Consider the following 144,179-nt stretch of genomic DNA (forward strand, 5'->3'; position numbering starts at 1 on the left):
GTTGCAGGAGGTGAGTCATTAGGGTGGGCTTTGAGATTTTAAAAGACTCATGTATTTGCAGTATGCTCTCTCTCAGCCTCCAGCTGTTCTTGCTGCCGTGCTTGCCTTCTGCCATCATGGACTCCAACCCTGGAACCAAAAGAACAATTAAATGTCTTTGTTTGTTTGTTATGTTTTTTTTTAAATAAGTTCATAAGTCACTTTTGGTCATAGTGCTTTATTCAGCAATAGAAAAGTAACTAAGACACTCCCTTAACTATTGCTTATAGGTAAAATTTCCAACCACCCTAGGGTGTGTCACTTCACAAATACTTTTGGAGTAAAAGTGAAACAAAGTGAACGCATGAGTTGATACTAATGTAGTACAGACTTTCTCCTGACCATAGGGCATCTCTATGCTCCATGCGAATAGACACATTCAGTAGGCAGAAAGTCCATCCTCTGTGCACTGTAGAATAGACTGCAGGTGAGTCTACTTGCTGTGACATCACATGAAGACATACTACTGTTGGATTAAAAGATGGTAGGAGTATAATAGATTGGCTGAGCTAGCTGTAAAACAGGTGTGACCTCATCACATATTTTGTTCTCACTGAAACCTATGCATATAACTCATTCTTGTCCCTTGGAATCCTCATTGGTGCTTCACTTGTGTTAAGGCTCATTAGATTATCATCTCTCCTGAGAAGGAAGGGCGGTTGTTTCCAAGAGAAGATGTGGCCATTGCTGAGACACACTTAGCATTTCTAGATGTCTATGTAATGGGTCTTCACTTCTCTGGACACTTTCTGTGTTGAATGTAGAACTTCCTTGTCTTTGTGTCTCTTGTTTCATAATGATAACCAATTCCAGATACTGGTCAGCCCATTATGGAATGTCTGTTGAGACAGCCTCTCCTAAGATAGCCTGTCTTGCCTTGGACAAACAATTTCAGGAAGGAGAAATTGCAGGCGAGACACGTAGTGCCCTACGCTTGCAACAATTTTCTTATTCTCAAGCCTTTCGCCCTGCCCGTATACAAGTTTATAACCAAAATTTCCCCCTTGCGGATCCCTTCATTTCTCGAGAGAGAGAGACTGCCCTCACTGTGTATGCTAATAAACCTGGTTCAATCTGTTGAAGTCAGACTCTAGTCTCCTTCCTGCCTTCTGTCTTTTTATTCTGCACTCAGAAATCTCAGCAGACATATAAGCTGGGCATAGAGGCATCATTTTCCTTCAATCCTAGTGCAGAGTAAGGAGGGTGCTTGGGATTTTGCTGGCCATCTGGTTTAGCTGAATCAGTAAGCTCTAGCTTCATTGAGAGACCTTGTCTCAAAAAGTAAGGTAGCAAGCCACTGAGGAAGATATCCAATGTTGACATCTGAACTCTGCATCCATGTTCCCCCGCAACGAGAGAGAGAGAGAGAGAGAGAGAGAGAGAGAGAGAGAGAGAGAGAGAGAAGGAAACTATTTGAGACATTTCAGCTATGGTTGCCACTACAAAGCATCTGGTCTCTACTTACTTTCTTCTTTCATTAACTAAAAATCTCACAGATTGGAACTGACAGTGGCTTTACTTAGGAGAACGATGTCTTTGTGTTCTTCACAATCATTGGAAGTAAAGCACTGATGAAAATGATGAGGGTTATAAGTGAGAAAGGACAGTGATACACACACACACACACACACACACACACACACACACACACACACAGTATAGGGTGGGTGCCAACAGGCTCAGGGGTAGGTAGTTACAAGTACTTGCCCCACCCAGTGAGGATTACAGATCTTGAACCTGGGCTGCTCCTGATCTGGGCTCCAGTGTGTTCATACCACACTTCTCTTTCTTCCTGTCTAACTTGCTCTGGGAAGAGAAGTTACCAAAGGTTGTCTGCCCACACTGGGATGAATAGACACTAGGTAGTCAGGGTCAACATTTCTAAACAATGCTTCTGGTTCTCAATCTCAACCCTATTTTCATTTCATATTTTCTTTTTAAAGGCGAAATAGTACATAAATGGTTCAAATGCTTTTCTGCAAGATTTCAGACCATTGGCTGAAAGCATTTAGAGAAGTTGGTTGTAGGTGACATTTTAAGTAGAAGAAAATAATTTAGAGCAGCAAAGAGAACAGTGGTGCACACTGTTATCCCAGCACCAGGGTGCTGAAGCAGGAGAAAGAATTGTGAGTTTGAGGCTTACTGATTTCCATAGTGGCTGTTCTAGTTTACACCCTCTTACAGCATTTGTCATCTTTTGTTGTCTTGATGATAGCCATTCTGACTCTCAATGTAGTTTTAATCTGTGTTTCCTATATAGTTAATGATGTTGAAAACTTAAAAAAAAAATCTATTAGCCTTCACATTTCTTCCTTTTGAGAATTTCATTCAGTTCTTTTTCCTGGTTTTGGATTTTTTTTTTCTTCTCCTTCTTGTGGCCCTGGCACATTTGGACTATCAAAGCTTTGACTATCTGAACGAGATCTGCACAAAAGTGTGCCGTCAACATTCTGATATAGGACAGAGAGAAGGGTTCACAAGTTGTTGCTGCTCTCTGAAGGTTTATAGGCAGTAAGTGGCTGCTGTGTGTGTGTGTGTGTGTGTGTGTGTGTGTGTGTGTGACTTTTTGTTATTGGTTAAGTTGCCCATGTTCTTGTAACCCCTTACCTGAGTTCCTGAAAACAACCCCTTAAGTCACTGGGAAACACACAAAGGGACATGAGGGTCAGCAGAAGGGGGTAGACAAACGAGGGTGACAGGTGGTGAATTCGATCGAAGTATGTATGAAATGAAAATGTCATGTATGCAGATGACACGATAACATCCGCTACTACACATAACATACCTTAGCAAAATAACTTTTAAAAGAGAGGGACTAAAGATGGCATTACGCACTCAAGGAAGTGGAAACCACGACTTGGTTAACTAATATTGCCATTTATGTAGAATTTGTAAATCACATATTACATATTATTAAGTTCATATGAATTTAAATGAATTGTTTGATCAAATACGGAGAAGCGATTCTCACGTGCGGCAGAAGGATCGTTTGTTTTAAGTTAGTGTTCACACTTCAGTAAACTGATGCTTCATACTGAACACCCAATGCTTAAAATGGAATCTTCAGGAAAGACTATGGGGTGGGGGGTGAGCAGGAGCCATCTCCCCTTACTGGCTACTTTACCCCGTGCTACTCTCAAACTCCCCCACCTGTGCCCAATGAGGGGATATAACAGAATTTTAGAAACTGAATATTTATACAGTCTGGAGAAAAAGGAGGCACAGACGGTTTGCTGATATACTACAAAGTTGTCTTCCCAATTAAAGATGCCTCTGCAGTGCCACGAGCTTAACTTTACGCACCTTACCCTTTCAGCCGAAACCTTTCAACTAGATGATGTTCTCCCGAAATTTCACCACAACACTTTGATAGAGAAATGCCTTTGTTTTGCCTAAAGCTGTTTACAAGAAAATGCGTTAGGAAATGTTTATGGAATAAGAGATACAGGCACTTTCTCCAGGTAAATTTTGTAGATGTTTGGTTTGATTTTTTTTCTACTTAACTAAAAAATTATATTTTTTCTTGCACGTGTTCTTGGATGTGCTACACATGTGTGCCTGGTACCCACAGAGGCCAGAATAGTTTCGTGGACCCCATGGAACTGGAGTTCCAAGTGGTTGTGAGCCATTATGTGGATGCTGAGACTCAAACCCGGGCCCTCCAGAAGACCATAGCCAGTGCTCTAAACCGCAGACCACCTCTCCAGCCCCCTTGGTTTGCTTTTGAAAATCTAAAGAGAAGACAGTTAGACAGAACATGTCTGTACTTGAATGTCAGGATTCTAAGTATTGACATTGCAGTAAGAGTCTAGAGCAGGCCAAGAAATGACTGTGTACTCTTCATTCCGCCAAGATCCAAGTGCAAGCAAGGCCGGCAGCGTCAGTGCACCTGCTGGCGCCACTACTAATGCGCGGTTGCTAATTTAAAGTAAGTCTCTCCATTTCTCAGGAGCTCCTGATGAGTCCCCTGCTCCTTGATTCTTCCATTTTGCAGAACGACGATCATATCTGCATTCTGTATTGTGGAGAGTCTGTGAGCCACTACTAGGCAGGTCCTCCCTCTCCGGGCTTTGTCGAGGGCCTGTTGAACCATCTGGAAGAAAATAAGGACCAAGTGACTCCCAGTCTGGGGCAGATCTTTGTAAGCATGCCTAAGCTCAGTCATTATGGTAACCTAATGATGCTCTTTTGCTCTACTGCCTGGGTTCGGGAAATATCCACTCTGCCAGATAGAAATGGGGAAAGAGTACCGAAGTAGAACTGGGTTGAAAGTGCAGGTACGACAATGTGTGTGAATGGAATGGTTAATCAGGTAAGGAGATGGTCCCAAGGTAGAAACCAAGAACCTGGATTTCAATTCCATGTCCCCTCACCAGCTCACTTTGCTCTAGCCACAGGAAAAGTCTAGGAAGGTAGACTACGAGGACGTTCTCCCTGCATCAACTTCCTCCTTCACACGTAAACTCTTCCTTTACTAGATGATTTGGCATCAATGGAAAAGAACAAACTAGAAAATAACATTTCCCTGGGTTTTTCTGACTGGGCAGATACTTTCAGAATTTGGATTCGTTTTTCTAAGATGAATTCAAAGGAGAAATACTTTTCAGAACCTGGCTGCCCGGCTTCAACCCTCTCCCCGCCACCTCTGGGCCTTCATTTCCCCAATCTGATCTTGGTCTTTGTGATACTGCGCACTCCCATTTGACTCGAAGGAAGAGGGTGTTTACCTTCTCGCTCTCATTGTCAAGGGCTGAAGTGGCCTCATCCAGCAGTAAAATTTTCGGCTTCCGGAGAAGAGCCCTTGCAATAGCCAGTCTTTGTTTCTGGCCGCCAGAAAGGTGCATGCCTCTTAGTCCCACTTGGGTGCTGTATTTCTGTCTCAGAAACATACAGGTTAACAAAGCACGTCAGCAACTGTAGGAGAGAGAAATCTAGAGAGTTCACATTTCAATACTCTTGAAAGGTGTGTCCCGACACACCTGAAATCTATTCTCCTATGAAAGAATATGGTCATTATTCTCCTATGAAAGAATTTCTTCTTTCCCTCCCTCCCTTTCTCTTGTTTTCTCTTTATTGAGAGAGTGAGCCTGGGCTGGGCTTGGACTGATCCTTCTTTCTTACCTCTTGAGTACTGGGATGATTAGCACGTGCCAGCATGCCCCACTTATGTGATGCTAGAGATTGAAACCTGGACATTGTGCACACCAGCAAAGCACCTTACCAACTGAACTACAACGCCTTCAAAGGAAACCTCAGAATTATAGCACAAGGGGAAAGTAATGAAGAAAAGTTGTTAGTAAACACAGGTGAATTCATACTCCCTGCTTCTCAGTTCAAAACAATTAAGAATATTTAAAACCACTAGGCAAAGAATGACGTTTCCACCTCATGCTAACTCTCTGTGATATATATCACCAGAGAGCTGGATGCAGTCTTCACTAGATGCATGTCTTCTGCAAGTCAGAGAGCCTGGCATTTATTTCCTACCCATACCCATACCCATTCCCATACCCAAGTGCTCATGCTCACACTCTGCTCCTCTCAGTGCCTCTGTGGTGTCTCTACCACTGCTTTAACACAAGTTTCTGCCCTCACCAGAAGCCTTTGGATACTTCTGTTTATTTCTTTTTGAGCCAGGGCCTCAAGTAAGTCAGCCTTGAACTTGCCACATAGCTGAGGCTGCTTCTGAGTTCCTAATCGGGATTCCTGGAAGAGCAAACAAAAACCCAACTCTCTCACTGCCCCCATGGCCCTCCTATCTCTCTTTTATTTTTAATTAATTACTTAATTATATGTGTATGGGTGTTGTGCCTGCATGTATGTCTATGAACCACAAATGTGCAGTGTCCTTGAAGGTCAGAAGAGTCGTCAGATTCCCTAGAATTGAAGTTACAGGCGATTATGGTTGCTAGGAATTAAACCCAGATCTGCTGGGCGAACAGCTAAGCTGTTAACTGCTGAGCCATCTCTCACATTTTTAAACATATTCTTACTGTGCAGCCCAGATTGACTTGGGACTTCTAACCCTCCAAAATGATTGCTTTCAACAGGTGTTTTTATCCTTTAAAAATGTCATCCTTAGGGACAACACATAACCTCTGTACCTGGGAGGTGGAGTCAGAAAATTCAAGAGCTGCGTTAGCATGTGGTCAGCATTTCAAGGACTTCTCTAAAAACAACAAAACAAAACAAAACAAAACCCAGAAATAACAACGATCTTAAAAAATTCATTTATTTTTTTATGTGTGCTTATGTCCCATGTACCACTGTCTACATTTTGAGATCAGAGGGCGAGCTTGAGAGAAACAGTTTCCTTTCTTGGCTATGTGGTCCTCAGTTTTGATTGTGTCTTTACTGCTAAGCTATGTCTCTATCCTATAAAAACTTTTTTTTTGATCATGTCATTTCCCTGTCTAAAACATCTAGAAGCATATCATTTCTATTAAGATGAAATTCAAATGTTTTAGCCTGGGGTTTTCCACATTGAGCACTGCTCTGTTTTGACCTCACTTCGATTCTTTATTGTTTGACATATGCATCTGGATCTTAAAATCTCCCTTGTATCTAAAGCTTTCTTTAGGTGTGTGTATATTGTTATTTTATCTGCTCAGAATGGTTTCACCCTTCCCTGTCTGGAGAACTCCAATGCAATCTTCAAAGCTCAGTTTAAAGGAATTATAAACCTCTGCGTAGTTTCTTTGCCCTTCTCCATTTGGGACTCTGATCACTGCTTTGCCTCAGCAAGATGCTTAGTGTAGAGAGACTTTTCCTTGTTGTACAATCATGAGTCAATTCTTACAATACTGCTTCATTATTTTGTCTTGTTTTTGAGACAGGGTTCTTCTAAGTGCTGAGGTTACAGGCCTGCCCCACTATGGCCAGCTTGCTTTCATGTGCATGGCTTTCAAATCCATTTCCTTATCTTGCATTGTGTGCTTATGAATCTAGACTTTAAGAACTCATTCCCTAAACTCTCATAATGGATCTCCCAACTCCTCATCTCTGTCATTCCATGTTACCACTTACATTGCCTCTGGGTGAGTAGTGTCCAGTTCTAAATGTCATCCCTGTTCACAACCCTTCAGTAAGTCTTTAGAAATTATTAAGGTTAACATTTCCTTGCTTGCTTCGATGGTTAGTCTTAATTACCCACTTGCCACAAATCTTGAGTCACCAGGGAAAGTAGTCCCAGAGAGTAGGACTAGGGTTTGAATTAGGGTGGCTTTGTGGGTATGTCTGTGGGAAACTGTCTTGATTATTTTACCCACAATAGGTGGCAGCACTCCCTATGAAGGAGGTCCTGGATTGTGTGAGTAGAGAAAAGGAGCTGAGCACAGGTACGAACACATTAATTCTTTGTTTTCTGCTCTTGAATATACATATAAGGTGACTAGCTGTTTCAGATTCCTGCTGCCTTGACTTCTCTAAGGTGATGGACTGTAGCCTGGGATTAAAGCCTAATAAATTCTATCTTAAGTTGCTTTTTTCAGGGCATTTTTATGGAAGATAGAAGAACATTCTAAGACTTGGTATTTAAGTCTCAGTCATACCTTCTCAGGCTCATGAAACACTATACTTGTATATATTCTTCTCCCTGGTCTAAACACTTATCACTCTGTATCTCTTCTTATTTCAGACATTTTTCTTGAGATGTTGTCCTGCTAAGTACCACGGGGGGCTTCAAACAGTCCCTCTGCTTCACTCTCCTGAGATTACAACTGTGAGTCACCACACTGGGCAGCACTTATTCTGTGAACACATCTATAGTCTCTGTTGCCATATCTTTGCTCACATAATATCCTTGGGCTCATTACATAGAGTGTTCTTTGTAACAATTGTTTCTGTAGGCATGGTATTGCATTTGATTTGTCATAAGCAATAGCTCAGTGGTGTACAAAGAGCAAGGCTGCTGTGTAACTGTGTGTTGAGTAAATAAATTTATCACTGTTTGGATGAGGGTGAGGATAGGAGGTACAGAATCTGAGCCATCAGGACATGGCAGATGGGTGAACCCATAAAGGTAAAATAGGTCACCAGAAACTGACAGGGTGGCAGCCATTAGATTTGCTAAATTGTTCCTGGAGAAATTCAGATTGATACTATCTAGATGTTGGGGAAGACCCTGGGGTGCCTGCTGTATGCGCAGCTAAAATTATGGGCAAATATATCAATTGTTATATTGATAATTATGGGCAAAGCTGACCTCATCTTTCAGAGTTTTACATGAATATTGTACTCTCAGACTGGGACGAATGTCAAGATCAGTTTGTTTGCATTAGAAAATTTATTCTTGTTGGATGATGGTAGGTACAACCTTAATCCCAGAGTATGGGAGGTAGAGGCAGGTAGATCTCTGAGTTTGAGGTCAACCTAGTCTACAGAGTGAGTTCCAGGATAGCCATGGTTTCACAGAGACCCTGTTTTGAAAAACTAAAAAGAAAAAAAGCAAAGAAAATCTATTCCTGGATAGGAATGGTGGTACATACCTTTAATCCCAGCACTTGGCAGAGGCAGAGGCAGAGGCAGAGGCAGAGGCAGAGGCAGAGGCAGAGGCAGAGGCAGAGGCAGAGGCAGAGGCAGAGGCAGAGGCAGAGGCAGAGGCAGAGGAGGCAGAGGCAGAGGCAGAGGCAGAGGCAGAGGCAGAGGCAGAGGCAGAGGCAGAGGCAGAGGCAGAGGCAGAGGCAGAGGCAGAGGCAGAGGCAGAGGCAGAGGCAGAGGAGGCAGAGGCAGAGGCAGAGGAGGCAGAGGCAGAGGCAGAGGCAGAGGCAGAGGCAGAGGCAGAGGCAGAGGCAGAGGCAGAGGCAGAGGCAGAGGCAGAGGAGGCAGAGGCAGAGGCAGAGGCAGAGGCAGAGGCAGAGGCAGAGGCAGAGGCAGAGGAGGCAGAGGCAGAGGCAGAGGAGGCAGAGGCAGAGGCAGAGGCAGAGGCAGAGGCAGAGGCAGAGGCAGAGGCAGAGGAGGCAGAGGCAGAGGCAGAGGCAGAGGAGGCAGAGGCAGAGGCAGAGGCAGAGGAGGCAGAGGCAGAGGCAGAGGCAGAGGCAGAGGCAGAGGCAGAGGCAGAGGCAGAGGCAGAGGCAGAGGAGGCAGAGGCAGAGGCAGAGGCAGAGGCAGAGGCAGAGGAGGCAGAGGCAGAGGCAGAGGCAGAGGCAGAGGAGGCAGAGGCAGAGGCAGAGGCAGAGGCAGAGGCAGAGGCAGAGGCAGAGGCAGAGGCAGAGGCGGCAGAGGAGGCAGAGGCAGAGGCAGAGGCAGAGGCAGAGGCAGAGGCAGAGGCAGAGGCAGAGGCAGAGGCAGAGGCAGAGGCAGAGGCAGAGGCAGAGGCAGAGGCAGAGGCAGAGGCAGAGGCAGAGGCAGAGGCAGAGGCAAGTGGGTCTTTGTGAGTTAGAGGACAGTGCGGTGATCTATATGGTTAGTTCCAGATCTACTAGAACATAGAGAGATCTTGTCTTAAAAAAAAAATCTATCTGAAAAAAATGCAGTGAACTACAGGGTTCATTTTTACTTCTTCCCCAAATATTTACTTCAGAGTAACACTATATTTTTTTAACATCATTTCTGCACCAAGACAGATGGTAAGCACCTAAAGACATATCATGCCAAAGTTAGTCCAGTGCATTATATACGAATGGCTATCATGCTTGAAAAAAAAATACACGAAAATATCAAGTTTGCTTTTTGCATCTATCTTTATGCGAGACTGCATCAAACTCAGCACTCACTTTGTAGCTCAAGATTTCAGCTAGTTCCTTACCCCGGGGAGCCCTTCAATGAAAGAATGGATGTTGGCTGCATCTGCGACCTCTTTGATCTCCTCTAAGGGCACCATGCGGCTGTTATCACCATAGGCAATGTTCTCAGCAATGCTACAGTTGAAGAGCACAGGCTCTTGGGAGACGATGGCTGTCTGGGAACGCAGCCATTGCACGTTCAATTCTTTCACATCGACGCCGTCAAGCAGCTGCCGGAGCAGAGTGGAGACTAGTTTGTTAACAATCGTGTCATGTTACACTTCATGCTGTTCATCCATACACAAATCATAATGAGCGACCTAGGAATTCAAGCTATTTTTTGAAGTATATGTTGCCAAAGGAAGGATCATAAATCACCTGTTAGATAGGCGCTCCCGGATTACAGCTTACTGAAAGGCTGTTACATATACTTCTAGAAGGGCCACAGGTTCCGGGGATATGCCCAGAGACTAGCGTATACCTAGTATTCTGTCTTGAAATCACGTAGAAAAATAATTGACCTCCCCATCAAGTAAAACAACACTTACTGATCCCCAATCCATTACTGATCTCCAGTGAAAGAGTTGGCTGATTGATACAAAAGTCTACATGTAGAGATGGGCACTTGGCTCTGGGCCATATGTATTCATTCACACAGATGCATAGACTTCATCTGCTGTTTGACGAGCTTGCCTGCTATGTGCCTGGGACTCTAGGTACTGGGGAAGTGATACGATGCAAAACTCCTCTTTACCCTAAAAGTTTGCACTAAAGCTGACAGATACATGCACCCCAGCAACTCAGAAAGAGATGGTGACATGAAGACAAGGTAATAGAACAGAGAGGGATCGAGGCAGAGGGTGTCTAGGATGCCATGGGAAAGAACTCTGGAACTAAGCCAGATGATACAGGAACTTGAGTCATAATGAGCAACAAGAAAAAAAAAAGGCATACAAAAGCTGTGGACATGTATGTTCAGTACACAGTGAGAGGGAGAGAGAGGGGAAGTTTGGAGAGGGAGGCAGAAGCCAGATCACAAAGGGCTTTGGTAGTGTTAAACCATGTTTTTGCTTGGTGGGGAGTCATTCCCCAGTGGTTTCAAGGAGGGAGTGTGTATGCTGCCTGAAAACAGATAGATGCCACCTAGGTCAAGGGAGATTTGTGAACAGCTTTTCCAGATGTTTGTTGAGACTCTATAATGGAGAAAGACTCTACATTATGGGAGAATAAGGTTAACACGACAACCTTTAACTTTTAGGGAACTATAGTTTTTATTGTGTAAGGGAGGGCGTCAAGATACAAGCTTTGTGCACATAAGAAGGGAAGGGAGGAGAGGAGAGGTGCAGTGTTGGGGAGGGTAATAGGAATACAGAACATGAGCATATAAGGTATCAAGATCTAAGATATAAACAAGGTCAAGATGTAATCCTTGGGTTCAAAGGAGGAAGAGACTGTTTCTTTTCAAGATCAGATCAGGACTCTCAGCTTAGTGGAGGTTAATTTGGAGAAAGCCTTAACACCACCCCACCCCACCCCCCAAAAAAAGAGGGCCTCAACAGCTAAGGGTGTGGAAGACCAGTGAAATCAGCTAAGGGGTGGGGGGAGACCATTTGGGTTTTGAGCCAGAACAGGTAGGGGGCAAGAGATAGGTGACTTGTCCCCACATCCATGCTCCAAAAGAATTATACAACTTCTAAGTCAGGAAAGCTCAAGATTCTGGGTCACTGTCAATTTCAAAGTCCTACCCACCAGTTTTGTTGTGGGGCTGCTGTTTCTTTAGGTAAGAGTTGGACAGAGTTGCTTTTTTAAAATTTGTTTGGCTTTGTGTTCACTCTACTAGGCTTACCTGCACGTTTAAGGGTTTGTCATTAACACCGAGCTTAGGTGTTTTAAGTCCAGCTTACCACTTGTCCTTTCATGGGGTCATAAAATCTTTGTAGCAGTTGAACACACGTGCTTTTCCCACAGCCACTGCTCCCAACAAATGCTACTGTCTTCCCTTTCTCAATGCTGAGGGACATGTCTTGAAGGACAGGAACTTCTGGCCGACAAGGATAGAAGAACGAGACTTCTCGAAATTCTAAGTTCCCTTCACAGGCGTCCTGTGAAAGGAAGAAGGCAGTGTTTACAGTGGACTTAGGAAGGCCCCACCCATGGCCAGGCCCTGGGTAAGTGTTCACTGTAAAATGTTCGTGTTCCCACACCATTCTGAGGTCAAACACATTCCTCTCCAGAGAGCCACTGACTCAAGGCTGGCCCTCATCAGCATTCGTATATGTGATTTTTTTATGTGCGCATGTCTGGCTGCCTTCACTGCTGGACTATGTTCCTGCCAAGCCCTAGACACCTTCTGTTTGTCATCGCTGCCTGTTCTGCTGACTAGCTGACCATATTCTCTAAATAAATGTTGTTGTTTTTTAATTTAGTTTGAGCTTTAAAAACCATTTCCTGCTTAATTCAGAAATGTCTTATAAACTCTGCCCACATGTCTTTAAAAATCAGACTTTTACAGTTAATGTACACTGCTTTGAACTATGAGCTGTCTTCATTTTCAGTTAACCATTATTTAGCAGAAAGATTTAGCTGAAAGTTTACTTTTCTGTGTTTTTCAATCCCCTTAGTCATTGGTGGTTTTTATGTAAGTGAATACTTTTCTATGTTAATGATACTCTTTTAAAAGTTTTTTTATAGTTTATTTATTTACTTGTTTGCTTGTTTATTTATTTTTAATTTTATGTGCTTTGGTGTGAGGGTGTCAGATTCCCTGGAACTAGAGTTGCAGACAGTTGCGAGCTGTTATGTGGGTGCTGGGAATCAAACCCAGGTATTTTGGAAGAGCAACCAGTGTTCTTAACTGCTGAGCCATGTTTCCAACCCCAACTAATGATATTCTTTTTAAAAAAGGTTTATTTATTTATTATTTATAAGTACATTGTAGCTGTCTTCAGACACACCAGAAGAGAGTATCAGATCTCATTATATACGGATGGTTGTGAGCCACTACGTGGTTGCTGGGATTTGAACTCAGGACCTTTGGAAGAGCAGTCATTGCTCTTAACTGCTGAGCCATTTCTCCAGCCCAACTAATGACATTCTTAAAAAACTTTCTAGGACTATAACTAAATGATGATTACTTATTTTATTTTATTTATCTTTGGTTCAAATATTTGGGTTCTTTTGAAATTCACAGTTGGTCTTTCTTCTCTCTCCCCCTCTCCTCTTTTTCTCTCTTAGTACCTCTCCTCTGTGGTGTGTGCATGTGTATTTCTGGAAGTCAAGGCCAGAGCTTCATACATGCTACCACTGAATAACATTCTTTAATACATTAAAGTATTTTTTGGCTTTTGTGATCAAGGTAGATGCAGGCTAAAGTTGGACTTTAGATAGACAAAGACCTTAATAGTCATATTTAATAATCATGTGCAGTCTTCTGAGCTTAGGAGAAAAAGTACAAAGCATGTTCGGTGGGGGGTAGGTGTGGAGCTCAGCGGCGGAGCATTTGCTTAGCATTTGAGAAGTTAGTTAGATCCTGAGTACTGTGCATGCTAGGTGGAGTGACCGTGGCATTTGGGAGATGGAGGAATATCCGATCCCCCCATCAGACATTCAGAAATCCCTTTTGGCTACATAATGAGTTTGAGGCCAGCCTGCACAACAGATGTGCAATCTTGTCTCAAACGCGAGCCTACAAATACAAACAAAACATGTTTGAAGCGATCAGATGAGGTTCTAGCAGCAGAATAAAACATCCACCGTGTGATGTGCACCAGATCTAATAGGGGAATAGAAGCCACTTATTTTCGGTTTGTTTATTTTCCCTTTTGCTCCTACAAACATACACTATTGCTTCCGTGTTAAAACAGCAGAAAATGGATAGAGCAATTATTTCTGCACGTGTTCTGGTGCCTTTGGAAAGTCACAGAGAAGTGTCCTAGAAAAATCCTTAGCTCTTAACACATTTCAGAGTTTATTCTTCTTATTTTTAATTACGATATGGAAACTTTCAGCCTTACATAAATGGGGAGAAAAATGTAATCTGTCAGCTAGCTTTAGTCTGAGCTACTAAAACTCAGTAGTTTTGTAGTCTTCATATGAAATATTTGCGTTCTGTGTCACGCATATAGTTTATCCCTTCTTCCCTTTCTCTTCCATTTCCTCAGCTTTTATATGCCCATAGTTCTAAAGGGGACAAATCTGTGATATACTCAATTTCTCTTGGAACTTTTAGAGAGGAGCAAAAGTGGCATTATACACTTAGAAATCCCAAGATCTTAAATAGTCTTGTGTTCTTTACTTTCCAATAAGCTTGCTTTTTCTGTGATGTAGCTTTGAGTATTCTACTTTGAGACTTTTAAAATATTTTTTATTTCTGTTACCAAATATTCCCACAAGCAGCTCATTAATTTTATACATCCACTGAAACTTTGTCATCTTAAACTGTCATATAAGCAAATCTACTATTAGGGATAAATAGTGTAGTTTTTAAATGAAAAGTCCATACTTAACGATGATTCTAATTTTTACATATAAGATTCCTAGGAAGGTTTTGATACTGAACATGTACTTAATGTCTATACGTTAAAAGACTGTTACCCAGAAGTGTATTTTCAAATTATTTAGCGCTCTGTTGTTTCTTTTTCAATACTCATGGTTTCTTAAAGTTAAAAGTGTGTACAATAGTAAATGTACTCAGTCCTCCTCTTCCTCTTATGCAAATATGTTTTCCATGAAAAACTGTTTGACACAAAAGGCGCTGTTTGCCTTGAAAATGTGATTAGAAAAAAAAATGGATGAATTCAAGACCAAAACCACCGTTATCTAAATACATTTTGGCTTAGTAGTCAATCTTTCATTGAGCATTCTTATGGTATTAGGCATGTAAACTTAAACATTTCTTTTTTAAAGAACATAAAACATATTTTAGGTGTAGAGGCAAGAATCTGACTGCGATAAGGTACTCCTCCTGGAGAAGCTAAGATTCTTCTAGACGAGCTTCTGGCACCTGATCTTAGCAGAATATTCTATGGTGTGCTTACTGGTTTTTCTCCATTTTGACTGCAGCTGTCTATACTTGGCTTATTTTTCAGCAAAGCAAACAGATGTGCAGCTCCAGCCTTGGCTTTGGAATATTCAGGAGCCCAAACAAGCGTTTCTCCAATGGCCATAGCCCCATATGCAATGGCAGTAAAGACTCTGTTGAAAGATAAGACAGTCAGTGTCTCAGGTCTACAGTAATAGCAGAACTTGCAGAATAGAGGGCATGTGTGAGCAGAAGTCAGACAGCACCACTGATACCGAAGGCTCAACAATGGCATCTCCTTACAGCCTTCTGCCAGGTGATCTGTACAGCAAAACAGTCTTTGGGTTATCTGAAAAATGCCTCTAGTGATTAATGATCAAACATTCCTGCCAGTGAGCATGAAACCTTTGATAAGGGTGAGATTGTGGGAGATTTGACCGGGAGCCCACTAAAAATAGGGAGAACGTGCCTTTAGTGGTGAGATCTGATGCAGGTTCCCTCTGTTTACATGCAATGTAGTTAGAGCAGGTGACTGAAACTGGGTTAGATTAATCCTCTGCCGTAAGCTTTGCACTCTTTGGAGAGCAAAACGTGCACTTACACTTTCTTACCCTTCCTTGTGCTTCAGCCAAGCATAGAGGAGGAACTGTGCTCCTGTAGTTTGTTGCACATTCTGACCTCAGTTTCAACATGTTTATTATAACCTGGCAAGCAGGCCAATGGTGTTTGATAGCACACAGGGCATTCACAGTGTTGTGACCTAACACTCATCTTCTTCCTATTTTTTTGTTCCATTTTATATATACAAATAAAGAATAATTCAGACACAGTGGGACACACTTCACCACAACATTTAAGCACTAGGTGAAAGGGCATTTTGGACCCCAGTACTTGTTTGCCTTGGTCTATCATCAGCATGTCCAGGGGACTGGCAGCATAGTGTACCACTGTAATCCCTGCAGTCAAGAGGCAGAGACAGGCAGATCTTTGTCAGTTCTAAGTCACCAAGGTCTTCACAGTAAACCTTGGCCAGCCAGGGCTATGTAGAGAAACCTTGTCTCAAAAACCAAACCAAACCGAACCAAAACCCAGATATGATTGGATTCCTCGTGAATTTCATTCTTTGTTACCCTGTCACCTCGCAAAGGTTGGGGGCTGTGATCTCTCCAGTGACTTTGACTTGGACACCAACACCCCCCCACCTCCCCACCCCCACCCCCGATCTAGTCCTGCTAGTTTTATAAAGAAAAACAGAAGAAAATACACAAACACACACTTTACAGGGTATTTGTAGCTAAAACTACTGTTGTCAATAGTTCTTTGGTACTTACTAACAAATTTTTATTACTCTTTAAAGAAATTGTTTAATGGCTCAAAATGCCATGTAGAAACTAGATATAAAGCTGTAACAAGAAGAACTGTCAAATTTAGGTAACATGCTAACTTGCTTGTTGTTATTTGATACAATGTCTCTCTATGTCACTTAGGCTATTCTTAAGTTTACTATACAGGCCAGGCGGTCTTGAATTCCAGATCCCTTGCCTCAGTCTACTGAGAACTGGAATAACAGGAGTGTCTCTGCGCCCTGATGTATTTGTTTTAAATGCAAGGGAAATTCAGGCTGGATCAAACTGAGGTCTCAGTCTGACCTAAGATCAGGATTCAGAAGGTGAGATGGGAAGACAGATGTACTAGGAGTGTGGTGACCTGGGACCTCAATTATAAGGTGGAGCTTTACAAGTTCTCAGAAGTCAGCAACTGAGAAAGCCTAGTGTGTTTCTTAGTCACTGCTTTATTGCTGTGAAGAGACACAATTGTATTGGATTTATGTGTCAACTTGACACAAGCTGAAGTTATCACAGAGAAAGGAGCCTCGGTTGAGGAAATGGCTCCATGAGATCCAGCTGTAAGGCATTTTCTCAACTAGTAATCAAGGGGAAAGGACCTTCTGCGTGGTGCCAACCATGGGCTGGTAGTCTTGGGTTCTACAAGCGAGGAAGCTGAGCCAGTAAGTAACATCCCTCCATGGCCTCTGCATCAGCTCCTGCTTCCTGACTTGCTTGGGTTCCAGTCCTGACTTCCTTTGGTGATGAACAGCAATGTGGAAGTGTAAGCTGAATAATCCCTTTCCTCCCCAGCTTGCTTCTTGGTCATGATGTTTGTGCAGGAACAGGAACCCTGACTAAGGCAACCATGGTGACTTTTATGAAAGAGAACATTTAATTGGGGGCCTGATTACAGTTTCGGAAGCTTAGTTCATTATTATCAAGGTGGGGAGCATGATGGCACACTGGCAGAGATGGTACTGAGGAAGTAGCTGAGAGGTTCACATCCTGGTCTACAGACATTAGTGAGAGAGACAGGGCCTGGCATGAGCTTTTGAAACCTCAAATCCCTCCCCCAGTGATACTTTTCTTCCAGTAAGGCCACATTTCCTTATCCTAATCCTTTTGAAAAGTTCCACTCTCTAGGGACTAAGCATTCTAGTATATGAGGCTATGAGGTAATTCTTACTAAATCTACTATGATGTGGTTTAGTATGTGCCTAAATATACTAAAATCCATCCATCTTAAAATTTCTACTTTTAGAGTTCTTTTAAGCATTAGGCACAGATAATCTGAGCTTCCTGCCCTTGCCAGTTTCCTCATTAAAATGGGAATGTTACTCAGAAGGGCTTTCCTTAAAGCCTTGTTCTTGTAGGAGGGCAATGACCTAAAACATGGAGATACCTAGATACCTGGTTTATGATCTCATCTCCCTAGATTGACTTAACTAGCAGTGAGCTGAACTGCAAATCTTTACAACTCAATAGGCATTTAATATACAGCGTCCAGGGCTGAGCTCTACAATACAGTCAAACCAGATCCTTCAAATCCTGCTCAAACTCCTGGGGCATCTAGATGGAGGGTCCAATCAGAGAAATGTACCCTCAAACTCCATGCCAAACTTGGCTTTGGGCATCTCACCCAGGGGTTAGCCATGAGACTAGTCAGATATATTGATAGATACTTAAAGTTACTAAAGTACACTCATGACACTGAACATGAAACACACCACAGGTCGTAAGTGATTCTCCTATTGAACTAACTCTTGATGCACAAATATGTAAAGCAGGAAGTAAATAAGGCTCAAACAAGAGTTCACTGTACAAACTGATTTGAACCGGATTCCTATGTAGCTAGACAAGCATCCCACTCTTGGAGCTCCACTCCCAGACAGTCTTCTCTTTTAAAATTATTTTTTTGAATTGGCACACAAAGTAATGGGGTTTATGATGAGTTTTCATACATTCTCTGTCTTCATATACCTGTGTTGTCCTTGGGAAGAAATTTTAGTACAGCATGTGCCACCGAATCGATCATGAAACCCTTGGTGTTGGCAGAGTGAGCGAGAAGGGTGAGCAGGGAGTTAGGAAGGAGCAGCCTGGCACTCTTAAGCCTTGTATCTTACTTATGTGGGTTCTCTAATGTGGACAGCACTGACATCTTCTTATCACTGCAAATACCAACACCTACTATAGCTGTTAAATAGAAATAAACCCCTAAAGCACAGACATAAGCGATTCCAGTTTTAACCCAGCTGATCCAAAGAGGGGTAAGTAGCAGCTTCACCAATCACGTGTCTCCCCTGAGCCCCGTTCCAGTTTATAAACCCTGAGTGATTGACCTATCCCAAGAGGAGGTTTAATGTTCCTCAAACTGGTTCCCAGGATCACATCTAAATTCGGGCTTATCTGCCCTGCATGTCTGACTCCTAATTGTAAACAGGAGCTGAGAATTTCTACAAGTTCCCTGGTGGTTATCAGAATTAAATGATGTACAGCACCTGGAGTATAAGTGTTAACAAAGGAATCTGTGTGTTGTTTCTTTCATGCAATGAAGAGTTACTGGGAGCTTTCACACTTTTAGAGATATAGTACACAGTAGGTCTCATTATAGGAGTCAATACCCCAGAGTATAAAGTCCTCTTTGGGTAGAAAGTAGAGTAGCTGTCACCCTGGAAGTGTTCATTCAAAGAACTGGCTCATTATCCTCTTCCTTCTTTCATCCAGATACAAGTCAGAGGCCCTCTCTTCCCACTCCACATCCTATTCATGATGGATGAAGGGATACCACAAACCACTGAGATTTACTTGGTTCTCTGAAGCTGGTGAATGTTTTCAAACACATGATACAATCTGACCACCTAGGAGATAATTAGGCCAGGAACTTCCCAGTTCACAAATTAGGAAACCCCAGCTTGTGAAACTTACACAGTTGGCCCAAGATCACACAGAGTGCAAAGTGAGCAAATCCTGCTGACTGTGTTTCCGTCACATGCTGCACTTTCTGGTGGTAAGCATGGTGTCTGCCCTCATGCTATGTTTCATTAGCCCTTGTCTCTCTCCTGGGATCTACACAGGACTTAGACTTCCATTCTATTTTTACTTCTTTCTGCAGATCCCTTCTCTGTTTATCTGATTGACTTATGTGGTCTTTCTTATAACTCCTGGGAAGGAACCAGAAGGAGTGGACAGTTGTCATGCAGGGCCCAAGAAGTCACTCCTGTTTGCTAACTGAGGTGGCTGTCTCAATTACAAAGATCAGTTCTCCTAAGCAAAGATGGCCAGGAAGGCCTACAGAGCTTCTTTCTAGCCCTTAGTTGTTTCAAAGTATCAGTCTGCCATTAGTATTCATTTAAAAAGAAGCTGTGCTGCTATAGTTTTGATAGCTACATTTTATTCCGAAAGTTCAGGGTAGCTGTCTGTTGAGAACTGTATTTAGATTTTGAAGGAGGGAAACACACACACACTCACACATGCATGCATGCACACACACACACACACACACACACACACAATGCATGCATGCATTGACCTTAGGAAGTTTCCAAGCCCTTATTATTACTATAGTGTACTGTCTGGATTTCATTTGGGGGGATGGTGGTACAGGGCTGAGCTTTGTGTACCACAAAGAGGAAGGTGGCTCACAGCTAGAGGAAAGCCTGAAGTAGTCATGGTGGGACGGTCCAGAAGCCTCTGCTGGTTACCAACAGTTTCTGGCTTCTATTGTGAAGACACATGAGCCTAGTGGCACCAGTACCAAACCTCTCAGATTTTGCTCTTGGATAGTCTTGTTATATAGTTCCTGCTGGCCTAGAACTCACTGTGTTTCAATCCTCCTGCCTCAGCCTCGAAAGTGCTAGTATAACAGGATACCTAATTTATTAATGCAGAATGAGACAGGGGAAACTAAATTTATTTTATATCCTCAAATTCTGTACATTCATAGTGAAGTAATCAACTGAGCACTATCAGGCTAACAGTGAGGGGGATATTTTACTACCCTCCTCCCCCAGTTCGAGGAGCCTACACAGGGGGTTTTCTGCAATCCCCAATTGTTGGCATTTTGTCTAGGTTATGCTCCACGTTACCTGACAATAGCCAGGTGTGTCTGACTCACTATAAAAAGGGCTGCTTGCCCCCTCCTGTCTCTCTTGCCTTCTTGCTCTTGCTCTGCCCTCTTGCTCCTGCTCTCTCTCTCCCCATTCCTCTCCCTCCTGTCCACATGCTCATGACCGGCCTCTACTCCTCTTCTCCCTATCTCCCCCCACACCTTTCTCTGTCTCTACCCCCTCAACTCCCATCCCCATGCCCTGAATAAACTCTATTCTATACTATACCGTCTTGTGACTGGTTCCTCAGGGGCGCCCCCTTCCCCTGTACCTGACATTACATCCACCAAACATATTCCTTCTCTATTTTTATAAAACACAGCACTGATCCCTAGCCCAAAGTCAACAGAATAAAAATCTTATTATCCTATTGAAATGCTCACCTCAGGGAAACTTCTACAGCGGTGCAGGTGACACTGGTCAGTTCTTGTCACAGACATGCATGCTCCCTTTATCAAGAGGCTCTTCCCCTCATCAACAGCACGACAGACTCATGTGACTGCATGAGGGGACTGCGCTGTGGTACTGTCTGTACACCTGCACTTCTCAGCACACTGACACGTTTAAAGAGACAGTTTCCCCACACCCGTACTTATAAGTCTTGAAAAAAGCACACTCATATTTTATTGGGCAAAGTATACTATTGTCATTGTCACTATTGTCATTATTTTATTCGTTTTGCTTGTGTGTTACAGGCTGTGGCATGTGATGTAATGGAGAGAGGGACATGCCACAGCATGGATGTGGAGGCCAGGGAAATACTATAGAGTTGTTTTTCTCCTTTCTCTGTATGGGCTCCTTGGATTGAAATTAGATCATCTGGTTCATGCAGCAAGTGCCTCTACCTGCTAAGTCATTTCATGCTCCATACATCATTATTTTAACAATAAGCTAAAACATGACTTCCCCAACTTTTCCATAGTTCTAGGAAAGTTCCTGGTAGTAGACTAAGTAAATGAATAAAAAAATTTATTCTGGTGTGGAGAACAGAGTAGACTATAGTTCTGGTGTTCATGTTTCTTAAAAGCATGTGACCCTGGAAAGTATGTGGGCCTTGGGATAATCTGGGATGTTTAATTAGAATCCATATTTCTGTCTCTATATCAGGTCTGTAAATCAGGGTGTAAATTAGGGTGAGCTCTAAGCACTACCTTTTAAAACCAACTCTGAGATTGCTGACTTGGAAAACCATCCAAGAGACCAGTACAAGAGGATTAGATTTATAGGAGGAGGAGGAGGTTTGTTTCCTTTTTGAACTTTTTCTATTCAATTGGGTGATTAGAAAGAAAGTCCTCTGCCTCTCTAGATTGGGTAAGGTGCATAGTCTCGGTATCCTAAGGGACACTTGAGACACATGGGTATGTTAGACACATGGGTATATAGTAGAGGGTATATTAGCCTCTCTCTCTCTCTCTCTCTCTATATATATATATATATATATATATATATATATATATAAGCTTTAAAACAGTTCTCAGTCTACAAGTCTATATCATGTTATACTACTCTGCCTCTAGCTTAGACGGTTGTTCCTTCCTGGCTCTGGGAAATATCATCACGGCACTATTCAGAATTACTAGTGTGTGTGTGTGTGTGTGTGTGTGTGTGTGTGTGTGTGTGTGGAGAGAGAGAGAGAGAGAGAGAGAGAGAGAGAGAGAGAGAACGAGCACTGAGAGAGAGAGAGAGAGAGAACGAGCACTGGTACCACATAGATGTGCTGGTCATATTCTGTGAACTAGAACTAAGAAAGCTGAGCTTACCTGTGACTCTACCTAACTGGTAGGTCTGTGAACTCTACAGCCCTTCCACACACAGAAACCCAGAGCCATGAAGAAAGTAGAGAAACCGGGGCCAATAACTTAGAAAAGCCTAGAGAAACAGCAGGAGGAAATTCTGGAATGAGCTGGTCGTGCTGCAAAGGCCTGGATGAAGGGGCGGGAGAATTGAGGGCTCATGACTGATAGAGGAGGTCAGCGATGACCTTGATAATGCCTTTTTCCTGATGTGGAAAGAGGCTTGGCCTTGGGATAGTTGACAGAATATAGAAACACTGACATGGGTGAGGGGAAGACTCTTTTCTTTTTCTTAGGTGATTAAAAAGCAAAGAAAGTCAGGCATGCCGGTGCATACCTTTGATCCCAGCACTCCAGGGGCAGAGACAGAAGCAGGCAGATGTCTCTAAGTTCAAAGCCAGTCTGGTCCACACAGCAAGTTCCAGCCAAACAAGGCTATGAAAGAGGTGGAGAATTTGAAAGAGAGGGGAAAAAGAGCACACGGGAGAGTTTAGAAAGAAGTAGTAGAGAGAAATGATGTAATTATATTCTAATCTCAAAAAAATAAAAGAAACAATTAAAAACACAAAACAAATCAAAAAGCAAAGAAGAGTAGTGATAAAAAAAACAAAACAAAACAAAACAAAACAAAAACCAATGAGAGGATGAACTGTCTGCTGTGAGAGTTAAGGATCATTCCCGACTGTGTTCAGTAGGCTTGCCAGATATCCTTCAGGCACAGTGCCCTGGGCATTTACAGGGCTTGGAGGGTTACAGAGGGCAGCAGCTCTAAGTTTCTAGTATTTGTTTGAAAATCAAACTTTGAAAGACAATGAACTTTAAATCCTGGGAGTGGCCACATGACCCCAGAACCAGAGCAAAGAGTTAATTTAACCAAACCAGTTAAATGAATCCATGTGATTCTGGGTTTTGTTTCTTGTTAATTTGACAAACTGGTCTAAGCAATCAGAATGAAGCCCAAGGCAATATGCCTTAATTGTGTTTTTACAGATTCGCACTAACAGCAATGGCCTCTATCTCACAGAGATCTGCCTGCTGGGATTAAAGTCCTGCGCCATCAAGCCCTGCTCTGTTGTAGTTTTAAATGCAGATATTTGTTTGAAAGGAACCCATCTTTAGGGACAACTTGTGAAGCACAGTTCTTGTGGACCCACTGTTTACAGTTGGCTGGTAAGATTCAGGAATGCTGATTTGGTGACTTGCATATTGTTTCTTACTGGCCTTGAGCAAAGAATTGTCCCGAGACATTTATAAACAAAGATATTTTTGTGTGAGTGGAAAATAAAAATTATTTAAAACTATCTCAACATTACAGAACATCGAATGAGTTTCGATCATTTCTTTTAGTTGAACATGTCCTCAAACTACAAAGAAGTCCCAGGGAGGAAGGAACAGGGACTATCGAGCTGTAGGAGGCCAAGACCCTAGGAGGAGCCCTAGTATTTCCCAAACAGCCCCAGGCTTAGAACAAAGCCATTATCATTAGGGACTGAGCCTTGCTTTAATGTGCAGGCAGAGGTGGGAGTGGTGGGGGGAGCACCCTCTTAGAGGCAGGCTCCTGGAGGGGGTACTGGAAAGGGGGGAATAACATTTGAAATGTAAATAAATAAAATAATAAAAAAATATGACTTTTCTGTAGCTGTAAATAGCTAACAATGAGAATTGCAATATAAATAGCAACTTTCCTGACACTTTAGGTTGGGGCAACTGAAAAATAACATTCAAAGCTTTTCTAGTTGCAACAGTTAGTTGTTCCTATCCAGTGAAGAAGGTCCTCGCAGTATAAATAGGATCTGACTGCAGAAGCTGCCACAAACCACTTTGGGAGGAAGCTGTAACAATGGCTAATTCCTCATTCCTGACTTGTGCTCTAACTGGTGAAAGCAATCTTCTCTACATGGGGAAACTCCATGACACCTCCGAGTTCCCCACGAAATGAGATTTGCTCCTGTAACCCATACTGTGATGGACTGAAGCTGAGAATAATTTATTTGGGCGTTCACTACAGATCATTTGCACTGCATCAGTGTGTACGTGGTGCATTTAGAGTTACCACACCAAGTTTAGTTACACTATGCTTCTTACAGCTAACAAGTACCACCAACAAAAGAATCGACCTTGATTTAATCATTACACAGTGTAAGCATCTGTCAAACCATCGTAGTTTGCCCTGTAAATAGACACAAATGTTATTTATCGATCAAAAGCAAAACGACATACACGTTATAGATACACTTAAATGTTTCAAGAAGCCCTCTTCCACGTGGGATCTAGGTGAGAATCCTCCATAAACTAGATATGTGTGCATAACCCACTTTCAGTCTTTAAGTATTTGCACAACTTACATGAACATGCCTTCGGGCGTCATCCGTCCAGCTTGAATCAAATAGGCTCCAAACCGGAAACCTGCTGCGTGGGCGAAATGCACAAAAGCATGGCTGACCGCATAACAGCTTCCAGTGATATGTGCTCTCTTCAAGGCATTTCTGAAATACACAATTACCAAATGACAGGGCACGGATGGTAAAAGGTCAATAGACTAAACTCAGAGTGATAAACGTTGAGACCTTTGAAAAGCTATAATTCTGTGGATATACATTTTTCTAAGGATTTCAAAGTTATTGCAGAGAAGACAGGCGATTCTCTCTATTTCTGCAGATGGCTTACTGTACCATGCTTGCCTTTACTTTCAAATGCGTGAGCAGGTGTCGGGAAAGAATAACTAACGTAAAAGTTAAGGAGAGGTGCTCAGTAGTTAGAAGTATTCTTTAATTTCCATCACGGCCTTACATTAGTAGAATACATAGTGGCAATCAGTGGAAGGTGCAGACCACAGACATCAGCTCAAATGAGAACAAAACTATCTCTGATTAATACAGAGCCAGAGGCTGTGTGATAAGGGCTGTTAAAAAAGCTCGGTACACACATCTGTTTCACATTTAAGTTCTCTTAGAGATCTAATGTAAAAGGATGAGCCATCCTATTTTTTTTTCCTTCCACTCAACTTTCTTTCAGAAATAAGTTGACATTGTGCCCTCACAGAGGATCGGGTGATTATGTGGGGACCTACACTTTCTTGTCCTGCTAGCACTTGATTTCCTCTTGGTGAAGTCACATGAGAAGTTAGGATGTGTTGGTTTTGGGAAAGATTAGCATGGAAATAGATAAGTGAGCAAACCACAAGGGTCACCCTGAGCATGAAAGCCAGTAGAGTGGGCTTGAGTTATAGTCACCTGTGTTGGGTCCGTAGCGTCTCCTCATACATGTGCTCAAAGGCTTTCTCTCTTGTTAATGACACTACCGTACGTATGTTCTCCACAGCTTCTGTTGCTATCTTATAAGGTGGGAAAATAAAGTACAGACATAATGTTAGTGATGTTAACCTCCCTGGTAGTGAACCAGTCTAGGGAATACAGTATTTCAAGTCAATCATTTTTTTTTTCTGGCAATTACTCCTGCCAATCACCCCAGAGGATGAAAATGTCTTTGGAAAGATTTAATACATCTAGTTTAGGGCCCTTAAGTCTTTACCAAATATCAGTTTTGATTGTTTCCCCAGCAGAGAAATCAAACATTGGAGAGCGTGTTCACTTGCAAATAAGCTCTTATAAATTATGAAACAATTTTTTTTATCAAAGATAGCAGGCAAAATCAAATAAGTAATTATTCTGTCACAGAATTGCAAATCATAGCCAAACAGGACAAGGCACCACACAGAGTGACTGTAAAATTCTTTGTAAGACAAAACCATTTCTCATGTTGAAGTCTGGAAACTTAAAAAGGTATGTAACTAAAATATGACCAATGTTTCTTTATGTTGAAATACTCTTCAAAAAGAATACAGTTATGTGAGTTTCAGAATGTGGGAGGCTTCTGGCTAACATCTGAAGCTGAGAATGCACTTTAGCTTGAAAGATAAACAATAAAGTGTTGTAACATTTTGCTTCAGACTGCCTCCGTGGAAGGTCATACAGGAGACCCAGGTGGAACCCCTCACATTTATTAGAGGACAAATTTAGGCCTCAGACTCTGCTCTCAGTGTTCATGTTCTCTTTAACTTTATAACTTCGTTAATCTCAAAGAACCCCTCACTTTTTACAACAGTTGTTTACAAGGAAAATAGATCAGACTGCTGGAGTCTTGTTTTAGGGGAAAAAAAGGAAATGAGCATCATTAAGAAACTTTTTTAAAATTATTTTTCACGATGGAGAGAGGAACATCACTAAAGAAATCTGGAAAAGACTCCAGTCTCTTAAACATGTATATATATTTTTTCATATGCACATCTTGCCTGCATGCACGTCTGCGTACCATATGCATGCCAGTGCTTACAGAGGTCAGAAGACATTGGATCCCCTGTAACTGGAGTTAGCCACTGTGTGGGTGCTGGGAATTGAGCTCAGGTGCTTTGGAAGAGCAGCAAGGGCTCTTAATTATTGGAGCCACCTTCGAAGCCCCAAAAAATACTACAAGCAAAACTAATAAAGCCATTTTACATTAAAAACCCAAACATTTGATGATTTCTTCTAGTTACATAAGCAACTAAAAGGAAGATGTACTGCCTGGCTTTGTGTGTCAACTTGACACAAGCTGGAGTCATCACAGTGAAAGGAGCCTCCCTTGAGGAAATGCCTCCATGAGATCCAGCTGTAAAGCATTTTTTCAATTAGTGATCAAGGAGGGAGGATCCATTGTGGGTGGTGCCACCCCTTGGCTGGTAGTCTTGGGTTCTGTAAGAGACCAAGCTTAACAAACCAGGGGAAGCAAGCCAGTAAGCAGCAACCCTCCATGGCCTCTGAATCAGTTCCTACCTCCAAGTTCCTGCCCTGTGTGAGTTCCCGTCCTGACTTCCTTTGGTGATGAATAGCAATGTGGAAGTGTAAGCTGAATAAACCCTTTCCTCCTCAACTTACTTCTTGGTCATGATGTTTTGTGCAGGAATAGAAACCCTAAGACAGAAGGCCAGCATCTTTTATTATTAAAACTCTAAATTTACATTGATTGATTGATTGTGTATGTGTTTGTAGATGGGAGATGGTGGGGTGTGCTTTTACATCCATGGGGAAGGCAGAGAACAACTTTGTGTGATAGTTTTTTCCTTCACTGTGCAGGGTTCCAGAATAAAATTCCAGTCATTAGGTGTGGTAGCAAGTGCCTTTATCTGCCGAGCCATCTCACTGGCTGCTAAATTGACTTGTTAAAAGCTACAGGTACAGACTCGGATTGCCTAATTTAAAGGCAATTACTAATTGTACAGTGTCAGGTTAATCTTATGACAAAAAAATGAGATAAATATCTAATTAATGTCTTAATAATTTAGAAAATTTCCAAATTATCACCATTTTAAAAGCATACGGGGAGGGTGAACACTATCCCTGAGACAAATATTTGCTAAGTAGTTCAGTTTACCTAGCATAAGCAGACATTCCAAGGATCCATATTCATTTAAGAAAGGTGGAATGGTCCAAGGGTCGGGTGAACTGGATCACTAAGAAACTGTCTGCACTTAAGAGTATTTGTGATGTGTATGCTATGCTAGCTCTAACCCAGTTACTGTACTGTGGACTTGACATTAAAGTCATTTTCATACTTAGAGGAAGGCCATCAATGTGGCAGTGCTCAGAGCCATGTGAAGAGAGCAGAAGCCTAAGGCCGGGAATGGGTATCTCCCATTTGCAGGCTGCATCTTCTAAAATGTTGTCCTGATAAAAAGGAATGTGGTATACAAAGTTACCTAAACCAAACCAAACCCAGAATATCTCCTTCTCCCCAGACCTAGCATTAAAACACAATGTAACAGTAGGCACCCTGAGATAACAATGCTTTGCTAGCCACTAAAGGAACAGGTAGGTAGAAGATGGACAAATGCTTGACACCACAGCACTATACAGGGAGGATGCCTGCATGAAGTCAGTCATTAGGTCACATGACCCTCTTTCATCACAGATGGTTAACTTTATGGAAGGGTTTTCCTAAACCTCAAAAACCGTGTTCATTGTTTTTCTTTTACTGTGGTTGATCCTGAGGAACTCCAATGAGTCAAAGAAGATATAGTTGCATGAATTGTTCATTTCAAATATTGATGATTAAAAATAGAGTTATTTAGATGTCAATATCAATGCACTCAATATCTTGTACTCAGTAACTGTTAGACTTCCTGACATTATGAAAAATAAAATGCCCATAATTATTATTTGAGACTTTTTTAAATTAACTTGAGTATTTCTTATTTACATTTCGAGTGTTATTCCCTTTCCCGGTTTACTGGCCAACATCCCCCTAACCCCTCCCCCTCTCCTTCCTTATGGGTGTTCCCCTCCCCATCCTCCCCCCATTGCCGCCCTCCCCCCAACAATCACCTTCACTGGGGGTTCAGTCTTAGCAGGACCCAGGGCTTCCCCTTACACTGGTGATCTTACTAGGATATTCAATGCTACCTATGAGGTCAGAGTCCAGGGTCAGTCCATGTATATAGTCTTTAGTAGTGGCTTAGTCCCTGGAAGCTCTGGTTGCTTGGCATTGTTGTTCATATGGGATCTCGAGCCCCTTCAAGCTTTCCAGTTCTTTCTCTGATTCCTTCAACGGGGGTCCTGTTCTCAGTTCAGTGCTTTGCTGCTGGCATTCGCCTCTATATTTGCTGTATTCTGGCTGTGTCTCTCAGGAGAGATCTACATCTGGCTCCTGTCTGCCTGCACTTCTTTGCTTCATCCATCTTGTCTAATTGGGTGGCTGTATATGTATGGGCCACATGTGGGGCAGGCTCTGAATGGGTGTTCCTTCATTCTCTGTTTTAATCTTTGCCTCTCTATTCCCTGCCAAGGGTATTCTTGGTCCCCTTTTAAAGAAGGAGTGAAGCATTCACATTTTGATCATCCGTCTTGAGTTTCATGTGTTCTAGGCATCTAGGGTAATTCAAGCATTTGGGCTAATAGCCACTTATCAATGAGTGCATACCATGTGTGTTTTTCTGTGATTGGGTTACCTCACTCAGGATGATATTTTCCAGTTCCATCCATTTGCCTACGAATTTCATAAAGTCATTGTTTTTGATAGCTGAGTAATATTCCATTGTGTAGATGTATATTTGAGACATTTTAATTACTCAGTAAATAGAAGATGGGGATTCATGGCTTTAGAAACCTCCCCTTGACAGTAACAGTATTAATGAAGGACATGTTATAGGTGCTTGCTATCTTCTGGTTGCCATTCCAAATGTTTTGTGTAACAGGGATGTTTTGTTTAATGCACAGTTCTGTAAGTAGATACTCTTATTGCCATCGCAAGAGTGGAAACAAGAACCTGTTCCTTACCTTCCCGGCACGCTTAAGCTCTTGCTTATCCTTGTTGGCGAAGCCAGCCATTGCTGCAGTTTGAATCATTCCTGTCACTGCAAGTATAGGTGCAAAGCTGAGAATCAGGAGTGTCATCTCCCATCCATAGACGAAGGAGATAAGGATGGACAAACTCATGTTGGTCACATCTTGTGTTATGATACCAAGCCTTGAAGTTGCTGCCTAGAATCAGACATATTTGGAGTGGGGAGTTAAATATAGAAGAATTTTTCTCATGGTTTCCTATAAAACAAGGTGCTTTTAAACTTTCAGTTGGATTTGGTCTCTAAGACTATTTTTAAAAATTAATGAGGACACTTATTTCTTGAAAACCTGGCTAAGGAATCCTTTCTTTTTTTTCCAACCATACATCCAGTATTGAGACATCCATATGAAATGTCTATTTTAACACTGTATGTAAAATGTAGACGTATGGTAGATGTTTTATACTATTTGAAATTAAATGTAACCTGTTTCGTTTGTTTGTTTTGTTTATCTTTTGTTTTTCGAGACAGGGTCTCTCTTCATGGTCTTGGTTGTCCTAAAGCTCACTGTGTAGACCAGGCTGGCCTTGAACTCCCACAGGTCCACCTGCCTCTGCCTGTTGAGTGCTGGGATTGAAGTTGTATACAAGACCTGCAAATGTAACCTGTTAAAAGGTCACTACAAAAGTTCTTTTTAGCTGTATGTGATTTCACATTCTGATAAAAATTAAGTGTATTGAGAGTTGAAGTAACAGAACTTCTTTGTCTCCTTAAAGATGTTCTGTGTTTGCTTACACACACATTAATTCATGTGCATAACCTATCTCAACCCAAACTTATAAATTACTGCTACACTGTGTCTGTCTGTGCGTGTGTGTGTGTGTATGTGTGTGTATGTGTGTGTGTATGTGTGTGTGTATGTGTGTGTATGTGTGTGTGTATGTGTGTGTGTATGTGTGTGGGTATGTGTGGGTGTGTATGTGTGGGTGTGTATGTGTGGGTGTGTATGTGTGTATGTGTGTATGTGTGGGTGTGTGTATGTGTGGGTGTGTGTGTATGTGTGTGTGTATGTGTGTATGTGTGTGCGCATGCACATGTAGCCTATATGGAGGGGTCAGAGGAAAGCTCTGTGAGTTATTTCTTTCCGTCTACTTTATGTGGGCTCTGAGAATCATTCAAGTTCTGGCCAGGCTGAGTGATCTCACCAGCACCCTAACTCAGAAACTTGTGAAAAAAACCCAGTAGCTTGAAAGATTAGCAGAATAGTGAGTACTATGAGCAAGAACAACAAAACAAAAAGTAAGAGTGAGTTAGTCTTTTGTGAAGCATTTTTCAGTGTTTGCTGTTATCAAATTGTTGTTACATTCAGTGGGAAAATAAATCTTTTTTTTTTTTTTTTTTTTAAATAATTTTTTTTTTTTTTTTATTTTGGTTTTTAGGAGACAGTGTTTTTTTTTTTTTTTTTTTTTTTTTTTTTTTTTGGTTCTTTTTTTCGGAGCTGGGGACCGAACCCAGGGCCTTGCGCTTCCTAGGTAAGCGCTCTACCACTGAGCTAAATCCCCAGCCGGGAAAATAAATCTTAATGTTTAATGCCACTAAAGTGCCACCTTTACAGACTTGCATAATGTCATGCACTTAAAATTGAAGTGCCTGGAAAACATGTTTATATGAACTTTCACAAAGCTTTCATGTATTATATTTGCATAAAAAAGAATCCTGTGCCATAGCTTACATGTTTATTAAAATCCACTCTTCATCTCTAAAAAGATCCCAAGGTGAATTGTCAATTTCTATTTTAACAATATTTCCTTATGAAACCTGCAAACCTTTTCGCATAGATTTACAGTTAACCTGTCACACAACTTCCATCAGTCACTCTTGCTCATCTCATAGCCGTACTGAGCACTAGGCACCTCTGTGAGTCCTACACTACACGTGACGGAGCATGGAGAGACAAGAGCTCTTGTAGGAAAGTAGATTGCTACACAGATGTGTGCCAGTTGTGCTCATTGTGCTTGGACTACCAGTGAGCAGAACTGGGTGGCAGTGTGAGTGTGAATGTGTGTGTGTGTATTTGTGTGTATATACATATATGTGTGTGAATATATACATGTGTGTGTACACAAATATGTGTGTGTGAGTCTATGTTCCTGTGTGTGTGCACGTATGTGTGTGTATGTGTGAGTGTGTGTATGTGTATATGTGTGTGAGTATGTGTCTGTGTATGTATGTGAGTGTATGTGTGTCTGTGCATGTGTGTGCATGTATGTGTGTGAATGTGTGCATGTGTGTGTATGTGTGTACATTTATGTATTTATCTCTGCATTTACTTAGCCAAAATTTCTTGACATCTAAGAGTCTCTGCAGTTTTTCCAATTCCCATTCAAGGCTACAAGGTTGGTTTCAGTTTTCTCCTTTCCTTATTTGCTCTCTTTCTTTCCATTCTTCCATCTTCCTCCCCTCCCCTCCCCTCCCCTCCCCTCCCCTCCCCTCCCCTCCCCTCTCCTCCCCTCTCCTCTCCCCTCTCCTCTCCTCCCCTCTCCTCTCCTCTCTTCTCTCCTCTCCTCTCTCCTCTCCTCCCCTCCCCTCCCCTCTCCTCTCCTCTCCTCCCCTCCCCTCCCCTCCCCTCTCCTCTCCTCTCCTCTCTTCTCCTCCCCTCCCCTCTCCTCCCCTCCCCTCTCCTCCCCTCCCCTCCCCTCTCCTCTCATCTCCTTGTTCATCTGCTCCCCTCCCTAATCCACTTTACCCTACCCTACCCTATCCGTCCCTACCCCAACCTCCTCTCCCTTTACCTATCTGTGTTTTTAGATGAGGTTTCACACTTATTCTGTCTGGCTTGACACTTGTGGAAATTCTCCCGCCTCTGTCTCCCAGGTGCCGAGATTACTGGCATGTGCTGCCACATTTGACTTCTAATTTTTCTTAATAGGTTTATCTTTCCATATACAATTCATTTGTTCTCACAGTGACTACCTTTCCATGCATGGCACCGTTCTCATCTTGCTCTGGCTGCTCCCCTCAACTTTTTTGACATAATGCCTGCATGCCTGATTCATCATATCTAGTCTCTAACACCTGGCCCTGTTCCTTCTTCCCCAGTGATAGAAGACCAAAGCTCGGCGGAAAGACCAATAGAAAGATTGAAGGTTCTCTTTCATTCAAGTGTGTGCTTCAATATGATATTTATCATTTTCTTTTTTACACTTAACAGATTGTGTCACATGCCTTTAATCTTAGTCCCTGAGAGACAGAGGTAGGAGGATCTTTTGAGTTTATCTATCTATATTGAGAGTTTCATACCAGCCAAGGCGACTCATTGAGAATTTCTCATTATTTTTCTTCATAGCACTAAAGACAGTTAACATTTTAGTGCATTGCCTAAGTATCGAGCTTTGCACCAAAGGAAGATTCATAAGACCTGTATCTCTTTGTTTATGCATTTTATTTGGGGAAGGGGGTCTGAGACAGAGTCTCACGTAGGCTGGCCTTGAACCCATGACATAGACTAATCTGGCTTTGAATTCACAGAGAACCACCTGCCTCTTCTTCGTGAGTGCTGTGTCTGAAAGCTTTAGTACCATGCCCTCTGTAGGCAAGTAGTACTTATATAATAATTGTAAAGTCAGTTCTACTTTTTCAAAGATCACTCTTGGAATATTTTCTGGCTTTGGACTACAATGTCTCCTCCTTTCCTGGCTTGATATTGCCACTTACACCTTCAGTTAATGAGACCAATTTGTTAACTTGTTTTCTCTAGCAGTGTGCTTTTCGTGGAAAAGCATAGAATTGACCATGAGTTTATCATAGATTTGGATGTCAGATTTTGGTACACACTTGATAACCATTCTTAATAAACTTAGCCTAAAACCCCAAGGCAGGATTATAATTATATGTCAGCTTATACTGTGCTAAATAAAGTCATTTCAATAACTGCTAATGTTGCCTTGGCTCAAAAGGACTATCAAGTTGTTTTATATACTTCCCATGTCAGAAATCAAGAAATGAGATCATCATTGCCCAAGTTAATATACTAGCACCAACTGATCAGCTCGATGGCTCTGAAATTAATAAATGATGTAAGCATTTATGATTTCTCCAGGCAGCATAATTATAGCTTCAATGAGCAGAGATCTTGGCATTAGCATTGGGTCTGCTGGTGGCATAGAATGTGCCCCATGGTGACGGTAGGATTTTCTTGTGTGAAAATGAAGTAAGAGCTCTGGTTGATGACAGCATTATTAGAATATACAGAAAGAACAATAACTTGTAATCTTGTGGAGTCTAGACTCCAAAAGAATCTAAAGTGGACTTGTACTTTTATTAAAACTACTTATTATATGAGAGTCTGCTGACAGACAGGCGGGCAGTAAGCCATTACTCTGGGCTAAAACAATACCAGTTAAAGAGGCTATGCTATGCAACTTTTTAAAGAAAGGTGTTGTGACTGCACTTCCCCAGTGTGTTTTGATCATAGTTCTCCAAGTATCCTAGCTTCTAAAAGTGGCAGTGAGAATATTTGTTATCAGAAAAAGAATTTGTTGGACAAACTCACAAGAGCTGACTGTGTATGTACACATATAATATAGAAGATTATATATTTTGGGCCATTAGTTAAAGGTTTCTAACTAAGACATTATTATTAAGGGTTTGTCTTGTGAACATTCACACTCACATACTTGACAAACTATAATTGAAACTGTATAATACAGGAACTGGAATATGGTTCATAGGGTAGAGATACGACACTAAATTATTTCTAGACTTTTCTCTAATACCTTTTCTTGAGACCGGGATTAGCAGGCAAATAAGACTGGCAAGTCATTCGTTGTCTGACATGAAGATTACTCGTCACACCAGGTGTGACATCACCCTATGTGGCCAAGCAATCATTTATGTGAACTTCCATTAGAAGAGTAGCAGACTCCCTCACACTTAGAAGTCTTTTCTTACTTTACATCTTAAAGTCATCGAGTTCAGAGTTCAAAGTATATATGACTTGAAATTTATTTTATAGATGTTGCTTTTTGAAAAAGGATTTATTTATTTGAATTTTACAGGTATGGGAGTTTTGCCTACATGTAATGTCTGTGTACCTTGGGCATGCTTGGTGTCCTTGGGGACCAGAAGAGGACATTAGATCCTCTGGGATTGACATTACAGTTAATCCTAAGATGCCATGTGGGTGCTGGAAACTCAACCCAGGTCCTTTACAAGAATAATAAGTGTCCTTAGCCACTGAGCCATCTTTCCAGCCCATCACAATTACTTATGATTGAGGTTAAATGTTTCAGCTCATTCAAAAGCTGTTGTAAGAGCAGCATTTTCAGTTACAATAGGGGAGTTTTGTATGATTGCCGGCACTAATCAAGTACTTATAAAGTGTCAAGCTGGACAATGTTATATTTTTCAATTTTATGTTTTATTTGTGTACGTGTGTGTTTCTCTGTGTGTGCATACACATGCTTGTATAAAGGTCAACTGTGGAGTCAGCCGTTTGCCTTGACCTGGGGCTTCTGGGGGTTGGAACTCAGGTCACCACACTGTTCAGCAAATGCTTTTACCTGCTGAGCTCTCCAGGACCATTTTCTTTCTTTCTTTCTTTCTTTCTTTTTTCTTTCTTTCTTTTTTCTTTCTTTCTTTCTTTCTTTCTTTCTTTCTTTCTTTCTTTCTTTCTTTCTTTCTTTCTTTCTTTCTTCCTTCCTTCCTTCCTTCCTTCCTTCCTTCCTTCCTCCTCCTCCTCCCCCTTCTTCTCTCTCTCTCTTCCTCTTCTTTCTCTTCTTCCTCCCTCCCTCCCTCTCTCTTATTGACACAGTAAAGGAAAAAAATACCACTTTTTGGGAGTTGGGGGGTTTCCATGGATTACCAGGACTGACATTTTCTGCTTAAGGTTGTAATTAGCATTTCAAATGTACTGTCTGTTCACACCAACCTATTGCCTATTAGATGAACACCGTGTTCGATGCGTTTTACATATTTTTTTAACCCATGTATGCTCGTAAGATGAGGTCTTTGGCCCTATTTTCGAATTGAAGTCCTACCTAATAAAATCTTAGAGATTCTCAACTCTTCTACAGTTCATATTCCAACAGAACTTTAAAATTCTATCTTGGAATGGAAAGGTGACTCAGTGGATAAAAGCACTTGCTTTGAGAGCATGAAGTTCTCTAAGTTCTGGTCCTTAGTAACCACATAACTTACGCTTAGCCATATTCCCCTGTAACTGTAGCACCGTAGGAGACAGTAGATTGCTGGGGTGTTCTGGTACCAGCCTAGTTCCATGTTCATCCTTGTTTCAAAGGAATAAGGAAGACAGTGACAGAGCAGGATGCCTCATGTCCTCCTCTGGCCTCTGGCCAAATATGTATGGGCCCACCCATCCACATGTGTGCATGCACACACCCACATCCACATTAACAAAAACAATCTCACCTAAATTAAGGAGAAGACAATTTGCTGTGTGCTCATTTTCTCAACTAGATTAAAATCTTAATTGTTTTATAAAGGTTAATTTTTTTATTTATATGAGTACACTGTATCTGTCTTCAGATACACCAGAAGAGGGCATTGGATCTCATTGCAGATGGTTATAAGCCACCATGTGGTTGCTGGAAATTGAACTCAGGGCCTTGGAAGAACAGTGATCTTAACCACTGAGCCATCTCTCTAACACTGAAAATTAATTTTAATAAAATAATTAGAAGAAAATTGATATTTGTCCCACCATCTATCTGTCATCAATCTATCATGTATCTAATATCTATTTTATCTATCTATCTATCTATCTATCTATCTATCTATCTATCTATCTATCTATCTATCTATCTATCATCCATCCATCCAATCTCACCAAATAGCCCAGGCTGGCCTTCAATTCATTATGTGAAATGAGCTACGCTGGAACTTGGAGCAATTCTCTTGTCCCAGTTTTCCAAGTCCTGAGATTGCAGACATAAACTACTACACCTGGCTGGCAAGTTGTTCTTTTCCTCCTGCACACAACCCTATTCCTACTCTTATTCAAGCATCACGTTCAGTGTGCTGCTACTCTACCAATAACCTGCATATGATGAACAATTGTCTTATTTACTTGCGATATGACAGGCCATGGTTATATACACAGCCTAACATGATCTTTAGAGAGCACACCACTGAGTATGCCTCAATAGATACCCATTTAAGCGAGATCTTGGTTTCTGAGGAAATTAAAATTAAACTCTTCCCTTCATTGACATTTCTGGAGCTTGGTGAAGCTCAGGTCTTTAAGTCTAGCATTTGGAAGCTGAGAAAGGAGCCTTATGGGTTCAAGACCAGCCTGGGCTACTTATTGATGCTCTGCCTCAAAACAAAGCAACGGAAAAATCTGTGCTGGGTGTGTTTTCTTTCCTCTTGCTTTTTTTTTTTTTTTTTTTTTTTTTTGCTCCACTATTTCCTCATGAACTCTTGTCTCTAATTCTTAGAATCCTTTTTAGTTTTAGATTTATTCTAATATATGTACCAAAACTTCTTTATTTTAGGCAAAAAATAGCCCGATCTCAAAGATATCCTTGCATCTTTCCTTAAGAATTCCTTGCGGGTCATGATACTACTTAATGCTTAATACTTAATGCTAGGCCATCTGAGCATAAGCCACAGATAGGCACAGACACTTATGTGTAGGTACACATGCATACCAGACAGAGTGCTGTTTAATAAAAAAACAACAGATGCGGTAAGATGAGGTAAGATGGTTCAGTGGGAAAAGTCACCTCCCACCAAGCCTGGTGCCTGAGTTCGATCCCTAGACCCCATGTAGTGGGTGGACAGAACCAACTTCAGGAAGCTGTCCTCTGCCCACTGCATGTGGGCTGCGGCTCAAGCTCACTCACCACCCACTGAATACATAAATGTAGAAACAAATTTTAAAATCACAATATACATACACCCCGGATCTGTGCTACGTCCACAGCTAACGTTGTGGTCAGGGCTCCAGTGCTGTTGTCTTTCTCATCATACCAGGCCATATCCTAGGGAGGAGGGAGTTGACAAATGGTTAGAGAGACATTCTCCCTAGGTTGAAGAATGTAAGACTGACTCGTAGACTCCTTACCATATTATAATATGTAGAGTGTAGAACTACAACTGTAGAATGATCATTGCTAAAGTGGCTATTGTGAAGAGTCACTTGCAGTTTTGTTCCACAAGTATTCTGTGAGGAGAAGACTACTCATTTATTTATTCATTTGCCTAAGGTTTTGGTACTGGGGATTGACTCTAGCTCTCAATGCATGTTACATAGCCATTAGCAGTGAGCTGTATATCTAGAACATTCTATTTGCACACTGGAGTAATGTGCAGTACAACTTAGAAATATCTTCAAATCTTTTTACCTAAACAGATCAGTGACAGAACAAAACAAAAACCAAACCAAACCAAACCAAAAAAAAAAAAAACCCAAAAAACAAAAAATAAACAAACAAACAAAAAAAAAAAACAAAAACAAAAAACCAAAACCAAAACCAAAAAACAACCTATTTTCTCTCCTTTAGGATTCACACAGGCAAGATTTTACCTGGCACTTTTTATTACTCCCTCAGTTTGGTAACTTGTTGGCACTGTGAGGTAAGAGGTGGAGTGTTGGACAGCTGTTGCCTAGAAGCACAGAGTCTAAAGAGGACAGGTAAAAAACAGGAGCGATTAAAGGTAAGAACTGGTAAGAACTGGTTCATTTTCAGCAGCTGATAGAGACAGCTCTTCTGAGCACTTAGCCTGAGGAAATGATCTCCTTTTATTGAGTGTTTCCATCCACTTACTCTGACCACACTTGTGGACTAAAACCCAGTAGAGACACCGATGAACATGGTTTCTATAATAATTAATAATTGATAATAATAATAATAATAATAATAAAAATAAAAACAGCTGGCTTGAGCTTTGAGGCCCAGGTTACACAGTGCTGTCAAGGAAACAGAAATTAAACAGAAGCAGAGCATGAATCATGCAGCATGTGAGAAGAAAGATCTGTGGAGGAGTGTGGAGGAGGTGGGTGTAGCTTTGTAGAGCCATGTTCTGTGAGCCACTACCATGGGAGGCTTTCCCAAAGGAGTCAGGGTTTTAGGTAACCAAAGCTGAGATGACCCTCTTTGCGTGAAGCAAGGAGAATGTTCGGGAGTGATAGCTACAGTTAGGATTACAGCACTGGAACCAGAAGCCAAGCACTTGTTATTCTGCGGCACTTGTCCTCAAATTAAGAAACTCCAGCTCCTAACCCAATCACAGAAAGACATACATGGTATGCACTCATTGATAAGTGGCTATTAGCCCAAATGCTTGAATTACCCTAGATCCCTAGAACAAATGAAACTCAAGACGGATGATCAAAATGTGAATGCTTCACTCCTTCTTTAAATGAGGAAAAAGAATACCCTTGGCAGGGAAGGGAGAGGCAAAGATTAAAACAGAGACTGAAGGAACACCCATTCAGAGCCTGCCCCACATGTGGCCCATACATATACAGCCACCCAATTAGACAAGATGGATGAAGCAAAGAAGTGCAGATCGACAGGAGCCGGATGTAGATCGCTCCTGAGAGACACAGCCAGAATACAGCAAATACAGAGGCGAATGCCAGCAGCAAACCACTGAACTGAGAATAGGTCCCCCGTTGAAGGAATCAGAGAAAGAACTGGAAGAGCTTGAAGGGGCTCGAGACCCCAAAAGTACAACAATGTCAAGCAACCAGAGCTTCCAGGGACTAAGCCACTACCTAAAGACTATACATGGACTGACCCTGGACTCTGACCCCATAGGTAGCATTGAATATCCTAGTAAGATCACCAGTGTAAGGGGAAGCCCTGGGTCCTGCTAAGACTGAACCCCCAGTGAAGGTGATTGTTGGGGAGAGGGCGGCAATGGGGGGAGGATGGGGAGGGGAACACCCATAAGGAAGGGGAGGGGGGAGGGGGATGTTTGCCCGGAAACCGGGAATGGGAATAACACTTGAAATGTATATAAGAAATACTCAAGTTAATAAAAAAAAAAAAAAAAAAAAAAGAAACTCCAGCTCCTTCCTAGTTGTTTCTAGACTTTGACATAACATGGGACACTTGAGGAAACTTCAGGTGTGCTATGACAAATATAGAAAAGTGAAATCTGAGTCTTATGTACCAGATTCTGTAGTACTCACTGTACCACACAATGAACCGTCTTAGTCACCCGTCTCTAATCAGCAGTAAGGCAGAAACTGCTTTCTACAAGTCAGCAGCTGTACAACCCTAGAGACTGTCTTCTTGAGTATTCAATAGATGCCAAAATGTTTAGCAGATTTTTCTGGAGTTTGGCTGGTCCTGAGTGAAAATTGACTTGCACTCTGTCCTCCCAGAGGTAAAGTAATTTATAGGTAGAGTCTATCAGGAATTTTCATATACCCTTCTCCTATCAACCGTTTTACTAGAAATAAAGGTAAAATCACACTTGAAGACGAGTGTGGCAGGTGTTTTTCCTGTAGTTATTACAACAGCTCCATGAGGTAATCTACGTTTGTAGATTGGGGAAATAGACGCATTGAGGGAGGAATGGAGGGAGTAAGCCCAGGACGCACAGTTGGCAAGTGCTAAGGCCAGGATGTGAGCTTCTTAAGAAGCCGTCTTGTGGGGTTGGGGATTTAGCTCAGTGGTAGAGCGCTTGCCTAGCAAGCGCAAGGCCCTGGGTTCGGTCCCCAGCTCCGAAAAAAAAAAAAAAGAAAAAAAAAAAAAAAAAAGAAGCCGTCTTGTTCTGCCTCTCATCTGGCAGAGGCATCTAGCTGAATTTTATTTCTTGCTTCTCAAGCTCTGGGATTTGTTACCTCACAACCTTTTGGAAAAAGTTCCAGTTCTTCTAAGTGGCTGCTGTCGCTGTTACTATCTAATGGCTGAAAGATTTCTTTTTACCTAGACTCCCCCAACAAACAGTTGAGAGGGGAAATTGGGGGGGGGCATCCAACCCCACCTTCCCCCAGTTCTGTATATCAATATTGACCACTAAAAAAATGCGACAAACAATAGTTTCAATCGTGGAATTTAGCAACAATCAGAATAATTATTTAGCTGAAAGGCTCTTAGGTAATCACATAAAAGATAGATTGTATATCTACAGAAAACCACACCCAATTCTATAAACATGTCTACTTCAGTGAGATTCCAAAATGGTTGTAAAAAGGCACTGCAAGCCTCAGCATGCTTTCTAAGGCTTCGAAGTTTTATCTTAGCACAGAAACCCAGGCAATAAAAGTTAGGTAAAAGTCTCACATTAGCTGTCTCCCTTGCCACAGACAAAGCAACACTGTGAAGGCACTTACAAAGGAAAGACTAAAAATGCTATACCCACCCACCCCCATCCAAAAGAGCAAATATAAGATGCAAGAATTCTGAAGAACAATCAGGAATAAGAAAAACAAAAGAAAAATCTGCTGAAAGGGACCGAGTGAAACTATAGCGGAAATGAATGAAGTTGATTAAGCAGTACTTGAATTCTTTATTTATCTTTCATGGCTTTTGGCCTGGAGAGTAGCAAGTCCTTGTTTAAAAGTGTTACTGTGCTGGTGGTCTTCACATAGTTAAAGCTAGAGAAGCATATTCGTGGCAGCAATCACCAGAGCACTTGATAGCTGTTCTGTACACAAAAGCAGTTCAGTTCTTCTGCGGGACAGGGAAAGGCACCCTGGTTCCCAGTTGTGGAGGCTCAAACCCCAGAGACCCTGAAGGGATGGTAGGCGTTTCACCTGACTCCCAGGAAACCAGGCGGGTCATTAGCCCCCAGCCCTCCATAGGTTTGTGACCATCAGTCATGTAAGGGCAATGCCCAAAGCCCCTTCACAGGTAGAGGAGGTGACCATAGGTCACATATGTTCAAGACAGATCTCCATTATAATGAAGTACCCAAAGGCCTGGAGGCTTAGCCAATAACCTTTCCTTCCCAGACACTCCTCCCTGCAAAAGGTATTTAATTTCAGGCCCACTCTGAGAAGTGGCATATGGTTTTACTCACCCACTTTCCACCAGGACAATAAACCCCTTGAAATCATGGACTGTCTCTTTTCATGGGGATTCCCGACTTCTTTGCAGGCCCTGGCTGCGTTCCCTACCTCAGATTGTGCTTCCCCACTTCTGGAGCACCATCCGCATTTCCCACAGCCTGACATCTGTCCAGCGGTGGCACTGGTTGGTGTGGGGTAAGCATGGTCAGCTTCCCAGGAGCGGACTCGGGACCTGACCATCAACCTACATTCTTCCTCTTTAAAATTTTGTGAACAGGGTCTGGAGAGATGACTCAGTGGTTAAGAATACTTTTGCTCTTCCAGAGGACTTAAGTTAGGTTCCTAGCACATAAGTCAGACAGCTCAATGGTCTCTAACTCTAGTTCTAGGAGACCTGAAGCCTTTAGCTTCCTTTATTACCTGCATTCATGTGCACACACCCGCATGGACATACATGCATACTAATGATTAAAAATAAAATAAATTGGGGTTGGGGATTTAGCTCAGTGGTAGAGCGCTTGCCTAGGAAGCGCAAGGCCCTGGGTTCGGTCCCCAGCTCCGAAAAAAAGAACCAAAAAAAAAAAAATAAAATAAAATACATTTTTAAAAAGAATATTCTGTGAACAGGAGGGAGATCCAAAGTAAACATAAAAATTGACTTTTTTTTCTGTGTTAAATATTAAGATATCCAGGAAGCAGTTAAAAATTCTATGGACATAAATAGATCTGAACTAGGGAAACAATGAATTCATGAAGAGAGAAACGGTGAGTTCAGTAGGTGTGAAATATAGTTTTAGTTAATTACAGTCTCACATTAATTAAGATTCGAGGTGGAGACATAAGGTGTTAATAAGTAAAGAAATAGAATTTACCAAGTTACATGCAGGGGTTAGATCTATTTTCTTTTAAACTATCTAAGATTAGAGGATGTTTCTATTGTGGGGAAAGCTCTGGGCTAGGACCTTTCTGTACAGAAAGCATGATGGCACCCACTGCTGGAAGCTGCATGCTGCAGTACAAGGGCTGTGGAATTCATTGGATGGCAGCCCCAAGACTGCTAAGATGTAAAAACTGATTTTGACAATTGCTGGAATGACAACAACTCCATTTCTGAAAAGCAATGGCAGAACGATTTCCCCATGAGCTCTGCTGACAGAAGGTAAATCAAGTCTTCAATGATTATGGGCTCTTAGGGGGACACCATCACCTCAGATGCCAGACTTCCTTCTGGCAGGAGATTAGAACTTGATCCACCTAGCTCAGCTATTTCCAAGAGTGATTGGTCATCTGCATAGTGTGGCCTGCCAGGCACACAAATGTCATCTGAATAGATGGCTTTCTCCACAACAGCTGAGAGCCTGGGGGACTTTTGAATGGGGAGAGAAAAGCCTTCTCTGGCTCAAGGATGAGACCTTAGGACATCAGGGAGTCCTGCAAGGGTATTCTGAGGTGCCTGAGTTCGCATCTCTTCTTTTCAGTTTTAACATGTGGTCTTCCTTTCTCATCCCGACATAACTTTGTGCATCAAAGGGACGCTGAACACAATGAATACTAGCCTCAGAATTTGGGTTTTTAAATTTTTAATTGTGTGTATGTGTGTGTGACTGTGCATGGTTACATGCATGTGAGTGCAGTTCCCTCAGAAACCAGAGATGGTCACGTTCTCCAGTCAGAATTACAGGTGGTTGTGAGCCACCTGGTGGAGATTCTGGGAACTGAACTCAGGTTTACTAGAAGAGCAGTATGCCTCCTTGATTGCTGAACCATTTCTCCAGACCCAGGATAGGCTTTTATTAGAAGAATATGCCCATAAGAATTCTAATGGTAGATTTTGTTGCCTAGAGCAAATAACAAAAAGCATGCTTTTCAATGATCTGATATGAAGATTATGTCAAGAAATGAGAAAGAATTAAAGGTTAGAATGTTTGACAACAAATCTAAATTAAAAGAAGAAAAATTTTTCTCTGTTCACTGACCTGATAGAGCATGGCTTTGAATGCTGAGTGTCTTAACCTCATGGCTAAAATTTCTTCTGCTCTGCCATAAAACAACCCCTAGGAAACGAACAAAAAGTTCTACATTTATTCTTAATTCTCTTTGTAATGTTTCGGTTATTATGTTTTAAACCGGAACGGGGAAGATAATGTGAACACGTGATCCTGCTCAGGGCTGTTTAGTCAGTTAAAGATTTACCTGCATCAAGTAGGTGACAAGAGCCACTATGCCCAAGACGACTAACATCATAGAGTAGAGCTCTGCATCCTGCTTTAATGTAGTTTTATTTTTATCTTCGAACATCTGAGAAGGAGCAGAGTTTCCTTCAGAAGCTTGGAGGAAAGTGTAAACAGAAAACAAAACCAACCTCGCTTAAAACATCTATATACATCAGGGTTTTCTACAGGAATTACAATGTAAAGAAAAAGCTATATGCATTTCTGAGCAAAAGAAAAGAAAACAAAACAAACAAAAAACAAACCAAACCACTATTATTACTCTCTCCTCTACTTTTAATACACATGATAAAAGCAGCTTACTTTTAATTTGCCTGCATTTGCTTGGTAAATATATCAGACAAATGGGTCTTGTATTACAGTATGTCTTCCTTTTTTTATTATTATTTGAATTTTCTTTCCTTCCTTCCCTTCTTCCCTCTTTCCCTTCCTTCTTTGTACATGTTTGTGTGAATCTTTGGGGTATTCGTGTATAGGTCAGGGTTCAACTTTGGCAATAGATTCTTTCTTGCTTTGCAAATTGTTAAGACAGAGCACATCCTGTTTCTGATGCACTGCACGTTCTAGTCTGCCATCCATACACTTCCTGCCTACGCTCTGTCTGTCTGCCACCTTGCCATAGAGCACAGACGTACATGACCACATTTGGCTTTTTATGTGTGTTCTGGGGATCAAACTCAGGTTGTCAAACTTGTGTGGCAAGTACTTCTAGCCACAGAGACAGCTTTCTGACCTTATAGTATTTTTTTCAATTAGTTCAGCAGTTTGAATCATTGTTTCTAATAACTTTTAATAACTCACATTTCTTAATGTTTTTCTAAAGTGAGGCATTTGTATGTGTCCCTAGACGTCGTTCACAGAGCTAGGCCTTAGACCTACACATTGGCACGGAATGCATCTGTGCACAGGGGGTGCTGAAAGCAGTGTTGGTCTAGTGAGATCCTGAACTAGTCAGCTCTCAAGGGCTCTGGCACAATCCCAAACTCTATTCCCTCTCCCTGAGCTGGCTGGTAATAAAAGTCTGTCATTGTTTGGACAGGTTGGGAAGAGAGAAGCTGTACCTGTCTCTTTTATTGTTTCAGTGCTTAGGAATGCTGATACAACACTGGAGTCAGAATTAAAAAGCAAAGCAATTTCTTTACAGATCACTCAGACACCAACAGGAGCTACCTTTCCAACAGGGACTCTGTCCTGGGGTTGACCCACTGAAAGTTCTGGTTCCCATTTGGCTGGTCAATACACTACAGCTCTGTGCTCTCAGATTATGTTCAATTTAAGTTGTTGAAGGCATAAACACGTGAGTTTTACTTACAGTGACCAATTTTCCAAAGATGATGGAAAATGCTGGGTGAACAGACCCATTTAAAGCAGAAGCCAAAGTTCCCAGAACCACAAAAGGCCACTCGGACTTGCTTAATTTAAATATTTTTAATAGTGAAACTTCAGGAAGAGTTGTCTAAAAAATAAAACAAGTTGGTTAAGAACAACATCAGTCTGAGGGCATCATGGAGCCCAGAGAAGTGAGGCAGGACACGCAGAGGCGCACTGGAACTATCATATATAACAAATGTCAGTGTACAATTGTATTTTTCTTAGAAAAAAATTTACCACTATCATTACTAATAATGAGTCTCAAACATAAAAGAATCTTACATCAAAGTGACGATTTGTATGACATTAGTTTTTGGAATTTTACTTAGTTGTACTAAGAAAGTACAAAATTGGACTCAAGAGATGGCTCAGTGGTTGAGAACCAGGATTTGATTCCCAGCACCTATATGGGAAGCACATAACCTGTAACTCCAGTCCCAGGGCATCTGATGCCCTCCTCTGACTTCTCAAGCATCATACACATGAGATGCACAAACAAGAAAAAACAGTCATATACATAAAGCATAAAATAATAAAAAATTTAAAAAGAAAGCACACGGTAGGTCACTTGTTTAGGTACCTAAGGTCACAAGAAATAAGAGACTTGATTTTTCTTACTCTTGTCAGATTAAATTCCATAATCTAGGCAGGGGTTAGGCAGGAAGTCAGCAGAGAAAGTACAGGAGGTCAGTGCTTTACTAGAATTTTAGCCCTGGAAGTGTTCCAGTTCGTTTGTGTGGTGTGGTTTGAGGGCACACATCCTGTAAGGTGCACAGGCTGTGTGCTCACAGACTACAGGAATGGTGTCCCATGCAGTACAGGAGAGACAACCAGGAACACTGCTATGTTCACCGAGTGATTGATACTGAGTTAACGGTCAGCCATCACACATTCAGGAACATTTAACTGTTGTCAGTTCTTTTACTTTTGTGATGCCAGCATTCAGTTGTGACGCCCATGTATGCAGTTGTGAGTCACAGTTTTAAAAGACGTGGTTTTATTTTATTTTATTTTATTTTATTTATTTTATTTGGTCCCTATGGATTTAAAAAGCCCAGATTTTTTTTTAAAAGGAGTACTGCTTAAATAGTGTTAACAAGACAGAAAAGCAAAACATAAAATAAAGCAAAATAAAAATGAAAAAAATCTCTGTAAAATCGTGGGCAATGTCATGAGACATTAATCAAATGCAACGTTACCTTATATTACAGATTAAAGAATGTTTAGAGTCAACCTGATGTAGAAATATGAAAAGGGCATTTTCTATACAGGCACAAACCAATCTGATGAAGTTAGAAATCTCCTAAAGAGTTTCAAATTTCCTCTGATTATTTTAGACATTTATTAAGTTGTGATTTGTACAGAGCCAACTGAACATGCATGAGTAATTTGGGGGTTTGGAAGCCTCTAGTTATTCATGAGACCACTAACATAGTGCCATAGTTAGTACGACTGCTTCCCCAGAAGGTTCCTCTTGCGTTTTGCAAACCCTCTCCCTCCAGTTTCCAGGCCAGCTCCTTCAACCTTTGCTCATCCCTGAAACTCACATTATTTATGGTTTTTTTGTTTTGTTTTGTTTTGTTTTTCAGTGTCAGGACATAGTTTATTTTCCATAATCTCTCCAGTGTTTACTTGCTTTTTTAGATTTTTCTTTCTCCCTTCCTGGTCTACTCATCCATCTACACATTTTTTTTCAAGTCAGTACTATTGTTTTTTATTATATAATTATAATCAAGTAATGAATAACAATAAACAGTTCTTTATACAGAATTCATAAAGTCAAAATATTTTATCATATCTATTTACATCTCTGTTTAATATATTTTCCTTTTTAAACATTTTTTATTAATCTCTTTACATGCATTTCTTTTTTTAAATTTTTTATTAGATATAGTTCTTTATTTACATTTCAAATGTTATTCCCCTTCCCGGTTTCCTGTCCATAAGCTCCCACTCCCCTCCCTTCCCCCTCCCCCATACGGATATTCCCCCAATACATCCCCCTCACAGCCCCCCATATTCCCCTGCACTGGGGGTCCAACCTTGGCAGGACCAAGGGCTTCCCCTTCCCCTGGTGCCCCAACAAGGCTATTCTCTGCTACATATGCAGTTGGAGCCCTGGGTCAGTCCATGTATAATCTTTGGGTAGTGGTTTAGTCCCTGGAAGCTCTGGTTGGTTGGCATTGTTGTTCTTATGGGGTTGCAAGCTCCTTCAGCTCTTTCAGTCCTTCCTCTAATTCCCCCCAAGGGGGTCCTGCTCTCAGTTCAGTGATTTGCTGCTAGTATTGACCTCTATATTGGACACAGTCTGGATATGTCTCTCAGGAGAGATCTATATCCAGTTCCTGTCAGCATGCATTTTTAAGCTTCATCAATCTTATCTAGTTTTGGTGGCTGTATATATATAGGCCACATGTGGGTCAGGCTCTGAATGTTTCTGTCTATTTTTTTTCCTCTTTTCCCCCACTTTGTAGTTTGGGCGCTGCTAATTTTTTTTAATGCTTTGTTTGGAAGTTTTTAATATAGCCTGATTCAAGTACTACATCAGATATGAGGTTTACAAATACTTTCAGTTTATGGTTTATTCTGTTGCTTAAATCTGTTTTATAAATGGCAATGTTCTTCACTCTGGTAATACCGCATTTGTTGTTATTCTTTTCTTATCAGTATGTTTTTGGTATTACAGTTAGGAAACCTTAAGGTTGCAAAGATTTCCTATTAGGTATTCTCACATAAATTCAACGTTTTTACATTAATTAAGAGAGTGTGTGTGTGTGTGTGTGTGTGTGTTGTGTATCTATGCACATGCCACTGGATATATGTATAGGTCAGAGGAAAATTGTAGAAGTCTAGTATTCTACCATGCGGGTGTGGGAATTGAACTCAGGTTACCAGAAATCTTCTCAGTCGTTTTATATTTTGTTTTGTTTTACTATTAATTTTTTATTAAATGCTAGATGTCATAAATTTTACTCTATTGGTTACTTGAAATAAATGAAAATCCCTATGATACCCACTGATGACATCTATAGTTACCAACAAGTGGCAGTGTTGGATAGGGTAGCAGAAGGGTAATTCAGAGCCCAGGCAGATAACTGGCAAAGCACAAGTACAAAGTATCACACAGGGGTCAGGAATGTGGGGCTGGGGAGAAGGAGAGCTCTGGAACTCAGGGAACAGGGAAGATGGTGAGTGGTGCTCATGACAAGGCATGCTGGGCTTTGTTCTTTGTCAACTTGACACAAACCATAGCCTTTAGGGAAGAAGGATCCTCCATTGAGAAAATGCCTCAACATGGCCTGTTAGGTAAATCTGTGGGGCATTTTCTTGATTAATGACTCACGAGGGCAGTCCCAGATCCTGTGGGCACTGCTACTCCTGGGCAGGAAGTTATATAGAAAACCAACCTAAGTGAACCATGGGGAGCAAGTTGGTAAGCAACCTCCATGGCCTCTGCTTCAGTTACTGCCTCTAGGCTCCTGCTCCCTTCATGATGGACTACAATTGTACGCTGAAATAAACCCTTTTCTCTCCAAGCTGCTTTTGAGTATGGTGATTATCATGGCAATAGAAACCTGGCCAGGAATGGTACTGAGAACATTCAGTTGTAGGTCAAGAGCCCAAGTTATGTTAGAGGAAGGAGTTTCATTGTGATACAGAAGTGAGACAGGGTAGAATGGTGTGACTGAAGAGAGTACTGAATAGTATCAGGGGCACAGAGGGATAAAGCGAGTGACCTTTGTGTTAGAAGCAGAGAACATACTTGGGGACAAGAATCCCTGTTCATGGGAGCAGAGGGTACTAAAGGGCTGAACTGTGCAGGTGGCTTGTCTGCATCCAGGCTGTTGTAGCAGCAGTGGCAGGCGAAAGAGACATTGAGATGAACTAGAAACCCCTCTCTACATGTAGGGAAAGCAGGGAGTATGTAAATGACCAATAGGGTCAAGATACTATGGCCTGGGATTTAAGAATCTTGAGTTGGTTGTGACTTCCAGGCTCACCTCCATTCTTAGAAAAGCACCTTTTCCTTCTTTAATAGTTGGTTTGGATTTCATGACTATTCACTTGTTGTTCATCCAATTCTTTATTTAAGACACGAGGAAGTCCCATTGGATGCCCTCCAGACTCAGATCCACAACATCTTAAACCAAATTAAGCTGGTGGTAGCCATGGGGTGGCATGGAGTGGCTGCTGTTTTAACCCATAGTTTTCCTTGTAGGAAGGAACACCATGTTTTCATGAAAATTATTTTCCTTCCCAACAAGGGACTGTTTTGGCAAAAATGCAGTTCATTGGATGCCCTCCCCCACCCTTAGCATCACAGGGAAATGAGAGCAAATGTTTGTGATTTATCAGCACTGTACTATTTTATTGTAAGTCTATTCTAAATTTCACAAGGATCAATTGGACTCTGGAGAACATGTACGCAAGCATGTTGATAGGTGAACCATTACCTTTTGATGGGGTACAGCTTCCTCAAACTGGTCAGTGCAGGGGGACTTGGCGCTATTCACATTGCACAGAGAACCATTGCTGGCATTCCCTGCAGCGGAGCATGTCCTTGACTCCATTTGTTCATCGACCTTTTTAATATCCTTCAAGGAAGAATGCACAGACTGTAATAATGATGCCTTCGATGAAGAACAGACATGCTGATGACTTAAAAGTAAAAAGGCAGGGATAGGGAGACAGCCCAGCTGCCAAAGTGCTTGCCCAGCAAACACAAGGACCCGAGTTTGGTTCCCAGGACACAAGTTTTTAAAAAGCTGGGCATGGTGGACTATACTTAGCATCCTAGTGCTGGAGAAGAAGGGAAGAGGTGGGAGATGGGGCCAGGGAGCAGCTGGAGGGTAAGGATATGGACAGATAGAGGTAGATCGATCCTTTTGACTTGCTGGCTACCAAGGTTAGCATAATTGGTGAGATATAAGCTACTTAGATTCTTACATAAAAAAGCAAGCATACAAGGTGGATGGTGCTTTCATGCACACACATGAATACACACATACACACATACACATTCATGCACACATACATTTGCACACACCCATGCACATACATGCACTCATGCATGCACACACAGAATATATACACACACATGCACACACACATACACACACACACCAATACACACAAAGGGAAAGAATACAAAGGTATTTTATTGTTGTCACTTTAAAGTTTATGTGTGTGTGGTGTGTGGCCTGTACCTGAGACAGAACTTAGGAGACAGTAATACTTTCCTGGACTGAGATTTCAAAGCAAAGTGGGTGTTTATTGGTGCTCCCTAAGAATAAAGTGATATATATATATATATATATATATATATATATATATATATATATATATATATATCTGTTAAATTCTAAATTCTAATCTAGATTGCACTGTACCTAGTTTTTTTTTTTACCTTTTCTTTTTTTTTGTAATTCAGAAAGATGAGGGCAATTTTATTGAGACACCCAAGCAGTATTCTCCATTGATCCAGGAGTGAGAGAGTAGATTTGTGATTTTACCAGACGTCCCTTCTAGTACAGAGAGTTTACACAAGATGATGGGAGCCCAGATAGGGTAGCAGCTGAGAGAAGGGCAGGTGGACAATGAGGGTGTGCACAAAGACCACATTCCAGGGATGTTTGGATTCTTCAATAATCTGAAGAATAGCCAATGAATCACAGAGGTACAGTGAATTTTAACCAGGCTGACTTGTTATCATCTGTAATCAGACACTCCTATGCTATCCTCTTTCTTTCTGTTATTTTTCTACCATGGAAGAAATCTTTTATTGGCTATCATTCTCTTTCCTTCAGGAGTTACTCTGTGGAAAATTTAAAATAGAATCTGACCAGCTCTCATAGTACAGTTTTCTGAGAAAGAGTTCTATTATTGATCAAAGACAATCCATTTTCCTAAGGAGCTTGCTAGACAAAAGAGAATGAGAATGGAGGGAGTATTAAGTGTTTTAAGTAGAGATGAGGAAAGGACCAACCAAAACTAAGGATGGATGAAAAGTTTTTATGGAAAACTATTTACTTTGTAAACTAACTAAAAAAAGTATAATTTGAACATAGGTACCCTGCACGAGTAAATGCAAACCCTATTGCCAGGCCTCGGATACCTTACAACTTAAGGAGGCCCCAGAGGCCTCCAACACAAGACAGGCTGTTGTCATTGCTGTTAGCTGCTCACCAGAACTAGAGAGAATGTAGGATCCTATTGTTGAAGAGAAAACACAGTTTGGTTGTAAGACATAGAGAAACCAAGCTGAGATTGACCTGAGAACTTCTTTCTTTCCAAGTGCTGGGAGACTATAAGGGAAGCTGGGGGAGTAAAAGCAGAGTAGTCTTACCTAGCACTGGTCCCCGAGTACAACAACACTGATCTACAACACACCTGCAAGGTGATACCATAGTTGCATGAAGGTTACTGGGATAACTGCTTTCTTATTAAATCTGATGCCTGGACACAGGAAGAAATTGATGTCTAACTGTAAGTTTTACATGACTCTAAACATTGTCAAAGCTCATGGATTTTCAGAAGGTCATAAGTCCTGGGAGGGAACATACGTTGTATTGTTAAATGAACGTGTCAAATTGTCTTCTAATTATTTACGCTTATATTCATAAATTAGTGTTACTCTTCAATCTTGTCCAGAGAAGCTACTTTCTGCAGTGAGCAGCAGTTAGTACAGAGACTGAGAGCTCCATAAGTGCTGAGAATAAGTGACTTGTTACCAACCTGGACACCTCAAGGCTCAAGGAACATAGTGGGGGGAAAGGCCAAGGATGGGAAAGAAGAGTGCTGTGAAGTACTGTCTTCTGGACACAACATGGTCACTGTATCCACTGACTCACCACAGCCATGATTACCTGAGCAAGATCAACTCACACAGTCATGATCACCTGAACAAGATCAAGCCAAGAAGATCAGTCTCCCAGCAGACAACACTGATTGGACTCAGTGAGTTACAAAAACAGAAAGATAGAAAAGACGACAAAAAGAATAGTCCGTGAAGGTGGAAGGGGGATGTTGTAGGGTAGGTTGGAGAAGTTGGGAGTAGGTCGGAGATCAAGATGCATTGTATACGTGTATAAGTTTGTCAAGGTACAAATATAAGATATACTAGGAAAATGCATCTGTACTTGGTTGATTTTTTAGATTTATTTATTTATTGGTTTCTTTGACTGAATGTATGTATTTGTATGCCTGGTGCCATGAAGGTCATGAGAGGGTATCAGATTCCATGGAACTGGAGAGGATTTTTTGGTTTTGTTTTTTGTTTTGTTGTTTTGTTTTGCGATATGGCTTCTCTGTGTAGCCCTGGCTCTCCTGGAACTCACTATGTGCATCAGGATGGCCTACGATCCACAAATCCACCTGCCTCTGCCTCCCAAGTACTGTGATTAAAGGTATGTGACACCACTGCCTGGTGAAATTAGGGTTATGGATGGTTATTAACTATTATGTGAGTACTGGGAGCTGAACCTTGGTCCTTTGGTGGTGGTGGTGGTGGGGTTACCACAACATGAGGAACTGTATTAAAGGGTGGAAGCATTACAAAGATTGAGAACCAGTGGTCTAAGGAATGAAAAGTCATGCAAATTCAGTTGTCAAATAACATCTCCCTTTAATTTTAAAGGAAACACAGACTGTAGACAAATATGAAATAAAATCAAGTAGTTAATCAAGTAGGTTGTACTTCCTTTTCTTCTTTTCATTTTTTAGTGTGTATATGTGTTGTTATACATAAGTACGTGTGTGTGTGTGTGTGTGTGTGTGTGTGTGTGTGTGTGTGTAGGACAGAGGTTAAAATTGAGTGTCTTCCTCCATTGCCCACCATCTTACTTTTTGAGGTAGGGTCTTTCGTTGAAGCTGGGATCATGATTTTGTCTAGATTGGCTGGCCAATGAGCTCCAGAGATCTACCTGCCTCTGCCCATCTCAGAGCTGGAGTTTCATGGTGTTCCACAACAGTTCCACAGTTCCTGGCTTTTACGTGTGTTGGGGATCTGAACTTAAGTGCTCATGCTTATATGGCAGGCATGTTATTGACTGAGACATCTTCCCAGAAACTTCCCCACTTTAAAAACAAACAAACAAACAAACAAACAAACAAGCCAACAACAAAAGCAACCTTACTCTCATTATTTGTCTGGAACTCACAAGAATCCTTATGCTTCTGCCTCCTGAGTGCTGGGAATACAGGCCTGAGTCACCATGCTCTGTTGAAAAGGATCTAATCCACATGCAGTCACCAAACCCAGTTACTATTGGGGATGCCAAGAGGTGCATGCTGACAGGAGCCTAATATGGCTGTCTCCTAAAAGGTTCTGCCAGAGCCTGACAAATATGGTCAATGCTTACAGCCAACCATTGGTCTGAGAACAGGGTCCCCAGTGAAGGAGTTAGAGAAAGGACTGAGGAGGTAGCTAAGGGGGTTTGCAACCCCACAGGAAGATAACAATATCAACCAACGAGAAACCCCAGAACTCCCAGGGACTAAACCACCAACCATTGAGTACACACGGAGGAACTCATAGCTCCAGCTGCATACATAGCAGACATCAATAGGAGGAGAAGCCCTTGATCCTGTCAAGGCTCATGCCCCATTGTAGGGAAATGCCAGGGCAGGGAGTGGGTGGGTGGGTGGGTAGGGGGAGCACCCTCATGGATACAAGGGGTGGGGGGATAGGATGGGGGGGTTTCTGGAGGGGAAACCAGGAAAGGGGATAACATTTGAAATGTAAATAAAGAAAATATCCAATAAAAGAAAAGAAAAAGAAGAAAAGTGTATTTCAACTTTCTGTTTTGTTATCATTACCCTTAGGTTATGCTAAATAACACTAACTTAGTGGAGTGGACAAAGTTAGAACTCGCAGTTTTATTACCAACTTGGTGAGGGGATGGAGACTCACAGCTCTCTCTACTTCTTAACTTGTAAAACAATAATGTGAACATTGGAGATAGGACCAGACAGTTGAAGTAAAATAAACAGAAAAAGACTAAAGCTATTTACCGATATAAGAGCCCTTAGGAAGACGTTGGTTCTCTAGAGTAGGAGAAAGAAGCAGGAGTAGAATGAAGGCGATGATGAGGGTTAATTTCGTCTTCTTCTACTCATGTGTTTAAGGAAAGAGTCGTGTAAAATCCAGCAGGCTGGATCTCAGCACAGGCAGATATGAGTCCTGAAAACTGGGAGGTGGTAACTTTATCCCCACCCTTTTGACTACCCAGTAGGAGCTCTGCATTCCACCTATGAGGATGCATATGTATGGAGCAGAGTTTGCGTGTGTGTGTTCATGCCACAGATATTTAGTAAGTTCCACTGCATGCCATGCACACTGTCTGCTGCACTGCACATTTTGACACCTGCCCCTGGCCCTTCTAACAGGCTTCTAAAAATGGCTGATATCTTTTTCTCACTGTCTCTCCCAGCATTCATTTTTCTTCATGAAAGGCTAACTTTTATCCTGAAGGGCACAACCAATTTTTTTTTGTTTGTCTTTTTAATCTATATTGCTGTCTTATCCCTCTGACTTTCTTCTCGGCATTATCCCCCACCTTGTAGTCTTTGAAACCCTTCTGTGGGGAATGTAACCCTGCCCTGCCCTGTCCTGCTTCTTGCTTTACAAAGAAGTATACGCATGGAACACGCAGTAGTCTACCTGTGCCACAGCGAGGGAGTAGTACAGTCCCTGCTTTGCCATTAGTTCAGCATGGATCCCTTTCTCCACCACCTCGCCATCCTTCATCGTCACAATCAGGTCTGCCCCACGAATAGTGGAGAGCCGGTGTGCTACCACAAGTGTAGTCCGGCCTTTGCTTGCCTACGAACAAAAGACACGGAAAATAAACAGGAGAGTGTTAGCAGTAACTTCTGCGATAGTCAGGGCTACTTATTTTCACAACTATTTTATAAAGAACTCACCCTGGGATACAGAAACTCAGAATACTTAGCAGATTAGAAGGGCTAGTAGAAATTAGGATATAAAAAAGTAATATGTTCCAAATTGTTTTTTTAAATAAAAACTATATATCCATAGTATCTTAGATCTAGAAAGAAACCTAACAAGAGTTTTTGGACTATCTAACCATTACAGCAAAAGAGATCTAAGGTTTAAACTATTGTCACCTCTCAAATGAGCATATTCTTTGACAAGTTATGTGCCGACTCAAGGTTAAATATGTTTTAATCTGACTTACGACAATCATTAGTACTTAGATGGGTACACATAAGGGCGTTGATACATTTCAAACTGAATCTATCCAGCTCACATGGGCATGTCATTACTAGCATTTAGAAACCAATACTTGCCCTGTCTTGTGACTGCCAATGCTCACCCATCAAAGGGACCACCTTATTCCCAGTAACGTGTGTGTGTGTGTGTGTGTGTGTGTGTGTGTGTGTGTGTGCTTATATACATGGAATCTGCACTCTATATCCTTGATTGTCCAAGCATCAAGCTTTATGGCTTTGAGACTAACCATTTTGTTTCCTACACCTACAAAGTATTTTACTGTATGACTATAATTTATCCATTCTATTACTAAATATTACTAACTAGGTTTGAGTTGCCTTTAGTTTTTGTTCTTGTTTGTTTGTTTTTTTTTTTATAATAGATAGATTCTTTCATGTGTTTATTTGGTGAACAAATTTATAGATACCTATCATTTGTACAGTTCAAAAGGGGTTGCTAAGACATAGGGTGTCCCAGTCTATAAAGGCCCAAAGAGAAGGACAAACCAGATAGCATTCTATTTACACCAACAAGGTAGAACCCTTTTGGTCTGATAGATGAGTGTTATTATATTGAAGCTTCCATTTACATTTTCCTAAAGAAAAATGAAGATGAATGACTTTTCAACTGGTTAGTGAAAACGTGAAACTCTGTTTTGTGAATGGCCCAGATCTTTTGCCCCTTTTGGTGTGGGAGCCATCTTTCTTTGGCTATTATCAGGAACTGTTTTCAGAGCCCGGTATCGGGACTTCATGAGAAGCTGATCTTCCATGTATGTGGTTGTCTTCTCACTCTCTGCTGTTTTCCAATGGATAGAAACTTCAAAATTTAATGATGTTCTGTTTAGTGACTCATCTCTTTTCTAATATGCCTTTCGGGCCCTGTTTCAGAAATCCTACCAACCCCTGACCCCTCTGTTCTCACAGATATTTTTCTGTTTTTTTCCTTCAGGTTTTACTATTACGCTTTCGAGTTTACGCCTTTAATTCATCTGAAATCGATTTCTGTGCGTTATGTCATTGTTAGTTTTAATTAAATGGGTGTTCTAGCGGCCCTTCCATATGTAAGGTGATATTATTTCAGGCCTCTCTTTGTATTGTGCATTATTCTGTTGGTCAGGGAACCTGTCCTACACTGGCGATGCTCTGTGCTAACCAGGATAAAGCTGAAATCGTTTTGTGATCTAGTAGTTTGAGCCTACCAGCTTTGTTTTCCTCCATGTGCATTTGCCAACCTTGGACGAATTCGCTTTGCAGCTCGGTAACAGGCACTGGGCAGGCACCCGACTGAATGTCAGCACCACATGCTACCACTGTATCACAGCTGTTTAATTTCTTATTCTTAATTCTATTCTTATCTGTTTCAGAGAAGGAAATTGGAACTCTGAACACTAAGAAGCTTGCTTGTTTCAGGCCGCTGGAAGAGCCAGTCACTGGAAGGGCACCGCTAAGGGCGGGGCTATAAATGTCTCTTTATCTCAATGGATGTGCTTACTGAAACGAATGTGGGTTTCTTTCAAAGTCTTGCATCTCCAATCTATAAGAGAAGGAAAGGCTTCAAAACACTAGTTATTGAGAATCGAAACAAATAAAATTATGATATAACCTTATATGGAAAATGCAGGGGAAACTGATGCATCCTACTACGACTATGCTTAAAAAGTATTACTGTTCAGGAATGTAAAGCAGAGTGTGAAAAGCCTTCAACAGGCCTGCGAGTTATTATGTGAAAGAAACCAGCGTGCAGAGATGAAGACTGGAAACATCTACCAAGGCTGAAATGCAAAAGGACGCAACTGAGAAAGGCTGGGATATGCAAATGAACAAGCTAGACTATAAACAAACAAGGTGGGGTATGCAAATGAGCAAGAAAGCCCAGGGGGTTTGCCCTCTGAGTGTGGGGCCATTTTGCAAACTTTTCTCTGAGCTCTGGCTTATATCCTCCCTGAGAATTTTTTTTCTTCCCTTCCCTTCCCTTCTCCCTTTCCCTTCCCTTTCCCTTTCCTTTTCCCTTTCTTTTCCCTTCCTTTCCCTTTTCCCTTCCCTTCCCTTCCCTTCTTTCTGCCTTCCTTCCCTCCTTCCCTCCTTCCCTCCTTCCTTCCTTCCTTCCTTCCTTCCTTCCTTCCTTCCTTCCTTCCTTCCTTTTTTTATAATAAACTATCTCTGTTTCTACTATTCTCCACATATCCCTGTCCAACCTCTTGTTCCAGGGCACAGGAACCTGGAAATCCCAGAGGCTATTCACTGAACCCAATATCTGCTGACATCCGCAGGATATTCTAAAGTGAGGAAAAGGGGGATACTAGAACTTTCTTAGGATAGCAGGAAGCTATAACTTAAGCTAGGGTCTGGAACATTAAAGAGCAGTAATGATTAACATCAATATCTCAGATGATGACAGGGTATTCTTCCTGGATTTGATTTTTACAGTTACATAAGAAATTAAAACTGGACATGAGATACCAATGAAAGCTAGCCTTTTACAGTAAGCAGATCCTTTCTACTAGTTTTAATTCTAGAATATGTTAAAATATCTGTGAATGTCACATACATACCTGCTTATATATTCAGACACACACCACACACATAGACACATTGTGTATATATATATATATATATATATATCTGTATGAATGTGTATGTATGTGTGCTCATATCATAATGTATACACAGAAGTTAGAGGACAACTTCCTGGGATCAAACTCAGATCTTCAGTCTTGGGAGCTTGGCCTTTACTAGCTGAGCCATCTCATTGGCTTCATATTTCCACATTTGGTAGGAATGTATACACATATAAATAGTCCATATACATACATGCATATATATGTATACACACATATGATTGTATCTATCTATCTATCTATCTATCTATCTATCTATCTATCTATCTATCTATCTATCATCTCTCTGTGTGTGTGTGTGTATATGTGTGTGTGTGTGTGTGTGTGTGTGTGTGTGTGCGTGTGTGTGTGTGCATACATATTTTATACCAGCCAACCTATCTAGGAAAGCAGTAATAGAATAATTTGGTTCAGTAGTGAGGAATGAAGTGTGCCATTCAGAAGTGACGTCTAAGTTATTCTAAAGTCTCTCACATTCATGACAGTGGCCAATACCATTTGAGGAAGATAACTAGAAGTCAAGGCTTCTCTCTTTGATGTGAAATTGTGTTAATGTATATACCCGTGGGAGACATTAAAAAAGAAAAACGAAGGATGCCCACTGCTGTTTCTGTGATCAGGGTGTTGTTGCTATTGGCAGAAGAGGCCTGCTGGAATGGACCGGTGTATAGATTGATGGCTTGTATATATGGTGTGTGTGTGTGTGTGTGTGTGTGTGTGCATACGGGCGCACTCTAGGAACTCTGAAAACTACTATCTGGTATCCAAAGAATCCCAAATCTGTACTTTTTTGTACTTTGGAACTCAGAAGTGATTCTACCCACTTACCTTCTCCAGTGCGGCTTGAACAAGTGACTCACTCTCTGTGTCGAGGGCAGATGTAGCCTCATCTAGGATTAGAATTTTGGGGTTTCGAACTAGCGCTCGAGCAATGGCGATTCTCTGTTTCTGGCCTCCACTCATCTGAGCTCCTTTTTCCCCTACTAGTGTATTAAATTTCTAATGACATATAGAGAGGGAAAAAAAGCACAAGAACAGAAAGGTGATTAAATGACTTAGAGGAGGAAATGGCAGGCACATGTGTGCTTTGATACCAGCTTAATGGTCACTTTATTATGGCTGTTCAGAGTCCTAGATTTGATCATTGTGAAAACAAACACCTCTGAGGAAAAGTCCTAGCAAAGAGAACAAGGAAAGGTGACTTAGGACCAAACCAGATAAACAGAAAGAAGGATTCTTAGAAAAATTCTTAACTGGAGTGAGTTTTCAAATCTCTTTTAGATGACCTCAGAGTATTTAAAAAAAAAAATCTGAGAAGCATTCACTGCTGTAGTGTTTGTTGGCCATTTGATATGTTGTCTATACTTTTCCTTTGGAGACTCTGAAAAATAGTAAGACAAAAATGAATTCTACTTAACAGGGTATGGTGATGCCCGCCTCTAAGCCTGGTGTGGAGGAGACACAGGCAGGATGGTCAGGAGTTCAACTGCACATCAAATCCAAAGTCAGCCTGGCCTACAGGAGACTGTGCCTCAAAAACAAAACCAAAAGACGGTGTGGTAGTGCACCACTTTCATCCCACCATTCAGGAGGCAGAGGCACATAGGTTTCTGTGAGTTCAGACCCATTTGGTCTACGTCCAGAGTTCAAGGACGAGCAGGGCTCTGTAGAGAGACACTGTCTCGAAAACATAAGATAAACACACAAAACGCAAACAGACTGAACTGAACTTATCACAACTCTTTTTTTAAAGGCTTCATTTTTTTTCCCTAGACCATTTTCAGTCTTGGGAAACATTTAAGACCCTCTCTATTCATTTGTTTCTTGATAAACACATTTTTAACAAATTGGATATTATTATATTATGTGGTAATTTCTTGACCCTGTGGTCTGTATTAGTCACATTCTATTTGGTTAGGCACACATCTCATCAAGGAGAGAAGTTCAACTATTCTTTCTAAACCTTTCATTTCTAGAGACCCCCCCCCCCCCCATTCCCTTTTAAAAAAGTCACTCTCGGGACTGGAGTGACGGCTCAGCGGTTGAGAGCACTGGCTGCTTCTGCAGAGGATCCACCTTTGGTTCCTACAATCCACCTGTTGCTCATAATCCCCTGGAACTCCAATTCTTAAGAATCTGATGACCTCCGTGGACACTGCACACATGTAGTGTGCAGACAAACATGCAGGCAAACTCATACACATCAAAAAAATTTTTTTAAAAAGGATGAAATATTTTAAAAAATCAGTCTTATTGTAGAATAATTATGCACAATAATCGGACATATTTTATGGATATAGCCCTGTTATTTTTTTGGCAAATAAATTAGTTCTACAGTGACCTTGAAAATCTTCTCAGGGTCCTTTTCAGCCCAAACCTGATCTTGCTTCAAAATAGCTAAATTTGATTCTGACAGTGCAAATTTAATTATTATTTTTTAAAGACAGCTTCACGTGAAGCTCTGGATAGCCTCGGATTTGCTATGCAGACCAGAACGACTTTGAACTGTTCTTGGGCCATCTTCCCGCTTACCCTTTCCAGGTGCTGGGATTACAAGTGTGAGCCATCCAGTCTGGATTTATGTGGTGTTGGGACTTGAACCCGGGGCTTCTCGCTTGCTAGACAAACTCTCTACGGAGTCGTACCCTTGATCCATGTAGTGGTGTTTGGGTTTTCGTTTTTGTTTGTTTTTTTTTCCTTAAATGATTTCATACAAATATGCAATGTATTTAGATTCTGTCTACCCCCTAGAACCCCATCCCACCCAAAGGCCAAATCCTCCTGCCCTTGTGGCTTCTGCTTCCAACGTCAAGCTCTGACCCACTGAGTCCAGTGTTCTTACTTGAGTGAAGGGCACTGCTGGAGCAAGTGTCCCCTCCGACAGCCCACATCCCTGTAGTAGCCTGACCTTCCCTTCCTCAGTATAATTTGAAATCTGCTCACGATTTGACAGTGGTTTACACTGTTGTGTTGTGTGTTTGTATAACCCCCCAATGTCATATCTGCCTTGGGTTCCCAAGTTCAGCCTCACCAAACAAAAATACCCCCAAACACTGCTGAGGTCAGTTAAATTTGAATTTGAGAAAATGGCTGACATATCAAAGCTTAAAAATTCACTGTTTCTCTGACATCTAAAATTTAACGGAGAACCCTGTGTTTCACCTGGTAGTAACTTGTTAACTCACTCAGGTCCTTATTTCCAAGTTTCGATTATTATGAATAAAGCTTCCAGGAGTATTTGTGGAAAAGACGATTTTGTGATTGTGTTTTCCTTTCTAGCAGAAGTTGATACACAGGAAGAGTGAGCTGTCCTGATCACATGTCCAACAGTCCAGCAGGCAAACTGCTTTATCCACTGCCGCTCTTCTTAGATGGGAGGGGTGGTTCAAGTGCTTATATTAGCACTCAAGTTACTTAAGCAAGTCTTTTTCATTTTGGCCATTCTAGCGAGCGTGAAATCACATCTGATTGTAGCTTTATTTCAGTTTTTCTTGATGACCAATAAAAATGTGCAGTTTTTATATATACATTGCTCTTAGTTCATCTTTTGCCAAACCTGGGGTTCTTTTTATTTTATTTTAATTTATCTTAGCTTTACTTTGTTTCTGGTTGTAACAATTTTTATTTTTATTTGTATTTATTTATTTTTTTAAAGATTTGTTTATTTCATGTCTGTGGATACACTGTCGCTATCTTCAGACACACCAGAAGAGGGCATCAAATCCCATTACAGATGGTTGTGAGCCACCATGTGGTTGCTGGGAATTGAACTCAGGACCTCAGTTAAGAGCTGTTAGTGCTCTTAACCTCTGAGCCATCTCTCCAGCCCCCTGTAACAATTTTTAAATAGTTAGATGTATGCCCTGGTCAGGGAGAGAGATATTCGGAACATTTTCTTGCTTGGTAAATCTAACATCTTCATTTTCTAAATATTGTTCTTTGAAAGAAGGTTTTAATTTAATTTAACTTAATCCAGTTTGTAACTTTCTTTTTGTTACTGTTTCTTTCCCCTTCTTGGGGAACTAACCCAGGGCCTTGTGCATCCCAGGCAAACACTCTGCACCAAATTACATCCTCAGCCTGTAGTCTCAGTTCCTTTTGTAATATTTTTCAGGAAAATTTATACTTGTATATAATGTATCTTGACCATATCCCAACCCCTCTTTTGAGAAATGATCTTATTATCCAGCGAAGGCTCTTCTCAAACTTGGCATTCGCCCGTCACTGCCTCTGTCTCTTGAATACCGGGATCACAAGTGCACACATACTTGTACAGTTTACACTTTTTTAAAAAAATAAATATCTTTTAAAAGAGATTTCTTCCTTCCTTCCTTCCTTCCCTCCTTCCTTCCTTCCTTCCGTCCTTCCTTTTCTTTTCATGAGTACACTGTAGCTGTCTTCAGACACACTGAAATAGGGCATCAGATCCCATTTCAGATGGTTGTGAGCCACCCTGTGGTTGATGGGAATTGAACTCAGGATCTCTGGAAGAGCAGTCAGTGCTCTTAATCACTGAGCCATCTTTCTAGCCCCTTACAATTTTTTTTAAGTTTTTTTTTTTTTTAACTTTTGCCTGTGTCTAGATGCCTGGGGAGGCCAGAAGACAGTTGTGGTTCCCTGGTACTGGAGTTATGATATGTGTGCTAGGAGCTAAACTTGAGACTTCTGGAAGAGCAGCAAATGCCATTAACTCCCAAATTATCTCAGTAGCCTCTGTGATACCACTTTAGAATGCAGTACATAGCTTCCTAAGAGTTCTTTAATTACCTCAACATCATGATTCTCTTCTTTCTGCTACTGTATTAACTCTATCAATTAATCATTATCTTGAGACTGTCTTACCAAATAGTTCAGACTGGTTCTGTACTTGTTATGTAGTGTGGGCTGGCCTCCAAAGGGTGATTCTCCTGCCTCAGCTCTCTGCTCTTCTACATTTTTGAAACACAAGCTAATGTTTTGCTTTAAGATATATATTGAATTAACTTTTATGTGTGGCGTGATGCAAAAGCCACAGCTCATTGGATGTCTGGTTCCAGTACCATTTGCTTAAATTTTTTTCTTTCACCTACTTAGTTCTATTAGCCTTGCTAAAACTTAATTGATATATGGTCCCGCTTTGAGCCTTTGCCCTACTGTTCTACATATCCACAGATGTTCCTCCACTACTGTGTTGGTTTCTGTCTTGAACCAGGTGTTGGCACTGTGTACTAGCATTGTTCTGTTTTAGAAGCTGTTTTCTCTATATTCACATTTTGATTTTGTAAATACAAAAGTATTTTGGAGTCTATGCATCACTTTCTACACATATACAGAACAGTCATGGAATTCTCTAATTGGCAAAGAATCACATTTAGAGTTTAACTTGGGAAGAACACATAACCTTAAAAACAACTGACTCTTTAATAAATAAGGCACAATTTATTTAGGACTTCTTTTATTGTTTTGGCCAACCTTTTATTAAATGTATTCTTAAGAAATTTATTTTGAAGACTCGTGAGGGCTTTACATTTTTAAATAACTTTTGCTACTATTTAAAATTTTAGTTATTTGTAAGAAAGTTTGGGCTCGTTAATTATTTGCCTTTTCTTGAATTTGCTTGGCAGTTTGTGTCTTTAAAGGGGTTGACCTCTTCCAAGCTGTTAAATACACAAGGACAAAGGGAATCATAGTTCCCTTTAAGTACAATCCTCCAGTGACTGTGATATTAGTGATCAAGAATGCTCTCTCTCTCTCTCTCTCTCTCTCTCTCTCTCTCTCTCTCTCTCTCCCTCCCTCTCTCTCGTTAATATGACTGTGAACATTGGTATTCACCATACTAATCTTTAGTTTCTTCTGTTATCCTTTGGAGCACAGAATGTGGTTTACTATTAGATTTACAGCAAAGGGCATTTTTGTTTATGTGCATTCTTTAGTAAAGTAAATACTAACTTGCAGAGTTGGGTTAAAGAGTACATGGAAATGCTCTCGAATTCTAAGTGGGAGGCAGGAGAGCACTGTGCATTATGAAGAAATTCATTGAAAGGAGAAAATTACCAACCAAAGGCAATGTACTGCTTCCCAACCAAGGAAAGGAACATTCAAGCCCTCAGCGATCTTGCTGGCCTGCGTGCTATGTTAATCATTATGTTAAATCACTGCATAATGAACATTATTTTTTAAAAAGAGTTAGTTTGCTACAATGCACACGGTGTGGTTTTAAGTATGTTCTTCAAAGTTAATGCTTTTGTTATTGTGACCCTCCGGAATGATGGGTTGTAGATGTAATTTAATTTCAAGTGTAAGTTTTGTATATCTTACTGGGTACACGCAACAATTATCAGGTGGTTCGAATGTACTTAAACTGGAGGAAACGTAGACAAATGGTTTAAAAACTATCGCAGGATGTTCATTAATACTCGTCTTGCTGCCAAGAATTTCAAAGTTATCATATCTTTCTTACAGTTCTACACTTTCAAGAATTTCAAAGTTATCATATCTTTTTTACAGTTCTACATTTTTTATACGGTGTTCATTCCTTGAATTTTTTTTTTTTTTGCTCTTTTTTTCGGAGCTGGGTACCGAACCCAGGGCCTTGCGCTTCCTAGGTAAGCGCTCTACCACTGAGCTAAATCCCCAGCCCCCATTCCTTGAATTTTTAGAAGGAGCCTGGTCCCTTCATCTTAGCTCACCAGACCTGACAGTGTGTGAGCACGCCATTTCTACTACGGGCCACTAGATGGAGCTACAAACCAACGTTTGTTCTCAGCTTGTGCTCATGCTTTTTCTCAAATTTCTTTGTCCTACTTTAACATAGATATTATTTTCTCTTTCCCGTGTACAGTGACATGAAGAAAAATTAAAATTAACTCTCGAGATCGGCCTTTCACTGACGTCTTTCTTCTTTTGGACTTTAGCACGTTCCACTCTCTGCAGATGCTGCACTCTAAAATTCTTTCACATATTAACCCACTGTGTAATGAGAATTAGCCTACCCTAGGCACAACGCTCACCTTAGGAAAGGCCATTATGAAGTCGTAGGCGTTTGCCTCCCTCGCTGCCTGCTCCATTTCTTCTTCACTCACGCCTTCACGGCCAAACTTAATATTGTTACCGATGGTGGTACCAAACAAAACCGGCTCTTGGCTGACCACTCCAATTTGCTCTCGGTAATGTCGCACGTTTTGGGTTCGGATGTCATTCTCATCTACCGTGATCTGCCATACCAAAGAACCAAGCAGGCTATGATGCTGCCCAAGGTCTTGGCTTTCAACTGTCTTCTTAATCCAAAGAATAAACTGAGAAGTAGTATCTCAACAAAGACTGTCTGTATTTTGGTAAACATATTTGAGGTATGGATAACACCAATAGATTTTTTTTTCTCTGGTAGATTGGAACAGGTCTTCAAAAAAAAAATTAACTTAAAATCCCATGAAATCACAAACAAAGTATTAGTAAGGTCTTTAGTAATACACACAACACACACACACACACACACACACACACACACACACGCACACACACACACACATTGTAGGTGCTACAATGTTATATAGACAGATACCATCAACTTTGTTGTTCTAAGAGTGATGGTGTCTATAGGATTCTAGCCTTTATTTCTCAATGCCTTATTCAATCACAAAAGGTAAAGTTCTTTCTCATAATTTTTTAAATTAAGAGTAAATAAACTGTCTTCGTAGGTAGTATAATCACCTCAAAACATTCCAGGGACAGAGTTGGATGTGGCCATCAGAGATTCCATTCCTCGCAGCCCTGGCATTTGTGTGAGAATGGGCACTGCTTCACACTGATCCAGTAATTTATTTAGTCAATATTAACATGAACTCAGGCCTACAAAGTTCTAAACAAGTTTTCTTCTAAAGATAATAATCACTGTTAAGTAGAAGCATTAAGAATTAGCTTTTTAATTTTTGTGTATATGTTCATGTGTATGCATTCCGTGTGAGTGTAGAAAGCAGTGTTAGGGTATGTGGGAATATGTGCATAGGGACCTGTGTTTGCATATGGGCACATGTGTGCATAAGGACCAGTGTTTGGGTATGGGCACATGTGTGCATAGGGGCCAGTGTTTGGATATGTGCAAATGTGTGCATAGAAACCAGTGTTTGGGTATGTGAAAATGTGTGCATAGAGACCAGTGTTTGGGTATGTGCAAATGTGTGCATAGAGACCAGGGTTTGGGTATGTGCACATGTGTGCATAGGGGCCAGTATTTGGGTATGTACACATGTGTGCATAGGGGCCAGTATTTGGGTATGTGCACATGTGTCCATAAGGACCAGTGGTTGGGTATGTGCAAATGTGTGCATAGGACCAGTGTTTGGGTATGTGCACATGTGTGCTTAGGGGCCAGTGTTTGGGAATGTACACATGTGTGCATAGGTACCAATGGTTGGGTCTCTTACTGGATCACTTTATCTCCTAGTTTTTGAGATAGGGTTTCTTAGGGTACCTGGAGCTCACCAATTCATCCACACTTGGTGGCCAGCAAGTCTCAGAGATCCACTTGCTTGTCACTGGGATTGCAGATGTGCAAGCCACAAGCTTTATGTGGGTGCTGGGAATACAGCATCTCTTGACTTCACTGCAAGCCCTGAGATCCTGAGCCATCTCCCCAGTCCCTCCTACATGACTTTTAAAAAGAAGTCTGCACTTACACAGCCCTCTTCTGGGTCATACAGCCTCTGCAGAAGCTGGACTGTGGTAGTCTTGCCACTGCCACTGGGACCAACCAAAGCTACTGTCTCTCCAGACTTAATCTTGAGATTGAAGCCTTTCAGAATCTGTCATGTGCACAGGAAATGATACAGTTAGAAATGATAGACAATTATTTACAAACAGTCAGAAAATTAATCTGTAATTGTAGACAGAAAAAATTCTTATGTGGCACTGAAAACAATTCAGATCTTATATTTATTTGTATAATAACATCATTTATACCTATATTAATATACAATTTGGAAGTATAGTATTTAAACATTTCTTTATAAGTAGAAGATATACAATTTAAGAGCTAGCTAGCCACAGCAAACTCTTCACATATTTTTATTAGCATATTTTAATTGCACAAATTATAATGTGTTTCACTAAGACATTGTCATATGTATGTGTCATATATCTTGATCACATTCATCCTTCGTTGTTTTCTCTTTCCCTCTTTTCTCTTCCTTGCTCCCTTCCTCTTTCCAAATAAACTTTATGATTTTTTCCTAGACATGTATGGCTGGTATGTGCACATGATTCATTTTTGCATGTGTGCAGGTATGCACACATGTATATATGTGTGCATGCACACAGAGGCTCCATGTTAACAGCAGGAGTCTTCTTCAATTTTTCTCCACCTTATATATTGAGGCAGGGTCTCTGCGCCTGGGTTTTTAGTGAGTCTGGATTGGTTAGCATTTGGGGAGGGGATTCCATCTCTGCCTCCCATATACTGGGATTCTGACTGGGCTGCCATACCAGGTTTTAAGTGAGTGCTGGGGGACCCCGAGACTCATGTTTGAGCAGTGAGTACCTTACCTGCTCACTACCAAGTAAACCATCTACCAAGCCTGCAAACTTCACATTTTTAACTGAAATAACTTACATGAATCTTATGACAACTAAATTAACATTTTATCTCTTAATTTGTAATGAATGGAATCTTGACAAGCAATTGGGTTCCTTAAGAAAGTTCCCCCTTGGAATAGGTCTAATATTTTTACAAGGTACATTCAAAATAGCAAGTGGCAAACCCACTAGGACACAGGTGAGACCTTGGCATTCTGGACACTTGCCTGGATCTAAGGACACATCTCAGCATGATGGGAATATTCTTTGCTTGCAACTGTAGGCTTGCAGCTCTTTAGAATCTTTCATTTTGATTTCATCATTTATAAAAAATGTATGTGTGTATATATATATGTACATATATACATATGCCCAGTGTCAGCCAACCAGAAAAGCATTTTTGTTTTTGTTTTTGTTTTTTTGTTTTTTTTTTGAATTGAGCATTCTGGACTAATAAGGAATATTTTTCCCACTGTCACTTTCACACCCAAGTTGGTTTCTCTTCATCCCATGAAAGAGTGTGTTCTCTCCTTAACGTGGGTAGGTCTTCAAAATTAGTTAGTTTAACAGAAAGGGTTATGTTCAAAAGTTCATTTAAAGGCTGGGAAGATGGTTCAGCAGGTAAAAATGCTATTCACTTAAGACAGATGACCTTAGCTCAATTCTTGGAACCCACGTTTAAAAAAACAAAACAAAACAGTGCTGTAGCTTTCACATAGGAAGACCGCTGGCATAGAGTGTTCATCAAATCAGCAGAGACAGGAGAGGAACCTGCCTCAACAAGTTGGAAGTGGAGAATCAAGTTCTGAAAGCAAGGCCGTTCTTGACCTACACCTGTGTAAAATGGCATGCTCCTCCCCGCCTGTTCTCACACAGACGCACAAATTAAAGACAATTGTTTACCCATGTGAGACAGTGAAAGGCACCCTGGTTCCTGGTTGAAGAGAGGCTTGAAACCCCGGTGACTCTGAAAAGGATAGTAGACATTTCGCCTGACTCCCAGAAAACCAGATCGGTCACTAGCCACAGCCCTCCATAGATTTGTGGCCATCAGTCACATAAGGGCAATGCCTCAAGCTCCTCCACAGGTGGTGGAGGTGACCACAGGTCACATAAGCTCAAGACAGATCTCCATTATAATGAGGTCTGGAGACTCAGTCAATAACCTTTCCTTCCCAGACACTCCTCCCTGCAAAATCTCAGTCTCACTCTGAGAAGTGGGGTACAGTTTTACCCACCTACTTTCCGCCATGATGATAAACGCCTTAAAACAATGGACTCTCTCTTTTCATCAGGGTCAACCTTGGGGAGCCACAGAGGTCTTTGCCTACAGAGCTGCAGTCTAATCTCCTGTAGAAGGCCTTCCTGCACTCCCAGACACCACCACCACTAAGCCTGTAGCCCACAACCATCAAGCCAAGGACTAACCCTGCGGGACCAGCCAGAGCTCCCCTTCTTTCCCCCTCGGCCCCCGGCTAGAACCAGCCTGTGGGCCTCCACTCCATTCTCAGCTCTTCTGCAGCATTCCACTTGAATGCCCTGAGTACCAGATGGCCCCAGCCTCCTTGCAGGCCCAGGGACCGCTCCCTCCCAACCCCCATCCAACTCCCACCTCTCCACCCTGGAGCAGTGTCCCGGGGCTTCCCACAGTCTGACACCTGCCCGGCAGCGGTATGGGGTAAGTGTGGTCAAATTTCCTGCATCCTACCTCCCTGAGTGGCCTAGCCCTGTGGTGGAGCAGACCCCAATAACCCTACAACTGGTGCCAGTTATAAACCTACATACACAGATTTGGTAGCACACACTAGTAAGAAGTTTGCCTGGGGTAAAAATCCAGCTTCAAAACAAAGAAACAAGAATTGTTTAGAACCCAGAGAACGTGGTACACAACACTTGATGGTTGGAAATTCCCAGACTCAAACGAATTATTGAAGTGCAGCTGGATAATATCCCGGGCACCACCAATAGGTGGCAGCATCAACCCAAGACATTTTGGTGTGCTTAGCGGTGGAGAGTGGAGGAAACATAGGTAGTTAAAAAATGTCAATGGGTCAAGTACAGGAGAGAGGAAGGAAAATATAAATCACTGTTCCAGATGTTGGGATAGCCCACATCCACACGTGTTATAAGGTATGTTCGTGTATTCTCAATTGTTAATTGCTGGGTCTAACAGTATATGTAAAAGTTTGTTGCTTCTTCACCTGACCCAAAAGGAAGGCAAGCTGTGATGGTGAAGGAGCTTTTTGCATAATAAAGAGCTGGCAGCTGTTGCCAGGACAGAAGGGCTGTGTGGGTGACAGAGAGAGAGAGAGAGAGAGAGAGAGAGAGAGAGAGAGAGAGAGAGAGAGAGAGAGAGAGAGAGAGACACAAGGACGGAGGGACTGAGGGAGGGAGGGAGGGGGAGCACGCGCCAAATGGCGAGACACTATGTATGGCCAAACAGCTCAGCAAACAGGCCAACACCATAACACTATACAGATGTCTCCCCATGTTTATTATTAAACCACAAGTGGGTCGCCCCAAAGCCCCGTAATATCCAGAGATACTTGTTTACTGCTTGTTAGTCTGCCTAGATATTGATCTATTTGTATCTTTAAGCAAGTGGACAAAATCATCCCAAAGATGGCTCACTGGGCAAGTACTTGGCATGCAAGTGTGAGGACTGTAATTCAACTCCTGAGCACTCATACCAGTTCTGGAAGGGGTGGGGGCAGCCCATCTGTAATCCTAGTGTGGGAAGCAGCAACAGGGGATCCCTGTAGCAAACTGGCTGAACTGGTGATCTTCCGTTCAAATGAAAGACACTTCCTTAATATGTAATGTGGAGATTGGTTATAGAGGACACCAAAAGTTGATCTCTCCACAGGTGCACGCACACAGGAACATGCACACCCCCCAAAGGTGAACATGCATATATTCACATACCACACAAACAGAAACAAAAGGATCTTTAAAAAAAGAAAGAAAGAAAGAAAGAAAGAAAGAAAGAGAGAGAGAGAGAAAGAAAGAAAGAAAGTTCCCCACAACAGAAGATTCTGGCCTGAAGACAGTGTCAGAAAGTGGAAGAATTAACATACCTTGGCAGAAGGTCTTGATGGATAGCTGAAAGAAACGTTTTTAAATTCTATGTTTCCTTCTATAGATTCAGGTTTATATCCAGCTGTTGAAAAGTTATCTATATTGGGTTTCTTGGGGAAAAAAAAGAGATTGTTACACATCTTTAAAGGGTTAAGCTGGCAACTTATCCAAGAACAGTATAGAGATGGACCTTAAAATTCTTTTAAAGTATCTTTCCTGTTTTAGAAGTACATGAAGCTAGACATGAAGTTTTGTCTTTTTCCTCTTTTTCTTTTTTCTTCCTCCTCCTCTTTTTTTTTCTTTTTGGTTTTTTGAGACAGGGTTTCTCTGTGTAGCCTTGGCTGGAACTTGTTCTGAAGACCAGGCTAGCCTCGACCTCACAGAGATTCATCTGCTTCTGCCTCCTGAGTGCTGGGATAAAGGTGTATGCCACCACTGCCAGGCATACACAAAGTTTTTAGTAAAAAACATTCCCCCTCAAAAGATCTCCCATGCTCATGGATTGGCAGGATTAATATAGTAAAAATGGCCATTTTACCAAAAGCAATCTACAGATTCAATGCAATCCCCATCAAAATACCAATCCAATTCTTCAAAGAGTTAGACAGAACAATTTGCAAATTCATCTGGAATAACAAAAAACCCAGGATAGCTAAAGCTATCCTCAACAATAAAAGGACTTCAGGGGGAATCACTATCCCTGAACTCAAGCAGTATTACAGAGCAATAGTGATAAAAACTGCATGGTATTGGTACAGAGACAGACAGATAGACCAATGGAATAGAATTGAAGACCCAGAAATGAACCCACACACCTATGGTCACTTGATTTTTGACAAAGGAGCCAAAACCATCCAATGGAAAAAAGATAGCATTTTCAGCAAATGGTGCTGGTTCAACTGGAGGGCAACATGTAGAAGAATGCAGATCGATCCATGCTTATCACCCTGTACAAAGCTTAAGTCCAAGTGGATCAAGGACCTCCACATCAAACCAGACACACTCAAACTAATAGAAGAAAAACTAGGGAAGCATCTGGAACACATGGGCACTGGAAAAAATTTCCTGAACAAAACACCAATGGCTTATGCTCTAAGATCAAGAATCGACAAATGGGATCTCATAAAACTGCAAAGCTTCTGTAAGGCAAAGGACACTGTGGTTAGGACAAAACAGCAACCAACAGATTGGGAAAAGATCTTTACCAATCCTACAACAGATAGAGGCCTTATATCCAAAATATACAAAGAACTCAAGAAGTTAGACCGCAGGGAAACAAATAACCCTATTAAAAAATGGGGTTCAGAGCTAAACAAAGAATTCACAGCTGAGGAATGCCGAATGGCTGAGAAACACCTAAAGAAATGTTCAACATCTTTAGTCATAAGGGAAATGCAAATCAAAACAACCCTGAGATTTCACCTCACACCAGTGAGAATGGCTAAGATCAAAAACTCAGGTGACAGCAGATGCTGGCGAGGATGTGGAGAAAGAGGAACACTCCTCCATTGTTGGTGGGATTGCAGACTGGTAAAACCATTCTGGAAATCAGTCTGGAGGTTCCTCAGAAAATTGGACATTGAACTGCCTGAGGATCCAGCTATACCTCTCTTGGGCATATACCCAAAAGATGCCTCAACATATAAAAGAGACACGTGCTCCACTATGTTCATCGCAGCCTTATTTATAATAGCCAGAAACTGGAAAGAACCCAGATGCCCTTCAACAGAGGAATGGATACAGAAAATGTGGTACATCTACACAATGGAATATTACTCAGCTATCAAAAACAACGAGTTTATGAAATTCGTAGGCAAATGGTTGGAACTGGAAAATATCATCCTGAGTGAGCTAACCCAATCACAGAAAGACATACATGGTATGCACTCATTGATAAGTGGCTATTAGCCCAAATGCTTGAATTACCCTAGATCCCTAGAACAAACGAAACTCAAGACGGATGATCAAAATGTGAATGCTTCACTCCTTCTTTAAATGAGGAAAAAGAATACCCTTGGCAGGGAAGGGAGAGGCAAAGATTAAAACAGAGACTGAAGGAACACCCATTCAGAGCCTGCCCCACATGTGGCCCATACATATACAGCCACCCAATTAGACAAGATGGATGAAGCAAAGAAGTGCAGACCAACAGGAGCCGGATGTAGATCGCTCCTGAGAGACACAGCCAGAATACAGCAAATACAGAGGCGAATGCCAGCAGCAAACCACTGAACTGAGAATAGGTCCCCTATTGAAGGAATCAGAGAAAGAACTGGAAGAGCTTGAAGGGGCTCGAGACCCCAAAAGTACAACAATGCCAAGCAACCAGAGCTTCCAGGGACTAAGCCACTACCTAAAGACTATACATGGACTGACCCTGGACTCTGACCCCATAGGTAGCAATGAATATCCTAGTAAGAGCACCAGTGGAAGGGGAAGCCCTGGGCCCTGCTAAGACTGAACCCCCAGTGAGCTAGTCTATGGGGGGAGGGCGGCAATGGGGGGAGGGTTGGGAGGGGAACACCCATAAGGAAGGGGAGGGGGGAGGGGGATGTTTGCCCGGAAACCGGGAAAGGGAATAACACTTGAAATGTATATAAGAAATACTCAAGTTAATAAAAAAAAAAAAGTTAACCACAATCTTTCATTCTATAACCAAATGACCAATGTGTAGGTTTTTACCCACCCTGTGGTTTTAGTGAGTTGAATGGGCCTGTTTTTCAGGTTCCTTCTCGCAGTAAGAGACAGGTATCTTTCAATGCAATGAGACCTCCTACCTTATCAATAACATGAAAGATATTAAAAGCGGCTCCTCTGGCTATAGTGAAGGTTTCCAAGTGAGGGGCTACAGACCCGATGCAGTAACTACTGTGGATCACACTGAAGAAAACCTACAGGGGCAAAGTAAACAGTAGTCACCTTGTTGCAGTGATGTAAGAAAGACAATGGGATTGGGAGGCAAGTTTGGTCTGTGTTCCTGGACTATGAGAGGATTCGCATATGAATGTGGGAGACAGGATGAAGCCTGTAAGGAGAACACAGGCTGCCCCAGCAGTCTGACTCTCCACTGCATGAGTTTGTGTCTCTCCAGTTGTAGCAACATTTGAGCTGCCTGAACCATACCAGCCCACAGGAAACTGACCACAGGCTGAGTGTGCTCCTATGGGCTCCTCCCCTCTACTATGATCAACGTTGGGAATTTCAGCAAGAGGGTGACTGAACTGATAGTTCAGAGACATTGTATTGTCTCCATCCTGTTTCTAAAACTGCTCTGTCACCTTCCTTATTTAGGCAAATGCCTCTGCAAGAAAAGGTCAAATAAGGAACAAATTCTAGAAGGTCATGCGCTTTTCTCTGTCATGCCGATGTGGGAACTAAAGGAATAAAGATGTCAGCTTCTAGTTCTTCATATGAGATGAACGAACAATTTAAAGCCTTAACTATGAAAGTCTCAAATTTAAAAGATCAATTTAATTGAAAGAAGAGTCATCTACCTAAGATGGAAAGACCAAACAAAAATGGAAGCAGTGGAGAAGGTCCCTTTGCTCACCATGACGGATCTCTTTAAACCTGAACTGATGTGTCTGATGTAGAGATTGGAGGTTAGTGGAATGATTTGTAATTTCATACACAATTGTAGCAGTTCAAAAGACTCTGGATGGCAAGATTGGAAAGGGTTACATGAAGCTTTATTTCCTTCCTTCCTTTTTCATTTTTTTTAAATTGGATATTTTATGTATTTACATTTCAAATGTTATTCCCTTTCCCAGTTTCCTCTCCAGACCCCTCCATCACACCCCTCCCCCTGCTTCTATGAGGCTGTTCTTCCTCCCACTCACCCACTCACCCACTCACCCTGACATTTCCCTACACTGGGAAATTGAGCCTTCACAGGACCAAGGGCCTCTCCTCTTATTGATGCCAGACAATGGCATCCTCTGATACATGTATGGCTGGAGCCATGAGTCCCTCCATGTGTATTCTTTGGTTAGTGGTTTAGTCCCTGGGAGCTCTAGGGGGTCTGGTTGGTTGATATTGATGCTCTTCCTATGGGGCTGCAAACCCCTTCAGTCCTTTCTCTAACTCCTCCATTGGGTTTCCTGTGCTCAATGTCAGTTCAATGGTTGGCTGTGACAATCCACCTCTGTATTTTTCAGGCTCTAGCAAAGCCTCTCAGGAGACAGCTATAACAAGTACTGTCAACAAGTACTTCTTGGCATCAGCAATAGTGTATGCGTTTGGTGTCTGTATATGGGGATGGATCCCCAGGTGGGGGAGTCTCTGGATGGCTTTTCCTTCAGTCTCTGCTCCACACTTTGTCCCTGAATTTATTTTAGATAGGGGCCTTTCTGGGTTGAAAATTTGGAGATGGTCTGGGAGAAAATTCTGAATATGATCTCTACAGGTTCTCTCTCCCCTTTGTTGGGCATTTCAACTAGTCTCATTTCTGTTGGGTACTGGTAGCCTCTTGTATAGACCCAAAATATGCTCCAACATATAACATGGACACATGCTCCACTGTGTTCATAGCAGCCTTTTATATAATAGCCAGAAGCTGGAAACAGCCCAAGATGTTGCTCAACAGAGGAATGGATACAGAAAATGTAGTACATTTACACAGTGGAGTACTACTCAGCTATTAAAAATGATGGTGTCATAAAATTCTTAGGCAAATGGATGGAACTAGAAAATATCATCCTGAGTGAGGTAACCCAATCACAAAAGAGCACACATGCTGTGCACTCACTGATAAGTGCACATTAGCTCCAAAGCTTGGAATACTATATTTTTAAAAACAATATTTCTGTGTATGTGTCTCTGCATGGGAGATTTTGCACACCAATGCTGAAGTCAGAGGAGGCCAAAGTGCATGGGGACCCCTGGAGTTGGAGCTGAAGATAAAGGCAATTGTGAACCAACCCCATCCGTCATTGGTGGTGGAACTGAACTTGGGTCTTCTGCAAAAGCAGTGTGTACTTGACCACTTAGCCACCTCTCCAGCCTACACTCAGCTACATGGAGGAAAGGATAGAGGTACAAGAGATGGATCCAACTATTGGAGGACTTTTCAGTTAGCAGCATCTCTGCGGGTCATGACTGAATCCCAGGAAACCTGAGAGGAAATGTTTCACTACAGATTGGCCATTTTCAGTGTTAGACTAAGAAAACTGTGTGTATTAGTGGGGAATTCAATTATGATTCCCCTGAAAGCACAATGCTTGCCACAATGAGGACACAAAACATGTCAGATGAATAAATCTTGATATATATATATATAAAAGTAAATGCAAATCATGAGAAGGTGATCATCTTCATTCAAAGTAAAGTTTTTAAAACTAAACTCTAGGTAAGGAAAGATGATCTAAGCCTACCATCTTTGTTTGCAAGCAAAACTTACAGCAAGAATAGTCCCGACGGTGTAACCAGGTTCTCCACCAAAAATCAAGGAGGTTCCATACCAAAAAGCCAGTCCGTAGGCTCCATTCATAAAGAAGTAGACGGCTCCAAGAGACAGCTTTGAAGCTATAGCCCTCTTTATGCCAGCGTCCTTGGCGTCCTTTAGATTCTGTGTATACCTTGCAAAGCAAAACACCAAATAGTAGCCTTTGGAGAAAACAGGACCAAGTGTCTTTTGTCATAATTAAAGGGACAGACCTTTGAATTTCTTTCTCTTGGGCTCCAAAGGCTGTGACTGTTCGGATTGATGACAAAGCTTCTTCAGCTACAGCCCCAGCTTTGGAATAGGCATCCAGCTCCTTACTGGTCAATGAGATGACCATCTGTAATAAGCACAGCCACTGTTAGGCAAAGAATGAATCTGCTATGATTTCAAATGTTCCCCAGAGGGTCAGCTGGTGGCATCATTTTGGGGGAGTCTATGGGACCTTCAGGAATGGGGTCTAGCTGATGTACAGGTGGGTTATAATCCACTTCTGGCTTTACTCTCTTTCTCTACTTTCTGGTTCTTGGAGGTAGGAAAGGGTCCTTAGCCACACCCTTCATCCATTACTGGCTCACCCTCTAACTTTTCTGTCATGGTGGATTAAATTTATGAACTCAAAATTGCCAGATGTCATCAGTTTGTGGTCCCCAGAACAGTAAGATAGAGTTAAAAGCCAGGACTCATCAGCCTTTGGCCTCTGTCTGACATTGTGTCCTACCTCAGCATCTCAGTACCCAACCCAGTCAGGACAGGACTAAAATAAAACTTTATTCTTTCTTGCTATTTGTACTACAGCAACACAAAACTGACTCTCATGGTTAGTTTTAATTGTCAGCTCAGCAGATCTAGAATTAGATCAGCCTGGTCTGAGAATGTTTGTTGAGCATTATCTTGATTATAGTACTTGAAGTGGGGTGACCAACCCATTACAGGTGGACTGATTCCCTTGGCAGGTGATCCAGAGTTGTATAGGACAGAAGGGAGCTGAGTACAAGCAGGCACACATTTATTCTCTCTCTGCCCTTGACTTCTCTGCTGTGATGGACTGTATCCTGGAACTCTAAGCTAAAACAAACCTTTCCTTTCCCACGTTGCCCTTATCAGAGTAGATTTTCACAGCAGCAGGAAGGGAAGCTAGGGCATTAACCAATAGAGAACCAGAGAGAGTGAGACTTTACAAAGCACTTAACTCTCACACAATTTCAGTAGCTTCTCATTACCCAGCATCGAAATCCTTGTCTGACTTTTTCTTCTACCAGTGAAGCTTCACTGAATTCTCTGTGTTTTAAAAGCTTCTTTCGGATGTGGGTAGTTTCACTGGTACAACGGGGAGTATTTGACTTAGCAAAGGACATTGGAAACATTATTTGTCTCATGGACACTGAAAATTAGTGAGCCTGACTTGAATTGGTTTGTTATTATGCACAAAAGAAAGGATTCAGGGCGGGTTAGGTCACAAGATTATGGCAGGAAGAGGAAACTTCACTTCTCTTATATGTGGAGAATGGTCCTGAAACCATTGCTATTCATATATGCTGGAGTATATTCAGTAAATGTTGTATCTCTCAACACTAGGATTAAAAAGAAAAATGGAGATCATTAGTATTTCGGACAGTAGGTGGGTTTATCTGATGTCTTAAAAATCTGAAATAGCAGGTACCCCTTCCTTTATGATCATCCACTTGTCAATCCTTTGTAGTTTTATTAGTAAAACAGTTCAGTGAGAGCAAAGAGAACACTATCATGTCAAAGCTGGGAGTTTTGTCTTGCCCACTTCTGTAACAAACTACTTGTTTCCAAAATACGAGAGTACCTTCCATACAACTGGAGTTGATTTGGTGTAGAAGAAGCTTTTGTGGCTGGTAAAGTCATGGGATGACATAAATGAAATACTAATTAACGTATTCGTTAGGGTTCTTATTGCTGGGATGAAATACCATGGCCAAAAACAAGTTGGGGAGGAAAGGGCTTATTTTGTTCATACTTCTGTCTAACACTTTATTACCAAAAGCAGCGAGGGCAGGAACTGACACAAGGCAGGAACCTGGGGTCAGGAACTCATGCAGAGCCCATGGAAGGGTGCTGCTTACTGGCTCATCAGCCCACTTTGTTATAGAACTGAGGACAATCAGCACAATGTTATGGCCTTCCCCATTGATCACTAATTAAGAAAATGCCTTAAAGCCAGATCTAATGAAACATTTTCCCAATTGAGGCTCCTTCCTCTCTGATGACTCTAACGTGTGTCAAGCTGATATAAAACTAGTCAGAATAGCTTATCATTTTCTGAGTTTAATTAACAAAGACAGCTCCACAGTAGATCACTGGAGGGTAACACTACATCGTGCTAAGCCTTGTACACATTGAATATTCAGTAAATACTTGCCAAATTAACCTGAATTGAGGGAACTTATGCACCCTAGTCATTTGGGGGAACTTTGACTCTCACTTGCTTTCTCTTCAGTTAATATAGTAGTAGAACTTAGATCCCTTCTGCTGTTTCTTTATAACTTCTGTCCACTTTTCTCATGAGAGGATAAGGTTCTGCTCTTAGTAACACATTCTGGGTTTTTTCCTATTGGGTGATCCTCATTTCATGCAAGCCTGAGATAAAGATGAGGGTTACAAGGTCAACACGAGAAGCCAGAAGATCAGAGACCTGCTATCTAATGCTCTTCAGTGGGATAGACATGGGTACACTGTCCATGTTCCTTTAAGCAACTACTCACTCACATGCCCATGAACAACCCATTGAAACACAGACACAGAAGATATGAAAGGGGACAGGTGATTAGTCAGGAAGAGGAAGCAAAGGAGTGAGAGTGACAGGGGTGGGGCAACAAGAAAGACAATGCAGAGAATGTGACAAACTACATTTTAAACATGCATGAATGAAACCCATTGCTATGTACAATTAATAAATGCTAGTAGAAAACTTTAAAAAGATCTGTTGTCTAAACACCCAAGCTTCCTTTTAAGAAAACAGTCAACTACAGAATATTTTTATTATTAGAAATCCTGATTAAACTTGTATTATCCTGATAGCAAGTGAGCCAGGAAATTTTATGGATTTGGTTTTTGAAAACTGAGTATTACAAAGCAAAGAGCACAGTGCCTTTGATGTGATGGACACAGGCACTGGACAACAACTGTGGAGATATGATTTTGAGAGATATTAGGGATACTTGGGCTGCTGGAGGATGAACACACACACACACACACACACACACACACACACACACACACGCACACACACACACACACACACACACAAACACACACACACTTCACCAGATTGTAAACAACATTATTATCTTCCAGTATGTGCATTAGAATCCTGCTCAGAATGCCACTGAGAATGCAAATACAAATTTGTTTAAAGAGCTGAGTCATGTTTCCTTAGATGTTGACATATTTTCTAAACCATTTAAAGGCATGTACAATGTAAACTGGAGGAGATTGCTATCAAACAGCACTTTAAGGGTGTTACTTGAGGATCTTTCCCTTCAGCTGTACCCAGTACAATGAACCTCAATGCATTCATTGGGGGGATTTAGAATATACAAGACTCCCCCTGCAACAGCTAAATGTCCAGTGTGTAATGTCGTCATCCTCTCTCTGTGCTATCACTTGAAGCAGTACTAGGCTATGTTTTTTCTGTTAGTAAGATATTAATGAAAAATCATATCTTAGCCATTTAATTTAAAGGCATAAAGATGATTATTGATTAAAAGATCAGAGGTCAATAAACACTCTTACACTCTAGGGCAGAATAGACAGGCAGAATAAACACCTCTCTCTTTTGCAGATTTGGTAAGCATTGTGCTGCTTCTTCTGCTGCCAGGACCAGGACTAGCTTGCTTACCCTAGAGCACAGTGCTGATGCAGCCATTATGAGAGGAGACGTGGACAGAATCGCCAGCGAGAGTTTCCAGCTCTTTATCAAGCTTATCACGAGGCCAATAGAAAACCCAGATATATTCTGAAACATCAGAGGGATCTTATCTCCAATACCATCACAGAGTTTGCTGATGTCACTGCAACAGAGAAGTCCCCGTGGCTCAGTTACACACAGTCCGTACGTTAACACCACGGCCACACAGACCCTTCTTCCCGTACCCATTCATGCGGGTGTTAAGTTCACAGATGTCAGTGCCATCAAACCAGCTGATGTCTTGTGCCAAAATCGAATGAAAAAACTGTTTTCGGATTCTTGTGGTTTGCCGGGCTGCGGTTATGACCCAAAAGGAAATCTGCACGTAGCCCAAAACGAGGGCAGCTGCTCCTATCCCAACATAATAGAGAGTCAACCTGAGGGAAGATGACTGAATGTTAGCTGGGAGCACAGCTTTCCCCCAAGTAAGACAAAGCAAAATCCGTCACCAACAACACTACTCAAAATAGAGAAGAAATCTAATATTTGGTAAAGTTTTTTCTGGAATGTAGAAATCACCCGTAACAGAGTGAACAAATATTGAATAGTATTGTAAATTTTCCCTTAAGACATCTAGATCATATCTTTGTGCTTATTAGTAGAAATTAGTACTTTGAAACATGGTTGTTCTATCTTCTTTCAGTATTTAGAATACCTTCAGGGGGAAAAATTACATTGAGGTAATTAAGATAGGTGCAAGTGAATAGGAGTGGAAAGAAAATGTTCCTATTCAAAAATAACTGACAGGAATAAAATTCTAAAATCTAATGTACGGAATTTATGTTAAGCTAATATGCATTAAAGTTAAACTTTGTGGATGGCCATTTTAGAATTCATAATAATACAGAAGAATTGAAAGTAGTTTTAATACCCGACTAGGAGGACAGGTAAGAAACAGGGTCATTTAATAACCACATATGGGGAGCACAGTATATGAAATTCTAAAGAAACATTCTGATGGAAAGACAGACAAGACACAGAGAAAGAATTTCAGGTGTACTTGAACAGAGTGAACAGGGCACAGGCCTCAGAATAATTGGTGGTCAAGCATAAGTTGGAAGAACTAATACAGATAATAAAATGCTTAAGAAAAGTTTCCTTGAGGAATTAATACTATTGTTGGGATCTAAGCTGTGAAGCAGAATTAATCATTAAAACCGAAGAGAGGAGCTAGCAAGATGAATTAGTGGGTAGTCACTTGTCACTTAGCTGACAACCTGAGTTTGACCCCTTGGGCCCATATGGTAGAAGGAGAGAAATGATTCCCGTGAACTGACCTCTGACCTCCATTCATGTGGCATGGAAAACAAACGATCCCATCATGCTAAATACATAAATGTAAATATATTTGCATATAAATGCAAATGTATATGAATATGTAAATGGACACAACTACAAATAGCATGTATATATACACAATCACACATACATATACATATTACGAAAAGCATTCTAGGGAGAGAGAAGTTCTTTCCTGGGATGGTCCAAGAACATCTTTAGTTGATAAGGCAGGAGAATGTGGCACAGCGCAGGCCTGTAGAGACCACGTACTCTTTCCGTTTTATTCCAAGGGAAACGAAAGATCATCAGAACAACCATGCGTAGGATGGTGAACGGTGTAAAAGACCATTCTGGCCTCTTTGTGGAGAACTGGTAGACATGATGATAGCAATGGAATCAGGAAGTCACTTTAATGCACCACAGGAAAAGGATAAAGGCTTAGATGAGAACTGTGGCACCCAAACTATGAAGATGCAGAGAAATGGTAAAGGTGCTGAGTCTGATGACCTGAGCTGGATTCCTGGAGCTCACATTATAGAAGGAGAGAACTGATCACAAGATATCCTGTGACCTGAACATATGCACAGTGACACATGTGTACACACACAAAGAGAAAAATTCACTCACACATCAAATAAATAAATATAAATAAGTAAACAGGTAATATATATTTTTTAAAAAGTCCACACACTCTAGATATATTTTGGAAATCCAACTTGTCAGACGAATGGGACCTTCAGGCAAATGGTCTTCTTTGTTATAAAGACTACCGTAAGCCTGTAAAGAAGAACAACTCCCTCCCCACTCTGTTCCTACCATAATTAAATTCTATATACCTTGAGAGTATGTCCTGTCTTTTGATTGCTAGCCTGCACACTCACTCTTGAGCTCAGTGCCTCTCATGATCCCTAACGGGGAGGGAGAATTTGCTCTCCCTGGTGGGCCTCCGGTACCTATGGTGAAGCTCCCATCTGTAGCTCTCTTTCTGAACCAGATTGATCCTCCTTACTCTGACACAGTTGTTTTGATTTCTCAGTGCTTTTTACTTCTTTGTATTTTGCGTGTATAATAATAAGGCAATTCTTCCTTTAATATACCCTTCCTAATGAAGTTACCAACAGAACATGATGCAAGGAACAAAAGCAGGGGAGACACCAAGGGTGACTTCCTGGCTTTTGGCTGACCAATGGGGTCAGCAGAATGCTCTTCAGAGACATGGGGGGGGGGCTGGGAATAGGACAGCTTTTTAGACATTACCAAGGGTTCTGGTTTGGGCATATTAAATATGCTGAAATGGTAGCTGAAAAATTGAAGGGTTACCGAAGTCACTAAGTTGGAGATGTAACTTTGAAAGTTATAGATAGCTTCCAGGCAGTAACTCCAGCAAACAGGTTGAGCAAGACCACTGTGGGAGACAAACTATTAAAATGTAGATCAAGAAAAGAGGGACAAGGATGAAGCTCAGAAATTCTGCAGACAGGTGGATTTGGCCTGAAGAGAAAAGAGACTGCAAAGGAAGCAGAGAGGTGGTTGGAAATCAAGGGACTTAAGTACTTTGTAAATTTAAAGAAGAAAACAAAACTGGCATTAACTCAATGTTAGCTATAAGTTTGTCTAGCACTCAACTTTGATTTTGGCTCCAACGTGAAATAATTAATTTCTCTGACGCAACAGTTCCAGCTGAGGTTTGAAACTTAGTTCAGCTCTCTGAACAAAGCAAATCAAAGCAAAGCAAAACAAAACGAAAACCTTGTCATCCTGGTGGTCGAATTTTGTGATTCTGTTGATTCTTTGCTGCCTATGCAAGCATCAGGCTGAAATGGTATCTTTCAGAATGGTGGCATGTGCCTTTAACTCTACTAGGAGGCATAGGCAGGCAGACTGTTGTGAATTAAGGCTAGCCTGCCATGCACAGCAATTTCTATGCTGGCCAGTGATACATAGTCAGACAAACAAACAAACAAACAAACAAATCCAATATCTTCCTTTAAAAAATTAGCAGACATCCTAAAATGTATGTAGGAGGGAAGGACTCAGAGTAGCCAGGCTAATTTAAAAAAGGAAATTGTTCTGTGACTTAATTTCTAATTTTATTTACTTATTAACTAAAAAGATACTGTAGTTAAAAAGGTGTGGTGCTAGCATAAAGATAGATGCATTGATAATTCAGAAGCTAGAAATTAATCCTTACAGTTACAGAGAGTTGGCTTTTAGCCAAAGTGCCAAGCAGTGTGGTGGAGAAAGTACAGTCTTGTCTTTCACAGTGTGCTGGGACAACATGTGAGAAAGATGAGGTTAGACCCTTCCTTAGTCTAAATTAACCCGAAATGGACACAGGGCTACAGGGAAGGGCTAAAACACGAAAACTTATCGAAGAAAGTAGTAACCCTCGGTTGCTCAAAAAATTCTTAAATTCAAAATCACAGTCCTTAAGAAAATTGATAAATTTAAATTCATCAAAATGTAAAACATTTTCACTTCAAAAGAACCATTTAAGTAAACGAAGACTAGCCACGTGGTGCAAGAAACCAGTTGTCTATTAAATCTGGGAAAGAATGTATATCCAGAATTTATAAGATCTCCTTCAGCTCAATCATAAGGCAATGCTACAGTTTTAAAAATGTGTACTTCACAGGACATCAGTGGGGGGTGTACCCGCAGATGGATGTACTCACGGAGTCCATGAACAGTGACACAGAGTGAGGAAGTGAATTTAGAATTTACTTAACTGCAATTACTTAGTATCTCTGTAGATACACGTGGCTGTGGCTAACATATTAGACAGTGCATAGTGTCATATTCTCATAGTGGCCCTTGGATAGAGGTTAGAGAAGGAGGATCATGAGTTCAAGGCCAGTTTGAGCTCCATGGAGAGTTCCAAGTCTCAGTCATACAGATCCTGTTTTAACCAAAGCAGGTAAACAAAGCTAAGGCGTAGAAGAAAAGACTAGGTGTCGCTCTGGTCTGTTTGAAGATTGAAACTTTTAGTGAGAAGAATATGAAGAGACCAGAAAAGACAAAACATTTAACTCAGCATCTGGTAGATAAATAAAGTCAAGTCTACTATTTACCTCATAATTTACAAAACAGAACGCCTTTATAATTTCTTTATTATTCAGACTTTGAGATTATTAATCTGGATGGGATTTATTCTCAATCTTTATTATTATTTTGAGTTATTTTATTTTCAAAATTATTTGCTTCACTGTATTCATTTAATTCATGTTCCTTCTCTTCTTTCTTTCTAACTCCTTCCTTTTTTACTTTTTATGATGCTGAGGATCAATCCAAGGCCTTACACATGCTCTTCTAGTAAATGCTATCTTTAGCACACCTTTTCAAATTTAAAATCTATTTAGGTAGCATTTTCCTATGATGGTTGGAAAGAAGAACAATTTTTAGAAAAGGAAAAAGAATCCTTTATCCTCTAAGTGATGTTCTTTCGGTTCTAGGAACAAAACTGGCATAAAATTGCAGATCCTCACAGCTTTTGGGTTGGTGACAATTTTGTCAAATATAACTCAGAGAAGATGACTACACACCTTTTATTTTTCCAGTCTTTATGTGTGTAAAACATGTATATGTTCACACATATTTGGGCAAAGCTCAGCATTAGTTTTTTTTTCTTTTTTAAAATTGGATAATTTTATTTATTTACATTTCAAATGTCATCCCCTTTCCCGGTTTCCCCTCTGGAACCCCCCCTATCCCATTCCCTCTCCCTCTGCTTCTGTGAGGGTGCTCCCTCCCCACCCACTCCTTCCCCACCCTGGCATTTTCCTATACTGGGGCATTGAGCCTTCCCAGGACCAAAAGCCTTTCCTCTTATTGAGCCAGACAAAGCCATCCTCTGCTAAATATACGGATGGAGCCATGGATATCCCCTATGTAATCTTTGGTTGGTGGTTTAGTCCCTGGGAACTCTGGGGATTCTGGTTGGTTGATAATGTTGTTCTTCCTATGGGTTGCAAATCCCTTCAGCTCCTTCAGTCTTTTCTCTAAATCCTCCACTGGGGACCAATGGTTAGCTGTGAGCATTGGCCTCTGTATGTGTCAGAGCCTCTCAGGAGACAGCTATATCAGACTCCTGTCAGCAAGCACTTCTTGGCATCAGCAATAGTGACTGGGTTTGGTGGCTGCACGTGGGATGGATCCCCAGGTGGGGCAGTCTCTGGGTGGCCTTTCCTTCAGTCTCTGCCCCACACTGCATCTCCTTACTTCCTCCTGTAAGTATTCTGTTCCCTCTTCTTAGAAGGACAACGGTATCCATGCTTTTGTTTTCCCTCTTCTTTCATTGTCCTCTGTTTTATTTTTGAGGCTCCCCTAATCAGGAGCTTGCTGATTTGACTACTGTCTTGCTAATGAGTTCTGGATCATCTGTGTCTTTCTCCAGTGCTGAGTGCCTGGCTTTACCTGGGTGTTGGGGATCTGAACTCAGGTCCTTACATTCGCACAGAAAGCACTTTACTGAACTAACCATCTCCTCAGACTCATACCTTTGAAATAAATGGGAAAATTATGTTCTAATTGTACTATATATGGAATGGAAGAAAAACACAGGCTTACTTTAATCGCTTACATATGATATAAATGATTAAGGTTTTTAGCTCTTTCTTACAAGTATTGGATAAAGCAGCATGCAGGAAGTAGGAACTTATTTCATTTGGACTTACATAATGATATCTTCATTCAACTTTTCTTGAGACTGAGAACAGTTCTGATATTTAGCTGAAAAAAAAAGAGATTTGTTTTTTAAATTATAAAGGAAATTAACTAATAGTTGGCCAGAGTGTTTCATAATTATCCCTCCAAACCAAATATATAATTTTTGTTTGTTTGCTTGCTTTTATAGAAAATGGAATCAATGCCTCGGGGTCATGATTCCTTGCTGCCCATGTCTTTTAAAGGAGAATTCGCAAGAACTATCTCTTCTCTCAAAATGTTTCCCCACAGTGAAAGCTAAGAGGCAACACTGACCTCATGGCTCATACCTGGGAAGAGTTCTCTAGGATACCTTTAACAATCAGCTGACAGCAAGGAGAGTTACAGCCATAGTGTCCCATTGTCTGTCCAAGGTTATGCACTTTAGTATTAAATTCAACATGTCCCAGAGAGTGACTTAGAAAGTTCAAGAAATGCAAGTATATGTGGGGAAGTTCTAAAAGTCATGGCAAAAAATGGACACAAATCTCATTGAAATATAGGGGGTTACCACCAAGGGAACCAATAACAAAACTGTTTCAAACGATCTTTGCTTTTGAGTCTTTGATGAAAAATTTTCTCTGTGTCTCTTGGAAAAATATTGCCTACCATTAGCAATACCTGGCTTAACCAACAATATAAAACCATAGACTGTACCCAATATTATAATTTTTTAAATAAACCGTCACAATAAACATTTGGAAAAAACTTCAGACTTTAATGTTCTTCGCTGCATATAACAATGTCTGTGTATTTACTTATACGTGAATAGTTATCCCCCTCATGCCATATATGGAATTGTGATACATAATTTTAATTAGCCCATTTCAAAAATTAGAAGTGATGCAGAAAGAGTACAGATAATAAATCTTAACAGAAATGTTAACTGATATTTAATCCAGCTACTAAAGACAATCAATACTCTTTCTAAAATGTTATCACCGTGACATAGAAATAGTGTAATCTCAATTTTTAGATTATATCAATTTTTAGATTATAGCCAATGCAAAAGTTCAATGTTTACATAGAAAGGAACCTCTAATTAATGATAGTTACTATTTCTATTTTGTTTGTGGGAAATGATTCTTTATTATCCTCCAGAAAATTAGCATCAGTAATTAGTAATTAGCATAACTATCATTAAATGTTAAGAGAATACCCCTTCATATTTATACTTCTCTCTAAACATTTATTTTTATTTTATGTGTATGAGTGTATTGCCCCATTTGTGTATGTAAACACCCCACTTGCATGTCAGGTGCTAATAGAGATCAGAAGAAGGCATCAGATTCCCTGGGACTGTGGTGTGCTTGGATCAAATCCTCTGCATAAACAGCAAGTGCTGTTAACCACTGAGACACCTTTCCAGCCCCTGAGCATCTCTTTAGTAATGTGATATAACAATAATATCCAAGAAACTTACCTAAATCTAAACTGCTCTTATGTTTACCACCGTGATGGTTAATCATGGCTGTCATCTTGATTGGGTTGACAATGCTGGGGAAACTCGTAAAGCACATTCTGTGAGAGTCTGTGAGGGCCTTTTCAGGTACAACTGTAATGGAAACAGCTGAAGGGGAAAGCTACCTCTGAATGCAGGCACTGCCATCCAACAAGCCAGCATGGGACAAAAGCTGAAGAACGAGGTGGCCACCAAGCTCAGGCTTTGTCTCTGCTTTCTTTGTCTCTTATCTACCGGGAGGTAAGCAGGAGGGCTTTGCTCTGATCTCTGCTACACCCATTCTCTATGATTTTCTGCTTTATCACAGGCCCACAGCAGTGAGCCATTGTACCGTGGGCCCAAACCTTGCAAAACAATAGCCAAAGTAAAGCTTTCTTTTAACTTGTTGACAACAAATTTGTTTGCTTGTTTAGTGTGTATGTAGGTCAGAATACAACTCTCAGGAGTTAATTCTTTCCTTCTACTCTGTGGATCTTGGAGATCAAATCTAGGTCATCAGATTCAGCAGCAAGTACCTTGGCCTGCTGAGCTACTTCACTTGCCCTGTGTCAAGCATTTTGCCAACACTGAGAAAATGCACCACAGCAGTATCTATTGCATGTGCACTAACTATTCCTACCCAAAGCAAGAGTCTTACTTACTTTTATTGCTGTGACATGACATCATTACTATGACAACTTATAAGAAAGAAAGCATTTAGTTTAAGATTCATGGTTCCAGAGGGTGAGAATCTATGACCATCATGTTGGAGAGTATGGCAGCAGGCAAGCAGGCATGGTGCTAGAACTGGAGCTGATCACCTCTGATTCACAAGCATGAGTCAGAAAGAGAGATGGTGGAGGGAAGGAAGGAGGGATGGGGAGGGAAGAGAAGAAGGAAAAGAAGTGAGGGAGGGAGGGAGGGAGGGAGGGAGGGAGAGAGAGAGAGAGAGAGAGAGAGAGAGAGAGAGAGAGAGAGAACTGGAAGTGGCATGGGCTTTTGAAAATTCAAAGCCCACCTCCAATGACACACTTCCTTCAATAAGACCACACCTCCCGATCCTTCTTGAAAAGTTCCACCAACACAGAACCAAGGATTCAAATACATAAGTCTATGGGACAATTCTCATTCAAACCATGATATCAAGTAAGATAATCAGTTATAGAATACCTCAAGAAATTGAATACTCCTAAAAATACTGCCTTAAGCTGCTAGATTTATCACTGCTTCACTGCGACAGAATTGACAATCAGTAAATATCTATTCAGTGAACTTATGAATCAATATGCACAACAATATTTAGTTTATATCACTAAAATATAAATGTTTTTGTGTTAATGGCACAGAGGTCTTTTTGTCCACAGATCACTAGGGAAACCAGGAATGTTAAACATATAGGGGCCTCTCCTCAAGGAGGAGATAAAATACCTGTTTTCCTGCCCAGAAAGCTAGGAGTAGATATTGTAATGACACAGTGACCATTTTGCTATCTTCATCCACCTTTTACTATAGTGGCAAACCTCACTTAACTCCCCCAGACTGTTTATCCCAGACTCTCTCTCCCTAGACCTTTATCCTTAGCCATAGAACCCACCTTCATGGACATATATAATTTGTAAAGGAGTTCCTAATTAGTCACACCTCAAGCTTTATTGTACACCTGTAACTGGAATGATTGTTGCCTGGAAACCTTTTGTTCCAAATATGCTGACATTGAGCTGCCTGGCATTAGACCCCCTGAAGTCCGAACTGAGTTTTCATTTTCAACTCTTTGCAGGCTCACTTCCATACCTGGACAACGAAAGGGTCTCCTCATTTTTTTTTTTACGTACACATTTTGTGGTGTATTTGTGTATGTGTGTTGTATCCATACATATGTTTATAGGTGTATGTGCCTGCATACATGAAACATGTCAGATGTCCTGCTTGATCACTCTCTACACTGTTTCCTTTAAGACATGTTCTCTCACTGAAGGAGCTAGGCTGTTAATACTAGCTAGGCTGTTTCTACTCCTGCAGCATTGGGGTTACAGGTGTTGTATGTACACACACACACACACACACACACACACACACCACATTTGCATCATGTCCTTTTTGGCTAAACTCTCTCCAGCCCCTATAAAGAACAAACTTTTAATTTTACTCACATATTTAGTTTTGTTTTGTTTATATCATTAAAATGACAAAAATCGCATAGCTGTTTAGGGAGGAAACAATCACTCGGGAAGGCACAGAGATGGAAGCAATGGATTAGTTCTATTCAGATAAAAGGGAGATACTTGAAATATCAGCCAGGGAGTAGGAAATGAGAAGGCATGATGTATTTAAAGGCAAGTAGGGCACAGAGGGAGTCACACTGCAAAAGCTAGGCAAGTGTCTAAGAGATGGGACAGGTTTTCATTAGACATTTGTCTCAGTTGCAATAAATACGGATACTTAATTATAAGGATGCTGAATTTGGAATACCTGTGTAAAGTTACTATATTTAAAATGTCCATTAAACCACACCAGATTCTTAATACATCCATGCACAGGAGAACCATTGAAACTATACATTAAGTTAAATGCTGCCCTAATGTCTTAAAAGACCACTGGAATTATATACTAAAGTAAAGCCACCTGAAGGACATGGCCTTGAAGCTGTGTGAGGGATGTAATGCTGGGGAGATGCTCACGAACACGAGTGGCGTGAAAGCAGCTTTCGGTTTCTTTGTTAGGGGTCTCCTCCTCTTCCCTATTGTTGGGGCATTTGACTTTAGCAAAAATACTTTTCTGCATGTTCTTTGCTGCCTTCATACTGAATTATGGCTGGTAATATCACATATGTCCATGTCTAGGTAAAGACCACCAAGGAGCTAGTGAACCAACAGATTTGGTCACACCTAACTTTCTGATCTCTTCTTCATAAGGAGACATTATAGGCATTATAGGTGAGTGATGCAAATGGGTCATGCTTTTGATTAAGTCCTGATGCAATGCACCACTATTTTCAGAGCATTATTAAGATTTTGAGAAACAAGATGAACTGCAGAGGTCTCAGATGATATCCCATCAATAAACAGACTTTGGACTTTAGCTACAGCACTGGCTGTTTTCTGCCAGATTCCATAGTCAAATAAACCAGTTCCTTCCCCTCCTCTACCCCCTTTTTATTTCATCCCTTTTTGTCCCCCTCTACTCTCTCTCCTTTTTCTTTTTCTCCCATTCTGTTCCTATTTCCTCTCACCCCCTCTCTCCTCTCGCTCTTCCTTTTCTTTTTTTTTCTTTCTCTCCAACAGTGTTTCATATCCAGACACACATTTTGCTGGTGATTTTTCTGAAGATCTCTAATACAGACCTTGGTTATTTAGTATCAAGCAATGTAGATAAATACATTTATACAAATATTGTTTTATAATAATATATAAACCCAATATCCGATTGCCTTATTTAATGTGTTTGAGTCTCCAGTGATACAGGAAGGTCTTGCACTTACTTTTGTTAGTTTGGACTAGGCATCCATTAATAAAATGGTCACTTATTTCTCCTAAAACCAGGGACATTAAAGGAACAGTGGCTCCATTTATCATCGATGCTAGTATTCCCAGAGTCATGAGGACAATGTCCAGATTATCAGCAAAACGGAACTGAGAAAACAAATTGTGAAAATGTTATAAAACACAAGCAAAAACTCCAACCTATAGCTCTACCCATAGCAAATATCACCTAACCAACAGAGCATGAGAGTAAGTCAATCATAAAACCATGGGTATGCCTTTCTCTCCAAAGGAAAAAGCAAGCAAGCACTCAGGCTTAGCTCTTAAAGCTTCACATCAGGGTTTGAGGAGGTGCTGAAAAACAAACTAGCCCAAACAGTTCAAACTGTATGAAAATGTACTTCAGATCCCATGTGGGAGTGATTCCAAAGCTTCCATTTCCACTTATTTTAAAGGTCTTGATGCAAAGTCAATCAACACATGTTTGTTCATGAGCATTATTGATCTCCATCACTAGCTGTAAACACCCATCTGGTAAAACGTGATGGATTATATGTTCCATTTTTTTTATTTATGGTTCCTTATATTAAATTTGCCCTCAAATAATGTCTATCTTGTAAACAAGTGTCAATAATTATTTAATGGGATGCCTGAAAGCCAAACATTGAATGCTCCATCGTATATCAAGTCCCCACAATACCAATCCAAAACCAAACCATGAATGACCCTCGAGAGAGGAGGATTATAATGCAATGTTGCTGGAATGTATTAGATTTGAACAGCATCACACACAGTACATATTTTGTGTATACAAACTGTATTTTTGTTTACTCATTGCAGTAGCTCAGCAGTAGTTATGAAGAATGGCTAGAGTATTTTTCAGCACTACGAATGATACATGGGTGTCTGCCTCCCCCTTTTCACCAGCATAGTGTTTTATCTTGTTTTTTAAATTAAAAAATTTGAGAATTTCATGTATGGATACATTTCATTTACATCATTTTTACCTCTTCCTCTCCCATCCTCAAGTCCTCTCATGTCACCCTAAGTCCCTCTTGAATTCATAATCTCATCTATAATTATCATTGTTACACACACACACACACACACACACACACACACACACACACACACGCATGCACATATCATACCCACAAATTCGAACACTACTAAATAGATTAGTGTTGTCCACATGTGCATATGTTTAGAGGTTTATTGTCCTATTGATAATGTTATGCACATTCTGATACTTCCTAGATTTTAACTTTTGAAACAGATGTGTTTTGTTGTGACAGATAATTTTGATTGTCAGCTTGACACACCTGAGAAGAGAAAACCTCAACTAAAGAATTGTTTTCATCAGATGGGCCTGTGGTCATGTCTATGGGGGCATTTTTTAAATAATTGGTGATCAATGTAGTGAAAGACCAAATCTTTTGGATTCATTCTTTATCTTAGAGAACCTGATCTAAGGTTGAACTCAAGTAACAGCTGGTACCTAGCACCAGTTTCCAGGGGAACCCCCAACAAATCTGCACCTCCAGGTTACAAGCCTGCCCTTGCCTAATAACCAGCAGGAAACCATAGAAGTTAAGTTTATAGTTTGGCTCCCAGAACAGCCAATTATGTTAAAGGCCATAATGACCCCCCCAATCAGATGTGAACCCAGGTAGATACTCATTTCTTGCTTCTATAAATGCTTGCCTGAACCTAGGCTCAGGGCTCCACTTTCCTGCTGTGTCAGACCCTAGAGACCCTAATGTGATTACATCAGATTCAGCTCCTTGGTGGTCTTTTGGGGTTCATGAATCTTTCATGACACAATACTAGGACAGCCCAGTCAACTGTGGGTACTGCCATTCCCAGGCAGATGGGCCTGGGCTCTTAAATAGGTAAGTTGAAATGAGTCAGAGAACGAACCAGTGAGCGATATTCCCCCTTGGTTTTTATTTCAAGCTTCTGCCTTGAGCTCCTGTCCTGGCTTTCTCTGACGATGAACTATAAGATGTAGACTGAAATAAACCCTTTCCTCTCCAGTTGCTTTTCCTCATCATGTTTATCACATCAACAGAAACCAAACCATAACAGTTGCCACATCACTGTCAACTGAGCAAAGAGATTAGTGTTGAAAAGATGTATCAGAGGATATGCATGACAGTGTTCTTTGAACATAATTCTAACATAATTCTAAATATGTATGTTGGCATGTTTTCTACTATATACAGGCTTTACATAATAATTATTTAAAAACTCTTCGTAGGAACTTGACTTCTCTGTGTCCTATAACTCAAGTATGTGGACTTCGGCAATAGAATTTTAGTATCACATTCTGAAGGGAAACCAAGAGCAGTGCCAATATTTTGTAATGTTTAGGGGGAGGTTTATGGGATCCCAGAAGCCAATAACATTAAAAAAGGCACCACATTCTAGGCACTGGGCTTTTTGTTTGATAGCCTGTGCCACCCCAGCTAGGCATTGTCTCCTTCTTGTAAGGTAGTAACTCATTTAAACTCTTTTATACATGCACAATACATGCATTCATACATACATGCTTCTACAGTAGTAAGTATCCATATAATGTTTTAAAAACTTTTAAAAATTTTTTATTTATTTTTTCCATCTTTATTAACTTGAGTATTTCTTATTTACATTTCGATTGTTATTCCCCTTCCCGGTTTCACGGCCAACATCCCCCTAACCTCTCCCCATCCCCTTCTGTATGGGTGTTCCCCTCCCCATCCTACCCCCATTACCACCCTCCTCCCAACAATCCCGTTCACTGGGGGTTCAGTCTTGGCAGAACCAAGGGCTTCCCCTTCCACAGATGCTCTTACTAGGCTATTCATTGCTACCTATGAGGTTGGAGCCCAGGGTCAGTCCATGTATAGTCTTTGGGTAGTGGCTTAGTCCCTGGAAGCTCTGGTTGGTTGGCATTGTTGAAAACTTTTTTTTTATTATAGCCGTGAAAGGTATAATGTATGTTTGAAATCTCAGGAAAAATTGTACAATTTAGGGGAAGCTTACCCATATCTCTGATTACTTTCTTGCAACCAGTTGGCTCTTTCAGAATGTGCCATTCTGAAATTTATCATATTTATAGTACAATATATAATATTTATAGTACAATAATGGCACAAACATCATGGACATAACCAGCCACTTTCTGATTGGATTTAAGGCCTGTTCTATAAGACATAACTCAGGCATGGTATAGTCAACTGGGAAAAATCTAATAACTTAGTTGGTTGCAGACCTTAGGGTAGAGCCTAATACTATAATTCTGCTCAATGGGTATAGTATTAAACTGTCCCCCAAGTTCTATGTTTATATCTATTGATTAGTGCATTTCTCAACTCTCATCAGAGAAATTTTTTAATAGTAGATATTAATTAAGACAACAACACACCACTGGTAAATATGCTGAGGATAAGAGACTGAAAAGTTTGACTCTAAGTGGAAGTCCTGTATCATAAAGTATCCTCGTTCCAAGGGTCAGGGATCATGGTGGAAGAGGAAGTGGAAAGGTTCCAAAAGGATATTAAACATCCAGAGGGCATGGATGAGTGCACTAAAGTAGTATTTTATAGACATGACAAGGTTATGAAATACATGAGTTCTCAATGGTTGGGACTGCACGCATAAGACTGACACAAGAGTAAACCAGACAAAATCACAGCAGAGTTAGGAGAGGTCCATGAAGTCCCACCCCAGCTCAGGAGCCATTGGCAACTGATGGTTTCCGGGAATGGGAGAGTCAGTTTTCTTTAAGCATGATGCCCCTGGATGACAAATGCTCCAATAGATGGACCCATATCCATGCACATACTGGCAACACCAAGGGATCTTGGTGGATTTTTATAAACGGATATATGAGGAAGGGGGGATAGTGGTGGGATGGAATAGGGAAAAAGCTGAAAGAGAGGGAATTGATGGATTTGATTAAAATTCATTATATGAATATATAAAGTTCTGAAAGAATAAAAATAATCATTAAAGAGGCTACTTGAAAAAAGAAATTTTATGCTATTGACATAAATTAATGTTTATATATTGGAACTTATCCAAGTGGAAACATAGTAAAAGTTGTGCATAACTGTCCATGCTGTTGAGCACTCTTAGGTAGCATTTGTGCCCAGCACATCTAGAACTTTATGCTGCTGAAAGCTGATATCGCGGACCTTGAAGTTTCAAAAGGCTCAGTGTCTCTTCCTCTCTCTTCCTGTGGATCAGGACATAGCTCTGAACTACTTCTGCAGAACCACATCTACCTGTCACTATGATCCCTGCTGTCATGCTCCCTGCCGTGAAGATAATGGACTGACCCTCTAAAACTGTAAGCAAGTCCCAGTCAAATTCCTTCTTTTAGAAGAGTTGCTTTGGTCATAGTGTTTCTTCACTGCAATAGAACAATGTCTGTGGCAGACACTATGATGAATCCATTTCTTTGGTTTGTTTGTTTGTTTGTTTTTGGCACATAGAGAATGTAAACTAGCAAACAAATGAGAACATTCTATGTACTACCATCAATTCCCACAATTTTCTAATTCATACACTTGTGCCCTGGTTTTACTTACTATCTCAATAGGTCCGACAGCTTGATTTCCTGCTTTAGGCAGTTGTTCTTGCAGAGATCTGAAAAATAAGTATGAAGACAGAAAATGTACAATGTGAATAAAATTTGTATAATTTTCCAATTAATGTTTTGCCAAACTGTGCTGGAGAAATACCACCTTTGGCAGCAAGTTCATACAAATTGCTAAATCTGAAGAGCATATTTAATGACAGGAAGTACAAACTTTTGAAGTTGCCTGTGGGGCTGGAGAGATGGCTCATTGGTTAAGAGCACCGAGTGCTTTTCCAGAGGTCTTGAGTTCAAATCCCAGCAACCACATGGTGGCTCACAACCATCTGTAATGAGATCTGATGCTCTCTTCTGCTGTGTCTGAGGACAGCTACAGTTGTACGCATATAAATAAAATAAATAAATCTTTTAAAAAAAGTCACCTGTGGCTGTCTGTATAGAACTGAATACATACATCTGGAGTGAAAATGGTTAAATTGTGTTAAAATATACATAGCAGATGCCATCTTCATAACCACTGTAAGTGTGGAGGTCACCAAATGCATCTTTCACGCCGTCCACAGAACTCTTTTCATCACAAAACTTATTCCTTGTGCCTATTGTCCTATTTCCTCAGCCACATTCTGTGTCTTTTCTCTAAGAATCTGACAACCGTAGGTGACTCAGCTGAGTGAAATCATACAGAACTTCCCCTTTTGTGGTTGGCATAACGTCTTCAAGGCTCATCTTGGAATTACTCACTTAGCAGGATAGTTTCCTCCATTCTGCAGAGTCCCTCTCTAATATTTAAGGTGGACGACTATTCTCACTGGACTGTGTGTCTTCCTCACATACTAAGTCAGCACATACTAAGATCTCTTCCAAGCTTTGGCAATTGCTACCAATGCATCTATGATCATGAGTGTACACTCTGCTTTCAATCTTTTTGGATATATACCCAGAAATAGTTTCTTGGTATAATGAATATACCAATTACCTGGTGGGACTGCCTGGATTTTCAGGACAGAGCCAACCTTCATATTCAGGAATCCGGCTTTTCAAAACCATTCGACCTAGCCTTTAGTTCTCCTCACTGGCTGATTTCCACCATCCTTCTTTATTTAGTGTTGTCTCCTCTAAGACAAGCCAGCTTTGTAGCTTCTCAGTCCCACCAGGTATGCAGGTTTTTAAATTATGTTTAAAAGGTTTTATTTGCACGTGTGTGTGTGTGTGTGTGTGTGTGTGTGTGTGTATGTGTGTGTGTCTGTGTGTGTGTGTCTGTGTGTGTGTGTCTGTGTGTGTGTGTCTGTGTGTGTGTGTCTGTGTGTGTGTGCGTGTGTGTCTGTGTGTGTGTGTTTGTGTGTGTGTCTGTGTGTGTGTGTCTGTGTGTGTGTCTGTGTGTGTGTGCCACAGAACATGAATGAAGGGGCAGAGGATAACTCTTGGGACTTCTTCCCTTCCAAAGTGGGATTCAGGGATTGAACTGAGGGCATCCGTTTTGCTCAGCAAGAAGTTTTACCCATATAACCACCGTGCTAGCCCTGTTTTTAATTTTACAAGGAAGGCTGTGCAGTTTCCAGCACTTTCCTATCACAGTGCATGAGGGGTCTGCTGCTTCACACCTGCACCAGCACCTGTTCCTGTGTCCTTAGGACAGCAGCAGCCTACCAAGCATGAAGAGTGGAATTAAAACACAAAAAACACAAAAAACACAAAAAACACAAAAATGGTCTTCTCTGACAAAACGCTGAAGAGCAGCTGTGATCTGTACAGGAACCAAATTCTGTCAAGGGCGTTGCACGGGATACTCTGAATTTTGTCATCCCTTTGAAAATCCCTTAGCTCACATTTCAAGGAAACTGAAATGTAGCATGTGACTTTGTGCATTGAGTTTATATCAAATACACACAATTCGGAAACACTTAACACATTAAAGACAAGAAGGAAAAGCTGTAACTTGTGGCAAACTTGCCCTTCCATGTCTTTTCTCTAGCTTTGAAATGTGCAATTCTTTTCACCATGATGAAGTCCTTGCTGTGCTCCATCTCCTGCCTCAGGTTAATAGTTAATTTATGTACAGGCTGATGTCTAGGAGGAGGCATAGGTGGAAAAAACCAAACCAAACAAAAACAAACAAGCAAGAAAACAAACAAAAATCACTGTGCTTGGAAACTGTAAACTCCTTTCCTGTGGCTAACCTCAGCTTTTGCCACCTGATAAATTTCATTTGCAGGAGAACATTTCCTTGCCCCTGACCTTTAGAAGGTTTGTGTCACCTTGCAGTAATTGACTCCTCTCTATCAGAAGCAAGAGGGGAGACACAGGCTGGCTCTCAGTCAGAGGCCAGGTTGCCAATGTGCAGGTGCATAGTTTGAGCACAGGGAGGTTGTCTGAATCTTTGCTCATGAGCCTTTTGTGTTCTCTGCTTGGCTGCAAGCTGAGATAAGTTAATGACTGAGTAACTAAGATTATATGGCCCAAAACGTCCAAATTTCTGTTCCTATCACCAACTGAGCATTCCTCACCTCGTCAGAATCTTGCCCAGATTTTTAGAACAGAGCCAACCTTCATATTCAGGAATCTGGCCTTTCAAAACCATTCGACCTAGCCTTTAATTCTCACTGGCTGATTTCTAGCATCCTCCCTTATTTAGTTTTGTCTCTAAGGCAAGTGAGCTGTGTAACTCCTCAGTCCTACCAGGTAACCAGCAAAACTAGCCACATCCTTACTTCAGTTTTTCCGAGGTGTTCCTTACCTGCTCTGTGGTCTACGGCTGTAGTAGGCCCACAAGGTCAATAGTGCCATGACCATTTCAGAGAAGACTAAATTGAACTAAAGTGAACAAAGTGTTCACTAAAGTGAACAGTCCTAGTTTACACCACTAGGGATTAACCTTGATCATAATCCAAAACTTGAATTTCATCTATGAAGTCATTATGATGCTGATAAATGTGAGCTGAAGATATGGTTTATTTGGTTCACAGGTAATGCTTAAATGCACAAACAAAATCTAAAACAGATTTGTCTCCTCATCACTCCCTTATGCTGACATCGATTGCATAGAAATCAGAGAAGGGACATTTAGTTTATAAGAAAACAGCTCAACAATATGGGAAAATAGCAACCACATCAAAAGATTAAAGGCCTTCGCGCATTCAGTTGTGGGATGCAACTCTTGACTTTCAAAGTGTTCCCAATATTTTTTTTTAAATTTTTAGTAATAGCCACAAAGTTCAGCCATGTGAAAAATAGTACAGGAATGTCTCAAATTGGCAAATAAGGCCAGAGCTCATGTCTCTAATCCTTCCTTCCTTCCTTCCTTCTTTATTTCTTCCTTTCTTTTAATAATGGCTCACTATTCAGCCTAGGCTGCTTTCAGATCCCCCTCTTTTATCCTTCCAAGTATTGTGAAAATAGATGTGTCCCATCCCTCTCAGCATTGGAAAGAAAAGAATTATATCATATATGAAAACATGTAAGAATCTAGAGCATTATACCATGTAAAAAACCACAGAAAGACAAATATTGCATGGTCTAACTTTTATATGAAATAAAAGTTACACCCACAGTCAAGATTGTGATTGTGCATGTTGTAGGCTGAGTAGGGCAGCTGGTGATTGAATGTTGAATGCTTAAAAATTGTTAAAATGGTAGGAGATCCTTTTCTGGATATTTCCTGTTATAAACCATTTGGGCTAGGGAGTTGCTCTCTAGCTATACAGAATGTGTATCCAAATATAGCCTGTGCTTAATGGCAAATGTGAAAATAGGATTTAAAACTCTTTCTATTTTGTATCTCTACATGAATGCATTCTGAATGTAGAAAACAGTATACTGTACATAGGCACAAAGACATATATTTAGTGAAAATACATGTACCATGTGGAACCAAGAGTCTATCAATGTGAAGTGAAATTATGCAACCATCTTTCCTTTACTCGATATACTGCCACAAGAATTTCAAAAGAGGTGATATCGGAATTCCTAACAACACTTTCTGTAGCAATTAGCTATCCTGGAACCAACATGGAAGCAATTGTAATAACAACTGCATTAGTGGTAATAACAATTAAAGTACACCTAATACAGACATTGCTACTTTTGAAAAAGAAAACTGTTTTTTTCTATCTTTATTAAATTGGATATTTCTTATTTACATTACAATTGTTATTCCCTTTCCCGGTTTCCAGGCCAACATCCCCCAACCCCTCCCCTTCTGTATGGGTGTTCCCCTCCCCATTCTCCCCCCATTACTACCCTCCCCCCAACAATCCCGTTCACTGGGGGTTCAGTCTTGACAGGACCAAGGGCTTCCCCTTCCACTGGTGCTCTTACTAGGCTATTCACTGCTACCTATGCAGTTGGAGCCCAGGGTCAGTCCATGTATAGTCTTTGGGTAGTGGCTTAGTCCCTGGAAGCTCTGGTTGGTTGGCATTGTTGAAAACTTTTTTTTAATTACAGCTGTGAAAGGTATAATGCATGTTTGAAATCTCAGGAAAAATTGTACAATTTAGGGGAAGCTTACCCATATCTCTGATTACTTTCTTGCAACCCGTTGGCTCTTTCAGAATGTGCCATATTATTTATAGTTTAATTCTCCTAAAATAAAAAAAATAACAACAATATAGCATGGGCAGGTGAAGTTTTCACTTGGTTGTCATACAACAGAATGCTGCATCTTTAACAGTCTGCCACAGAAGGTCCTCAGAATGCACCCTGCCTGCATTCCCTTGCATGCGAAGCTTCTTGTGATCTTCAAAATATGATCTTGTTCATATTTTGTTATTGAATTTGTGACTTCTTTACCTCATTTTTAGCTGAGGATTGGAGTTAACCGAAATTTTAGAATTGGAATAAAACAAGGAAAGCAAAGTGAGAAATGTTTGCCCAGATATTAAATTTTATTTCTACTCTAACCCTGATTTGATATTAGCATGGGAAGCCTTGAGGTTACCTGGTGCTTGGGACTCTCTATAAAATGTGGAATATTATTATTCTTTCTATCCAGCATTCTGAGGGGGTAGTTTTGTGTTTTGCCAAGTACAGAGTTAGATAACCCACCATAAGTAGATTTGTAGTATTAGAGCTTAGAGTATTTTGGAGACCTATTTGTCATTAGAGCTGCATTAAGCACAATCCTTCCTTTAGGTTATGCTTGTCCTAAGCCCATCATTGGGTGCACAAGTTCTTATTTCCATACTGGTAAAATATGCCCACGCCAGTCTCATTTGTTAAAGCATACAGCATATCGCCCTGTACTGAGGTGATACTAAAGATACTGGTATAACTTGTAGAGTGGGATTACTAATTAATTAATTAAATAGTACCAAAGCATATGGACTGATAATAGGCTTTCAGGTAATGATGTCCCTGATGAATTATTGTGTCCCAAATGGGTCAGAAAGGAATGCAACACCAAGAAAGAAAACAATGCAGTCATTCACCATAGTGAGTATAATAGATATTGACACATTCCATAGCAATTTTGTAACACCTCTAATTTCATACATACATAAGAAAAGAAAAGTGTTAAAATAAGAAAGTCATGAAATAGTTGGTAAGTATCATTAACATATTATAAAACTAATGATTATATAATAAAATTATATGAAACCTCACATTCATAACATGAAGGGGCATTAAATCTCACCTCAGTAAGAACATGATCTGTTGTCCATGTACGCAAGACTCATGTGTGGCTTTTCTCCTCAACAAATAACTTTCCTCTAATGCTGGTGCTTAGCCAACCTTGCGTTCTGCTCAGACAGCTGTACTATCTGATATAATCATCGATGAAGTCCCATGTATAAAGCACATGGTGTTCTTCATATGATGTTGCCGTTGGAAATGAGAGCAAAGTGAATCCACTGATTAGAATAAATTACTCTTTGAAAACAGTCTGCAATGAGTGCACACATAGTTTCTGCTGTTTAGCTCCAGCCTTTTATAATAGCTGAATAAAACAAAAATTTTTAGTACATCAGCAGCACACTGATATGCAACAGCCTGTGTGAGGCTCTGATTATACTGCTCCATACAGCTCCCTAGGATGTCCTCTGTGTTTGCTGTTTGGTAATATCTGTATTATGGTCAACATTTGGCTCACCTTACAAATATATTACCTCGGTATATTATATGTCTTACAAATTCCTTTACAAATTACACTCAAAACACTGAGTTTATATATGAGCCAATTATTAGTTACAAGAATCTAAAAGATAATCCATTTCCTAAGGAACTTACAACATTACCTTCCCCACCATATTGAAGTCTTATAACTCATTGTCTCCAAACCAGCAACTAAGTGTTATGTGAGACATTAGTAGAAATGCAGAATTTTAAAGTCACTTGATTGTGTCAAAATATAGGTAATATAACAATAATAATATCACATTTTTAAAGGGCAGAGTTAAGGTCAGTGACATTAGGCTCCTATGTAGTGTTGACAACCAGCATAACTAGTCATCTGCAAACAAGGTTCATTCCCCCAAAGTGAGTTGTGTTTACATTAAATAAAACTCTTTCACTGTCCAATTTTAATAAATTCTAGTACACACTCTGATCCTTTGACTTTTTCTTTAAGTCTATGACTGATTCCTCTTGTGTCTGGCTTTTTTCACTTAGCATGTTTCAAGATTCAAATGTTTATCAGAATTGAATTCCTTTTGTGACTGAAATATTACTCTGTGTGCATATTCCACCTCTGGGAGTTTTATGAATAAAACCACTGTGGACATTTTCACCCAAGTTTCTGTTTGAGTGATCTTTCACTTTTTAAAAATAACTATACATGCATTTCTTTTTAAAAAAAGATTTATTTATTTGTTTTATGTAAGTACACTGTACACTGTCATTGTCTTAAGACATACCAGAAGAGGGCGTTGGATTCCATTACAGATGATTGTGAGCCTTGGTTGCTGAGAATTGAACTCAGGACCTCTGGGAGAGCAGTCAGTGCTCTTGACCACTGAGCCAGCTCTCCAGCTGATCTTTCCCTTTGTGTCACGAATCTGGAAGCATGGTTTATAACCTTGAAGGAATCACTGGGACTCTGGTCACTTCATCCTTGACCTTTCCCTGTTCTTTCTCCTTCATCCTCCCTCCCCTTTCCCCATTCCTGCCATCAACCCCCTTGCTGCCTCCTCTCTCTCCTTTCTCAAAATTCAGGGGAAAACAGGTCTGAAATCAAAATAGTCAACTGATCAAAGGCTGCATAATAACTGGACCACATTCTGTTCTTCCGTTCTTGAAGACTTGCTATTCTTGTTCTTGTGGAGATTGCATCACTTTTTATGTGCAGAAGCAACACACAGGTTCCCATTTCTTTATATCCTCATCAAAACCTGTTGTGCTTTGTTACTAGTAAAGGTAGTCCTAAAAGGTGTGAAGTGGTGTCTCACAGTGATTCTGAGAACTGTTAGACACTTACTAGATATTGCATGACTTTTTTGGAGAAATACCTTTACTCTAAGTTCATTGACTTGTCTTTAAACTTACAAAATGGTGTTGAACTTTACTAAGTACTATATTGACTAATATATTTATTTGTTTCTTGATTAATTCTGTATCACATTGATTGATTTCTGTGTTGAAGTATGTTTATAATCTAGGCATGAATATCACTGACAGTATTTAATCACTTTCATATGTTGATTACATTTTGCTATTATTTGGAGACATTTTTTTGCATAAATGCTGCATTAGCTTTCAATAGATATGACATAAGTGATTTCTAAGAACAGAAGATATATACTATTTTAAATTTCAGAAGCTGCAGCCTTTGATCAGTTGACTATTTTGATTTCAGACCTGTTTTCCCCTGAATTTTGAGAAAGGAGAGAGAGGAGGCAGCAAGGGGGTTGATGGCAGGAATGGGGAAAGGGGAGGGAGGATGAAGGAGAAAGAACAGGGAAAGGTCAAGGATGAAGTGACCAGAGTCCCAGTGATTCCTTCAAGGTTATAAACCATTTGACCTAATTTACTTCCACTAACATCTGACTCTTAATGGTCCTTTACCCATACCTTGGTGGTCAGCAGGTGTTTGACACATGGCTTCTGGGGAACCTCAGATCCAAACTACAGCAAGTATTCATAAGGAACATGGACTTGGTTTTTTTTGTGTGTGTGTGTTATTACTGGTTTTGACATTAGAGGATACCTGTCTTATGGAACAAATTAGGAAGTATAATAGCTTCAATTTTTAGAAGAATTAAAAGAGAATTGCTGTTATTTTGTAAGTGATTGGTGGGATTTACCAGCAATGCCACCTGGTTCAACAGGTTTAACAGGGAGGTTTATAGCAAGCCAAGTCTGGTCTACAATGTTCTAGGCCAGCTTGGACTGCAGTGTGACCCTATTTCAACTCCTACCTAAGACAACTAATAACCTAACCCAACTTCCTTCTACACACACACACACACACACACACACACACACACACACCTTTTCTTTTTTTTTCTAGAGAATCCTACTAATACATCTGGTAGGAGAGTGCCCTCCTACATGATGAATAGTATAAATGGTAACTAATCTAGCATATGAGAACTCTAAGAAAGAACAGCATGACCCCAAATGCTTTCTTTCACTTGTGGATAAGAATGATCTGAGGTAACTGTGGGGAAGGTGACTAATATTTCACCAAGAAGAGATGCCTGGAGGAAGAACAGGAGCAGTTTCAGGAATGCAAGGTGAACTGTTGGTCAGTAAAGCGATGAGTTCAGTTGTTAAATAGATAAGGTTGTTCTAGGCATTGAACCAAATCTTTATGGCAACTATTATAATTTTCTGAGAACAAGAGAGAACCAGCCTTCTGTCACAGAATTAATCTGATGCTATGGTAGCCTGGGACTTGGACAAAACAGAGATAGGTAGACTCAGTCTGATTGAGTTTGCAGTGTCAAGACATCTTTTAAACAAGACAGGTAAAGGGAAAATTGACAAGACAAGGAAAGAGTAAAAGATAAAAATTCAATAATCAAAACATACGAACTGTTATACAAAGTGACTGTGAGAGTCGGGAGAGAGATAGCTTGTGGTCACGGAAGGTGACATTTAGCATTGTCTTAGTATGAACATCACACGGAACTATTTGTCTTAAAGATTGAGATGTAACCATCAGAAGGTGTGAGATATAACCCCCAACAGTCATGTGTCTTCTATAAAGACACAGGGAAGAGGTAACACAGCTAAGTGTGTCACTCCTAGGGGCATCTACTTGTGCAACATATTTTCTGTAATCCTGGAGGCAATTTCTTCCTCCTCCAGTATCACAGCCATTGGATGTGTGCACCTGTTAACCATGTGCAGTGAATGCTGTGAAGGAGCAAGGGTCTAGTTTTACTTAATACACGATGCATGCATTTAAAGGGCACACTGCAATGCATATAGAATAGATATATTGATACTCATGATAAAACCAGGGCAATTAGGATTTCTTTGTGTTGGGAACCCTCTGACTTGTAGTTGTTTCAAGATGTATAATAACTTGTAAGTTACATCCAACTATCTCTGAGTCTGGACTCCTAGAACTTAGTCTTCCTTTACGTATTTGTGTTTGTCACTTATCCTCTCTTCCCCACCCCTGTTGGGGCTTCTCTAGCTTCTAATGACCATTAGTCTGTTCTATTTGTGGGGCATTGAATTTTTAAATTTCCATCTGTGTCAGACTCTTCAGTTTTTTGTCTTTGAATTCCTCACTTCACAAACCTAAATGAGTTTATTTACAATTTCCAGCTTTATTGTAATATAATTGACAAATACAATTATATAACTTAGCAAGGTGGTTAGATGATATGTACATTGTGAAGCACCTGCAATAACCCATCTGTCACTTGTGTGTGTGTGTGTGTGTGTGTGTATGTATGTGTGTGTGTGTATATGTGTGTGTGTGTGTGTGTGTGTGTATGTATTCATGGTGTCATAATAACAATTGGAGATATGCTCTTTGGAAACAGTAGAATCATCAGACCCTCAGGTGTGATTTCTGGATCATATGATTTCTTCTTATACTTTTTTTCTAAGTTGCTTTGTAAATTATTGCATGAGAAATGTAAAGGGCCAACAAGATGACTCTGCAGCAAAAGAGCTTCCTGACAATGTGAATTTGATCTTTAGATCCCACAGTGGAAGGAAAGAACCAATTTCCGAAAGTCATCCTCTGACTTCCGTGCTTTTACCATGGTATGCGAGTTACACACACACACACACACACACACACACACACACACACACACACAACTCACACATGTAGTTTAAGGGTACAATGTCTTTTTATTGTTGTTCTCGAGACATAGTTTCTTTATGTAGTTCAGTCTGGCTTTGATTTCCCAAGTCTTCCTGCTTCAGTCACCCAAGTGCTAGGATTGCAGATGTGTGTCATCATGCCTGGCTCCATGGGATGTTTTGATACATGTGTCTACTATGTAGTGTTTAAATCAAGGCAAATATGTTTATCTTCTCAAAAATGTATTTCTTTCTGATGAAAATATTCAGTTTCCTTTGCTCCATCTTTATAAGATACAAAGCAAATTATCATTACCTATAGTTACTTACCATGCAACAGAAAACAAGAATTTCTTACTCGTACCTAATTAACTTTGTACCCATTGTCCACCCTGTCTGTGTCTTCCTCACTCTTCCTCAGCCTTGCTAATCATTTCTATTCCTGTGAGTTTGAGTTTTCATATTCCATGTATAAATAGTGTTAAGTTTTATCTTTCTTTGCCTGGCTTATTTTACTCAGCACAATGTTTCTCAGGTTCGTTCATGTCACTAGAAAATGACAAGCTCCTTTCTTTTGAAATAATTAGTCATGCACAAATGCACTAAGACTAATGTGCCTCATTTTTATTCACCCGTCTATTGACATTGGTTGACCGTGTCCTGACTGTTGTGAATAACACAGCAGTGAACATGGAACTGTGATATTTTACCTCACTTGTTTCTAGTCCTTAAGATACATATTCCCAGAGGGGAGATTTCTTTATCAGATGGAGGTTATCCTTTTAGCATTTTGAAAGAATTCCCATGTTATTTCCAGTATTGGCACCCTAATTTATATTTCCATTAGCAGTGCTTAAAGTTCCCTTTCTCCACTCTCCTATTATCCACATCGTACAGTAACCCAACTGTTTTTTTTTTCAGTTGGTAGAGATTCAGGATCATTAAAACTAATTTTAAGTATACATTTACAGGTCATTGACTGGTGACAATGGGCACATCTGAGGGAATTTTCTGTAAAGTGGCTTCAAGCTGTCACTTTTCAGAGGCTAGGGCTCCCTTGAGTGGTCAGTGGTATGAGTTCTGTAGGTTCACTAGTGTAGTCAAATGGATAACAAACACAGACTTTTTACAGTTTATACAATATTTGAATACACACAATTGTTGATTCAAATTCTTTTTTTTTTTTTGTAGGAGCGATCTTTTTGCGGGGAGGGTTCATCAATCATTCTTGGCTGCCATCTTCCTCATGGCTGCCAGCACGTTGCTCAGCTCCTCCAAATTTCTCTTGGCATGGATGTGTATGCCCACCTCTTCTTGATGAACTTGAGTGCGTGCTTGTCCTTGGACACTTTGAGCAACTCCATGGCATGCTGCTTGAAGGGCACGAAACTGTACACCTCCCAGATCATGTCCCGCAAGAACCTGGTGTGTTTGGTGAGGTGCCTGTGGTGCAGGCTGTGTCTCACCTTGTGGCCCTTGTTGAGGTCCATGGCCAAGGCTGCTGCTCTCCGATGGCGGCCAGGACAGGAAAGCGTTGATTCAAATTCATATTAACTTAAGCAAATTCCCTTATATAGCAATTAAATAGTTTATCTTTCAAGTAAAATTTAAGATTCAAGGATTCAAACAGTCAGCGTGTGCGCTGTCAGCAGTCAGTGGTGCTCTGCCATTGCCAATATTCTTGGGAAAGGATCTGCATCAACACTCCTAACCTCTTCCTCCTAGCTCTACCCTTCTCAGCCTGTTTCCTGATCAACACACCCAGTCTCCTCTTTCTGCTCTTCTCCCCTGAGCCTGGAGGCTGAGCCATCCTTCCATTTAATGATCCCTTACTTCTACGTGTTCTCTGAAAAGGAGACTCTAAGGTCCTCGCAGAGGTCACTCACTGAGAATTGCAAGTGTGGTTCACCAGATTTCTTTGGAAAGGAAGAGCTCCCAGGAGAAGGCATTTGTTTCTCAGGAAGATGAGTCAGGCAAGTAAACAGGAACCAGGAGTTTCAGGAGTTATTATTCAGTCTGGTGAAGACCACTGTGAATGGTTGGCCTAGAACATGACTGGATTAATAGGTGATAGGACTCAGCGCATGGCTAGGCAGAATTCAGATGAGCTGTGTTATAGGGTGGCTATTGCTCAATGTTGGGAGCCTGAGATAGAATATTCCTGGTCATTTGGGATGACTGTTTTGGTCAAAGACTACTGGTAGTGTAAGACATCTCTACAGTCTAGAGAGCCTTCAAATTGTAGGGTTGTTGGCCCGTGTCTGCTTTGCTACTGGGCAGGGCTGCCTGGGGAGGTGGAATGCTGGGAGTTTGACTGTACTTATCACTTATAGCATGCCTCCACTGGAGCGGGTGCTGGGCCATAGGGAAGCGCCGAGGCGAGGCAAGGCGAGGGACTGCTCCATGGGTGTGAAAGCACAGCCTTAGACAGTGGAAAGTCCGAGCTGGTTCAGGGGTTCCTGGGCTTGTGACAAGGCTGGAGCTGTGGGCTTCTGAGGACTCTTGAACATCCAAGTATCACTGAGAGCTGCCTAAGAGTAGAGAATGGAGGGGTGGTGGCTCTGCCTGCAGACAGCATCTAGCCAGGAGGAGAAGGGGAGCTCCAGCTTGTCCTGTCTGGGATGATTGTCCTTAGCTTGGTGGAGGCAGGCTTGGTGGAGATTGTGGCTGAGAGCGCAGGGAAGCCTTCTACGGAAGATTAGGTTGCAGCTCTGTAGGTGAGGGCCTTCTTCATGCCTCCCCACGGTGGATCTTGGTGAAAAGAGACTCCATGGTTCTACACAGTTTATTGTTATGGCCAAACAATTTATTGTCATGGTCAAAAGTGGATGTGTAAAACCATAACCCACTTCTCAGGGTGGGCCTGAGATTAAATACCTTTTGCAGGGAGGAATATCTGGGAAGGGAAGCTTATTGGCTAAGCCTCCAGGGTTCTAGGTACCTCATTAGCACGGAGAACTCTGTTTTGAGCATACATGACCATAGGACACATTTCTTTTATGTGAGAAGCATGGCATGTGTTCCAAGTCAGGAGTCTGGCAGGGAGCTGGGAGTCACCTGTCTCAGGTGTGTGCCCATCAAGTCTCCGGGTCTTGACCTGCTCTACCTTACCAAACTTCCTGGCATCCTACATCAAACTATGCCTTCTAATGTTTCCCTCAGGGATTTTGAATAAGCTCAGTTTCTGTTTCTTTGGGTCATTCTGTGAACAGCTTGTGGGGAAGCTAGAAATGTGTCTTATCTAGTGCCTAGAAGCTGCATTTAGGGACTTTATATTTGTAGGTAGCACAATATATAGGTAGAATATTTTTCTTTCACCGGGTACTGAGCTGGTAACTGAAGGTTGAACACTTCAACCACACTAAGTGTTCTGGAGGCAGCATTGATAACTTGATGAAGTGACCCTTTTGACATTGATATATTGGGCTTTCAACAGCCAGGATTTGGTCATAGTACTCTCATAGGTGACTTGAAGACACCAATGTCAACCATATTCTGAATTTCATATGGCCATGGAGATGAGGAGTGGGATCAGGGATCTGAATATGTGGTATTGCAGGGGACATGGACCAGATTTCCCGATGGGTAGAAGACTAGTTTGAGTACAGTCTAGAACAATCTTTTTATTTATGTAAATGAACAGTGACTAGCCCGGATGATCCAGATAATCAGAGTTTCAGCCACGTTCTTGTGGCTCTACTGTTCTGTTTTTGGGTGTTAGGAAAAGTCTTGCACTGTTCTTATTTTCCTTATCTCTATTCTGTCTGTCTTACTACTTGTCTTTTATCTATGTCACTACCTGATTTATGAAGTCTGAGTTGGGGAGACTCTGGATCTTCTGTGAGTCTGGAGTTTCCTTCTTTGTCTCAGAAAATGTTCTATGCCAGTACTTGCTTGGATAATTCTTTCTTTCAGTGCAGTCAAAGGCCCCAGTCTCTGCATTTCACTCTGGAGATCTCTTCTGCTGGGGAAGCCGTCTGCCCAGTTAGTGCCCCAGCCCTTTCGGTACACAGTGAGCTTTAGCAGGTTAGTGGTATAATGATCTATCCCCTGCCTCTTATTTCAGGTTGAGCCTTCTTCAGTCCTTGATTTGGAAGTTCCCAAATTCATACTGTCTTTCATCATGTTCTCTAAGATGTGGTTGCTGGACATACAGCACAAGGAGGGATGTTGCTTTTAGGACTTTGGTGGAAAGAGAAATCTAGAACAATTGATTTTGAAGGTTAACATATCCCTTTGTTCTTTACATTATTCTATTTTAAACTGATCAATTTGATCTGGGATTATTTTATCTAGAATCTTAGCATCTGTATGAATGAAGGATATTTTTCTATACTTAACTTAATTTTTTTTAGTCAAAGTATGCCAGACTTATAAAAAGAATTTGGCATTCCCTGTTTTCCAGAATAAGTGTTTAGAAACTTCCTTAGAAAGTTTATAGAAAAGCAGTGTTATTTATTTTTAAAATATTTGAATAACCACCTGCTAGGCAAGATGTTCCTACTGGTGCAAGAGTGGTATCACTATTTTGGGGATAACAAATTACTTTATTGCTTGGATTTGAGATCCACTCCATAGGAGAAGACTCATGTCTGGTCCTGCAAAGTTAGTTAAAAACAGCAGCAGCAACAGCAGCAGCAGCAGCAGCAGCAGCAGCAGCAGCAGCAGCAGCAGCAGCAGCAACAACAACAACAACAACAACAACAACAACACAACAAAACAGTGGTCCTTAGCACAACCAGACACAATGTTTTTGGCAAACCTGCCTTCTAAATCTTTATGTTTATGTCTATAGGTTAGCGCTGCTGGAGCTTTTGTCATAGAGGTGTGTCTTTCGGTAGTGAATGGCAGTTATTGCAGAGACTCTTGGCTGACCAAACTTCTGACAATACTGATTGTTGAATGCTCAGCTGTAAATAAGACATTGATATTATTAAGGCTAGAGGAACATCCTGGAAGATGGGCTGAAAAAAATGTAAGATCTAGAGAAAGGGGCAGAGTGCTATAGAATGCTTTCTCCTGGGCACGGCCTGGCCATGGCCTTTTTGATTTCATGGCAGTTGTAGGACATACAAGCCTAGGTAGACTGTAGACTTGTATAAGATTGGACCTGTCAGCATTTTATCATCAGGGAATTTGCTGCTGTGGAGGAGGGTCTTATGAAGCCTATACATCCCTGAGGATCTATAGGTTGTTGGTGCAGGAAGAGACATTTTCTTTATTGATGTAGCCACTGGCAAGGTGCTCCTGAAAATAATCTCTCACTCATACACTCATGAACAACCCCACTGAAATTCACTAGGTCACAGTAAACACATAATAAATAAATAAGGACATGAAAATAGAACGGAGCTCTTTGAGAAGTGGAAGGGTTTTCATGGGGTAGATGAGAGAGAGTAATGGGGCAAACATGATCAAAGTACATTCTATATACCTATGAAAATGTCACAATAAGACCCATTACTATATATTCTTAATTATACAAGTAAAAATCTTTAAAAATGTTTCTCCAAATGTTTTTGTTTAGCTGCTGAGTCACTAAATGTTATTCTCTTTCTTTTTATCTTAAGCTGATAAGTATTTGTAGGTGTTTTTGAGGTGTAATGTGATGTTTTGGTACACAAATTATTTAATTATAATCAACACAGGTAATTACCGTATCTGTCTCCTAAAACTTTGATAATTTCTTTAAGTATACTCTTAAATATCTTTTGCCTATTTGGAGATAGCAAAATGAATTACTGTTAATTATATTCACTTTGTTATGTCATAGAACCTCAGGACTTACTCTTCCTATCAAATAATCTTATACCCACTGGACAATCTACTATCTCCACTGCTCTGGTTTTTAGTAGCTGATGTTCTATTTCAACTTCTATGCAATATTTTATCCCACCTATGAGTGAGATCATGTTGTTGGTGTCCTCCTGTCTTTGACTTATTTCACATAATGTATTTTTCAGGTTCACTTAACATAATTTTCTATGTTGTAATTGACAATTTTATATTTTTATGTCTAAATAGTATTCTATGATATGTATACCTCATCTTCATCTGTTTGTACATTAAGAGATAATTAGGTTGAGTTCCATAATGCAGCTTTTATGAGTGATGCTGCAGGAGACCTGTGGGTCTGAGTATGTGGCTCTCATTTCTCCTGGATAAATAACTTAAAGGACAACCAACCTATGTTCTGAGGTAGTACCACTTTAATTTTAGTTAAAATAGTGGTCTATCTATCTATCTATCTATCTATCTATCTATCATCTATCTATCTCTCATCACCATCTATAATTTATCTATCTATCTACCTACCTATCTATCATCTATCTACCTATTATCTACCTATTATCTACCTATTATCTATTTGTTATCTATCATGGTAATAGCAAAAGCTAAAATATTTGATGATAAATATCAGCAATTCTGAAGACAAAGCAAACATTAAACAATTTAAAATAGTTAAAATATATTTGACCTGGTCTTAATATAAATACTGCTACTTTAAGAAAAATTTAAAAACATTTGTAGTTTGATTAAACTTAAAATATCTGCTTGAGTTTTATAGAATTATTGGTTTATAATATCAAATAATCTTATTAATGTAAAACATTTTATTTTTTATTTTTAAACTATATTTGAATCATGAGTTCATTCACGGAAAAGTCTCTTTTGGATTCTTCCTTTTAAGTATTTATGAGAAGGAATTAAAAGCAGAATATCAGTTTCTTATAATTCAGAGGATGAAAAGCTGCCAAACTATGTACATTTTCAGACACAAATAACATCAAAACTGTGAAGAAGAGGAATAAGCATCAGAGAAAAACATTATCTTCTACAACCTCAGGAAGATGTTTGTCTAGTAAGACAAGGATCCTAGGTAGGACCTGGAGGGCCTTTTAGCAGGGAGCAATGGTTAGAAAATATCATTATTCATTCTGTTAAGAGTTTTAATTTGCACTGCCATTTCCAAAAAACTGTAAAGCTGTCTGTCCTATTAGATGTCCATTTTATGATTTCATGTTCCTAGGATTCGTTTCGACCACAATGACCTTTAAACATTGTACAGATGCAGGCAGGTTCATGCATGGGTTGCTTTAAAAAGATTTTTTTTTTGTGAGAAAACCTCTTTAACAACTCCGTAGATTTGCAGTCTCATGGCCTGCAGAATCAGTTCTGTTCTCAGCAGGCTCCGCTTACGACATTTCTCCTGAAGCCTAACCCTTGTCTCTAAAGTCCATGGGAATAGAATGGTTAGTTTACTTTGGTTTGAGCCTAAATGAACTCTTTAAAGAATCTCTTTAAAGAAACCCATTAAGAATCCTCCCACCCTGAAAGTGTTCTGCCAAGACTAACTGAAAGCCGCAAAAGATTTAGGGTTGGTTCTAAATTGGAACCTGTGTGGGCCTTAAATTCAACAAAAATCCATCTTTATCAGAGGCTCGGAATATTAAACATAGGAACACAAAGTCATTTTCTAGACCCAAGAGAATATGGGACAAAACCATGAAATTCTACAAGGGAATTCCTCAAATGGAAGATTTTTCTCTTTGCCTTTTTCCCTTTTAAGTGAAATGAAAGAACCACAGAAATTTCTCTAGAGAAGGGTTGGGTCTTAGGGAAGAAATCCAACACCTCCATTGAGTTCTTTGTGATCTGGGCCCAGCCTCTGCATGCCTTCTGTTTCCTTAAGTGAGTGTAGTATTGATTACCCCTGTATCTGCTTATATTAGGGGTAAAAACATTGCTTTATTTTGTTCTCAAAGTCTGCAATGGTAGAAATAGCTTCCATGATAAGCACTTATTCTCTGAAGTACGAGAATAATTATATAGAATTTCAATAAACATTCAATATGATGATACAAGTAATATCATTAATCACTGAGTTACTAGACTGTTTTTTTATGAGTCTATTGATGATTAGAAGATGTGTTATTGTCTAGATAACGCAGCTATGCAAGTGGAATAGCTAAGTTGCCTACTTCAAAATCTATGTTCTGAACTGCATTCTGCTGTCTTTCTATACATTCGAGATTCACCATTACTGTCACAGTATAAAGGTGCTTATGTGGACATGCCTTGCTTATCTCAGAGGGAGGAGAATCCCCCCACATTCTCCCAGTTCAGTGGTTGCTCAGGTTTATTCGTTGACTCTGTGAGTAGATGTCCAGGCTGAGGCTGAACCCCAGGTCAAGTTGGACTGATATTCTGTGTCATTTACCACAAAGGTATACCATCTGTAAAGGGCTAGTGGAGTTCTGTATGAAAGAGTTCTGGAAACCAGGCAGCAATGTAAAAATTGCCCCAAATCGCTGGGCTTCTCTGCCCTCACTCCAGCCTCCAGTCTTTGCTAGGTGCTAAGTAGATTTAGACAATTGCTCTTAGCTTCTTACCAAAATTCCATAAAAATGGTACTATAGCTTCATCTTAAAGATGAGGAAGATTCCAATGCTTACTTTGTTATTTGTCATTGTCTAACCTGAGTTTTATTCAATTGTGTCTGAGTCTGAAAAGAGAGGTCTTAAATTAGATAGATACAGGCCTGTGTGTGTGTGTGTGTGTGTGTGTGTGTGTGTGTGTGTGTGTGTGTGCTTTCATGTACATGGGACTATACATGATTGTATACATAGCCATTCACATGTTAATATGAAGTTAATTTAAACAAGTCAATGTTTAGGATCCAGCTTGGGCTACATGTAATAACAAAGGAAAAGAAAAGACACAAAACTAATTTCCTCGGGACAAGGAAATCACAGTCAGTTATGAGAGGGATCACATGTGCTAGTAGCATTTTCTACAATGTTAAGCTTGAACCACTGGATATCAATGAAAAATTAAGTTCCAGAAGAAGTGATGTTCCATTTGAGTTCATAAAGGTCCCTGAAATAATTTCTAATCTAAGGAGGGAAAATCATTTTCCTTTAGATAAGTTGTGATATTTAGACTTTTAGAGATTTTGTAGTTTATTTCAAAGTGCTTTCAAAGAATTATCTTATCATTATGCTCTGAAAAATGTTTTTAATTCTTTTGGACCATATAAAATTGTTAATAACACTTGAATAATAATATGTGAACTAGTAAAATATTTTTAAAGCTAAATAGTTATAGATGGGTTGCTTTAAGATGAGCTCAGATGTGGTCCAGATAGCTCCGTCAGTAGAGTGTCAAACTTTTCCAGATGATCTAGGTGTAGTTAGATACACAGACCTGGAAGGAACTGTCGTGAAGGAAGATGTTTAACCTAATAGGTTTACCAAATGGGGTCTTAGCACTTGGCTTAGTCAGGACAGTGTGAATATAGGAAAACCAGGCAATCCCCTTTATCACTGTTTCATTAGAAGGGTTAGGTAAGCCTGCTCACAGTTGGCTCTTCTGCCTAACCCTGATAAGCTCTTGGGTCTAGTTGTCTGGTACTTGGCCCTATGGTGATTAGGCCTAGAGATAGTGTGAGAACCTGGCAACGAAGCAAGACAAGGTTCTGACTCTGAGCCTGTGTTCAGGGGTGTGTGGTTGCTGTCTGTCTTAAGTAAGAACTAGAGCAATCCTCTTAAAGTCAGTAAATTTTCTGTATCTCAAGGCATCAGAAAACAGAACACTACAACAGGACTACTACAAGGGGAGATTTTTGTGCTATTGCTACAAAACAGGATAGCTGTTTGAATTCACATCTAAGGCATTTGTGCCGTGTGTGAGGGTTTCTTAAACACTAGGTCTCTTCTGCTGCAGTGTGTTAATGTTCTGTCAGGGATTCTAGCTAATAGCTGGGTCCTTAATAGATAGGAGGCTTTGGAATGTAGATCTACTAAAGGAGGCAGAGTGGTGTTAGGTAGAAGGAGTTAAAATGTAGAAAGATGGGTGGAGGCATTGAAGGAGGAGTTATCCCGTTTTCCAAATGGTTTCGTACAATCTTCCTAAAATACCTGTGATAGATTTTGTGCTTTTCTGTTTTCAAGAACCACAAAATTTTTCTTAGGGCACTGAAGGGCCTCAGTAGGAAGGGTTGCAGTGGTATGGAAGGAAAAGCTTTTGTTTAACCAAGATCATCTACTTGCTTTACCCTTCAACCTCTGAATGTTTTAAACAATAGCATTGTGTATTCCGAAGACAGGGTGTGGTTAGAACCATTGAGCTGTAAACCATTGAGTTCAGCATGAATGTTCATAAAATGAAATATGACCTCTGATAAAGTCAGACATAGAAACTAGTTAAATCTCGACATGTGTCACCCCACCCAGTAAAACATGTGTAGCACTGTTGAGAAAAAGCGCTCCTGCTACCCACCTGGGGTACTTCAGAGCCTCTCTTCAGAACATCAGGTTCTCTTGAGTGAACGAAAAGCAGACTTTTGAAAGATGACACTGGGATCCTGAAAGTTAGTTAGAAATCCCTAAATCCCCTGCTTTAGCTGTTAATAAATACTTACTGGCCACTTAGTTTGTTATTTACTGATGATATAGTCTTGAGAAAATTCTGGGTTTAATTTGATAATAACCATGTTATATTAGCTATTAAAATGGTAAAATCATATAACTCATCTCAGTATTAGCAAAGAGCCAAAAATGATTTCAAACATATGGCGTGGATGGATGTTCTCCCATGGGAGGTATTCTGGAAGCTTGGCAGTGACAATGGGGAAAATGATAATGTCTGGTGTTAGCTCTTCATGGAGATTTGCTTTCCTTCAGAATGATACCGACCTCTCCACTGTGAGAATTTGTGTGTTCATGGCCTGATAGAGATCCCTGTATTGTGCAAAGAGAGGATTATTTTGGTAGGTTTGTCTTGTTTTGTTTTCTTTACTATGATATGGTCTGTTTAGCAAATGATTAAAAACAACTTAGTTTAAGAAGGTTCATTTCTAAGATGTGTGGCATTAGGTCATTATTCTAATTTAACATCAGGCAAGGATACTATAGACTCTACCGGAAGCTAAAGCCAGATTGAGAAATGGGGTGGGTAAAAAGGACTAGATTTAAAATCTGTTTTGGGAGTGTGTTTTTGGGAGACATGATGGCAAAAGATGTGACCACAGATGTGGTGAGCCCATGTCATGTGCTTTGTATCAGTGACAACTTTTCACAGCAATCATTTTTTTAAGTTGAAAATAGGTTTATTTTCATATGATATATTCGGATTATGTTTTTCTCTCCTCTAACTCCTCCCAGACCTCCCACTACCTCCCTACCCACCCAATTTCACACCCTATCTTCCTTTACAAACTGCAAAATCAACAAACAAAATAAACAGAAAAAAGATCAGAGATAAAGCACAAGAAACAGATACAGACACAGGGACACACCTTCATACATGCAGAAACTCCATAAAAACAAAATCAAAAACCGTAATACATAGACAAAGGCCTCTAAGGTTAAAAAAAAATGCCTTGACAAAGCATTATGAGACAAAACATCCAAACAAAACAAAAATAAAACATATCAAAAACACAGCCACAGCAACAACAATAACCACCACCATCACCACCACCTTCAAAAATACCATTGAGTTCATCTCGTGTTGGCCATCTACAGCTGGGCATGAGGCCTGCCCTTAAGTATGTTTTTTATACTCAATAAGACTCCATGGAGGAAAATTAATTTTTCCTTTGAAAGCAGTAGTCAGTTGGTGATCGCTTGTATGTTAGAGATGGAGGTTGTGTCTACTTTCCCTTTCAACACCAGGGCCCTTCTGGCTCGGACCTGTGCAGGCCCTGTGCATGTTACCACAGTCTCTGTGAAAATTCATATGTGGTTAGTCCTATCCTGTCTAGAAGGGCTTGTTTCCTTGGTGTCCTTCATCCCGACCGGCTTTTACATTCTTCCCACCTCCTTCTCCACAGTGCTTCTAAGACCTGAGGGTAGAGATTTGAGGATGAGATTCATTTAGGAATGAATATTCCAAGATCTCTTACTCTCTGTACGTTGCCCACTTGTAGGTCCCTCCTCATTCCTATCTTCTGCAAGAGGAAACTTTTCTGATGATGACCAAGTAAGATACTGGTCTAGAGTATAATAGAGTATTATTAGGAGTCATTTTATTGCCCCTCTTCTCCTGTTTTGACCAGTGTTTTTAGTTTTATCCTAAGTCTCTGGGCTATCTAGTCTCTGGTTCTTGGTCATTCAGGTAGTATTGTGTATAGGTTCTATCTAGTGTAGTGGGCTTTAAGTCAAATGAGACATTGGTTGGTTACTCCCACAGGTTTTGTGTCACGATTGTACCATCATATCACGCAGGCAGGTCATCATTTTAGATCACAGGGTTTGTGGTTCATTTGGTGTTTACCTTTATCCTCTGGTATCATGCAGTACCATGAATATTAGTCAGTAGGGATGAAGGCTTTAGGTAGGCACCAGCTCAACTTCTCTGTGTTTCCTGAGTTATGTAGGTGTTGTCTTTGGCAATAGGGTCTTGAGTATCAATTTGCAGAGAGCCACCAATAGCCTTGGCAATAGCCTGGGTAGTTTGGGGATTTCCATGAGGTCCCTTTGTCCAACAACATACTTAGATGCAACCAATTCCTGCTACTGAAGGTTTCATTTGGTGGTAAGAGATGTCTAGAGTTGTCTTCCTCCTAGTGGTTTCCTCTTCGGCAGGGTCCTAGGAAGAAAATGACTTGAGACAGAACCTGCAGTTAACCTGCAGTGCCCATCATATATGTAGGAAATAAACCTCTCTTAGTTTAACACCCTGAAATTCAAGGTTGCTTAAGCCCAAGGAAACAAATGAGAAAGTAAGAAATACAGATTTTTACAAGTACTATGCTGAACTAATCTGAGGAGCAGAGGAGATTGTTTGCCAACTTTGTCTGGGCTGCCATTCAGAGAAGGCATGTGTTCATTGTCCTCAATCTACACTTAGCACAGAGAATTCAAAAGCCACCAGCCTAGCAATTTAGATGCTCTTTGATAGTCTTAAAGATGTATTACAGGCATTGCTTCTAGTTTCTTCTCTAAAAATACCTTAGGGGAGGAAAGGATGTATCTGACTTACACATCTAGATCAAAGTTCATCATTTAATAAAGTTGATCAGAAACTCAGTTAGGAACCAGAAACTGAAAGTGTGGAGGAACACTGCTTGGTGGCCCACTCAGGCTCATGTTCCGAAAGTTTTCTTACACAGCAGAGACCTGCTGCCTAGGGAGTGGTGCCACCCACAGTAGGCTGGATCCTCCTACATCAATTCACAATCAAGATAAACCCCTATTTAGATGCCTAGAAGTCAGTCTAATCTGAGAAGTCCCTCAATTTAGACTTCCTTTGAAGGTGAGTCTAGCCTGTGTCAAGTTGACGGTAAAACACAACTAGGATGCTCCTTACTGTAGACAATCCGTGGAGTTATAAAGTTGAGATTTACTTATGGTCTCATTTGTGAGAACAATGGAAAAGAAAAACCCATTACATACAGTATTCTTTATGTAAAAAAAGTTGGTTGGTAATGTCTTCCAAACAAAACACATTTTAAAGGGGGCAACTGTTATTCACACTCATCCCACAGGGAGCAAGAAAAATCTGCACAGTACTTCCCCATTTTTAATTTCCTCAGATTCAGGTTCCCTGAGTATGCTGGATAATTTCATGTCAACTTGACACAAGCTAGAGTCATCAGGGAGGAGGAAACCTCAGTTGAGAAAATGTTGCTGGGCTGTAGGCAAGCCTGTAGGACATTTTCTTAGTGACTGATATTAGAGGGCCCAGCTCAGTAAGGATGGTGCTATTTTGTGGTTGGTGGTCCTGGGTTCTATAAAGAAAGCAGGCTTAGCAAGCCATGTAGAACAAGCCAGTACACAGCACTCCTCCATGGCCTTGGTATCAGCTCCTGTCTACACGTTACTGCTCTGATTTACTGCAATGATGGATTACAAGCTGGAACTGTAAGCCAAGTAGCCCCTCCCAACTCACTTTTGTGTACGGTGTTCCATCATAGCAACAGTAAACCTAATTAGGCGTGAGTTAAATATATTATTTTTCAAAGTGCTACTTTTAGAAATAATTCTTTTGAGATTGTTTTTATTGGATATTTTATGTATTTACATTTCAAATGTTATTCTCTTTCCCGGTTACCCCTCTTACATTCCCCCTCCTCCCGCTTCTATGAGGATGTTCCCTCTACCATGCACCCACTCCCACCTCACCATCCTGGCATTCCCCTACACTGGGGAATCGAGCCTTCACAGGACCAATGGCTTCTCCTCCCATTGATGCTAGATAAGACCATCCTCTGTTACATATGTGGCTGGAGCCATGGGTCCCTCCAGGTGTACTTTTTGGTTGGTGGTTTAGTCCCTGGGAGCTCTGGGGGGATCTGGTTGGTTAATATTGTTGTTCTTCCTATGGGGTTGGAAATCCCTTCAGCTCCTTCAGTCCTTTCTTTAACTCCTCACTGGGGTGCCCATGCTCAATTCGATGGTTAGCTGCAAGTATCCTCATCTTACAGAAATAACTGTCGCTCTTCTCATCTTAATACTCCTCCTTCCACATTTTGAGTTCTAGGGATTAGAATTCCTGTCTCATTTTCAGACATTTTAAGTAGTATTTGCAAATTCATTATTTTGTAGCAGTAAGTAAAACCAGGAGACATGAGGTAATTTAATTAGTATTAAAATTATTTTGTGACAATTCCAACTTTAAAAACCAAGAATTTGGTTTTTTAAAATGTCAGATTGGAAAGAAGAGGGCTTAACCCTAGTAAAGTATAGAGCAGTAATAATAGTTGTCTATCATTTATTGACTGTCTGCTCCAGATCAGGACTTTATTATGTAGGATTCTATTACACCTACCCCTACCCCTCAGTGTCTTGGGAAGATGTCTGTCATCCTTGTTTGGGATGAGGAAATTGAGCCCCAGAGATGTCAAGCTGTCACAACAACCACATGGCTTCAGTGGGAAAAGTTGACATTTGATCCCATGTCCCTCAGATGCCACAGTCTACCAGCTTTGCTTTGTGCACACAGTCATTCTCACACTGAGCTTTGAAGCAAGTTTGTCTTTTGCCTATCATAGTTCCCATCTCAAGTTTCTTCCTCAATTACATATTTTATATCCAAAATAAATATTTTTTTCACATTAACCTCTATCTGTACAGGAAGCAGAAAGTTAAAAAAGTTGCATAATTGTCACAAAAACTTCTGGTGATCTTCCACAGGAAAAGGAAGTTGTGGTTTGTAAGAAGCAGTCAGGGAAACTTCAGCATGTCTTTGGGCCATTGGTTTACAGGAGAGGGAAAAAGCAACCAGGCAAAGCAGAACATGTAAATCTGTGTTTGAAGTCATTTCATAAGCATTCATGATTAATGGGGATAATTTGGCTCCATAAAATATCTGCAATATTTTTTTATTCATCTCTCACTGCCTTCATCTGAAGATGTTATGCAGCATTCTGACCACCAGATATCACTGTTGCATATAAAATAGAGTTGTGCCTTCTACGGACAAACTGTCAGCGCAGTCTTGACATTGTCCCTGATGTTTATCCTTTTGCTAAATGGCATTCAAGATCTAAAACACATGTTTTCTGCCCACAGGGAACTTGTGTTTGGCCCCAAAGAAGCAAGCTGAACTGATGTAAATAATTACAGAACATCACAGACTCATACATTCATTACAACTGATTGTGGATACTTAAGGAATAGGAAACGAGTTCTGAAGTCACAGGGAGAAATGCATGGAAACTGAATGGAAACTATGGAAATCCACAGAGTGGGACATAGGTGAGGTTCTAATGGAGGAGTAGGAATAGGGTAGGAGTACTAGACTAAAGATAAAGTTGGACAAGGGAAATTGATCAAAAAAATGGGAGTGGAAAGACAGATTACATTGGATCACAAAAAAACAGAGGCCTTAAACTCATTTTCTATTGACCCTATTTCTAAAATGAAGTGATGTGATTGAGGTTACATTTTTAAGAAGATTGACTCTACATAGCCAAGTGGAAGACTCTAGGGAGGGGCTCTAAGGAACACAAGCATTGCTAAGGAGGTAAGAGAACATCAACTATAGTCTCAAAGAAGTGTGGTGTGGCAGGAGGTGTGGAAGGACAAACCAAGCAACTACTGACTGCTTGCTTTCTTTCGATTATGCATTCTGCAACGGATAGATGGAGTTTACAACTCTACAGCCTGATAACTTGTATGGCTCTTGATGCTTTTCAGGATAAGGTCCCTCTGGGTCACCTGAACCACACACCATCCTGTGAACTTGGTCCTTCTTTAAGTCCCTTGACCTTCCTGTCTTTTTTCATTTCTTCTTCTTATGTTCACCCTTTAACTTCAGTTCAGTTGTCACCCCACAAATGCCTTCCCATTGTACCTGCCAGCCTCTTAGTAATATGACATATACGGAGTGTTTCATAAAGTCTGTTCCAATATAATATACACTTTATAATATGCACTATTAGTTTTTTGTCCCTATAATGTAATATCTAAAGAGTAATTTTTTAACAGAGAAAAGAGGTTTATTTAGTTCTTACAGCTTTGGAGGCTCAAGAACAAGGTGCTGGCATTGGGACCTTCAGATGTATCACATCACGAAGGGTAGAAATGATAAGGACACATGTATGAGGAAGTGATCATACCTCAGATAGTAAGTGAGAGGAACAAGTGAGGCATGACTTAGGCTTTTATAATAATCCTTATTCCAGAGAAAGTAGCACTCCCAGTTCATCTAAAGACCTTGGTATTAATCCTCAGTGTTACCTCTTTTTTTTCTCCTCCATCTTTATTAAATTGGGTATTTCTTATTTGCATTTCAATTGTTATTCCCTTTCCCGGTTTCCAGGCCAACATCCCCCTAGCCCTTCCCCCTGCCCTTCTATATGGGTGTTCCCCTCCCCATCCTCCCCCCATTACCACCCTCCCCCCAAAAATAATGTTCAGTCTTGGCAAGACTAAGGGCTTCCCCTTCCACTGGTGCTCTTACTAGGCTATTCATTGCTACCTATGCAGTTGGAGCCCAGGGTCAGTCCATGTATAGTCTTTGGGAAGTGGCTTAGTCCCTGGAAGCTCTGGTTGGTTGGCATTGTTGTTCATATGGGGTCTCAAGCCCCTATAAGCTCTTTCAGTCCTTTCTCTGAGTCCTTCAACAGGGGTCCTGTTCTCAGTTCAGTGGTTTGCTGCTGGCATTCACCTATGTATTTGCCGTATTCTGGCTGTGTCTCTCAGGAGAGATCTACATCTGGTTCCTGTCAGCCTGCACTTCTTTGCTTCATCCATCTTATCTAATTGGGTGGCTGTATATGTATGGGCCACATGTGGGGCAGGCTCTGAATGGGTGTTCCTTCAGCCTCTGTTCTAAACTTTGCCTTTCTATTCCTTCCCAAGGGTATTCTTGTTCCCCTTTTAAAGAAGGAATGAAGCATTAGCATTTTGGTCATCCTTCTTGAATTTCATGTGTTCTGTGTATTTAGGGTAATTCGAGCATTTGGGCTAATATCCGCTTATCAATGAATGCATTCGGTTTCACCTCTTAACAGCCCCTTATCCTTGCCTTGTATCTTGAAGCTATGACTTCTGACAAATGAGTCTTTCAGGTGTCCTCAAGCTAAGAGTAAACCACAACACTCTCATAGAATCAGGAGCTCTGCCTTCATAGAAGGAATCTCCTTTCCCACAATCTATGTGATTGATTAACCCCAAATCACTCATAAATTCCATAAGAACGAGATCAGTACATGCATTTGCTCATCATTACTTTTGTTGGCATCACTATGAGAGACAAAACAAACAAACAAACAAACCAAAACTTCAGCATTTTCCTGTTCTGTGTCTCTTGTGATCCCGTGAAAGGAAAAGGGGTGGTTAATATGCTGTAAGTTTAAAGTCAGATGACACTGGCTGAGAAGAGCCTAATGTTTCAGCATCACTCTGAGTTGCCAGAAAGAACCATCTATAAGTGTCTTTGGCATGGCAAGCGATAAAATGTTCCAATTGTTGAATTAAACAAATATGATGAAACTGAATGAGTTCAAGCCATTCTAAGTACATTGTCAAAAATAATAAGGGCCTTCCCTAAAATTGTTCTAACAAAAACCATTAGGGATTCTTGGTCAAGTCATCAACATGGCCTTTCATAAAAGAGATCTGTATGGCTGCCTGGGACAAATAATTTGCAGCTCTCTTTCAAAATCAAACATGCCTTTGGATAAAGTTGGTAACTAAGCCCACACTGTAGTCAACTCATGAATATACGTTTGCCATGTGACTGAGTCACAACAATCATTTTGTGTGATAGCAAGACTTCCTCACACCCAGCCTACTGTATGGAAACTCATGCTGATTTCATGTGAATGACAATTTCTTTTCTAAACTGTATGCTGTTAACCTCTCCTTAAAGTGACACCGTGTACCTAATAGTGAGGTTAGATCTGGACAAGGACAGATTCAGTTATAGGGAATTACATTATTTACATTTTATATTTTTATATTTTTAGAGTTTTGTCATGTACTGCATTTAAAATATATTGCAAGTCACACTTCTCATTCCATGTGCTCCTCCATATGCTCCCCAAACACCTTCACACCCTACAGCCCTCATGCTGGTTTTCCCTCTTTGTGTTGAGTTAAGATGGCATTGTGTAGCTATCTTAGCAAGTAGACTATGGGAAATGACTCTGCTTGACTTGAATATTAGATCAAAATGCATTATGTGTGTGGGTCTCTGAAGGATGCTTACCCATGGATAAACACCAAGGACAGGCTATGGGGAGGTCTAGCAGCCCATCGTCCCAGCGTAGGTTTCAACTTGCCTGTTTATGTTGGCTCACATGTAAGTGCATGTTCAAACCTTGCTCCTGTCTTCATTCTGCCTCAGATGATAGGATACTAAGTACAGTTAAGTTGGCCTCTTCATGAGCAATGTGACTGTTACTATAAGGCACCAAGTTTCTGACTCATTTGTAGGTAACTGGCGAAATAGCACAAACTGACAAAAACTACATTTGAGTTTGCCTTTGATCCTTTCAGTTGTTGTTTTATGGACCTGAAATAATCTTTCCACTTAACTTATTCTACTGTCTAAGAGTCAAGCTTAGCCTTTGTGAAGTAATTCAGGCATGAATTTTAGGAGACATTCTTCCAAAATCTTCCATCACGTGCCCTTCTGTATATGTTTATTACAGATCCGGTCAAATGGTTGCCAGGGTACATTTACATGTCTGATGTTTGCCTCAGTCTGCACACTTAGCTATTCATTATATATTTTTGTGCCATAAAACTTTGTAGATCCAGATACTAAAACAGTGCCTGGTTCTACCACTTTTGTGAGTTCCATAAGCTAATGAATATCTCTAAGATTCCCTTTTCTTATCTGTGGAAGAAGTTAAGAGGGCTTGGGGTCTGGAGGATTAAAGAATAAACTCATCCAAGGTGCTGGTACAAGGCAAATGTTGCATCAACTCTGTTGCGATCATTATTAGAGTTACCTCAAAATAGGAGAAAATGTCTGCACTGCAGGAGGCAGGCTGAGCTGATACTGCCCTGAGATCCCTTCTTCAGAATTCTGCACTTCATGTTCCTGCTCCTCAGGAGCTCAGAACTCATTACCTTTTTCACCCCACCATGTAATTTTCTTCACACATTGCTTTCTGCAGGAGGGCAGGTATACCTTAGAAAAGAGATATCTGTTGGATTTATTATTAGTTTAAACTTATAACAAACATATAAAACTTAAGGGCCAAGTGCTTGAGGCAGACAATGTTTTTAAGTTCAAAAGGTTGTTTGTGGTATAGAAATATACAATCTTGAAAGTAATAAGAGATCTACAGAAACTATTGTAATACTGGGATTCAGAGATTCCTTCAATCACCATCTTTCCCCATCTTACACATAGCAAAGAACTGACTTGTATACTGACTTGTATCTAAGAGTTCCATGGTTTCTCTAGGAGAAACTACAACCTCTAAGAAGCCCTTTGATTATAGTGTGGTTGAAAGAGCAGGCTCATGATGGAATTATCAAAAACCTGAAATAAGATCCCTTAGGGTATTCCTACAGCTTGTGAAAGAAAGGATCTGACAGAGGTACAGAGAGCTGAGGTACTGAACTTGAAGGAACCCGGGGCAAAGTAGAAGACATGGAGTGTGTGTGTGTGTGTGTGTGTGTGTGTGTGTGTGTGTGTGTGTGTTTATGTGTGCATGTGTGTGTTTTCAGAGCAATGGCTAGAGGGTATTATCAGTATCTGCCAGTCATGAGGACAAGCACTCTTTGAAAAATTTTACAGCTCTTTGGACATCAGATGTTACAATATTTTGTATGATGGTAAAATTCCTGATTCAGGTGAATGAATTCAGTATTGGTCAGAGACTCCTTTTGTCTTCAGCTACTCATCTTCAAAACTTGAAGTGAGTTGTCAGCCTGGCTATATCCAAAGAATGACATCAAGTCTCCTCTGCCAGCTTAGTGGGTTTATGGCCATCTAGTGACCATTTCCTGTTAATAACCCTTCATCAGTGAGAACCTCCTGCGTGTGGTTTTCTGGTAGTCTGAGCCAGCTCTCTCCAAGAAGCCAATGCACAGGCTTCCTTGGAGGCCAGCGGAAGTGGCCTCTCCTGCAGCTGCCTGGTTAACAGGAATTGCAGCTCTCAGCAACAGCACCCATCTTATCACTTTCATCTGGAAGAGCACACGCTGTTCTCGAGGATCTTGGCAACAGGCTTTATGAGAAAATTTTGTGCAAGTTGTCTTTCCAGTTATGACTAAACCACGAGGGTCAAATTCTACTTTGTACTCAAGATTCATGGGTGAATACTGCTGCAGAAACTGTGTCATCCAGAGAAGAAAGCGCCCACAGAAGGGAAGCACAGCAGGAGGAGATCTGAGATCAACCTGGTTGCTTTCTTGCTCCTGCTTTCACATTTGCAGAGGAGCTGTATTCTCTGTTCTTCAGCTTTCTTTGCTCTAAAGCAAGCAAAACGTTCTTGCCTTGGGCTAAACGAGAAAACAGGTGTAAGCAAGCACAACATCTGGCACATTGGGGGTTCTAGTGAATGTTGGTCTTGTTAACCATGTTTATTGTTAATGCTAATAATTCACAATGACAGGAATATTGTGAGTCCTAATTGGACCCACAGAGGCATTTCCTAATGTTCTGTATTCCTTGTAACCAGAGCACTGATTGCACACGACATGGGAATTGCAGTCATTTGGCTTGAACATAGGGGAATGGTACTTTTCAGGATGCCCACAGGTGAACATGTCCATCTTTAGCTGCAAAACATGAGGGGAGCAGCTTGTCACCTCCACACTGGCAGGCCAGACTGTAGAAGTCTTGAGAAAGGAGAGTACATGCAGTCTCCTGCAAACGCAGGCAGAGAGAAGTTCAGGAGGGCTGGTTCACTCTTCCATAACCATTTTGTGTAGCGTTCTTGTGCAAAGGGATATTTTCAGAAGTTATGTTAACCACAGTCATGCGATCTTTTGCTGCAAATTCTGGAGAATATTATTGTTGTTATTACTTTTTGGTGCTGGGGATTGCACTCAGGGCCTTATGTGTGTTAGCCACGTACTTACTGACGAGCAATAGCCCAAGCCTTCCTGAAAAGGACTGACTCACTGTTCATGCTAAGCTGTTTTCGTTCAGCTTTGCCACAGGGAGTTTTCTTTTGTGGATATTCTTTTTTTTTTAACCATACTTAATATATCACATATTACACATCAAAATTTTGATAAAAAGATTAGCTGTGACCTTTTAAGGAATAAAGAAGATTATTGAAGAATGACTTCAAGAGAGGACTGATACAGCCAAAGCCTGGCTCTCTACCGCCTATCGTGTACTTAGAACGGTTGACTCAATCGATCTGTGCTTCACTGCTTGCATCCATAAAAAGAGATGTCTATTTACTTAGATCGAAAGATTTATTTTATGCCAGAGTTAATGGGATTTATTTCCCCTAAGCTTTCAGAACGATGCTTAGAACTCCTCATTTGATGTAAGTATTTTTCACAAGAGTTATTTTCTTTTTAATTATGTGTAGGTTATGTGAGGTAAGTACAAGTACCAACAGAAGCTAGAAGATGATGCTGGATCCCCTGAAACTAGAGTATAGGCAGTTGTGAGTTGCCATGTGTGTTCTGGAATCACATTCTCTGGATTCACAGCAAGTGCTTTTAACCGCCAAGCCATCTCTTCCTCTGCCCTTTAGGTATTTTCAAGTGAATGAAGTGACAGGCTTAGCTATTGACTGTTTTATTTTTCATTGTTTTCTTTTTTCCCATTTATTGACTGAATAATTCTTTATTTTAACATTTAATGTTTTACATTTTTACACAGTATAAATATTAATACTTCATTAGGAATACAGTTGGCAAAAATTTCTTTCATTCTGCAGCTTGCCTCTTCACTCTGCTGATGGTTTTATTTCCTTAGGTAGGGAACTTTAATTTCTTTTGTTTTTCACTCTTTTATAAAATGTATTTTTATTAGATATTTTATTTATTTACATTTCAAATGTTATCCTCTTTCCCAGTTTTCCCTCCACAAACCACCTATCCCATCTCCCTCCCCTGCTTCTATGAGGGCTCCCCCTCACCCACATACTCCCACCTCACCATCCTGGGAATCCCCTACACTGGGGCATTGAGCCTTCACAGGACCAAGGGTCTCTCCTCCCATTGAAGTTAGAATAAGACCATCCTCTGTTATATATGCAGCTTGAGTCATGGGTCCCTCCATGTGTACTCTTTGGTTGTGGATTAGTGCCTGGGAGCTTTGGAGAGCCTGGCTGGTTGATATTGTTGTTCTTCTTATGGGGTTGCAAACCCCTTCAGCTCCTTCAGTCCTTTCTCTATCTCCTCCATTATGGTTTCTGTGCTCAGTCCAATGGTTAGCTGTGAGCAACTGCCTCTGTATTTGTCAGGTTCTGGAAAAGACTCTCAGGAGACAGCCATAACAGGTTCCTGTCAGCAAGCACTTGTTGACATCAGCAAATAGTGTCTGGGTTTGGTGTCTGTATATGGGATGGATCCCCAGGTGAGACAGTCTCTGTATGGCCTTTCCTTCTGTCTCTGCTCCACACTTTGTCCCTGTATTTCCTTTAGACAGAATCAATCTGGGTTTAAATTTTGCAGATGAGTGGGTGGCTCCATCCCTAAAATGGGGCCATGCGTAACCTCTGGACATTGTCTCTACAGGTTCTCTTTCCCCTTCGTTGGGTGTTTCAGCTAACGTCATCCCCATTAGGTCCTGGGAGCCTCTTGCGTTCCTAGCCTCTGGAACTTTCTGGTGGCTACCTCCAGTTCCCCATCACCCATTGCTACATACATATGTTCAATTTCCTGACCCTCTGTACTTCTTCTCCCCCATCTCCTCCCATACTTGATCCTGTCCCCCCTTTCCCCTCCCTCTTTCTCTTCCTCCCAAGACCCTCTCACCCTCTACCTCCCATGAGTATTTTGTTTCCCCTTCTAAGTAGGAATGAAGCATCCACACTTTAGTCTTTATTCTTCTTGAGCTTCATATGATCTGTGAATTGAATCATGGGTATTCCGAGCTTTTTGCCTAGTATCCATTTATCAGTGATTACATACCATGTGTGTTCTTTTGTTACTGGGTTACCTCACTCAGGATATTTTCTAGTTCTATCCATTTGCTTGTGAATTTCATGAAGTCAATGTTTCTGATACAGCTATCAGTAGTAATCCATTGTACCACATTGTAAATGCACCATGTGTAAATGTACCACATTTTCTGTATCCATTCCTTTGTTGAAGGGTATCTGGGTTCTTTCCAGCTTCTGGCTATTATAAATAAGGCTGCTATGAACATAGTGGAGCATGTGTCCTTGTTATATGTTGGAGCATCTTTTGGGTATATGCTCAGGAATGGTATAGCTAGGTCCTCAGGTAGTGCTGTGTCCAAGTTTCTGAAAAACCACCAGACTGATTTCCAGAGTGCTTGTACCAGTTTGCAATCCCACCAACAATGGAGGAATGTTCCTCTTTCTCCATATTCTTGCCAGCATCTGTTGTCACCCGAGTTTTTGTTCTTAGCCATTCTGACTGGTGTGAGGTGGGATCTCAGGATCGTTTTGATTTGCATTTCCCTGATAACTAAGGATGTTGAACATTTCTTTAGGTGCTTCTCAGCCATTTGAGATTCCTCAGTTGAGAATTCTTTGTTTAACTCTGTACCCTGTTTTTAATAAGGTTATTTGGTTCTCTGGAGTCTAACTCCTTGTGTTCTTTGTATATATTGGATATTAGCCCTCTATTGGATGTAGGATTGGTAAAGATCTTTTCCCAATCTGTTGGTTGCCGTTTTGTCCTAATGACAGTGTCCTTTGCCTTACAAAGTTTTTTTTTTTTTACTGGTTTCTTGTACAAAGTATAATTAGCACTTCTAATTTGTAGTTGTTATATTTTGACAACAAGATGCAAATTTTACTCAGCTTTAAAAGTCTTTGCTATGAGTAGAATATTTATTATACCAGGAGTATCAATCATAAGTTAAAGTATTATCATCAAGGTATATCAAAATCATAAGAAATTGCTGAATAATTTTCTTTAGTTTTTTTCCAGATATGGTGCATACCATGATAATCTAATTTTCATTATTCTCAGAATCACTTTGTATTATGAGTTGTGTCAAAACAAAATGAAAATAGCAGGTCAAATGTCAAGTTAAACATCAGTGGGGACTGTCAGAACATGGTTCTGTATGCTTATGAAAACTCTAAGAAAACAAGACAAGAGTCTTATGACCTGAGTTACTTCCAAATCGCGAAATTGCTCTTGTAATGTGCTTTTGTCTCTGCCCAGATATAGTGGATAAGAATGAATTTACTTTAGATTATTCATTACAATTGGCTATTGTGATTTGTTTAGATGCATCTATGGCTAAACTAAAACAAGACAGAGGCTTGTGTACCTAGTGTGGTCTATCCTTGTGATTGGACAATTTACTCATGTGAATCATACCCTTCCTAGTACAAACTCTCTGGTGCTCTGAATAAAGTTATCTATTATGTTTGACTTTAGTCCTCCTCATTTTTAAGTTCTATTCTCCCAGGCTCCACTGCCTCTAGACTGGTAAATAGGGATAGCAAAGCAGCAGAACAAGTCCTGTCATAATCTTTCTCTTACAGAAATGTTCATCTGCTTTCCATAAGACCTGTTATTTATGTAGCCTGTAGTCAGTCACCCAGCAGATGGCAAGTGTATATTCACCACCTTCTGGGTACAGGAATATAGTGGGGGCATAAAGGGCAAAGTCCTGGCCTCATAGGACTTCTTTCTTAATGGTGGAATAAAAGCAGCCAAAGACATCAATTATATTTAAGTGACAATAACTGTTCGTGGAAATGAAAAGCAGATTGAAGAAGATAACTGTACCTGGGTGGGAAATGAGGAGGCTCCATGGTGATGTGATTGGGTATCTGAAGGGAGAATGGCAGCAGGTTAGCAGCTAGCTACTGCATATTTATCTTATGTAGAGTAGACTCAGATCGAAGAGTGATGGTTTGACTGGGATAATTTGTGATTTGTTGGCCTCAGCAACTTATGGGCCTGTGACTCTCATTCTGTGTCATGGAAAATAATGAATATTCTTGGGTAAAATAATGACCGGACCCTACCTCAGCCTTCTGAGTAGCTAAGATTGAAGGTATGTGCTAACACATTCTGGTATCTAATTTTATAAGAAAGAAGACAGAACAAAAGATAGCAATAGTTTTCCCAAGTCACCAGCTTACAGGACAGGGTATCAGTACTCAATAGAGACAGCACACTCCAGTATCTGTTTACTTGGGTCAGGTCATACATACATACATACATACATACATACATACATACATACATACATACATATATATATATGTATACATATATATATATTTGCCACATGTTGCCAACTTGCCATACTCTCTATTCTTTCTTTAATTTTAGAGCTACAGGAATCAAATTAAGATGGCTTTGCCAGGGAGAGCATGTTATGAAAGGCATTTTATTTCTTTGCTAGTTAAATATGGATTGTGGGATAGCTAATGACTTGCTAAAAACAGGAAGGGAGGAAGCACTGTACATAGATGATAAACTTGGGACTGGAGCCCAAACATTCTCATGTTATTCTTAAATCAGGTTTCTGACATATTACATGATGTGATTGAGCCAATGGAAGCTCCTCTCCTTGTCTTCTTCTATATCATCATCATAATTAATAATCTAAGTTAAATTATATAGTCATTTTCAAAAAATGATCTGAAATAAAATAGAAAGGAATGTTTTTATTTTCACCTTTCCTAGGGTTGAATATTGTGTCAGTAGGCATGTTAAGGTGTATTTTTTTGTTTTGTTTTGTTTTTGTTTTTGTTTTTGTTTTTTTGCATTGATGTTCACATAATGCTAACTGGTGTCAAATTTGCCTGGAGGAGTGCCAGTGCTGATATGATATCATTTGCTTTTTGGTTTACCTGAAATCCAGGGACACTGGAAAGAGTCTTTTCCCAGCAGACCCTATTTTCAATGGTTTGTAGGCTATCTTACTGTAAAATTTCCCTAATCTGAGTGCAGTGATGATGACATTGATAAGAACTCTTTTTCATATCTCCCTTATGGTTTTCATAACATCTGCATTCTGACAGCTTTTTCTCTCTCTTTCCTCTCATCCATTCTCTGCTATTCTTTGTTTATATTTTTATTATAAAACTATTTTAAAACAAAATAAAGATATCATACCATTTAAATTTCTGCACAGTTCCACATTCCCCAGAAAAGAACACAGAACTTGTATAACTATAATTTTATGCCACAAGTTTTTCCCCCTTGACTCTCTTTTCATTGCACATACTCCATGTAAGAGAAAAGCTTATTAAAGACATCTGTGGATTTTAATAACATAAAGTCTATTAATTTAAGATGGGAACTGTCTATTTTCTTCTTTATTGAAATAGTGATCACTCAAGCTAAGTTTTAATTGCTTTGAGGAGAGGCTACATGTTAACTTGTAAATCTCAAAGCACATATCAATGATTGCATGTGAAGACTAGGCATTCACTGTATCTGTGTAGTCTCATTAGGGTTAGCAGTATTCACTGCCCATATTTATCATCAGGGGATGATATGAGTATGTATGTGTATATGTATACGTGGCCAATTCTGGTTGTCATTCATCATGTTCATAGTTTGATGAAAAGTAATTGAGCACCCTCACAAAGTTTTTGTTTATTTTCTTAATTTCTAGAAACAATGTCCTGTATGTATAGAATATCCTTCTAGAAGCTATAAACACATTTTTTAAAACTCACTCTGTGGCTTTGCATATGTCTTTACTCTATATTAGCTGGCTCACAATATCTGTTTTGCTCCAATTTTAAGTACTACGAATATGTTCACATGCTAAGTAGGTCACTGAGACTTCTCCTTACTTTCCACTAACTACTCCGTGTTATGGTTTCTAATTCAAACACTTGTATATGTTTGGAAACCATAGACTTCTAAAGGTCAAGTCAGTGTCTGGTTTAGAGTGGTATCTTCAGTCTCAAAGAAGCTCTAGGAAACCTCATGTTTTTGAATTATGCACCTGTCAGGAGTGAAAGTACAAGTCACTGTCAAAATCTTACTGGAGAGAGAATCTTGTTAGGTTGAGGGGTGACTGCAGGGACAAAAACAGCTGTATAAAGTTCCATATTGTGAACCTCAAAGTCTCCCAAAAAGGAAGGGAGGCTTCAGTTGGGAGGAGGGAATAAATATCTTAGGAAAACTGTTGAACTCTTTAAAAACCGTGTCAAAAATTCAGATATGGAGAATATTCACAGAAAAAAGTTCCTTAAAACTGATGCTATGTTGTCATTAAAGACAGGAGCTTAGCATGGTTGCCCTCTGAGAGACCCAACAAGCAGCTGAGTCAGATGCAGATACTTACACTCAACCAATGGACAGAAGCCAAAGACCCCTGTGGTTGAATTAGGGAAAAGTTGGAAGAAGCTGAGAAGGAGGGCGACCCCATAGGAAGACCAGCAGTCTCAACTAACCTGGACCCCTGAGATCTCTTAGCCACTGAGCCACAAACCAGACACCAGCTGATATGAGGCCACCTACACATATACAGCAGAGGACTGCCTGGTCTGTCCTCAGTGAGAGAAGATGCACTTAACCCTGGAGAGGCCCCAGGGAGTAGGGGGGGTTGGGTGGGGTGGAGTTGAAGAGATGGGGACATCCTGTCAGAGAGAAGGGAGGAGGTATGGGGTGAGGAACAGTCAGAGGGCAGACCAGGAAGGGGATAACAACTGGACTGAAAAAGTGATTAAAGAATAAAAATTAAAAAAATCAAGGTCATTTATAATTTTTTGAGTAAAGCATTTCCTTCCTTTACCTCTTAAGAAATACCTCTGGCTTTCCCAGCACGTCTGTTAAGTGATTAACTGGTGGTTCCTGTTGCATTTTGTTGTTTTCCATTATTCAAGACCGAATCTAGAGTTACAAAAATGCAAGGCAAGTACTCCACTCCAGAGTTCTATCAAACCTCTTTTCACTTTTGAGACTGAGTCTCATTAATTGGCCCAATCTGTCCCTGAACTTACTCTGTATCTTATACAATCTTTGAACTTGTGATCCTTCAGTCTTATCCTGATGAGTAACTGGTATTACAGGCCTGCACCACTAGCTCTGGCTGACCTGTTTTATATTTTCACCGACTTATGCCTCTCCATATACAGGTGACAGTTTCTATAAAGGAGATCTTTTCTTCATGACATGTCTAAGCTTCCTTCCTATAATTTTTATGTAGAGTAATAACCATGTTACTTTTATTTATGAATGGGACCTCTGAATTTTTTTATGAATAAGACCATTGAAAACTTTTGAAAAGAGAGAATGGTGCTCCCCAACTCAGTCTCTATGTTGTACTTGACTTGATCTACCTAGGACAGGCCCTTCGCTGTGAGTGACCAGGAAGATCTAAGGTATTTGGCTCAGTAGCAATCCCCTGAGCCACTCATCATTTTATTTCTCATTTTATTGCTATTTAAATGTTTATAATGTAGCCTTCCTGAAATTTGCCAGTTATCTCCAAATAGAAAACAAGCCAATAAAGTACATTTTTCAATGAAGCCTGTCAGTGAACTGAGCAAAATCAACTTGAACGTGTTACCGTAAGTCTGAACTCAGAGTATATTTATGTTTTCCATGAACAGTGTCCAAATGGAAAAAGTTGAAGAGCTATAGTAGAGAATGTTCTAACTTTGAGAGGAACTGCAGTCATTTCCTGTTTTGAGACATATGAACTATGCAGAAAAGTTATACTTTTGTTGACTTTGGTTGAAAAAATCTACTTGATTATAAGGGTCTTTTTAGTGTTTTTGGAGAGTTAGTTTTGAAGTCTGATTTAAGCAAACATTTCAGGAAAAAGTAAGAGAAAGCATTTGGGGACTACTGAGGAGAGGTGAAGCTTACCTCACCCACCCCTGACACTTTCAGTGTCCTCCTCTGTCTTTCCATGTCCATTACTTATTATTATAATTATTATTTAGAGACCTATATTATGAGAGTAATTATTTATTCTAAGCGGCAAGCGGTCTTTGTAAAAACTCCCTTCGGTATTATTATGTTCATGGTATGAGATCATGACTGAATTTTATTTACAGTTAGTCCAAGCCATATGTAATGCAAGCATTTTGGGAGGGATTTATATCAAAGGTATGTGACCAGATTTGTTGTTGAGACCCTACTTCACACTACTGTCTTTCTGTGCCTAAGATTGGCACTGTTGTCTTCTTAGAGCAGCTACTACTTCATTTTGTAAAGCTTGCGTATTGATAAAGAATAATTGCTTATATTATGGGGCACAGGATAATGCATGTACACATGTGGAATGATTAAATCATATAAATTAGAATATTACAAATAATATGGCCTCAGATTTATTATTCATTCCTTCAGTGTAACAGAAAAGTTGTATTTTTAACCAATATCTCCTGGGTACCCAGACTCACCAGCTCCTGGCAGTCACAATTCTGGGTTTTGATTCCATGTGTTCATTAATTGTTTAAAAAAGAGTCTATGTATAAATAAAGACATCTAGTAGAAGATATTTTTTTCTAACATGTCTTGGGGGTTGTGATATCCTGTTATTACCCCATCAACTTAAAAGCAAAGTAAAAATCAAGGTAAAATTTCTAAGCTTAATTGTTAATGATACCGGTAGCAAATCATCAAATATTATCAAAGGTTTATAATAATTCTAAGGTAATGTCAAGGTTCCCAAGATAACCTAAAGCTAGCACTGCTTTTTGTTACTTGTTGAGAAATTAGAACACTAAATCAATAGTAAAATCACTTTGACAGACTAGCTGTCCAATACCAGGTCGGATCAGGACAATGATGGGGAAGAACAGGGGATGTACCTATTTATTCAATTTGGTGAGGCCCAAGGAAAGTTGGGCTAGAAAATGGCACTCTTGTCTCTCCAGGATTTACAACTCGGATATAGGGTAAAGGCAAGATGAGGGACCCCACAAGTCCAAGGAAGTTTTTTGTTTTTTGTTTTTTGTTTTTGTTTTTTTTTTTTTTTTTGCTACTGAACTGACCCCTAACTCCACAGAAGGTAGATGTCATCAAGGAGACAAATGTATCTTGGCTGTGTTAGCAGGGGCCATTAGTACCACTATCAGTTTCTCATTGTCTGCAGAAAGGAAAGATATGAAAGCCACTTGAAAAATATCACAAGGTGGGGTTGGAGATCCTCTGAGAACTGGGGGTCAGATAAGATCTAGACAGAACACACTGGAGAAAGAAGATCTTTAGGATGGTCATAGCTTTTGACAGCCTGCTAAGTGTAAGACAAACCTCTCTGTCATGAAATCCTGCACACAATCTTGAGTATGATCCTGCTATTTCTGCCTTAAAGAAGGAAGTACCCAGGTTTAAGGACACTGAGCACCTGTCCCAGGGACTCGTAACTGAAAACAGTTCACTTAAGGAGGGATGGGGCAGTTTTAACTGCACATTCAATGGAGAAAAATGAAAGTAAGAGGTGGGGGTGTTTTCAAATCTTTTGTAACTTTAGAGGGCAGGAGAAAGAACAAAGTAGGATATTGGATTTAAAAGTTAGATTTCCAGACACCAAAAGGATATAAGTTTGGAAATAATCCCAAGGGGGAGAAGGGCAGTTTGTGAAAGTGAAATGTGTATCCTGGACTCATTCAGTGGTGAGTAGATGGCTGCATATCAGAAATTCTGTGGGGGAACTCAGCTTGGAGTGGGAATGGGGCAGTAAATCTCTGCAGTTTCACATCCTGTCCTCATTGTCTGGGTGCCAGTGTAGTTGGAGATATGAAAGATAAAAGCTCATTCTTGGGTACCCCTGGTCTTCCTGGAAACCACAAGGATAATGTGTTCTCAATTCATTAAGAGGAAGAAACAGTTTGAAGTGGTGCTAAACGTTTTCGTGCTTGACCACATTTCGGAGGATGGGTGGATACAGAGCTTTGAATTTATGGTTAGGGTTTAGTTAGATGAAGGGAGTGACAGAGAAGAGCTTTAAAGTGATTTTAAAAGTTAACATTGGCATCCTTACTTGCATCTATGACTTTCTGTCATTATCTTCACCTTGGTATCTAAGGTCTAGTGCTTGGCACATGTCTAGGATTCCATGGGCCTGAGAACACATATAGATAACTTTAAAAAATCTCATGTATTTATCTAAAAGTTGTTTCAGTATAGAACGTAGTCGAGGGTTATCACAGAGTATAGAACTCATGCTCAAGATGTGGGACTAGACAGTGCCCGAGAAACCATTCTCAATCACATATTCACACATCAATTCAAACTGAATAAAATATGGTAATGATTTCTAATCATCGGTTTTTACTATTGTTTAACATTTATTATTAATATATATTAGTAATCATATACTGGGTTTCTCACTTAAAGAAATGTTAAACACTCTTTTCTGTCAGGGAAATGCAAATCAAAACAAATCTGAGATTCCATTTTACACCTTTCAGAATGGTTAAGATCAATAACACAAGTGTCGGCTCATATTGGTGAGAAGTGGAACAAGGGGAATAGTCCTTCATTGCTAGTGGGATTACAAACTTGCCAGCAACTATGAAAATCAATTTCAAGAGTTTCTCAGAAAATTAGAATTAATCTACCTTAAGACCCAGCTATACTACTCTTTGGCACATACCCAAAGGATATCCCTCCACAAGGACACTTGCTCTACTATGTTCCTGGTGGCCTTATTCATAATAGCTAGAAACTAGATGTCTCACAATCCAAGAATGGATAAAGAAAATGTGGTACATTTCTACAATGGAGTATTACTCAGCTATTAAATCACCCTGAGTGAGTTAACCAAGACCCACAAAGACAAATATGGAATTTACTCACTTATAAGTGGATATTAGCTGTTAAATGATAATCAAGCTACAATCTAAAGACCCAGAGAGATGAGGTAAAAAGGAAGGCTCTAGTGGGAAACACTTGGATTTCCATGGGAATGGGAAATAGGATAGATTTTGTGCATGGACTGGAGGTGGGTGGGGAAAGAGCAGGAGGGGTCAGATTGGGGAAGGATGAATGAAAGGAAAGAATATGGGGAGAGATGGCTGAAGTTGAAGAGTAGTGTGGAAACCTAGAGCAGTGGACACTTCCTGGAATCTATGAGGGTGACCCTAGTGAGAAAAGACCATCTTTTGTAGCCAGGCAAGGCTTCCAGTGGTGGGACTGGGTTGCATTTGGTGTTGATGCTAGGGGAGAGGACTGACCTCAGCAAACTGACATTGGGGCTTCCTTGCCAAGGACAACATCCACAGAGCTCATTGAACATAGAGAGATGGAGCTGGTGCCTGCATGGAGCCTTCACCTCTGTGTTCTATGGGAAGGTACTATGCAGAGCTTGGAGAAACCTGAAGAAGAGGAGGAGGAGGAAAGGCTAGGAGTCAGAGGGGCTAGAGGACACCAGGAGAACTGAATCAACTAAGCAGGACACATATGGGCCCACAGAGGCTAAAGTGGCAAGCATGGCTTCTGCAAGGGTCTGCATTAGGTTCTCTCCATATTTTTTAGGGCTGTTAGCTTGGTGTTTTTGTGGGATTCCTTTTTTTTTTTGTTCTTTTTTTTGGAGCTGGGGACCGAACCCAGGGCCTTGCGCTTCCTAGGTAAGCACTCTACCACTGAGCTAAATCCCCAGCCCCTTTTGTGGGATTCCTTACAGTGGGAGCAGGGGTTGTCTCTGACTCTTTTGCCTGTGCTGGGGACTCTTTTCTTCTTATTGAGTTGCCATGTTCAGACTTGTTCAGACTTGATTTGAGGATGCTTAGCTTGTCTTTGGTGGTCAGGATGTATAGTATGAGAGAAAAATCCATTTTAAATAAAAATTTAAAAAAGCAAATAAAATGTAAAAAACATGACGGGTTTCTATGTGTGTTGCTTGTGTGTGACATGTTTTTTGTGTGTACATGTGCAGGTGAAAATTGCATATGTTTGATGTTGATGTTTTCCTTTATTGCCCTCTCCTTGTGTTTTAGACAAGGTCTCTCACTGAACCTGGAGATCACTGATTTGGCTAGGTTGACTGGCCATTACCCTTCAGAGACTCACCTATCTCTGAACTTTCATTACTACAGTTACAGACATGTATTACCATCCCAGGATTTTACATACATACTACATATGTATGCATGTATGTAACTTCAGACCTCATGCTTATGCAACAGGCACCTTAGTGAATAAGCGTCCACCCCAGTCCCAACAATGAATTTCATCGTGGTATTTTTACACATGCACATAGTCTAGTTTGATCATATGTACTTTTCACATGGATCTTTTTTTATTTCCTTTCCTTGTGTCCCCCTCCTCTTTTCAATGTAGAGTTTTGGGTATAGTGCTAACAACAAAATGCAAAAATGCAAAACCAGTTCCCTATTGATTGACATATTGGTTTCTGTGAAATGAACAGTGGCATAAAGCTTTAGATGAAAAAAACAATTACTGTACTATAATTTCGTGACCCAAACTTTTTTCAGTAAAACTTTCCTGCAGTTTTTTTCTTATTCCCTTATGATAGAAATATCAGTTTATGAGCAGAGACTTAAGGAATGGCCATTCAGAGCCTGTCCTACTTGTGGCCCATAAATATATATACAGCCACAAAAACTAGATAAGATTGATGAAGCTAAAAAGTGCAAGCTGAAAGGGACTGGATATAGAGCTTTCCTGAGGGACACATCCAGAGCATGTCAAATACAGAGGCAAATGCTAGCAGCAAACCACTGAACTGAGAACAGGACCCCCTTTGGGGGAATTAGTGGAAGGATTGAAGGAACTGAAGGGGCTTGCAACCCCATAAGAGCAACAATGCCAACCAAATAGAGCTTCCAGGGACTAAACCACTATCCAAAGACTATACATGGACTGACCCAGGGCCCCAACTGCATATGAGCAGAGAATAGCCCTGTTTGGGCACCAGTGGAAGGGGAAGTCCTTGATCCTGCCAATGTTGAACCCCTAGTGCAGAGGAATGTCGGAGAGGTGGCTAAGGGGGATAGTTGGGGAGGAATACCCATATGGGGGAAGGTGAGGGGATGCGGCGGGGGGCTTATGGACAGGAAACTGGGAAAGGGAATAACATTTGAAATGTAAATAAAGAAATATATCTAATAAAAAAAAGAAATATCAGTTTACATTGAAGATGTCAGGAAACATTGACATATAAAGTAAGGGATGAACTAATAACTTTATAAGAATGTGACTAGATGAACTACTGTTGATTTTGTTTGGTTGAGAAAAATGGTGAACACATACCTTCTGAGGTATGTGATGATTTTCTGAAGATTCATCAACCATGGAAGAAATAAAGCAAACAGTACAGTGCAAGGACAAAGACAATTAATTTGCTTCTTTGGTAATTAAATAGGAACTAAGAAATTCATTTTTGATAGAGTTCCTCAAAAGTAGGATAGACAGATTCATTTCACATAGATTTGTTTTTTTTTTTTTTTTGCTTTTGCTTTGAGTGAGGTTTAATTTAATTCAGTTAAGTGAACTATGATTTTTTTCCCCATAATATCTTGGGTGCATCCTTGAAGAAGACATCAAAATGAGAAACACTCTTCATCTCAAAGGGTTTTCTACCTACTATAAGATCTACCAAAAGATATGATAACTGGTAGAAGGACACATGTTATTTATACTATAAATGCTATATAAACAAAGAAAAGTTAAGCTCGGAGGGTAGAATGCTCACTTCCTATTTGGGGTGAGAAATAAATAAGGCTTTATAGGAGAAATGACACATGGGAGGAAGAGAAAGCTATTTAAAGGACAAAACAAAAACTAAAACACCAAAACAACGACAAGAATAGCAGCAACAATGACAAAAAGAAGGAGAAGGCAGGAAAGCAAGTAAAACAAGATGATGGGACACATGAATCAATCCTGAGACAGCATGCTGGGTTTGATGGAACACTAAGAAGTAGGTGACAGTACAGAGGCACAGCCACCTGAAGGCCAGTGAGTGTCCACTCCCTGAGCAAATGAGTGGTAGTTAAAACGTGGAATTGAGGAATGACCAAGCTTTTTGGAATGGAAACATGTGGAAAGCACTGCTCAGAGGATAAAGCAAGTGGTGTTCTTCAGCAGCACATAATTATTACAACTATGCTTCAGTAATTGTGTGAGTGTACAATATAACGGCAGGTTTCCTGGCATTTAGAAGACACTTGTCTCAAAGGTGAAATCATTTTTCTGCTCTACATGAACACACATGCAAGGTATATATACATCTTAAAGCAGAAGATAAGTTGGCTGGGGGGATTTGGAGACAGTTGACATAAAAACAGAATCATAGCTTGAGAAAGAGGCTGAAGAAGAATTGACAAGGGAGACAGTCCAAGATGATTCCATGCATGACTTCAAAGATGGATGGCAGAAAATGACTGAATATAAATGTGAGGTCATTCAAGAGTGAAAGGAAGGTTCAGGAGTAGGAGAAAGAAAGGGTTACAGAGAGCAGAACAAGCAGTTCCATTTTGAAGATGTGTTGGCTGTGTTGGCTGAGCATTAAGGTGGAAACATCAAGCATGAGGGTGAAATACTGGTTGGGAGGGTGGGGCAGAAACGAGCTAGAGTTGGATATATAAATATGATGACAGAGTCTAAAGGAGTTCATGCGATAGCAAGAAAGCCTGCAGAGAGAGGCGAGCAGAACACAGTGGATATAATAAGCAACCCCCATTTTTACCAGGTTTTGCTGTTTAGCTGCCAAAGGCTTAAGAACAGATCTTGCAAAAGAAGCCTGCATTCTTAGAAACGAGGGTGTTGTATAGCACTGCTCCTTTTCTGTTCCTGCCAACCATCAAATGTAGTCAGAGAGCTAGGTTTTCTAAGTAAACATACCATGTTTTCATTACGAGATTAGATAGGAGTGCTGACGAGAAATGCATTCTGACCAAAAGTAGGATCACTGATAGCTTAGTAATGTTTGGATGGGGGAATGGAAACACGGAAATCAATTTTAAAGAAAAACGGGGCAAAACCCAACTGAGAATATTCTTATTGAACCCTCTCATGTACTGCAGGTAACTCTACCTTCCATTTGAACTGCTTTTCTTAACCTGATACTAAAATTAATTTATATTTCCTAAGTGCACAAAGTCAATGATAAGGAAAAATAGATGAAAGTTGTATTGGTTGGCAGAAGGCAGTGTGGAAATAACCACGTTTTCCTTGTGTGGAGAACTAGGGCTTGCCCTCATATCTGTTCTGAGATCATACTTTAGGATCCAGTAGAGATATTTATTAGTTTGCTGTCAGAATAACCTTGCTATGGTTGCCTCAGCAGTCAAGAGGATATATGTTCCACAGTTACATTGAAATTGAGTATTAAATAAACTTTATCTCTAGCTTAGACACTGTTACTGTATTTTAAGATTTTCTTTTACTGTTAATGCTGTACAGTTTTTAAATTTATTTTCTGGTGGCAAATTGACAGAGTCTAAAGAGTAACAAACATTGTTTTCATAAGGATAATGTTCTACAGAGACAGTTGCATTGAATGAATGCTTCAGTGTAGCCATCAGCTTCGGCTGTGATGCTTTCCGATGCTGCAATTCCAAAGAGTCTTGGTGCTGAAATGACAAATCTGCAGAAGCAGGAAGAGAGAGGCTTAGTAGCTTTTTGTGACACATTCTCACAGTGCTGGTTCCAGTTCCCTCACTCAGATTTATTTCCAAATAGGTATGTCTAGAAGTTATAATTTAAGTTTGTAATCTATGACAAACTCTAACCTAATTTCTGAGAAGAAATTACTTGAAATTAAATCCTGAAAAGTAGAGCTGGAAATTTGATTTATAGTTAAAAACACATTGGGTCCCCCTGGTCTACTCTATCTGAAGAGGACTTAATAAGGCCATAATAAGCATTAACATTTTATATACTGATTTAAAAATAAAAACATAAAGATGTTGGGAATTGGTTCTAATGCTTTGAATTAATTAAGAATCTGCGTGTCCAAACACTGAAGGTTCTTGTTCCCAATTGGTTTAGGTTTAGGAGTGCCCAACCTCTGAGCTAGTCATGGTATGTCAAAAATTAAATGGTGTGTGTGTGTGTGTGTGTGTGTGTGTGTGTGTGTGTGTTTGTCTGTCTGTCATTCATTAGAGAATCCATATTGCTCTTGGGTAGGTGTGCACATGCACTCCACCAGGAGTCAAAGCAGTTTAGCTAAACCCGTCTGCCACTACATGAAGACCTAGGTTGATTACAACATGTAAGTTGGCTCATTTTTCCCCAATGAAGAAAAATGTCAAATGGGCACTAGTCATTGAATGCCACCTGTCTTTTGATGGCCGAGTTAGATGACACTCCTAGCCTCTTCTGTCTTCTGATGGCCAAGTGAGGTGATACCAGTAGCCTTTTCTGAGACAAAAACATTGTCTCTGTGCTCTCATCTTTTCAGTGGTGGGTTAAATAAATAAGAACATGTCATAAAAGTATCCAGCATTTCTCTACTCAAGAAATAATGACAGTCACTAAAGTAGTTAAAAGAAAATGATCTTGGAAATGTGTGTTGTATCAGTGGGTAAAGATAAATCTACAATACAAATCAGCCAGGGGAATATCTAAAAATCAAAGGAGGGAACCAATCTGAGCTGACATAAAGTCATGCATTAGCATCTCTAGGTTAGCAGAGATCTGCTTGAAATTTAACATTCTGACCACTTGATCTAAACACAGTATGACTGTTACTGGCATTAAGTCCACCTGCTGTGCTCCCAATGAACTATAATGACTTTAAAAAAGTAGTATGCTTTATCTAAATAATTTTATTAAAATTTATTAATATTACTGATTAATATTAGCTCACTAATTAACACTGTAAAATAGAAATGTATAAATTATTAATAAATGTTCAATGTTGATTAATATTTTTAAGACAAAATCAAAGAGAAAAATTTGGAACTTTGTAAATACCATTCAAGATGTAACATCTGTGGGTTGGATGTTCTTTTAAAAATATAATTTTAATGATCAAATATATCTGAAAAAACTTTAATGGGCTGGTTCTTCAAATATTTAAATTTGAATAATCTCTTCTTATGTATTTCAAAATCGTTCTAAATGATTATTCCACATTTTTGTTTTACAGATTAAAATACAAACATAAAATTATATTACTGAAACATAAATGCATTTAATACATAGCTTTTCACAAATTATAGAGAGATGTGCATTGGATTTTCTTCCTTAATGCCATGAATTTACATGTAGAGAAACTAAACCAGTAAGTCTCCATACCAA

The 144,179-nt window shown here is 40.4% G+C and overlaps 1 protein-coding gene across 1 annotated transcript; it reads right to left on the bottom strand.

Moving 5' to 3' along the window:
* Positions 1 to 2,896: 2,896 nt before the first annotated feature.
* Positions 2,897 to 99,813, bottom strand: Abcb5 (ATP binding cassette subfamily B member 5). Its single transcript, XM_006240713.4, has 27 exons — positions 99,761 to 99,813; positions 95,249 to 95,306; positions 90,674 to 90,824; positions 85,727 to 85,781; positions 79,958 to 80,149; positions 79,704 to 79,875; positions 76,051 to 76,175; positions 75,794 to 75,971; positions 73,173 to 73,286; positions 70,395 to 70,505; positions 66,423 to 66,548; positions 64,758 to 64,961; positions 58,597 to 58,767; positions 54,576 to 54,737; positions 49,369 to 49,509; positions 44,856 to 44,999; positions 43,506 to 43,610; positions 43,289 to 43,366; positions 37,243 to 37,326; positions 29,319 to 29,522; positions 25,242 to 25,342; positions 24,354 to 24,494; positions 14,798 to 14,954; positions 11,666 to 11,863; positions 9,785 to 9,991; positions 4,767 to 4,913; positions 2,897 to 4,132 (listed from the first exon to the last, which is right to left on the bottom strand). Exons 1-27 carry the CDS (start codon positions 99,811 to 99,813, stop codon positions 3,944 to 3,946), a joined length of 3,768 nt encoding a protein of 1,255 aa, XP_006240775.1. The 3' UTR covers positions 2,897 to 3,943.
* Positions 99,814 to 144,179: the final 44,366 nt, after the last annotated feature.

Source organism: Rattus norvegicus, chromosome 6, assembly GCF_036323735.1.
Source record: "Rattus norvegicus strain BN/NHsdMcwi chromosome 6, GRCr8, whole genome shotgun sequence".
Classification (NCBI taxonomy): domain Eukaryota; kingdom Metazoa; phylum Chordata; class Mammalia; order Rodentia; family Muridae; genus Rattus; species Rattus norvegicus.

Excerpts from the sequence above, each read along its gene's own strand:
- Abcb5 (XM_006240713.4), bottom strand. The coding sequence starts at position 99,813 with ATGGCACATTCTGAAAGAGCCAACGGGTTGCAAGAAAGTAATCAGAGA. Across the intron at positions 64,962-66,422 it reads ATGACCCAGAAGAGGGCTGT|ATCACGGTAGATGAGAATGA; the intron begins GTAAGTGCAGAC and ends TTGGTATGGCAG. Across the intron at positions 49,510-54,575 it reads ACTCCCTCGCTGTGGCACAG|GATATTAAAAAGGTCGATGA; the intron begins GTAGACTACTGC and ends TCTTCCTTGAAG.